Below are 144,179 nucleotides of genomic sequence, written 5' to 3' on the forward strand. Positions count from 1 at the left end.
AGTGTTGGAAACATCATACAGGTGCTCTACAGTAGAGCTCCTAGCTATTCACCCCCCTCCATTCTCTTCCGAGAGGGAGCAGAGGCTGAACACTTTGTGCCCTGTCTGGGCCTTGGGGACTTATGTTTACAGAACAGCTGGATTCAGGAAGTCGGATCAGCTGTTTGTTTCCTGGGCCTCCCCTCACAAGGGCAGGCCCGTATCACGCCAGAGGCTAGCTCATTGGATTGTAGAGGCCTTAGCTCTGGCTTATAGCTGTAAGGGCTTGCAGGCCCCCCCGGGACTCCGAGCACACTCCACTAGGGGTGTGGCCACATCCTGGGCGTTGTTCAGAGGTGTATCAGTCCAGGATATTTGTGCGGCAGCAAGCTGGGCTACACCGCACCCGTTTGTCCGGTTTTATCGGCTGGATGTTGCACAGTCATCCCTGGCTCAGACGGTGCTGGATTCTGGTGCCTCAGGTTCGACCTGAGATCCTGGAGTAGCACTGGAGAGTAGCTTCGGGAGCTGGCGCAATCCGGGAGTGGGCCATATCTCCCATAGTGAAACACCGAGCGAAGTTAGAAAAAAAACGTTGGGTTACTTAACGTAATCCCTGGTTCCTTGATAACAGAGTGAGGTGTTTCACCAACAGTTCCCTCCTTGCTTAGGCACGGAAAGAAATCTGCTTGGAATGAGTTAGGAGGAGCTGGTCGGCCGTGTTAGCACGAGGGGGCGGAGCCCTGAGCACGGCTCGACAGGTCTGTCATAGACAGACGTGGTGTCATTGGAGCTTCCGTAGTTGGTCACGCCGAGGCGATTCCCATAGTGAAACACCTCACTCTGTTATCAAAGAACCAGGTATTACGTTAAGTAACCCAAAGATTTGTAAATGTAGAATAGGAGGCAGAGTGTTCAGCTTTCAGGCCCCTCTTCTGTTCAACCAGCTTCCAATTTGAATTCAGCAGACAGACATTGACGGATGGACTTTTGAGATTAGGTTTAAAACTTTCCTTTTTGCTGAAGCATATCATTAGGGCTGAATCAGGTGACCCTGAGATGTTAGACCCACTCACTAACATCTCGCTAAGCTATGGTGCAATAGGGGGGAGGATGCTGGGAGATTCCCATGATGCATTAAGTATTTCTTCTTCAGTCACCTTTCTCATTCACTATGTGTTAATAGACCTCTCCGCACTGAATCATACTTGTTATTAATCTCTGTCTCTCTTCCACAGCATGTCTTTTGTCCCGTCTTCCTTCTCTCAGTCGCAGCAGATGGCCCCGCCCCTCCCTGAGCCTGGTTCTGCCGGAGGTTTCTTCCTGTTAAAAGGGAGTTTTTCCTTCCCACTGTCACCAAAGTGCTTGCTCACAGGGGTCATATGATTGCTGAGGTTCTCTCTGTATATGTATTATTGTAGGGTCTACCTTACAATATAAAGCGCCTTGAGGCAACTGTTGTGATTTGGCGCTGTATAAATAAAATTGAATTGAACTGAACTGAATTTATAAAATATTTAAGTAATCCAGGTAGAGGTTGAAGTCATTACCTTATTTATTTTGTAATCACTTGTCTTTCTGTATTCTGCTCAGTTTACTTTGCTGCCTTTACAAGTTTTTCCTTTTTTGTAATTGGTGGTAATTCAATAAATATACTCAGCTGTGACCCTTTGTTAATTTTTTGTTTTAATGTTTTTCAGTTTCAGTGTTCTTTTGTAATGAAGATCTGCACAAGTTCAACCCCCCCCCCCCCCCCCCTGTGTTTTTTTTTTTTTTATTATTATTATTTTACCCAGTATCATTTAGGGCGCCTGGATTTATTTGATCAATTTGGTTGTAAAAGTGTCAGAAACTAAGAGTGAACCCTTTTGCCCCTTCTTTCAGAATAACCTCAGCTTTCAGTATCTCACAATTATTTTACACTACTGTATTGTTGTGACAATGTAACAGCAGCTTAAAGTGGAAAGAAAATTGACTGCGTTTTTTTAGATTTATAGTTAAGTGGAAACTGATATTCACCATGAACAAAATGTAACACAACATCAACTTTAAATATGAACCATACTAAATATGTACAAAAAATGTTTTTGAGCCTAGCTCACCCAGTTTTTTTTAATATATTGTTCCTTTTATATAACAAATCTCCAGGCGTCTTTGGTCTTTGCCACTTCTCTACACCCGCCTCTCTGTACTACATGTGTCATCAATTCATACCCGTGTTTAGACTGTCACTGCTTGTGCAATGGTGCACCATAGAGTTTTGTAAAGCTTGTCTTCTCATTGTTCAGTAACCATTTGAAATCTCTCTCTAGCCCAAATGGTTGAGGAGTTACGGTAGTGCAAAGCATCCATGGTAAAATCTAAGCGAGTTGATTTTTCTGTGTTCAGACAGCAGTAGCTTGTGAATGCTTAATGCTACTGCAATACACCAAATATCTATGTAAAGCTCAGCTTCTCTTCTTTTTGAAACACTTTGCATTTTCTCTCTAGCAAAAACAATGATGGAGTTACAGTCATTTTAACGAACAATTATAAAATGGTAATTTAAAGGATAAGGAAGAACTATAGTCTCACATGTGTCTGCTCCCAGGTGTTGCCGGCTAAATCTAAGCTTTACATTACTTCCACTTTCCCATGCTGTCAGGTTGTTTATGACATCATCGGTCTAGTCCAATGATCTTTCTCCCAGCCTTCTTCAGGCCTATCAGCATTCACACTATGTACTTTAACTCTCACTGCGCATCTGTCATTCTCCTTTGTGCAACCCACCTCCTCTCCATCACCGCCTCTCATCCCCCCATTTTCATCTCCACCACTAGCATCTAGACTCCGGGGGTCAATCACTGTTGGGGTTCTGTTCTGCTGAGGACCATCGAAGACTAACCGCCAAATACCAGTGAATCATGTTAATTTCTTTCCAATAATCTCTACTCATTGAACTACTATTTGATGACCCCTGTACACTGTTTAGTGGATTGGTTGTCTTTCTTTTTTAACCACTTTCTTTTTTAACCAATTAGTCAAAATCCAAATCTTTTGACTAAAGATTTGGATTTTTGTCTTTTACCCAGAAGCTTTGTCTTCTGCATTTGTGTCTCATCCACTGTGAATGTGTTGCAGATACAGGTGTTTTATGTTAATAACACAGCTTTCCAACAGCTGCAAAGTTGTCATATTTTCAACTGTTGTCAGGAGAACATTTTGAGAAATTCATATAAATACAGTGGCTTTATAGCCAGAATTATCCTTACAGTATTTAAAGGATGCCGTGTTTATCATTGAATTGTTACCTTTCATGAGGTCAGGTTATGTATTTTAAAGCGGGAGCTATGAACAATCGTCTTATTGACTGTAGCAATACGAGATTTGCACTTATTTCCAAAGTTATAATTATATTGCAAAATTGAAGAACAACACATCTACATTTAACACATGCACCCAGCAGGCTATTTTCAACACGGACATGCAGGGAAGCAGGGAGGTCTTCTTAACTCCTTTTCCTGCATCATGTCTGTTAGATTTGTATTGTTGATTGTCATTTATGCTTAGAAATATTTACTCATATATGCTTAGAAGTATATAATCATTGGTGGATTGAAAGAATGCTTCATCCTAAAGAGGTCTGTATTAACTTTGTGTAGCTGTAGAAGGGAGTGCATACATTCCCCAGAGTGTCCTGGCATAGATCACACTCCCTAGGAGAGTTTATCTTTTCTTGTTGATTTATGGTATAGCAAGCACACGCATATCTGTTTAAGTATAAGAGCCTTTTGTTAGATGGAGTTAGACGTCCTGGCACTAGCCTTGGGGAGTCTTCACAGGGTCACATCTTGACCTCACACAGATCTCACACACACACACACACACACAACAGGCAAGGTACTCTTTGTGTGTATGTAGACGTCACATGTTAGTGAACTTATGCATATTCATGTAACCTCAATAAAAGGGCAGTGTACGGGAGAACGGACGAGAGCAACTGGGGCCAAGCGAAGGAACGGCGTTTGTCCGGTTCTCTCCCGTGCACGAGTACCATGAAGAAGTTTGCCTACTTGCGTCTTGCTTGCAGTGTAATTATATTGTCTTAACGTTCCAGCGGATGGGTTCAGGATACAAACCCATCAATGTCTGTCATTGGGGCTCGCTGGTGATCTGGTGATGGGTTCAACGCGTCCTGGGATCACTCCGTCCTATAGGGGGGCACCTGTCTATCCACACTTCAGTGGGTGCGGTGGATGTGGATGGATTTGTGTCTCTGAAGTTTCTCTGTGTGTGTGTGTGTGTGTGTGTATAGACAATAATATTAATAATAAAATTGATAAACAAAAAAATAAAAACATTAACAAGATGAGCTTACAGAGACTACAGCAGGGGTCGGCAACCTTTCTGATCATGAGTGCCATCTAAAATTTAATCTAAAAGTCAATGTGCCATATGATTGCATTAGCAATAAATGTAATAACGCTCTATATGAACAGTTACACACTATATAGAACCACTTTATAGAATTATATTTGTTCGCAGATGTTGGCAGCTATCAGCGAATAGTTTTCAGCTATTTTGAAACAAAAAGACTTTTTATCCATAACAGCAAATGAACTGTACAACATTCAGTGTCGAACATTCAGACGGCTACCCGTCTGAATGCTCTCATGTCATTGAGAGCATTCTCTCACTCTTCATGTGAGAGAAAATCTGCTCACACAGATATGTAGAACCAAATACTGTCAATAAGGCCTCTGCAATGTTCTGAAGACAGTTAAACTCGTCAGGTAGTGACGTTCAGCAGGTGAAAATGCAGCTCCATGAACACGCACAGCTGTGGATTCCAGCTGTGTTCGTAGTTCTGCAAACTTTGACCCCCACAGACTGGAGCTTTTCAGTTCAATCAGCTGCATTTTGATTTCCTCTGTGTCCAGCCAGTTAATGCAAGACAAATCCAGCTTTTCATTAAAGCTTTCTGGTTTGATTAAAAAAGAAAACATTGGTCCATACACCTGAAAGTCCCTAAAACACATTATGAATTTTGTCTCGAGTCTATGGATGTATCCGTGTATTTCCGCGGTGCTGATGCTGCACTGAGCGAACAGCTCCTGAAGCATTTGAAGTGTCGGAATGTGGAAATTTTAACATCGCTTGAAAAAACTGCCAGCTAGCAACGTCCCTCTCACCAGTAAGCAAAGTTATCTGTAGCCAAATACAAGTTGAATCTGGTAGTTGGGGTTGTTAGCTATAATATCATCATTAATCGGAAGGTTGCCGGTTCGAGCCCCGGCTTGGACAGTCTCGGTTGTTGTGTCATTGGGCAAGACACCCGTTGCCTACTGGTGGTGGTCAGAGGGCCCGGTGGCGCCAGTGTCCGGCAGCCTCGCCTCTGTCAGTGCCCCAGGGTGGCTGTGGCTACATTGTAGCTTGCCATCACCAGTGTGTGAATGTGTGTGTGAATGGGTGGATGACAGGTTGTGTAAAGCGCTTTGGGGTCCTTAGGGACTAGAAAAGCGCTATACAAATACAGGCCATTTACCATTTACCATTAAGAAGCAGCACAACAAATGTGTCTATGCAAGCCAATTTGCGATGTGCACCGCTGGCCCAGCCATTTATTTTTTAATGAACCTTCGCAGAATTCCCTGCGTGTCGTGCCCAGGGCTGGACTGGGACAAAAAATCGGCCCGGGCATTTTGACTAGAGACCAGCCCACCGGGTATTATAGGAAAAGCCATAAAGCCTTTGAATGAAAACAAACGCTGTTGTGACAGTGATGTACTGTATTGTTTCTATACTTTCTATACATTTTATATCAGATAAAAACTTTGGTTGTAAGATTCAGATAACTATTTATTAAAAGCTAGAAATTTGAAATGAGAATAAGAAAAAAAAGTATTTCTTTGTTCCCCCCTTTCCCAGGCTACCTGGCCCCCTGGCAACACTTTGCTAGACCCGCCTCTGCTGCACAGTTACCAGCCGTCAGCTACAAAGGATCCTGGTATTATTATTGGCTACGTTCACACTGCAGGCGAAAGCACATCAAATCCGACTTTTTTGACCCTATGCGACCCATATCCGATCATGACAGTGTGAACAGCACAAATCCGATATTTTCAAATCCAATCTGGGTCACTTTGTATGTGGTACTGAATCCGATACATATCTGATGTTTTAGAAAGCGACTACTGTTTCAATGGTCATGTCGCATTAAATCCGTCTTTTACGTCACTGACACAAGACAGACGCTAATTATCAGCGCCCAAGTAGACATCGTGAACGCTTCCTGGCCATCCAGTGAAACTGTTGGGAAGACAACGTTGGAGGAACATGAACATTTTATTTGTACTGTATAATCTACAGATTCTGACAGAAATCTGCAACTATCCTTTGAAGCACCGCTCCTCTCTAAAACTGCAGTAAGGATCATTATTAGGCCAAATGTAAATAACAAAATAACTTTATAACTTAAAGCAAAATTGGGAAACGTAAAGTCCGAAACAAGTCTTTATATTAAGGCCATCAGTCAAACAATACTGTTCGGTCTGGGTCTAAACAGAGCGCATTGTGTGTGACGTCTTCTTTTGCGCATGCGGGCGCTTTGAGGGTTCACGCCAGAGCGCGTTTGCTGTCACATTTTATTTGTAGTGTGAACAAGCAAAAAAATTGGATTTGAGCAAAAAATCGGAATTGAGCATTAAGACCTGCAGTGTGAACGTAGCCATTGTCTCTCAGAAACAGTTCATAAGTATGGCGTTATTTGTGTGCCACTATACTGATATCAGCTGATGTTCTTTCTGGCGCAAAGTGGGCGATAAACAAATCGCCACTCTGCGTTTCTCCGCCACTGCATCGTTTGAGTTTTGAACAAAATGCATTCTGGGATATAGCATTTCGTCATTGCGAGCTGATTGGAGACCAAAACAGCCAATGAGATCAAGTCTCTGATTGGTTGGTTTTGTGGCACAAATATAACGGTGTACAGAAAGAAAAGGTCATACCGTCTTACCTGAAGTTCAGTTCACCTGATACTCGAAGCAGCGGCTGCCTGGGGTCTCTCCTCCTCCTGCCTCCCCTTTCCCTCATCCACCTGCTGGCCTCTGTGGAAGCTCCGCCATAGCCACCACCAAACAACTGAGTTACTTTTACACATCGGCCAGCATCTGGCCAATCCACCACCTTTCATTGTTTATACCGTTACAAAAACAATAAAAAAACCCCCAAAACAAACAAACAAAAAAAACCCATCGCCCCATAAAAACGAAAAATCACCATCGCTGTTGTGCCAAAAAGTGATTTCCAATGTTTCTGTGTATTTTTTATGTGTAATATCTTTACGTATGTTGGTAAATAGACTTCGGTGAACAGGGTTTACAAAGGGGTTATATATAGAATTAAAAATTATCTGTTTTTCAAGTATCTTTATAACTCTGTGTTATTGTACTCACATTATAACCAATCCGGTCCTTTATCCCCACTTAAAATATTTTTACTGAACTATTGTAATATTTGCTGCCATTTCTGCTGTCCTCTTGGCCAACTTACTCTTAAAAAAGACTATTTTAATATTAATGAGATTTTTTAATTTTTTTTTTTTTTGCATAAATAAAGGTTATATAAAAGTCACGGCCAAAAACTGATTTTTTTGGCCGGCTTCTACCTTGTTACACGAATGTTGTTTGTGGCTCAAGATGACTTTATGTCATCCATGAGGGATGCATTTGACATATGTTTCACATATTATAGCCCAACAAGTTACTTATAGCAGTTTAAATATGAGCAATCAGTTTTTGGCAAATACCGGAAATCAGTTTTTGGCAGACAATCACTTTTTGGCACAACACCTGGCCAGTCCAGCTATGGTCGTGCCATCAGTTAACCCATCCCATCAGTCAGCAAGCCGACCCCTGGGCTACAGTGTTCCTCTTGTGAAAGCAAATATATTTGGCACAACAAAGTATTCAGACCATTATTATGCTTGTGGCAACTGCTGGACAGGACAAAACAAAAAAAAGATTCCCTGACTAATACTGTCAGGGCCTACAGCTTCGCCTTGGTGTAGTCACTTGGTCAGTTGTCTCCTCACTTGGTCAGCCATCACAGTGAAGGGGAAACTTGAGAGGAAGGTGGGGGGTTCTGGGTACCCAAGCTCTGTGTGGAGGAGGGTTGAGGAGGTGTTAATATTGGCACTGTGTGAGGAGAGGCAACATGGGGGTCCACTACTGAACCTGTTGAAAAACAGCCGCTTGTCTGCGACTGTAAACTGATGGGAGATCAACATGCACGGCCAGCAACCACTGGTCTGCTTTCACTGCTCTGAGATTAGTCATTAGCCGCGACTGGTTGTGGAGAGCTAAGGAAGACAGGAAAAAAGACATGCTGTGGAAGAGATAACAAAGGAGTTTCCCCTTGCTAACCACCTTGGGCAACATATGTGATGTAGAGGAAATGTGTGGAAAAGTATAGTTTTAGTATATCAGCAAGGAAAACTTTAACGATGATGGAGACTCTAACTATTTCCAGTCTAATAAAAGATGCATGTTGAGCAGGTGCAGGTTGAGCAGCACTTTTAGATTTGCATCTTATAGAATATCTGAATGTAATACACTTAACTGTTTTGCCAAAATAATATCAGTTGAATTAAATGGCTTGACCATGATAAGTTTTCATTCATATTTGAATTCTCCCTTCAGGTATTAACAGTTAACTATGTCACATGATGATCAAGCCATTTAATGCAGCTGATATTTTTCTTACTAATCTTTTAATACACTTTTTTTTCAGAGGTCCTCACAGGAAGCATCAATATGCTTTAGTATGATGCTACTCAATTAAACAGTATTTCAAATGAGCTCAACCTTAAACTCTGCAAAAATAACATTAATCCGCTTAACACAGATGGGGAACATTTTTCTGCAGATGAACTACTTTTACTTTTGATAATTTATGCAAAAATCATCTCTGTTTGTCATTGCACGCCACTGTGATGGATATATGTCAGTTCTGAATGTTAGTTACAGATACCAGGGAGAAAAGAATGACAAGACCCTCTGCCACATGATCAAAACTTTACTTCACGCCTCAGTCCCAGAGATTCCATATACACAGTCCAGACTTGTATTGCCAACAGAATTAAAGCAGGTATAACATCTTCTCATGCTTAACCCTGTTTTTCTCATGCATAAAAACCAGGCATAATGCCAACAAATTGGAACCAAAGATTAAAGACTTCATTTACATTTTGCTTGCCAAGATAAAAATAAAGATGTCTTTATGGGAAATGATTCGATTATGTACAATTCAAAGCATAAACAAACTAAAACACCAATATATAATAGAATGATTAAAGCATGGCCATTATCACACCATAAGGAGTAGGCAAGCATTTGAGCGATATATGTTCACGTTCAGCTCTTCACTTTATCCGCAGTCATAATGAATATAGATTAGGAGTCTCACATTATCACAGTAAGGGTATTCAAACAAGTCCAATTTAATCTTTTTTTTTCTTTAGCCAATAGGCAAGGGGTACAGATTTTTGTACATGTTGTGTTTCCTCTACAGATTCAATGTTTCTCTGATATACTTTACCATGCAATGTGAACCAAATAGGATATTGTCAGTTCAAGAGTAATATACCCATGGAAAGCCAGGAGTAGTGTATTAGGTGTATCAGGTGAAAGTGTCTGAAACTGGACTTGTTGGAATAAGGATTCTCAGCTTCAGACAGCAGTTTCATTAGGGACTAACCAGGGAGCAGCAGACGTATCCATAGCACCATGGCAGTAATGCTCCTGTATGACAATAAGATAAATGGAAGCCCAGGTAGTCAGTTCAATAAGCTGTCCTTGGAAAAAAAAATGTATGTATGTATATAGTAAATGAACTGAAAGAAGTCAATGTGGCATCACAGTCTAATATGGAATAAGGTGAAAACCTTTGAGGCATAGCTGGTCCAAAGACTGATTATTCACAAATACTTGGAGATAAGCGTCTTTGTATTATCTAGCAAGGGCCACCTTCTCTCTAGAATTTGCTTTCCCCTTAGCTGTACTAGCTGTTTTTGGCCTGGTCCTAGCGGGCATGGTGGTAGAAGAGGACTGAGTGGTGGCTTCTTGCGAGGCGCTGCGTCGCATGATGGTTGTAGTCCTGGGTGGCAGCATGGGGACAGTTGGGGCTCGTACCGAGAGGGGCTGCCTAGATGAACATACTCTCTGAGGGGAGGGACTGTCAGTCCTACAGTGGGATGAGCTAAGGCTGCGTCTGGTTCCAAACAAGACTCGTAGGGGCATTCGAGGGCTGCCAGATGGAGCAGGGACAGTTGAGGGACGGGGACATGTTAAGGAGGACCCAGGAGAAATAGGCCTAAATTTTGGGGGGGTAACTAGAGTGCTTAGTCCAATTTTCTGATTCCTGTGAAGAGAACATAAAAATGTGAAAAATTATTTTACTTTAAAAATATGTATCAAACTGCTTAAATTGTTGTGGGTACACTATAAGAAAGAAACTAAATCATACCCATTATTTAAGCGAGGAGTAGGAGCAGCACTACCAAGCCCGCCTGAAGACCGCTTTATGGGGGTAACTGGCCTGGGGATCTTGCTCCTGCACTCTTTGAAGCCTTGCTCTTCAGTTGTTTTAAGACGAGAGCTCCACCTGGACTCATCTGATGTATGCGTGTCTTCCTCTGAGCCTGCAGTGGACAGGGTTTCTGACGGTCTTCGACGCTCATCGTCCCCCGAAGACAGCGATGATGATGTACCAGAAAGCATTCTCCTCCTCATCCAGCGAGTGTGTTGCTTCTGGACTAGCAGGTGGGCCAAATCCAGCTGCCTGGCGCGATGCTGAAGCCGGACCCGAGCCGAGAGAGATAAGGACTGCTCTGAGCCTGAATCCTCCTCCATAGAAATGAGCACTGGAATTCGGCTTCGGATTCTGGGCTTGATGGCAGAGAGTACTTTTGATTCTGCTGTCTGAAGTTTGGCAGGGTCTTCACTTGGTGGTGGTTGTTTTGTAAGTTCCTGTGACCGATCTTTATGTATGTCAGTTGGTGACATTGCTTCTGGAACAGGCTCCAAAGACTGGGCCAGCTCAGTAGATGGACCATTCTCAGTTTTGGGGTATTTGTCTATTTGAGTTTGGTCTTCCACTGAGTCCTTTGGATACTCTTCTATCATTGGTGCTCCCTCCACCTTCTTATGGGTGTCAGCATCTATATCGGATTTATTCATGATGGGAAAGACTTCCCGGTCACCCTCCTTGGAAGACATAACATTGAGGTGTGATGTCTCGGCAATATGAATGAAAGTACGCTCAACTTTGGTGAAGGGGGGTGAACCAGGAGCAATGGGTGTGGAAGGCCTCAGGTCTGATCTGAGAGCTGGGGACAAACGGCCAGTCTCTGAAGGTTCAGGCTGTATTGCATCCCCAACTAGAAGGCGGTCATTACGGGATGTTAGAGCACATGGTGTAGCCAACTCACCATCCAGAACGTGATCGCCGCCAGAAGGAGACTTGCGAGTGTCTCCTGGGGAGAATAGAACAAGGGTTTTGGATGCATCCTCTAGGTCTGGGTCTGCATCAGCAGCGGAGGCATGCTCCTTCTGGCCCCTCTGGTCCTCAGCCATCAGTGTTGAAGGCGCAGCATCCTGGCTACGTTCAGTACTCTTCTGACTCACCTCACTGTTGGACTCACTCTTTGTAACGTCGTCATCCTTTGGCCCTGGGGTTTCTGGAACTTCTTCGTCTGGTGTGGCAAAACTCCGCCGCTGAGGCAAAGTACCAGTCAGCATGACAGTTAGAAAGTCAGCCCTCTTGGCCTGCAGCTGAGGAAGGATGTGAAAATGCTCTTTCTCGTCACTCTGGCCTTTTGTCCGATAGTCTGGAGAGGGAGGCGACAAACCACTCTGCTCTGAAGGCGATAACACCTAGAAGCAATGCAATAACATTTTGTATTACCGATGAGTCAACTCAAAGACTTCACCCAGCTCTGTACAGAAATATCATAAAAGGCCTTTACTAGTGAAACATTTTTAGCAGTTTTAACAATGCATGAGCACAATGTCGAGCACTCATTAGAAGCTTATTTAATATTAACATACGTAGCCTTTAAAACAATATCAGGGTGGAATGGGAGAACAGTCACAATAAGTGTCTCAGCCTATAAATGAGAAAAAAGAAAATCTGATGGCAAAAACTTCCGGTGTGATGACACTAAAAACTCGTTCATTGACGATTTTTCTAGAGTTAAATACACAAATGAGTGGGGAAGGAATTACAGGAGGACAGAGTCCGTCTCTAAAGTAGCGCGCATGAAGCCAGCCTCAAGCTGCGCAGACGAGGCTTTAACACGGGGACACCAGCAGCGGCGTTGGAGGAAGACGCTGCAGTATTTCGCCTGTTCAAGATACTACGATGGCAATGGGTGGCCCGCCCCCAGCAACAGAACCGACCCTCGACAGCGCAGAGAGTAAAAGAAAGGCAGAGGGAGTTTCAAAGACGTGAAGATAATTGATATAGATGATATAAGGCCATTCTTATATCACGTGTGACGTCACAGTCTCTTCAACTCATTAGAACAGAGGAGCGGCACCAGCAGCAGGAGTAAAGATGTTGGACAGTTAGGATGGAGGCAGTTTTACAGCTTGCCAAACAGGCAAAAATTAACCAGAAGCAATTCTAAAAAGATGAGTTTTCAGTTGTTTTTTTAAAAGCCACTACAGTCCACAGTTTTTAGGCTCAGAGGGAGACAGTTCCACAGTCTAGGGGCCACAGTGGCAAAAGCTCTGTCACCCTTAGTTCTCATCTTAGTGTGATGCATAGCAAGTAAGCCCTGATCAGATGATCTCGGTGACCTGCTAGGGACATAGGGCTATAGAAGATCAGGAATGTAAGCTGGTGCCAGTCCATGCAAAGCTCTAAAAGTCAAAACCAGGATCTTAAAATGGAAGCCAGTGTAAATGACATAGCAACAATGTCGCATGTGAATATTTAGAGGACTTGGTCAGAAGCCTAGCTGCAGCGTTTTGCACAACCTGCAGATGTTCCACATGTGCAGACACATAAACAGTGAGTTACAATAGTGTATATTGTAGATCAATACAATAGATGCATACAACTGGGTGGCTGTAGCTCAGGAGGTAGAGCAGGTCACCTACTGATCAGAAGGTCGGTGGTTCGATCCCTGGCTCCTCCAGTCTGCATGTCAAGTATCCTTGGGCAAGATACTAACCCCAACTTGCTCTCTGATGCATCGGAGTATGAATGTGTGAATGTTGTTAGAAAGCACTAAGTGTAGATAAAGTGCTTGTGAGAATTTGGGTGAATGAGGCATGTTGTATAGAGTGCTTTGAGTACTCTGTGAGAGTAGGAAAGCGCTATAATCAGTCCATTTACAAGCAATGTGTCATAAGCCAGTGGCTAGAATTAAAATAAATGGAAACTTGACAGACAGCTTTGAGCTCACCTGAGCAGGGGTTTCAACCTTAAATGGCACAGCTGGCTCTGACATTTCATTGGAGGGCCACTTTACTGTTCAAGTAGTACAAAAAACCGAATAAACAAACAAACTAGAAAACACCCAAAAATGTAGTGGGTTTTTTTTGGTTTGTTTTTTTCAATTTCAAATATTGTATAACAAAATAAAACTGCAAATGTGAACACAATTTTTTTCTCACTCTTAACTAACTGAAGCATTTCATTGAACTACCAAATAAACAAATTACTATTCTCTTTCTGGCCAGACACAAGTGCACGCATTAGTTTTTGACTGCTAGTGAAAACTGTTTTCTTTACAAATAACTCTCTCAAATAACACAGCCAATCCCTCAACATGTTTCTACTCTCTGCTCATGTTACCTTCATATTAAATAAGTTTTTGCTTTTAAAATAACTTATTTTAACATTGCACTCAACAACGGACAAATCCTCCCTAACAAAAAACATAACTTCAAGGGCCAAATTGTGTAGTCCAAGTATGGGTTGGTGTTTGAGGACCCTGCTCCAGAGCAACACGTCAGGGGTGCTGTTTAAGCCCCTCCCTATTGACATTATTTATTGAGCCTCTGGCTCAATATATAACAAAGCGATGAGTTGAAAGGGGTTAGCAGTGGAAGAACAAAGTGTAGGTCTCTTCGTAGATGATGTAATAATATACCTCTAAAACCCAGATCATACATTCTTAAAGCTCTGGACTATTCTAGAAGAGTTTGGAGGAAAATGTAATATTTCTAAGACTCAAATATTGTGCATAAACTACAAACCCATTGAATTTATCAGACATAAATACAAACTTAAATGGGATTCAGAAAATTAAAAATATTAGGAATCTAACTAAACACAATATATGAGACCATTTACAGTAAGATTACGAAAGGATTTAACAAAATGGACACCCTTAGTTATGGATCTCAATTCAAGAATAGAGGTAATACCCAGATTGTTGTATTTATTCCTTTCACTACCAATTCATATCCCTGATGCTCAATTTGCCAAATGGAACAAACAAATGAGTAGATTTATTTAGAAGGGGTAAAAACCGAGGGTAAAACTGAAAACTCTCCAACTAGAAAAGGGAAGAGGAGGACTGACTATTCCAAGAGAGTATTATCAGATAGCCCAGCTGACATGCACTGGAAACATATTGAGCTCAATGATGGAGTGAGTTGCCCTCAGACAAAATGTACACACATTTCAGGGACCAAAATCCCATTGTTGCAACAACATTAAAGGTCTGGTGGGATCTGGTAATCAAATACAAAATCGAAGGAGATTGTAAAATGCTGATTTGGCCCTCACATTCTCCAGAATTCAGAACTGGTCAACTGGATAACACATTCACGAAATGGAGAGACGGTGAAATCACAGCAGTATGTACGTTAACAGACGGGAAAGTGTTTAAGTCCTTCAAAAAGAAGAGTTTGAGCTGGATAATTCTGACTTATTTAGGTATCTTCATTTGAGACACTGAGAGCAGAAACTCTGTCTCTCAAGAGGGCATTGAGCTAATAGAAATGGTTACTGTGGAAGAAGAAGTTACCGTCAAAGGTTGTGTCAAAAATGTAAAAATGCTTCCAAAAATGTAACAGAAATTATTCATTGTGGATAACACAAAAATGGGAATCAGAACTGAAGATTAACCTTTCAGGGGATAAGCTGCCTGTTACAACACACTTCTACTTGCTGTGGACAATGGAGAGAATCTGGCTGGAAAAATTTGACAAGATTTTTTTTAATCACACCTCACGTCACAAGTAAACAGTTGTGAATCCCACAGCAATGGTGGAGACTGCAGTCATATCAGTGCGAATCACTAACATTTTTTGGAAATGTGAAAAGGTTCAACTTTTCTGGGAATTGTCAAAATACCTGAGGATATCTTAAGTTATAAAATACCTAATGATCTACAGATTTTGTACTTAGGCCTACTACCCGCAGAAGTAATTCACGGTGAGGACCTTTACCTGTTCAAACTGATGCCTGTACAAACATTATTACAAGAAACTGGCTTTAAAGTGATCCTTTGCGATTGAAACAATGGCGAGACGTCATGGAGCAAATTTCCACAATGAAAAAAACAACTTATTGCTTAAGTAGTGCTGTCAGCGTTAATCTCGTTAAAATCTCATTAAAGTGACATTAACACCATAACACAGCAAATCTCTGTTAGCGAGTTGACACGGATCGCCCCGTGTGTCAATGCGTTATCGTGGTTAGCTCGTTAACACTGTGCAGCCCCACGTTAACTCGCTAACGGAGATTTGCCGCGTTAATGTGGTAATGGCGTTAACGTCATTTTAACGAGATTAACACTGACAGGTGATGTCTTTTTCAGGGAAGGCTTTACATATTACAGCAACACAATGTTAAGGTAAACAGTGCATCTATTACAACAGCTTTGTAGTAGAAGAGGCCAGCTGTTTAACTGACCTGCATGCAGTCCACGCCTATCACCACCTAAAAACATTGGGATCATCACAAAACAAAAAAAAATACAAGGGGAAGCTAAAAGCTTGTAATGGGCTCTCCCTAAGAAGCAAAGACAGCATAAACTGGTACATTTTTCCCAAAACCCATTTTAATGTCATTTTGGTTGAACACAAGCTTTTCAAGATTGTCTAGATTACATAAATTGATATAAAAGGCACAAAAATGCATTGCAGAGTTCATCCTTAGATAGCACACAGTTTGATATTCAGGTGATTTTTCAAGTGTTTCCCTCGTTCAATCTTTAACATACAGCTTGGACATACATACTGAACCCCGGTTATTATCATGCTTATTAGAGGTTAAATGAAAATTGATTTCTCTTAATTGCTTTCTACATTTCTATATATATCTGTACAGGGTTATTTTTTGGATTTACAAAAGTTTAAAATACATGCTTTACCTGTAAATTATACAAGCAATGCTGTACAATCATATAGTGATAGAAAAAAATGCTTACATATATTGTACATGTGAAAGACACTCACGGATCATCACACTGAACAAATATTGTGAGAATTCAGTCATCTTTTCCTTATCTACAATCTGCTGAGACTACAAAACTGATGAAGGAGCATTCAGGTACAATTTAATATTCTTTTTTTTGCTCTGTTGCTGCTATAGTCAAATTAAAGATGGGTGCCTTGAAGCATAGTTCAGAGCAAAAACTAGAAGCAAAGGGTTACGTTTAAGCCTAGGAAAAGTTTCTGTCTCCTACAACAACAAAAATGTCCTAATTCAAATGCTGACTTAAATTAATTAGTTAATTAATTTTAGTAGCAATAGTTTATAGTATTCTATTGCATACTTTTTTCCCTCTGATCACTAGGTGGGAAAAAGCATATTCCACCAACCAGTTGGTGAATGTTTGCTAGCTATTACCAGCTGAAATTGGTCACAAAGAGCACCAATTTCTGCACCAAAAAACTCAGATTGCTGCAGTTACCCATAGTTTGCATGGAATATGCAGATTTGTCTTCAAACTCTTGCTAGCTAGCTACCAAGCAGTAGAACAGTTGCAGTGACATTGGAAAAAGTGCAAAGCAAACGAAAAACTTAAACTGTTCAACTTCAAAGGAAAAGTTGTGGTTAAAAGTCCCAACTTTTAATTCAAAGCCAAACAGTTACTGTTTCGTGTTTGGTTGGAATTTCACAGTTTCACTAGCACTGAGCAAGCAGTTAACAAAATCCTCCCTTCCTTGCCAACTACGGCCAACTGCAACAGTCTGCTAGTGTTCAAGGCAATTGCACGATTGATTATCTTCAACTGGCAACAGCAAGCAATCTCCTCCAGCTACACACCAGCGTCACTTAGAATATAGATTTTTTCTAAACTACTAAGGTAGTTAGGAGACACATGCACGAACTTGTCTTGCAGTATCCCCGTGCTTCTAGCTTTTGTACCAAGCTAGGCTAATTGTATCAACAAATCTATGAAAGTGGCATAGTGCTGAAATATACCAACTGGACACCAGTATATACCTCTCTCTATGTATATTCACATTTTTTTTGTTAGTCCTTAAAGAATATCAGGAAGACATTAAATATGCAAACGTATGTATGTATATCTGGAAGGACATATCTCTTTATTTATTTTATAATTTTTTGTGAATCATGCCATATTTTCTATGGTAGACCTTAACAGTTTTAATATGTTTTACTCAATCAACTAATTGCTTTACAACTGCTGTAATTTTATGTAATGAAACAGTTATTCTTCCAGTTAATTATAACTTTAAAAATGTGGAGTTTTCAAAATAAAAAACTATAAACCTCATAATATACATATATGGTTAATCGCAGGTTGTTCCTCCACTAACTGGAGAACACCTAAAATATATTTTCACATAATCACTCAAAAACACTCAAATCAAAAAGACTTGATCCGTGAGTATCTCGTGTAGATGTGAATTATTTACAGAACAATCCCAGACTTCTTTTAGTCAGAGCTGTATACATAATTACTGTACAGTGCTGTTTTTTACAGTTGGCAATGCATGTTGTTCAGATAGCAGATCTCATGCAATGAATGGACACAGTTGGCAAACAGTTTTGGTACAAGATGACACCTGTTGCAGATCACTCTTTTAGACTTGAGGTGTTTTTAGTAGAATAAGCACACTGACATATTTCTACTCCCTGTTTGTAACCAAATGTAGCATTACCTTAATGGTGATACAGGATTGTACTAGTGACAATCCTGTGTGGTAGTTGAATCATTTTGCTTGCATGCAAAATAAAGTTCAAAGTTAGCAGCTAGTCCCGTTCATACATTCTCAAAGTGTTTATGTTGTAATGCTATGGTAATATAAAATATACAGGGTGTCCTGAACTCAGTGTGAAGCAGCATGAAAACAAACTCAGTCTTACCATCAGGCTGGATCTGAATAACTGTCGGCACAGAGATAATGCCTCAAATAGAAGCTAAATAAAAGCGCAAGTGGTGCGTATTTAGTTAATGTAGCCCTTTGTAGCCCTGACATTGCCCGAGCATGTCTTTCATTGCACAACATGGCCATCTTATCTAATGTTCTGTATATTTAAGACTAAAGAGAAAATTGTTCTTTAACAGCAGCATACAACAGACTATATTATATGAGCCATGACATGAATAAAGTGGAGGGTTTCAGAAGGAAAGCCATATATACTGTATGTCTTTCCTCCTGAAACCCTCCATGTTTTTTCACATTGGCTCATGTGGTTGGTCAGTTAGCTTCTTAGGGTACCCCAAATAGGGTTTAAAATTCTTAGGACCCTAAACCGTTTTAATTTAGAACTCAAAAACCTTCTTGGATGAGAGGTGAAATATCTTCATGAAACTTTAAGACTTCCACTTGCTTTCTTTCCAAGCTCTTTAGACTACCATGACCCAGATGACTGAAAACCTACACAGACACATTGAGAAGACCAATATTTCTTCCGGTAAAAGCCAGCAGATATCTGGATAACTGATATTTGTGATGGTTAAAAAGCAAATAAAAAGTTACATTATTGTCAGATAAAAGCTGATGATAGTAACCATCACAGACTTATTGCTTGCAGACCTGGCTGAAACTGAATGCTACTCAAACTATAAACAGAAAACAAATAAAAATATTTTGAAATATTCTATTTCAAAGATCTTTTCCACTGCTCACGAATTCTTTTGTTTATAGAGATAAGAGTTTTTCCAACAAGTTCTCCAAAATGAAAAACCATTTACTTTGTTCGTATTCTCTCTTTTTATCTCTGGTTATCTTTCCAGCGTTGAACCATTTCAATTTCCCAACAAAAAGCACCTCTTCGTCAATCATACCTGGCACTGACACCCTGGCACTGACCTTATAATGTAACTGAAATGTTACGTTTCATCATGTTTGTTTAGAAGATAAAGTGGACCTTTGCATTTTTAAAAAGAAAAATCCCTTATTCTGCTCTACTGGATCTATTATGTGATATTAGGTGCAAAGACAGAGATCTCTGATTCCGTTCCTGGGATCTGAACCACTCACCCAGTTTAGGGGTAAATGCCCTAAGCACTCCACATTTCCTCTTGCTCCTCTCTTAGCCACTGATATTTCTCACTTTGACTTGGTAAAGTTACATTTATCACTATGACCTTCTTCCTCTGTGTGTCCACTACTATGTCCGGATGGTTAGCCATAAGCATTTTGGCCGTCTGTATCTGGAAGTCCCACAGGATCTTAGACTGGTCATTATACCCCTAGTTACGATATTCCACGTATGCCCTGCCTGCTAGCATTTTCCACCCTGCTGCAATGTGCCTGATTGCCTCAGGGGCATCCCTACACAGCCTGCACCTGAGATCTTGCCTAGTGTTGTAGACCTCAGCCTCTATCGATCTTAGAGCTTGTTCCTGCACTGCCATGATTAGTGCCTATGCTCAGTCCAGCTTTGTCCAGCCATTGGATTTCTCAGTTGTGACCATCTTCCTGATGTACTCCTTGGTCTCCTTTCTTCTGCTTATTGTACAGTCTTGGCGTGCTGGACTTCTGGTGAAACCCTCAATGTATGGTTATGGCTTATTATCCCAGCAGGGTATTTTACAACTGGCAGAGTGGTGGTATTGATTGCTTGGATCTTGTTCTTCTCATTCAGCTTCTCTTAATCTCTGCAGGTATTTGGTGCCTGCAGCTTTCCTGGGGCCTCTTCGTGGTTCCTATTTGCAGGTGGGATTGCAAGGTACTTGCACCTATCCTCAATGTCTGCAATGCTGCCTGCCGTGTGAATGTTAGACAGAAAGCACTTAGAAATAGCAAGGAAAAAATTGCTTGTGTGAATGGGTGAATGAGGCAAGTTGTGTAAAGCGCATTGAGTGCACAGATAGAGTAGAAAAGCGCTATATAAGAACCAGTCCATTCACCATATACTCTTTCTCTCTTTGCTACCATTCGACTATGACATTCTGATGTTGGCGTGGATCAGCGAATCAAGGTCTAATTCACTCCTGGCATGTGGCTTGATGCCATCCATGTACAGGATTTGGCTGACATTGCTTGATTCTTTAGTAGGTATGCGAAGCCAGTCTTGTTAATGGTCTGGCTGATTTCATACCTATGCAGAATAACAGTGGGACAGAGCACCTCCTTGGTAAATACCACACTTAATAGTGGCTTGTGTAATTGGATTGAAGTTGTCCTCTAGTGTTGTTTGCCACATCCCCATTGAATTCCTGATAAAGGCTCTTAGGGTCCTGTTGACCTTATACATTTCTCGGCTTCCAGGATCCATGTGTCAGGTATTGTCATAGGCGGTGCACAGGTTGGTCAGTCTGGTCTTAAGTGACTTGAGTGGCTGCTCTATCAAGCAGAAGCTGGTGTTCTGCACCAGTGGTGTTTCTTCCAATTTCTTTCTGGGCCTCGCTCATATACTGAGCCATGTGTCTGTCCATCTTAGCTGCTATGATACCTGACAAGAGTTTCCGTAAGGCAGGTTATTGGTCGGTAGTTGGACGTACTTGGGCATCAGGACTGTCTGGCTAGCCATTCTGGGTATGTCTCATCCATAAACAGCAACTTAATTTGTGTTGCCAGGCGCTCGTGGCATGCAATTAGCTTCTTCAGCCAGTAAGTGTCAGGGCCGAGTACTGTCCAGCTCTTTGTGCCTGAGACTCTTTCTTGGATATCTGCCACTGTGATAGTTACTGGAAATTGTTCAAGGTTGCTGTGGCCTGCTCTTAGAACCACTAACGACTAAGGATTGTTATTATTTGTTGCATTCGTCTCCCATCTGATCTTCCTGTTTTGCTGTGTCTCCAGACTTGGTGGGGCTGCTCCCATATTGTTCCCCTGTCGCTAAGAGTATACCTTGGATGGTTCAGTAGAGAACATCCAGTTTATTCTCAGGGTTCTATCTCTCTGGTATACCCCTTCAGGCAGTTTGCCAAGTAACCTGTTGGTGTGCAAGTGTTGGTGTGATATCTATCTATGTGTCTATTTACATTAGTACTTCCAACAGAAACCCAACATACAATACATAAAATGTCGTTTTGAATATATTTTAAACTAACAATAAATATAACAGGATTGACTGCATCCTCTGGAAGACCTGGATTTAACTCAAACTCAAACAAGTTTACAAATTTAAATGTAGAATTTAAAACATTTAAGAATTTGAATGAATCTGTTTGAATGAATTCAAAAGGATCATGATGTTAGGAAAAATAGATGTTAAAATATTTCAGTAATGGGCTCACTGACTGGCACTGTTGTGAATGCCCAAAACTCATTCAAAGCACACAAATGCAAATAGCAAAGGACACACGGCAAACGGGCTCCTGACCACAAAACCTTTGAGAACCTTTTCTCATTCCATGGAAATCTGCTACCTCAGTGAGTGTGCTTAAATTATAATAAACAGAAAAAGAAAAATGCTAAAAGAAAATCACAGATATGTTGTGTAAAACAAGATTCTGTACAACTAACGTGCACGATTCTATTGATGGAATAATACATCCAAGCACATTCTGTTTAGCTCAATTTGTCAGCATTTGTGTGCTTGAATGGATCCCGATCACCTAAAAATATGTATCAAAGGAGAGTCAAACAAGAGCTCCAGCAAACACTTCACAAACTGACATGTACTTTTAAATGTTCCAAATGTAAGTTCACTTCTTTTACAGTCTTCTGATACTAATGAGAATTCATTAGAAAAAAGTGCAAAAGTTAAATTTAAAAATGTCATAAAACAGGCTTTAACTTTGTTAGGTCCTATCTGGCAGCCTTCTTCAGCCCTATACATTTTCCAGTTAAGAGGTGGCCCTTAATCTCAAAGAAAACAGTTCAGAAAATGATTTCTTTCAAATAAACTTTTTAGCGTATTAAAACTATAAATAAGACTATAAACTATAAATAATAAATCCATTCAAGAAAAAACAACCTTTTTTTGGTCTTTTTCATGATTTTTGCTTGTTTTGAAAAGGAATCTTTTTATTTTCTTAGGTAGAATATTGTCTTTATTGTAAATTTGTTTACTATGTAGTGGTAGTTGTTAATTTGTAATATAAATTAATGTAAATAAAAAGTGATTTTATACATTTGTAAATTTGTTATTGGTGTTAATTCATTTATGACATGCCAGTGTGTGTTGGTTTCTTTTACTAATTAGTTTCAATTTATTTAGTAACTATTATTTTTTGTGAAATATTTGTCTTTTAGGGACACCGTACTTCTTGGTGTCAGGTGTAGGTGTAATTAGAGGTTAATGCTGAATTCCCTTTCACACCTCGAGAAAGACTTTTATCACATACCCCTCTCTCTTCACACACAGAGTTTAATGAAGCAGAAGCAGAGTGAGATGTTTATATCACTGGTTGAGTAATGGCGAAGATTTGTGAAGTCTTGGTGCAAAACCTTGGTGGGATAACCTGCACTTGTTGATAATCACACTTTCGTTTTAGCAGAAAAGAATTGAAATAAATAAATGCACAGATATTGTAAAGCTTAACAGTCTGTTTGCAGCCCCACTCTGTTTCACGCTCCTCTTCTTCATAGAAGCAAGAAGGATGTATTCAGTTTCACATTATTCACATGAGTCTGCCAGATCTGTGGCATGTGCAACATCAGGTTTGTAGAAGCTTGTTAGAGTTTATTGCATGGAAAATATTCCCCATCTTGAGCATTTTTCTTCTTTTCTTCTGTTCCTCTTCTTACAATTGATAGAGCTACGTGACTGTGAATGTGTGTGTGATACTAAGTGTTTACCAGCTTAGCAGTGCTGCTGTCTGCCAGTAATATGGCTTGTTTTGTTTCATGACCATGCCTGGCTCTTAGTGTGCTGTTTTTATCACGTCTGATTTATCTATGTGTACATTCATTAGAATATTTGTATATGCAGAGCTGGCCAGAAATATCTAATGAACCAAATACAAAGGCAAAGCTGTGTTTTATTTTGGTATTAATAATTATACTCCTTGTTTTGACACAAGTCAAATGTCTTCCCAGCTCACCAGTGATGCTTCGTAATTTAAGGGCCTTTTGAAGCATTCTACACATTTTATTTAGGGCCAATGAAATTTAAAGATTTATGGATAAATACTAATAAAATAATTAGTATTTTAATAGTTGGTGCTCTTAATCAGAGCAAATGCACCAGAGATGATCTTGACTGTGGAACACAAATGGTGGAAGAAAAGGAAGTGAGAGGCCAAACTGCACCGGGCCCCAAGTTGGTGTGACCAACCCTGCATACAGTATGTGTGTATTGTGTATGTGCCTACTTAACACATGTGTTAATTTAATATGTGTTTGAGTCCATCTCTCAGCTGTTGTTCTTGTTCATGAGCTTAGCTAACACGTGCTGCAGCTGTGCCCTCGACATATTCAGAACAGAGTGTCTGCTCCGTGGGCTGCCAGGGGTCGGCAGAGTGCCAGCATGCCGCCGGCGGGTTGAAGTTGCAGTGGCGTTGACGTGTGCTGGGCTGCTCTCAGCTGAGCGGCTCCTCTGGATAAAGTTCCCTCCTCCATGAGGATACTGCTCTGTCTCAAGGGTGGAGGAAGAAAAGACATAGGAGGCCAGCCTCCTCAGTTGGTTGGGCCGTGGTTGGTGCCTGTCCTCCTCCAACTGCAAACAGATCAACCAGAAAGAGGGAAGTGAGGTTAAAAAAGTTTAAATTAATTATTTATTTTAAAAAAACAACAAGCAAACAATAAATTTCAGATTTTCTTACAGCTACAACCCAACATTGGTTTGACTTCCTGCCCTTTTCTCCTACCCCTCCATGACGTTAGACAGGTTAGACAGGAGAAAGCTGATTGATGCTCACTTCTGTCAAAAGCCCTCAGCTTAAATGTTGTGAGAAAAGGTGCTTGGGGAGAGAAGCTGGTGGAGTGCTGGTGTAAACCTGGCACTCTAAAGTTACAGTTATCAGAAACTATTTAGAAGCTATTAGAAACTTAACTGGACATTTACACCAATTGACTAGCTTTTTGGATCAGACTAGCATCCTGGATTAGACTGGGAAAATGACGATGAAGACACTTTCCCCGACAAAGCACTTAAAAGGACACAAAGGCACCAGCACAAGCGCTGCACATACTGTATCTCACTAGTCTGGTCAGTTTGAGCTTTTGTTTTCTGAATGAAAAATTACCATTGGAGGTACAAAAAGAAACAGGGAACACAAAAAAGAGATGAGTCATCAAGCACACAAAACACAAACACACAATGGAGGGAAAAAGGGAGGAAATATGTTTGAACAGAAGAAAAAGGAAGAGGAAGAACAGAAATTCAGTGAGAGAACAGAGGTAAAGGACTATTCCTAAACTGTGCTTACCCCGAAACATCACTTTATTTCTTCTTGTGTTGTCCCAATGGCACCCTCGCTCTTTTCTTTGTCTCCTCAGATGAGTCAAACTTGACATACTGTGTACTTTTAAAGCGATAGGTTGGGGGCAAAGGCGTCAGTAGTTATGTGGGAGCGGGAAAAAGAATTGACGCAGAAAAGACAATGGCAGTCCTCGATGGTTGGCAGCAGACAAGCTTGCTCTGAGTCTAGAGATGACAATCGTCGCGAAAACAAAGGAAAGTCAAAGAAGAGCTCACTAAAAAGCGCTAAAATTAATTTGTGCATACGAATTTTCCACTGACACGGGCTTAAAAGGTATCCTGTTTCACTGCAGATAAAGTGAAATTTCAGTGATGATGTTGCACGTCCAGCCTGTAAACAGCAGCCACCAAGTATGGAGGACCAAACCTGACCTATTTGTAAATAAATAATGGACAACTCAAATGGTCACAAAATTGTAATTCAACTAAAAAAATCAAACGTAGATTTAAATTAATAGAAAATCACATCCATGAAGAAAATCCTGCTAAGGAAAATGAAAATGATGTGAAAATACAAAGTGAGCTTAATGTGAAATTCAGTGATTCCACATTAGTTTTCCACATAACCGGCTCTTCATACGCAGAATTCAGTTCAGTTTTATCTCTAAGGAGAACCAAGCAATTGTTGTGCTCACCTCCCCACCGCCCAACCCCATCCCCCCACCTCTTCCTCTAGTTCTATAGTGCCATTTCCATAGAAATTATTCTTGAGAAATTCCCAAGCACACAAAAACAAACACACACACACAACTAAGAATCCTGTGTCATGAAAAGTTCTTGGTTTTCAGAGAATGAACCCATTAGATGATACCATGACATTTCTTCTAGCCCCATTCTCAAGACAAATGTACTAAAACGTATTTAATCTATTTATTTATTAAAATGAAGTTTCATTTCTTTTTGGTCCCTAGTTTGGTCCTCCATAACAAAGTGCTGTTTGTTTTTATGTTTTTATTTGTTTACTTTGACTTGGTCAAAACTTAGCATATATAAACTTAGCATAAAAAATAAGGAAATTTTTGTTTGCTCAAGTATTGCTTTATTGTAACAGCGCTTCCTGGCAATGAATATTATTCTGTTAGATAGCATTGGTTAAGCAGCAGAGTTTAGTATTTGGGTTGCACCCATAGAAAACTAGCCAAATCCCCTCTGCCAATGCCAAACAGCTTATTCTGTTATTGAGTCCTGTTTGGTGCTGTTTTATTGTATTGGGTGATTAAGGCTACGTCCACACGTACACGGGTATTTTTGAAAACTGAGATTTTCCGTTTTCGTTTTAAAAAATAATCCCGTCCACACGTAAACGCAGAAATGAAGGAAAACGCTGCTAGGAACATGCCAAAGCAACAGGTGGCGATATATTCCTAACCGTGTAGAAATGTTGGCCAATCAGAAGTCTAGAAGCCTCGGTGGGAAATAGTAAACAAGGATGGGGCATAGAAGCAGAACCGAGTCATATGTGTGGAGGGACAGTAACTGTGTGTGTATATGTAAGCATATAAACACTGCAGAGAGTAGAATTAACAGTAACAGTATTGTAGAAATTCATTTCACCGAAACAATAACGTGGCGCACAGGTTGACGTCAAAAAAGGCGCACACCTTTGACGCTGCGTTTTCTCAGTTTTTCTCGTCCACACGTAAATGCAAAAACGGAGTTTTCAAAAATATCCACCCTGGCCGGAGTTTTTAAAAATCTCCGTTTTCAGTGACCACGCCGTTTACGTGTGGACGAATTCATTTAACAAACAGGGGCCTCAGCAGCATGTGGAAGAACCATACATAGCCACAACAGCATGGCACCACCTCTTCCTCATGCCGGTCACCAGCTTGGTTGTGGGATGGTATCCAATTCTTCAACCATCATTTGTTGCAAGTAAGCCAGTGTGGTTGTGTTGGTCATTCTGGCACAAACAGCACACCTAAGCATCAAGGTCAGCACTGCAGGTAGGCCATTCAATCCTCTCCACTCCCAAATTCAAGAAGAAGTCTCTGATAAACCCTGCACTGTAGGGACGAGGTGGACTGTGGAGACATGGGTTTGCTACTGGAATCTCATCTCAATAACACCCACCCACACCATCACATTGCCTCAAGCAAAAACTGTTACCCTATGGGTACAGTCATGGCAGGCCTCCTGGTTGACCTATGGGACTGAAGATTGGCTGTGTGCAGTTTGTTCCGGTATAGAACATATAGAAGACAGCCTACAGTTTGTAAGTGCTGACGGGGTAAGAAAACCGTATTCTTGTGGTATCATCTTCTTGGGACACATATTTTGCAGCCTGTCTCTGACGTCCCTTGATATATGAAACTTGCTCTTTCACTTGGAGATGCCAATAAGCCTCACTCCAAAAAGTGGTTGGTTTTGTGGAACACCAGCTTGAAGTTGCCTTATGACATGTGACCTGATCCAAGTAAATCAAACATGGCATGGTAGAGACAGCTGACAGCTTCACAGAGACAGCTGGTAGAAACCAATGACCGCTGCGGACCACTAGGTCCATGCTCACAGACACTGCTAATCAGGCACCAGATTCTTAGTTACTGGGGTACCAGAACCTCAAAACAAGAGTCAATAGCAGAATAAGCTCTTTGGAAGAGACAATTTAGCAAGTTTTTCATGGGTGTAGCCAACATACTTAGCTCTGCTAAGCCCGAATTTCATTTTCCTCACGCACTTGGCACCATTTAAAGGGGAAATAAACAGGTAGAGGATTGATTACCAAGAAGCAGTATGATAAAGAAATACTAGAACAAACTCACATTTCCTTACTTTTTGTGCCAAGTTTATAATCATAATGTCGTTGGGATCTTAGGTTTCTATACACTCGTCATGTGCACGAATGTCATGGCAATTTTCTGCTTTTAAAAACATGAAATTCTTAGTAAGAAAAATGAAGAAAATTTAGACTTTTCATTCAAATTTCAAATTTCATGCTGGGTTAAGCAAATAGGACAAGCTGTACCACTAAAATAAAAATATCAGTACCATTTGTATAAGAAGGTATTTTGATATTAAAAGGGTATTTGAGAAGGTATTGTATAGGCTAATCTAATTATAATTGAGAAAATAGTCTTATAATCAAATCAATCTGAGGCTAAACAGTAACACATGACAGCCAGTCCTGTTTGGGTATCACCAGGAAATGTCGCACAAAAAGATATCAAAGAGATTCAATCGTGTGTCATAGTCAGGGGTTAAAGTGGGTTGTGTTTTCTGTTTTATAAGTTGTTTTTTTTTTGGGGGGGGGGGGGGGCACTCAAACGACTACAGGTGTCCATAAGTTGTGGTTGCTGTACTTTAGCATCTAGCTAGCACTACAAAAGAACATAAAGGGGAACAACATTTTTTAAGTGGCAGGTAATTTCAAATATGGCGCGTCTATCAGCTCAACAAAGATTAGCAAACACACAAATTGTTTGTGTGCAGTTTGATGCACAACATGTTGCTAGCTAAAGGTCCAGCTGGAGGCCGCATTTGTAGGCCGATTATATCACAGCCAGGCGACGAAGGCTGATCCCAATTCGAAGGCTGCTCCAAATGCAGCCGACAAATGCGTCCTTCATTTCCCCAGATATGAAGGATGGGTCGGGTGTATCCTTCATGTCCCAAACTATCCCAGAATTTATAGCGCTACTAAGTTTTAATATTACTCTTTCTAGGTCCCAAAATCAACTTTTAAGATATTTTCAGGCAAGAATGTAGCTGTGTAAACTTCAAATATCTGCTCGATTTATCAAGACATCACATATTTGCAAAAGTGCTCTGACGTTTTCGGAGATGCCTGTTACCCACCAGCTCGATAACTGACTGGGAGGTCAAGACTCACTAGAGCCAGCAAGAACACTGGACTCCTGGCACATTGTTTTCAGACCCCTGCGGTCTTTCGCTACTCAGGTTAAACATGATATATAAGTCACTTAGACAACTTAAAAATGTTATTGTAAGGCTTTTTTATTTGTTTCTGAGTAAATTGGTTTGACTGAGATTTAAGTTTTCACACAGCTGAATAAACGTCAAACAGAAAACTGCTTAAACAGAAGTGTGAGATGGCTGAGAATTTACTCCAACGTCCTGTTATACTTTAGATAACAAGGAGAAGATGGCTGAGTTTATTAAACTTCACCGAGACAGCTGGTGATGCAAATCTGAAGGCTAAACCATCCCATTTCACAGCCTCGCACTTCCAGCCTTATTGGTCTTCGAAGGACCCGGGCCTGCGTAGACGGCAAGGGCCAGGTCCTTCAAAGGATGCGGCTTAGGAATTGGGAAACAGCTATTGGGTCTGTACATACCCAATAGCTGTTTATGTTTTTTCATGTTTTTTCATATTGGACAACAATCTGCAAATTTAATTAAAATTTAATAAATTATCATCTTGTCTTTATTTTTAGTTAGCACAAACCTTAAACACTTCAAGCTGTAAGATAATGATAGTTATATAAGAGCAGATGCTGCTGGTGCAATAACCTGTACGTTTTACGTCCAATGGATGCATGATCTGATTAGTCGACTAATCGCAAAAATAATCGGTGACTAGTCGACTATCAAAATAATCGTTTGTGGCAGCCCTAACTATTAGTGCAGAGAATGTAAGTTAGCCAGGACCACTCGTGAAACATCTTCTTACATCTGGTTGAATTCAAGTGTATAAATCTGCAAAGAGCAGTTCAGCAGATCACAGTCTCTTCATTAAGAAAATCTATTGGAGCTCTCAACAGAAATTATTGTGAGCTGTGCTTCTTTTCCCCACACTGAACCATCAAAACTGATTTTAGGGTTCCCCCACCCACTGAATCCCACTGTAACCCCTGACTGTACTCATTTCCTGAGTACAAAGAAAGAAAATAGAGCTTGTCTTTTTCTCTGCTCATGTTCTACATAAATAATTCAACCTGACTAAATTATTTGAATTCAAATTCAGACTGAAATAAAGTCTTTATTCCCTGATATAATTTTATTATTACATTAATACATTAATATAGCACAAGGTTCAGTTAGCTTTGCACAGTTGTCCTTCAAAGAGCTACTTTTTACTTCCTTACTTGGAGTACATTTCAGAGCCTGTACTTTTTCACTTTTACTTGAGTAAAGAATTTGAATCACTACTTCAAGAATCTGTACTTCTACTTAAGTACAGAATGTCTGTACTTTTGCCACCTCTGCAGGACACTCACACGACAAAGAAAGGCCTACATTGCCCATCAACAAAACAGTGAAGCAACGGGTTGCAATCAGCTATCAGCACACGCGGCTACAATTAGTGGCTTCTTAGCTAACTATTTTGGACTCAATCTATGAGACATTACAGTGAGCAGAGTGCAACATAAAAATGATCAGACTTTTGAAAAACTTCTCTAACATGACAAAATATATTTTGATTGTGCTTTACATTTGGAAAAGCCTGTTTTTGTTTCACAATTTTTTCTTTTTTTCCCTACACCAAACACGCAAAAATGAAATAATAATATTCAACATACTCAACCATTGCAACAACATTCATCTACATTACAGCTTTCATTCACAAATCTATTGCATTTCACCATGAAGAAAGCACAAGAAAGATGTGTTTTCTTTTTATCACCCTATAACCAGACAAGAACACCATTATTGGTTGCTTCTGCAAAACACACTTTTCAAACGTTATGTCACAAAGCCAGAATTCAGAGATTAGGAAAAGAACTTGATCATGAAAAATAAACAATCAATTGAAATAATGATAGGGTTACGCAACTAAACATAAAGATTAGGCTATCATAACAGTAAATGCCACCCACACAACACTACAACAACCTTCACACCTTTACTTCCTCCAGTGGGGAATTTTGTCACTGGATGTACAGCTTCAGCTGAAAATGTATTCAATGAGATCAATCTCTGGAAAATCGGCCATTTTTATTCTGGAGTAAATTTCCATCTGTCTACATTCCCCAATCACAATATCACCAGACGTGAGTGTGTGTTTGTGTGAAAAGACATCAATCTGTCTCAAGGACTAGAAAGAGACAAGTCTCACAGCTACACAGTTAAATCTGTGTTTCACGAGTCATAGGCAGTTGTAAAAAACAAACCATCAGTAATATTCTGGGTCAGAATGAAGCTGATTGTGGCAACAGTAATTAGATATCTGAAACAAACTGCAGTTTGTTTAACCATAGTTACTTTACCGTAGTTTACCAATGAACAACAATGCAAAAATGCAAAGAATGACAGACTCCCAATGGAAGTCAGTCTCATAGATTGCGCACAAAATATGGACAAATCTACTGTGACTTTACACAACTCTGCATTTTGAATTTTTGATGTTAGAATTTCAGCTGCTGTCACAAGAGGCCATGTTTGGATAAGATGGTAAATTTTTCAGTTAGCAGCTAATGCTAACAAGGTTGATTTGCCTAGTACAGGTGCACCTCACAGGCAGATACTAATTAGTAAAAGACTAAATAAATACTAGAACTTCACTCAACAAACCTGAGAAAACAACACTCAAAGAAAGGTGGTGGTTTTGAGACTATAATATGATTATTAAACAGAATTTAGCCTACAGAAAAAAAGAGAGAGTATTTCAAATCTTGGCATTCGGTGGGAAGAAATGAACTAAGGCACTTGGTATAGACATCCCCTGTCTGTAAAGCATTTTAAAACGTAGCTGTCTTAATTTGACTCACTCTGTAGCTAAATCCTATCAAAATTACTATTGTTTTGATTTCCCAGGTCTGGTGATTTTTTTGATTTTTTCTGTACCAAGCAATGTATTTTCAGCATTGCTTACAAGTATTTAATTTTAAAAATTGGCTAATTAAAATTTGCTAAAAAAAACAATTAGCTATCTAGCCTAAAGACAAGCTGTGAGCAAGCTATCGGAGTTCAGCTTTACTTTAAGGTCAGCATTTAACCTGCCAGAGGATCTTTTGGATGCTGGTAATTGAACAGAACAACTACTGTACATGTGACTGGTGCTCAAGACAGAGCTGCCTCGAATCTGAAAACAAACTCAGGTGTCTGGTGTCTGTTCCCCTCTTATCACCGTGGTCTTTTTAGGACAAGTCCAGCATGACCCGAAATATTTTGCTCATTATCCAAAAAGTACGTGGACTGTCTGATTCTCTGCAATCTATAGACAGATTCCTGCATTATTGTTCTATTGCACTTGAAGTCTGTAGCAGTCCCATGATTACGATATGAAGGATATAGAGAAGAAGAAGGAAAGCACATATTCCTCGTCTTGATTACTTGTTGTTTGATTAGGCATTTCTTAATTTAACTAGTCTGTTTGTGTGTTAACTTTAGATCATATTTTAGTAAGGCGAACACTGATTGAATTAACTAATTGTGATAAAAAATATATATATACTCATCAGTATAAGAATAAAGGTTTTGAGATAAGTTTGAAGAAGGTGGATGGATTGATGGATGGATGGACAGATGGACATAGAGATGGATGGGACAGCTGGATGTTCCAAAAATGGTCTGCCTCAACATGCTCTTTCATGTCTACAAACAGAAAATATTAGTGTCCAATTTCTAAATTCAAGTTTCTTGCTTAATTTATCCAGCAGTTTGTGTTTCTCAGCACCACCACAGTCTGACTTAGTGGCCATTGAATGCCTAAGGGCACCTTTACACTTGTAACAAGTGTTTCCATTCCAACACGTGTTTTTTTCCTGCACAACCAACTTATAAATTGGCACCACTTTAAAGACTCTTAAAGTAAATTGTAAATCATCATCACTGATAAAGAGGGAAGAATATAAATTTGCAAAACCTCTGATCATGCTGGATTTGTCTTTTAAGTTGTATGTTGGCAGGCAGATAAATGAGCCGGAGCGTGCACTATGCCTCGATATGTCAGTGTCTGAGCAGTCAGAATCACATACTGACATCAAAGAATAAACCTCTTTTGCAGTCGTCAAGCCCGCTCATTTGTCCGCAAACATGCCATCAAAGAACTAAACTTGTGTTATTGGCTGGCTGGGTCTCTTACCGGTCTCTGAGGTCCAGTGGGCTCAGACTCTCTCCGGCGAGGACGTCCTGATGGCAGAGAATGACAGGGCGACTGTGCTGGGCTACCACCACTTTTCCTTGATGCCTCCTCCTCTGTTAGCGTTAGCATCCCCCGGCTGCTCTCCCGCGTGTGAGTCTTTGGACGAACTACTGGCTCCGCTCCTGCAAAGGAAACCAAAGACAATTCTGCAGTCAAAACCTCCTTGTGTTTACTTTATGGTAAATGGTAAATGGTCTGTATTTGTGTAGCGCTTTAGTTGGTCCTAAGGACCCCAAAGCACTTTACACTACATTCAGTCATTCACCCATTCACACACACACAGGCAATGGCAAGCTACAGTGTAGCCACAGCCGCCCTGGGGCACACTGACAGAGGCGAGGCTGCCGGACAGTGGCGCCACCGGGCCCTCTGACCACCACCAGTAGGCAAACATGGGGTGAAGTGTCTTGCCCAAGGACACAACGACCGAGACTGTCGGAGCCGGGGCTCGAACCAGCAACCTTCCGATTACAAGACGAACGCCCAACTCCCTGTTAGTCACTAACAGGCTGCCACAGTCACTTGCAGTTTGCAAGATGCCAACTTGTCTGCAAACATTCACTGAACCATTGAGCGGTAGTGAAAAAGTGTGATGCAAACCAGAAACAGAGAACATTCAATTTCAAAGTAAAAGTTGTGCCTTAAGTTTAAAACGTTTGCTTTGAAGGCAAATGGTCTCAGTTTCTAGTTTGCTTTTATATAATTATGCTTTAATGTATTTTTAAAAAATGAGTTAAAACATCTAGGTATTTAATTTAACTTGAGATTATTGTGCAACCACTGCAAAACTGTCCAGTGTCTTTAAAAAAAGATAACATTAGCGAGCAGTTGAGCAATTTAAGGGTAGCCAGTTAGTCGTAACTTTGTTACAGCGAATGATTCTTCGAGTTATTAATAATAATAATGGATTGCATTTATATAGCGCTTTTTTGGGACCCCTCAAAGCGCTTGGCCCTGGAAGAAGAGGAGCAGGCCAACGAGGAAGAGGAGTTCAAATGAGAGGAGGAAGACGAGCAGGCCAACGAGGAAGAGGAGTTCAAATGAGAGGAGGAAGACGAGCAGGCTAACGAGGAAGAGGAGTTCAAATGAGAGGAGGAAGACGAGCAAGCCAACGAGGAAGAGGAGTTCAAATGAGAGGAGGAAGAGGAGCAGGCCAACGAGGAAGAGGAGTTCAAATGAGAGGAGGAAGAGGAGCAGGCTAACGAGGAAGAGGAGTTCAAATGAGAGGAGGAAGAGGAGCAGGCCAACGAGGAAGAGGAGTTCAAATGAGAGGAGGAAGAGGAGCAGGCCAATGAGGAAGAGGAGTTCAAATGAGAGGAGGAAGACGAGCAGGCCAACGAGGAAGAGGAGGAGGCCAACATGGGAGAGGAGAAGGTCCAGGAGGGAGAGCAAGACAACCTCGCACCATCATTACGGACTAGATGCGAGCAACAGTCATTGACCATGGCATGACAATGGCTGAAGCAGAACTAAGAGTCCGTCCAAACCTGAGTAGGTTCACCGTGGCCACCATTATCAGGGCATTCAGACAACACAACAGGTATTGTACTCGATTGCTTTCTTTGTCACAATACAGTTTTACAAACCTGTGAAAGTAGTCTAGTGGTTTCAAATCAGTTGTGACTGTATTGTAACACATGTCAATTGACAACACATGTTTCTTTCTTTAGAGTTGAAAGAATGCCACATAGAGGTGGGAGGGTTGCCATATTTGCAGCGGAACAAGAAACCCTCATTGTGGATATGGTTCGTGGGAACAACCTCATCAGACTCCGGGAGATCAGAGACAAAGTCATTGCCGATAATGTCAACTTTGAGAGCATTGACGAGACAATGTTCGGAGGGGCTTGCTGTCCTTGGGTCTTACAACACCCAACGTCTCCTCACCTTCCTAGAGGAGCTAAAAGACATCCTCCTGGACCGCCAACAACACCATCCTGGGCCCGCACATCACATTTATGTGATCATTTGGGACAATGTCCGCTTCCACAGAACAAACCAAATCAGAGAGTGATTCACCACCAACAGTGACCACTTTTTAAATGTCTACAATGTTTAAAATGTTAACATTTTTGAAAGCTTCAAGCTGCTCTTTTGGTGTGAATGTTTGAGTTTTGCAGTGGGAAGGTGTGGTTGTGTTTATGTAGCTTTAGAAAAGGGTGTTGTGTTTAGACATTGGGGAACATGGTGGAAACGTTTGTGAAATGTGTTTTAGCATTTGAGAGAAACTGTAATACAATATTTCCCCAAAAGGAATGGCTCTGACTTTCAGGGTGGTATTATGTCACAGACAACAACCCAATTAGATGTTTCATAATTTCCATCAAAACACTTGTTTTATTTGTTGAATTCCCTCATTCTGCCTCTATTTGATAGATTTAGCACTTTAATTAGTCTGGTTTTCATTTTTGTTTTCCTAATAATTCACTAGGTTATTTTTTTTTATTAATGACTGTTGATAAAATGGAGACTTGCTTCCAATCCACTTAGAATTCACCACTTTTAAAGAGACCTATTTTGTCAATAGAACAGGGCTCCTATCCTATCAGCTCCTAGGTAACAACCAAACTTATGGAAGATGGCACCAAAGCTAAGGTTTCAGATTAACACTAGCACTGAAACATTTCAAATAGTGCCCTGCTCTGATGAACCAACCATTTTTATTATATTTATCCTGTTCATTTCAGTTTTATGACTAAAAAGCTTCTTTTTATCTCCTACCTCCAGCCCTGAGTCGCCTCCTCTCCTCCTGTTCCTCCAGAGGGCGTAGCTCCTCAGGCTCCTCGTCAGTAGTTCCTGACGTGGTTGGAAGAAAGTCTCGCAGCTCTGCCTCTTTGTCAATGATCACCCACTCTTTGCTATCAAAGTCTTCCTCCTCTGCCAGCGGTACAGAACGAATAAAGGCGTTGCTGTGGGCCTCCTGGTCGACGGATGCCACGGACACTTCCTGACGGCCACTGACCTGACGATCTCCACGGCAGCCGGGGTCAACAGACAGCATCTGAGCCGGCTGGGAGGAGTAGACGTGACGAGATGGAGAACCGAGGATGTCCATCCTAGACCTGGTGGACACACAAACAAATGTGTACAAAATAGAAGGATATGGGACTATGACTCTTCTACAGCTTAACAACCTGGTAAAAATACTTTTTCAACTTTTTGTTTCATTATTCAGTTCAATTTAAAGCTCAGGTTTAAACTTCTTAAGGGTAAAACGAAGTCAATTTTAAATATAGCCCAGACTAGTTGATTTTTCAAAGGAAACATTAAGTCTCGGTTCACCACCGATCCATATCATATAAAACATATGATATACAGAATGTGAAGTCCATTACAAACCTCGGTCAGTTCAGACACGTCCAAGTCAAGTCATGGTAACAGAAACTTTGAAGCCAAGTTTCACATTAAAAAGATTCGGTCTTTGGAGTGTATCCAAATGAATTCTCAACAATCAAAATCAAGCAAAATCTCAGAGCCAAATCCAAGTCATTCAAATCTAGTTGAACCTCTTTTGTACATTTCTGATTTATGTGGATTCAAAAAGTTGAGATCAAATTCTTTTAGAGCAAAGGCCTCATAATTAATTAATTCTAATCTTTGGTGTGATTTTATTTTTCAATAGGCAGGTTGAGTTTGGCTTATGTTTATTTTTTAAACTGGAAAATGTTTTCATATTTGTTGTTTGTTACCAAAAGTAACATGAAATGCTGTCTCTTCACCTAAAACCACCTTTGTTGTTTTCTATACTTTACTGTCACCTCTGTCCATAGGCGTCAGCCCGGCCCTCAGCTGCAGAAAGACGATCAGATTCTGGGCTGTTGACCCGCCGATATCGTAAGGACCGACCCTGTCCTGTTGGGGACTCGGGTCCTACACCTCGTACAGGAGACACTGGACAGGCCCCTCGAATTGCTTCCTCTTCCTGAGCCCCCTGAGGAATGATAAAAAAGTGAGCAACCATTTAAACACTCTCGAAGGCAACTCTAAAACGACTTCCTTAAGTCAACATTGTCTTGATGCATGGTCAATCATCCAGGTAAGGAAATGGGTGAGCGAGTTTGGATAAGTGACAAAATGTTTCTCCCACTGAAAATGCTACGTCCAGATGAACAGAATCAACTTTCTGGAATTAAGTCAGAAGCATAAATAACAGCAACCCTAAGCCTAAAAGCTAACGTGATGTTTTGGAGACAAGCAAAAGAAACGTTTTTTGGAGATAAAACTAATACATTTTGATACCAGTGATTCTTTTTTTTTGTACAAGACTTCAAAACTTGCAAGAAGAAAAAATAAGAAAAAAGAAAAATGACATTTTCTGATAGTATATGGGTAGAGTTAAGGGCAGTCACTGATAGTGACTTGGCAGAAGGTTCATGTGAACCAAAATGTCTTAAGACTAAACAACTAACACATTTTAGAATCATCTAAAAGGCTGTAATGACAAAAATATTTTCAGGCAATCCACTTTTTGTTTTTATCAACTAATAATTGCATAAGAATGTTGCTTATGTTTCTAATGAAAAAAGTCCATGTGAAATCTCAGGGATTTCCACAGGACTTCATGCAGTCCTATTAAAAAGTACACTCCCTGATTCAGTAGCAGGTAGAACTACCTTTAGCAGCAATAACTCAAAGTAATTGTTTTCTCTATAGCTTAATCAGTCTCTCAAATTGTCCAGCCATACATCCATTTTCTTCTGCTACCCATGGGCAGAGAAACCTAGACCCCCTCCTCTAGGTTATCCAGGGATACACTGAGGTGTTTCCAGGCAAGACGAGAGAGCTAACCTTGATTATTCACAGTCATTCTGCTGTAGATAATGATCCCAAGCTAGTGTGCTTGGGATCATTATCTGTTGTATGATCCCATTTGGACCAAGTTAAAAAAAAAGCCCAAATCATCACCACTCTGCTTGACAGTCAGTGTTTGTACTGACATGCTGTGTTATGGCCCAACCTCCACTTTGGTCATGTCTATCCAATGGACAATGTTCTAGAAGGCTTGTGGTTTGACACAGTTTAGCAAATATAAACTGTACTACCATTTTTATTTTTCAAGGTTTTCCCCTCCTGTAAATTCTTCCAAACAAGCCACATTTTAAGTCTCCTAATTGTAGTACCTCCTTAGCATGCTAACTAAGGCCTCTAGAGTCTGATTCTGGGGTCGATTTAATGGGACTGTGGCATTACCAAAACCTATAACTGATGGTTCATACCTTGGTTAGGCTGATCCTGAGTCTATTGCGGTTAAAGTCTGTGTCATCCCAGCCTTCTCCAGTCTCTCCAGGATGCTGGACACCGGTTTCCCCAGGGGGTCGGCTCGGTGGAGGTGGAGGAGCATTTTCCTGATCACTGAGATGCTCGTCTTGAACATCGGTGTTCTCCCTCTGTAGGTCTCCAGGAACTGGAGTCACAATGGCTCTATGGACACAGAATATAGCAAATCTTTACATAGATGCTGTTATTTCAGAAATACTTTTGCAATTTACAAAACTTTTTTGTTATGGTATATTAACCAAATTATTTCTAATACAGTCTGCATAGCTTTACAAATCAAAGAAAAATGGCAAGTGGCTGTTAGAGAAACTTCCCTTTTTGGCACTTCTATTTCAGACTTATTTTACAGGAGGTTGCAGCTTGTTCTTACCCCACCATGGCTGCAGTAGGTCGGGTGTTGTGCTGTGGTTGGGTGGAGGCACTGGTTGACAGCGTGACATCACTTCCTCCCTTTTCCCAATCAAAGGGTTCATTCTCTGTAATGATTCGCTCCTTCATACTGTTCTCAAACACTGACATCAGCAGCTGGAAAAAATACACAAATTTATGAATGTGAATCAAAGTCTCAATATTAGACTGCTCCTCTGAACTTTTATTATATCTACCTGGTAATCTGGTTTAGTGTAGTAGTCCAGGGCCAGGACATGGTCCAGAAAGATTTTAAACTCTGAAGGCATGTGTTTGAGCAGCAGCTGATGGTCATAACGCTCTTTAATTTGACCAACTTGTTCCTAAACAGAAAAAAAGACAACAATATATATACATATATACATCCATCCATCTTCATCCGCTTTATCCGAGGCCGGGTTGCGGGGGCAGCAGCCTAAGCAGAGAGGCCCAGACCTCCCTCTCCCCAGGCACCTCCTCCAGCTTATCCGGGGGAACACCAAGGCGTTCCCAGGCCAGCCGAGAGATATAATCTCTCCAGCGTGTCCTGGGTCTGCCCCGGGGCCTCACCCAGGAGGCGCCCAGGAGGCATCCTTGTCAGATGCCCGAACCACCTCAGCTGGCTCCTTTCGATGTGGAGCAGCAGCGGCTCTACTCTGAGCCCCTCCCGGATGGCCGAACTTCTCACCCAATCTCTAAGGGAGAGGCCAGCCAAACTTTGGAGAAAGCTCATTTCTGCCGCTTGTACATATATATATATATATATATATATATATATATACATTGATCAAAACAGATCAAATTCTGACTGCTTTTTGGATAATGTAAGCTCACAGACAGACGTTTTTAAAACATAGATATATTTAAAGAAGCAGGACAAAATGTTAAATATGTTTAACACCTTGTATGATTCATGGAGGCACTACCAAAACAAGTAATAGTAACTAAGGTGGATACAAAGGCTATCTCATCTCATAAAAACTAGAAACAAGAAACCTTCTGACCTTATCCTTGATCTTTCTCCAAGGCAGCTGCCCAACAGCAAACTCCACCAGCATGTAAAACAATGACCAAAGGTCATCATGGCGACCCATTTCCTGGAGGAGCACAACAGGAAGACATTGTTAGCATAACATTCTAAACAGAATGTTCACATTCTGACTTGTGTCATTAAAATCGCTAATTAAGACGGTGTTGTGGGGTGACAGGTAATCTAATGGAATATTTATTGCATTAAGGTTAGGTGTTTCAGTATCAAATCAGACTAGCTTGAGTTGCATTTATCTTTCACAAGTATGAAGCAACTTTTGTAAACAAAATCTGCACATTGGCTGTGTGTTCAGGAGCATAATCATTAAAACTGCAAAAAGGCAAAATTCCTACAAAAATATAAATATAGAACAACGATGGCAATTTGATCTGTATATTTGTTATATTTGTTTATCAATAAAAAGGAGCAGAATGATCTGTCTCATGCACTTGAACTGAGAGCTCTGGGCTAGGGAGTACCAAGGTCCTCTACCACAGTGTGTTCTTCAGTAGATGGTAGAGTGGTAACTTCTACCTCACAAATCCATGTTGCTTCTCCCAGCCTCTTGCACCATTTCTAGGTACAAGAGGCTCACCACCAACTCTGCAGCCAACTCAGAGGTTATACTTTAAAGACATACAAACAGTACTGACCTTGTTTTTGTGAGCATTGACTGAAGCGTAGCGGACGGTCCCTCTAAAACCTGCCACAGTTCTCGGCTAAAAAGAGGATGCAAAAAAGTCAGCAGTTGCAACAACATGCATCCAGTTCACATCCAGTTACACTAATATGAAAAAGATTGGGAATCTCTCTTATTTTTTTTTTGAATTTGTGTTTATCATTGGGTGATTGGCTTCCTTTTAATATATGTCATTCCTTATGGAAAAAGTAGTGATTCAGCAATAACATAAAGTTTATTGGATTAACATACAATATGCATCATAACAAAATTAGACAGATGCATAAATTTGGGCACCCCAATAGACATATATCAACACATAGCATACCCTATGTGTTGGCATGAAAATAAACTGTAAGTATTGTGACAAAATAAATCATTAAAAACATGTAACTTGTAAACAAAACGATCAAGTGGATATATAGCATCAAACATTCAACCCAGTGTCAACATAACTCTGTAGTACAGGAGCTTTAGAAAGAAACAGATGCAATCCTGTTTAACATCAATGTGATCGTTATACACGTGTTTCTGACATCAAAAGAAAAATAAGCAAAATAAGACACAAAGACACCAGCAGACGAACACACTGCATCAGAGAGATCTGCACACGCAAGTATCAATTTACATAATTCCACTTTAATATTATTCAAATTTGTTTTTTGGGCTGTTTTTTATGACCTATTCTTAATAGTAGTGTTAAAATCTGGTTATGCATTTGGATATTATATGTAGATTGCGTAATGCCTTTATCTATGTATATATGTTTATATAAATAACTATATGAGATAAAAAATACATTTTTAAAAAGACACAATTAACTTTTATTCATTTTTATGACTCAACTTTGAGTCTTTAGATTTACATCAATTAATAAATTGCTTTATGTACTTTTCTATCTATACATTTATTGGACAGTTAGTCTAAAGGCACACTGAATTTGTTGTGTAAAACAACATGAAATTCCAAATTTTACGGATCTTCCCATGTAACCCATATACACACCAAACGTGCGTATATGCGTATATGCGTGCGTAAAATTCATCCTCAAAAACAGACAGAAAAAAATGAAGTTGTGATGAAGGGATAACGAACTGGTCCTGATGTTCCTAAACGAGAAAAGGAACAAACTGATATTCTGGGTTCATCCAGTTCCCACAAGAGGGCGGCTGCTAGAGAATATTATGGTTTGATCCCAGAATTGGAGCTGCATTCGTACATATTTCAGGATGTCAGAGAGGCAGTTTGAAGTCTTTTTAGCAGATTTGGGAACACAATTGTATCATTTTACTATTACCATATCCTTGTATACTCAGTAAAGGTGCAAGATTTGTGCTATTAGTGCACTTGTTGCCAAATACAGTGATCTTAGTCAGATCTATTCATTGGTATCCCAAAAAATTGGAAAAATCGATTTGGTTCGAAAAAATAAATGCCACAAATTTGTGTTGGTGGTGTTAATGAGTAAGAATACTTGACTTGGTGAGCCTGAAAAATATTCTTGACACATTCAATTTTTGAGATTTCAGACATCCGCTGTGAAAGGGCCTTTAGTCTCACCATAAAAAAGTACTTGCTTCTGCCACACATTAATTAATTAGATTAATTAGAAGGATAACAGAAATAAATGCAAAATGCAGTTTCTAAATTAAGGTGTTTATTGTTAAGAGTGAAAAAAATCCAAACCTACACTACAGGACGAAAGTTTAAGAACACACAAGTTTTTCAAATTTTTTATTGAAAACTATGCAGTGTATTGGCCCGTTGCACTCTGAAATGAAAGCATAGTACAAATAAGCAATTGGAGTTAAAAAAGAAATCATGGAATCAATTTATAGACCAAAATATATTCTAAACTTTGACTCATCAAAGCAGCCACCTTTGGCAGCTATAACAGCTGAACACACCCGTGGCATTCTTTCTACAATAGAAATCAAATATTCTTCAGAAAGTTGTTCCCATATCTGTTGCAGAAGTTCCCATAAATGTGGACCTTGTCTGTTGCTTTGCTTTCACTCTTCCATCCAGTTCATCCCAAACCAGCTCGATGGGGTTCAAATCTGGAGACTGTGCTGCCACTTCATGTTTTCAAGCTCACCATCATGTTATTTCTTCCTGAGGTAGTTCTGGTATGGCTTGGACTTATGTTTTGGGTCATTATCTTGCTGTAGGATGAACCCCTGACCAACTAGGTGCATACCAGAGGGTACTGCATGGCGCTGCAGAATGCTGCGGTAGCTGTTTTGGTTCAGGGTGCTGACCCTGGATCCAGCAAAACAGCCCCAGATCATCACACTTCCTCCTTCCTTCATTTGGCAGTTGATGCCACACACTGTGGAACCATCCTCACGCTTACTCGACGGTGTACAAAGATCCTGAATGATGAATCAAAGATTTCAAATTTTGATTTATCCCTCCATAATACTTTCTTCCAGTCTTCAGTAGTCCAATGGCGGTGTCCAGGCATGTCCCTTTGTTTTATTCTCACGTCTTAGCAATGGCTCTCTTGCTGCAACTCATCCTGTCAAACCTACAGCTTGAAGTCTTATTTTCACAGTTGAAACTGAGACTTGCTTATACGACCACTATTAAGCTGTGCTCAAAGCTGTTGTCCTGCGAGCCACCTATCAAACAAGCTGTCCTCTGAATTAGTTGTGTCTTTGGGTCTGTCAGACCTCTTGCTGTCAGTTTGTTTCTGAGTGCCTTTGGATGATGAAGGAAACTGTACTCACTGACACCTTGACTTTATTTGCAATTTCTCTGTAGAAAAGACATACTCTTTTAAGTGCTATGATGGTCTGTCTCTCTTCCATTGTTAATTTTCTTTTTCTTGACATCTTTGTGGCAACACACTACTTTTTGCCGTACAATATTGTTCAACTAAAGCTCACAAGGGTATGGTACCACAGTGTGTTCCACCACTGCTTTTATACAGACAGAGGGGGTTGTAAGTAATCTAGAAAAATTACAACACCTGTAGGAATTAGTAGCACCAGCTTTTAAGGCTTGATCAACCTCCATTGCTGCGGAACAGCTTTAAATTGTTAACCCATTTTGTGTTCCCTGAAAAGGGCCTTTTTGTATAATTCTGAAATGTCAGAATAAAAATCTATATCACATCTTTGGAAAGCTAAGTTGAGTTGTTCTAGACATACTGAGCCCTGATTACTGCCACACCTGTTCTCAATCAAGAAATCAATTTAAAAAGGACCTGCCTGATAAAGTGGAGTAGACCAAAAGCTCCCCAAAAGCCAGACATCATGCCACAATCCAAAAAAATTCAGGAACAAATGAGAAACAAAGTAACTGAGAGCTCTCAGCCCAGAAAAGGTTTTAAAGCCATTTCTAAAGCTGTGGGACTCCAACCAAACACAGTCAGGGCCATTATCCACAAATGGCAAAAACACGGACCAGTGGTGAACCTTCCCAGGAGTATACAGCCAACCTAAATTACCCCAGAAGCGCAGTGACAACTCATCCAAGAGGTCACAAAAGATCCCAGAACAATATCCAAAGAACTAAAGGCCTCGCTTGCCTCAGTTAAGGTCAGCGTCCATGACTCCACCATAAGAAAGACACTGGGCAGAAATGGCCTTTGTGGCCATTTGAGTTCCAAGACGAAAACCACTGCTAAGCAAAAGGAACACAAAGGCTTGTCTCAGTTTTGCCAGAAAACATGTTGATGATCCCTAAGACTTTTGGGAATATACTCTGTGGACTGATATGACAAATATCTGGCATAAAAGTAATGTAGCATTTCAGAAAAGGAACATCATACCGATAGTAAAATATGGTGGTGATGGTCTGAGGATGTTTTGCTTCCTCAGGATCTGGAAGACTTGCTGTGATAAATGGAAACATTAATTCTGCTGTCTACTAAAATATCCTGAAGGGCAATGTCTGGTCATCTGTTTGTAACCTCAAGGTGAAGCGCACTTGGGTTCTGCCTGCGGGACAATGATCCAAAGCAAACCAGCCAAAACACAAAAGCTTAAGAAAAACAAAATGAAGACTTTGGAATGGCCTAGTCATGACCTCCAGGTAAGATGCTGTGGCATGACCTTAAAAAGGTGGTTCATAGTCGAAAACCCTCCAGTGTGGCTGGAATACAACAGTTGTGCAAAGATGAGTGGGACAGAATTCCTCCACAGTGCTGTAAAAGACTTGATGCCAGTTATCACAATTGCTCGTTGCAGTTGTTGCTGCTAAGAGCAGCCCAACCAAGTTTTCAAGCAGGGCCATTTAGGTTTAGATTTTTTCCCCCTAATAATAAACACCTTCATTTAGATACTGCATTTTATGTTTACTGATGTTATCGTTGTCTTATATATTTTTTTGTTGACGATCTGAAACATTTAAGTGTGACAAAAAGAAGAAAACAGGAAAGGGGCAAACACCTTTTTCACACCACTGTACTTGACAGGTGGATAAAAGTCCATTTAACATTTAAAAATTCAATACAGTGACCATTTTCAAGTTACTTGTTAACAAAAACATAAAGTGAACTACACTCTTTTTTTATGAATGTCTAAGTTTTAAATTATACACATTTAAATAAGTAGAAGTCAACTGTAGAAGTCTGAAACTACCCTGACATTTTTGTTAGCAATTTGCAGAAAGGGACATAGGATTTAGTAGTTCACGTTGTACTATGTGTTGTATTATCAGTTGTTTCAGTCACAACTCCTGGATGGGCCCATTATACTCCTCACTGACTCAATTGTCATCTATGGCAGTCACAAATTTTCTTGGTTTTTTATTTCTCATGATCTAGAACAGGTTGTTTTCTACTCAGAAGATGGAACTCCTGCTGTCTATATGTCAAAGTGTCCTTGGGGAAGATATTGAACCCTCAAATATCACTGACGAGCCCATCAAAGTTTGCATGTATGTGCAAAAATTTGTTATCTACATAAAATCTACATGATATTTTCTCTTTTAATAATGTCCTACCTTACATGGGAGGGAAACTCATGGATAAATACAAGTAGAAATACACAAATTAAAATACCCATAAAAACAGAAATTTCATGATGGCTTCATGACCTACATAAATTTGAAAAAACAATTTATATTGTGTCCTTTTTTAGTTTATAGAACTGACTTACCGTATACTTAGGTTTTTGTCCACCATCTAGGGTTTTTTTTCCCGGACAAAAATCAAATCTGAATTTCACTTTCAAGTACAAGTTGTATAATTTAGTGCCTAAATTCTCTGTGCTGCCAGACCATTTTCTGATAGGGCTTCTAGCACATTCACAGTTCATTACAGTTATTGTAACGATCATGATTATTTTTATATGTGGATTTTAGAAAACTCTTAGTAGACATTATGTCATGTTTGCTCCTTTTCTTTTTTAATTCAGCTTTCACTTTGGTGCGTAGCTTTCGATGTGGCTGTGACCCATCTGTCACTATAGAAACCACTCACATCCCTGGGTAACCATGGAGATGATGGAGAAACAGGAGGCATGCACGTCAAAATCATAAATCCAAAGGAACTGTAAGAAAGACAAACACAACACTGAAACATAAAAAAGGTGAACATAAATCACATTGAACTGATAAGAAGAAAACAAGAAAAAAATCAGAACATAAATCTTTGATAAAAAAAACTGATGGCAGGTGATCAGTAGAGAGTGAACATCATACAAAATTTCACAGTAAAGAGTGACCTGATCCACAAGCAGCTGGACAGGTTGCCTCACTGGACAACCGGTTCATTCTACAGAGGACTTCACTCAACATACTTTAGTTTCCAAATACCGCAAGTGAAAAATTTTGTCACTACGTAGCAACCTCAACAGTCAAGATGAAAAAATAACGCTTGTGCTGATACGTGCAAATTGTAAGAACAGATTCAGGCTGCTGTTTGTATCTGCTGAGCATGTGTTTCATCAGGATATGTTCACTTTCAGATCAAGTGTCAAATTTTTGAAAATTAATGTATGGTAGGTCTGGCTAAAAAAGATGTGATGACAACTTTCTGCTAACAGTCCCACAATGAGTGTTGGACACACAAGAGCTGTTGCAAACAATAATGACACTTTTGAGAAATTACTGAGTGTACTTCATACACTGCATTTGTAAGTAGGTGAAGTCTCAGCTAAGTGTTTTTTGTTGTTGTCTTCTGGGTGTTATGAAACCAGATAGGAGGGGTAGCTCTGACTTAGAAACCAAGAGATACTACAAGCATATGGTAGCAACTTAACAGGTACACCAACCCCCAAATCTGGAAATTATAGGGTACCATGATTTACAAAATTACCATCATGTTGTAGTCAATGAGACTGGTTAAAGAGAGGGGGGTAATGGGGAAAGAAGGAAGCAAGGCAGGAAGATACAGTGGGGGAGGGGTGAATCAAGTGAGAAAGAGCGAGCTCAGATCACTGCACTGAAGCTGACTCAGCTGTAGAATGAGAGAGAGAGACTGGGAGACAAAAGATGATGGGTGGAGAGACTGGAAGTGACAGAGAGAAAGTGCGTGGGGGGGGGGGCTAACGTTTCTCACCCAGTGACGCATTTTACAGCATCAAATATTCATTGACTGCTGCAACAGAAGGAACACAACACTGCAGGAGAAGAACAGGGGAGCTGGTTAAAAGATGAATAGGTGAGGAGAGGTAAGGAAGAAGGGCCCATAAAAGGATGAGGAGAGGAGGAAAAGAGAAAAAAATGAAAGTAAGGAGATAAAGTGACGAGGAGCAAGCTGACAGCAAATGGAAGCACTATACATACTCGCTGATCTAAAAATAGCTGTGTTGAGTGTGGTAGAGAGACAAAAAAGCAAGAGAGAACCTAAAAGCAGCAGCTGTGTCTGATCACACTGAAACTACAAATACCAAGAGACCTGATCGATACAAAAGCTGTTTAGAAGCCCAACAACCACTTCTGTCAGTTTACAGCAAACTATCACATGAATCCCTGAGATTTGTTATTGAGTACTGCAAATCGTTGATCCGATATTGTACAGACTCACAGGAAATGAGAGAGAATGTACTGCAGTGCAGCAAACACACCCATTTGTCTGCCTGAGTCTGTGCACCTGTGTAGTTTTTTATTATTTACTTTGGTATTTTTTGCAGCTTTAAAGGAAACTATCTCATATTGGTTACTGCTATAGTTTAGGACACTGATATAGCATAGTCTCTGTTATAGTGCGTACACTGTTCACTATTATAGTCTGTTCATAGCACCATACTCCCACTACTGTACATATATTTACCACACATTGATACATCTGTATATCTGTCCGTCTGTATGCTATACAGATCATCTGTACATATCTGTACATATGTATACATAACTACATCTGTACATTTGCTCTCTGTATAGCAACATAAGCACCTGTGTACTTGACTTATTTGTACATAATCTGTTCATAACTATTCCCACCTTTTATACTACCCTTATCGGCATATAATCTGCTCCTATTGCACTCACTGCTCTTGCACTTGTGATTAGATGCATACTGTATTTTGTTACCCTGTATTTATACCTGTGTAATGACAATAAAGTTGAATCCTAACACAGAAAGAAATGACATATGTGTTGTGTGTAGGACCACAATAAGAAATTAAATAACAAAGTTGTAAGAAAACGCTAAAAAAAAAAAAAGATACTTGAGAAATTATTTTACTATGTTGTTTAGGTTTAGGTTTGGAGTATACGCAGAGTCAAAATAAGGATATATGTCCTACCTCTGATTATTTTTTTTCCCTAACATCCAATATGCATGAATAATTCTCCATACATTCTCCAAACCTCTAGTGACTTTATTATAATAATTGCTGTTCTTTGAAAAAACACTAGCAAAAACTAGCAAATGAACCTTGAGTTACAAATATTCTCTCCAACAATATCTCCACTGTAATAGATGAGCTTCAGTGCTGTGCTTCAGCTTTTGGTACGGTTCGCTTTCACAGACTAAGTGTCTTACCGGGCGGACCTCTCCTGTGGTATTGGTGTACTGCCTTGCCAGACCAAAGTCCAGCATGTAGCATTTCCTGTAGGTGGAGGGGAGCCGTCCCATTGCAAAGTTTGACTGCAGAAATAAAACACAGTGCATCACTCAACTAGTTTAATCTAAAAGCATCTGCACACAAGAAACGTGAAGGGTATATGGGTCCTCTAACTTTGGTTCTACCTCTGCTCATTTACATAAAAATCTATTCATCCGACATCCTATTAACACCCCTTCTGTTCTGGTTTTATTGGCTTGCTTTGATATTTAGATTACCTAAAGATCTAAAGTATCAAAGTTCACCTGAAACCAGATAGACGTTTTAAATTGAGAAACTTTCAGCTACTTATATTAAATTGTTACCAAATTGCAGACATTTGGACTGTTCTACTGGTATTACAGAAACTGGACCTATATTTGGCCTGCAGAAAACTATAGCTTAGGGGAAAAGCATTCATTACCATTTTGACACATCCGGGCAAGAAAAATCAAAAGTTAATATCAGTAAATAATCTCTACCTAAAATCACTTTTAACTCAGGAACTCAGTCTACAGGAGAAACACAAGGTTGCAGAATTTTTCATGAAACCTGTACCGGTTTGATGTCACGGTGCAGAAAGCCCACTGAGTGGATGGCTTCAATGGATTCCAGGATCTGCTTCCCAAGTCTCAGGGTGGTACTCATGGTAAAGGTTCCTCTGGGTTGACTCCTTCGCAGGTCAGCCAGGTTACGACCCTGGGTGAGGGACAGTGACAAGACAGCGGGACTTAATTTCTGCTTGCTTTTAGTCAGGCTGAAATGTGTAAAGATCAGGTTTCAAAAAAGTAATCTAATAAAAACGTGGAAAATGCAAAACTGGATATGACTCATAGGAGACACAGTGGCAACAGTAATGAGAAATACACCAGGTTCAAATAAATTGGGACTGTTCTGTGCTGTTATCAGCAAAGGCAACATTAAAAGGTGGTCACCAGTAAATTCATCTGTTTGCATTCTGGCTATGACTTTATTAAAGGTCAATTACACTTATCCTCATTATTTTATGTATTTTTTCTGGTTACATTGCAGGAAGTCATAATACCAAATGCTGAATCCTTGAAGCAGGGGTTATATTAATGTAATTGCACTCCAGCAGGTTCTCTCACCCCAACCGGTCGCAACAGATGGCCCCGCCCCTCCCTGAGCCTGGTTCTGCTGGAGGTTTCTTCCTGTTAAAAGGGAGTTTTTCCTTCCCACTGTCGCCAAAGTGCTTGCTCATAGGCGGTCATATGATTGTTGGGTTTTTCTCTGTATCTATGAAGCGCCTTGAGGCAACTTTTGTTGTGATTTGGCGCTATATAAATAAAATTGAATTGAATTGAATTGAAGCTTTTTTTTAAGACTGTAAAACCTATACATTTGGTAGATCTTAACATGACAGCAACATGAAGACTTCCTCCTGGTGTGCTTCCTCAAAGCAGAATTTTTTAAATGCTAAAGCAATAATCTACCTTATTACTGTGTGTTATGTGTCCCTCTACACTGTTATGCTTCCCAGTAAAAGACTGTGGTTGACATGCATCCAGACAGTGACTCACCTGAAGCTGCATGACGACATAGTTGAATTTGTCGTTTCTCCCACAGCCAATAAACTTACAAACATGGTTTTTCCCTGGAAGGGAAAAAGAAGAGAGAGGAGGCTAATAAACACTTTCCTAATGTACCACAACTTCAACGAAACAAATATTGTTCTACTAAACTAATCAGATTTACAAAGACTTATATATTTAGCACCCTGAAAATTACATATTGGATTAAATTCTTTCAGAGATGTATCTATTTTATGTTTCAATAGCCATTTCCTCCACGTTATTTGGGCCAGTTGAGAGATTTACTCTCCCGTGCCTAAAGCTCCTGACCCAGGAGGTGCCCATCTATATCAGATATGCGAGCCACCTTAACTGGCTTCCTTCAATGTGGAGGAATAGTGCCTCTATTTTGAGCCCCTCTCATCCTCTTTGCCAGCCACACTTCGGAGAAAGCTCTAGCCAAAGCTTGCAACCACAGTGGAGGGTAGGAATGCACACTGATCAGTAAATCAACAGCTACGCTTTTATGCTTAATTCCCTCATCACCACAGCAGACCAACGTAAGGCCATTTTTATGCTCGCCACATTGCTTGTGTAGTGGTGTAATTTTCACATCAAATCCTGTGTCGCTAGACACAATAGACACAATGGGTGTATAATCGTGTGTTTACTGAGAATCTTGCACAGAAGCTCAGAGACATACTAACACTAAGGGGAGGACATTCCAACTGTTTAAAAACTTGAGTTTGTGGGTGCTGGTTTAACTCACTGCGACGAGCAGGTGCCTACATGCCGTGCGGCTGGGAGTAGCCTCCCCAGGTTCGAATCTGACCCGCAGCCCTTTGCTGCATGTCTTACCCCCTCTCTCCCCCTCCACTTTCCCGTCACTCTTTACTCTTTCTATCAAATAAACACTGAAAAAATAAATTAAAAACAGAACAACCTGAGTTTGTGGAGAGAACTTTACAAAATAACACTTGACAAAGTCTTGGCTTCTAGTTTTGACTTCTCCTCATCAGTGCGTACGATATTGTCTGAGTGGCAACACCTATTGTTTAGGAGAATACAACAGAGGCTTCCTGCACCTTAATAGCGGGTATAAATGGTTGCATCTGTGCAATGCAGGTGTGGCGGTGAGCAGTGAGAAATATATTTGTGTATGTTTCTCATGGTTTTTTTTAAACCTGCTGTTTACTATTCATATTTAATATCTGCACAGTTAGTGTGGAACACCCAAATTTTGTTGAACATATGCAATCACAATAAAGGGCTGTCCTATTTTTCAGAGATTATAAAAGTGCCAATACACCCTCCACAGTGATCGCTTTGTTAAAAACGCACCATTATCACACGGATGTTTAAGTATTCAGTAGACAATAGTTGTCGCCACTCAGACAATATCACGTCATACATGCTGATAAGGAGGAGCAGAAGTCAAGTGTTTCCACAAACAGGTTTTCAAACTGTTGCGTTATCTCTCTGTGTGTCAGTATTTCTTTGAGCTTTGGTGCAGGATTCTGATTAAATAGCCAGGATGATCATACACTTGTGTCTTCAAGCCAGCTGCGACGACTGCAACACAATGCACAAGTTACAAAAATCAAAAAGCCGTCCGACACGCCACAGAGATTGTGTCTCATGACACAGGATGTGATGTGAAAATCGTCTCGCGACACCCACGACACAACTTAAACTGGGGAGGCAATTTGTCCTTGAGCTGAAGTGGGGACCCCACCCTTTCTTGGCTTAGTCTATGGCCTCAGACTTGGAGGGACTAATTCCCATTCCCACCACTTCACCTGCCACTTCAGTGCCAGCTTGTAGATGTACTGGTAACAGTTCACAGAAAATCAGAGGAACAAAGTGAAACACAAGTCCAAGACAACCAAGTGTGAAGCAGAAGAGGGAATGTAGCAGCATACGAGGGTTACAAGACAAAGACTCTTGAAAGGTCACCGCCCTGCTGCTAAAAACACCTTATGTGATGAATCACACTCTGAAAGTTGGACCTAAAAAACATTCTTGAATTCTACTCACTAACAATTCCACAACTGGAAGCTTGTATAAACAACGTCTTTGCAGTCAGTTATGGTTTTCCTAATAATTAAACCTAATCACTTCCGCTGTGGACCACTGGCCCAAAGCAATCAGTGTAGGAGATGGTTTGGCAGCGCTTACCTTGCAGCTTCTTCAGCACTGCCACCTCCATCTTTAGCACCTGTTTGGGCTGCTGGGCTGACTCCACTTTTAGGGCCACATTTTCCCGCGTAAGCAAGTCCAAGGCTTCATAGATCTCCCCAAACCCACCCCCGCCAATCTTCTTTAGCTGGAACACAGGTTGCAGGGCAAAGAGCTCTTAATTATCTTAAAGTAACATACTGTAACCTCCAAAAAGACTTCATTCTTCATTCTTCATTCTTTTTTATCTTTAGTTCATGATGTGTTGGGTCTTTGCAGCTCAGTGGAGACAGTAGATTGATTAGTAAAGTGCAAACAGCCTTCATTTTGCAACCTGACTGGCTGAGACACGAGCAACCTTGTACTTCAGAATCCAAAGGAAGCTCAAACAGAAAATTTAAAAAAAGTTTGTCTTTCCACTAAACCCTCGAGTTTAAATGTTTGAATTCTTTGCCAGTTTAAATGTCAATTTATTTAGCTGAACATGAGGCATCAGTGATTCGACAGTCATCTCATCTTTTTAATATCGTCTATAAAGGATTTGTGTTTTTCTTTGGGATTTCTTTTTTTTTTTTATCACAACCAGAACAACAGAACATATTCTGATCCTGATACAGACATTTTTGTATGAAAATAAAATCAGAACAAAGGATACAATTTGTTTAAAAATGGTTTACTGTGTATCATGTATCGTTCATACATGGAAAAAGCTTACATTTAAATGATACGTGATGTTTTGCTTCTAATTCTTGCTGGTCTCCTCAGCTCCCAAGTACTAATCAAATAAAATGTAATGCAAAATGCTACATGCATAGTTTAACATTTGCCTTGTACTGCTGAATATAGGATTGTATTCTGTTTTATTTCTATTTAAAATTTTGGGGGAAAGAAGGTTTGGATGAAATCAGAATAGATAGCAAACAGTTAACAAATATGCATACCAGCTAAGAAAATATAAATACAAAATTGTATGGGGGAAATCAGACACCCAAATCTTTCAAACGCACTACTGCAGAACGTGAAACTGAACTGGGGGAATGGGAGCTTTCCAGACTCACCACTTTCCATCGATCCTTGACCATGCAGTTTGGAGGCAGGATGTCGGCCTGCTCGGATGTTCCGTTCATGTTGGCGTTGTCCTGGAGGCCAGGGACTAGGCACTGCATCTGCCAGCTAGACAGAACACGAGCAGCTCCCAACTTAAAAGAGCCATTTATCTGTGAGCAGGGAGGATGAGAGGAGAAAAAGGAAGTAAGAAAAGACAGTCAATACTTTATACACACAATGTTGTTACCGGGATTTTCCCAGTCTAACCAGAGCTCTCTGCTGCTGACAGTCATGGCAACATTATTATATTATTCGTATAACAACAGGCATTAGAGGTGGCTGGTTGCCATTAGAAGCCATTCTTCAGCTGGATCAGGGTACAGGTCAGTGGGGTGCGGGGTGCAAGAGGGGTTGGGTATGGCGTGATCTTGAGACCCTGAGAAAAGAAGGCAACTGGACTTTTTAGGTTTGAGAAGATGTTTTACCTCTCCAAGAAGCTTCTTTAGTTCTCTCAGAAGAGAGGGGAAACATCTTTGCAAACCTAAAGCGGTCCAGTTGCCTTGTTTTCTCAAGCTCTGAAGACTACCATGACCTGGATGACTAAGAACCTACACGGACATATGGCGTGATGGTATTTGCAGTAACTGGAGCAAATATCATGTCTGCAGAGGAAGCAGTCTAATGCTGTATTCTTATCCTGACTGCAGCTGCAGGTCAGATGCTGCAACAGCCCAACAGCCAACACCTTGCAATGTTTACTGTAGATCAGAACAAGATGGATTTAATCAACAAAAAATACTAACAACCACGAGTATGGCATGGGAACACTTTTCACTTCAATTTTAAGAAATATGTGCAAACTGCATTACTTTAAGTGGTCTTTTAACATTTGGAGTAATAGACATTTTTAGGTAATAAAAATGAATCTATAAAACTTATCTATTTCACCTTCTGTGTTTAATTCTCTCTCACATACACACATATAGGACTGCCAGAATAATTTATAATGCAGTTACTAATAACATGATTTACTGTTTGGGTCAAAAAACTCTTTTTTTTTCAAAGAAAGTATCCAAGTTGACCTTAGGAAATTAAATAAGGGTTGGCAGTACTGCTCTCAAAAACTCCATAAATCACGCAATTGGAATGAGGTATCTGACAATGCGCCGGATGTGTTTGCGTTTAAGCTTAGCAACAGTTTCATGAGACTAGCAAGATCATAAGGAGCTTGTTGGGCACAAAACAACCTTGGAGTGAGCGCTGCCTGAGAAAACTACTCCAGGAAAAACAAATCCTTACAGATCTTTTTGTCTGTTTGATACAATATCACCTGTTATTGTTGCAAGATTCAACCATGCTTTGATCGTTGCAAATGGGACAGATCTACAAACAGTGCAGGGACTCATCGATGCTGAGTGAATTGTTGCACTGTCAAAGCAGTGAACTGCTTCAGGAGGTGATAAGTCTGAATTAGGCAACACAGTTCATTAACAGTAGTGACTGGAGGATGTGGTTCCCCTGTTAAATATTGTCAGCTCACTGACCATCAGTCTAATAGGCACTGCCAAAAACTTAATTCATGTAGTCAGCCATTACCTTAGTGTTCTCCAGCCATTCAACTTGAACAGAACTCTGGCTTTTCTCTGCTTTTATACAGGATATCTGCCATGAATGGTTATCAGCTTTCAGTGGATCCATAGAAGAAATCTTAAGTTCAGAGTGATACATGTGAGTCCCCAAACCATGCTGTTCTGCATGCAATGCCATGGGCTTTCATCAGTGCATGCAGAGCTCAGGCGGACTGCAGATAATAAGGGAGCGTGTCCACTGCATTTTCAGTCAGGCCAACTCTGATAGAAAACTGGACAGACTGGGAAGGTGGGGAGGAGGCTTCTCTGCACCTACAGTGATACAGATCTGTTTAACAGCAGCAGCTGCACAGAGACCAGGCAGCTGGGAGTCACTGTAACACTGGAGAGGTAGGGAAACCTGCTGCAGGCCTCAACAAACTGCTGAGCCGCCAATCACTGCAGAGGGTGGGACCACACAGTCTCCCCGGATACACTGGAATAGTCTTGGACGACAGTAAGCACAGTGCAGAGTAAATGGCCAATCAGAATTGCGATACTATGCATTACGTGTTATTATAGTGCCATAGTCAAATATATTGCTACAGACTATGAGAACAGACAATGTGTAACAAAATCCATTTTGGAAATATACTATCAAAAGCACTATGTGATGCACAGTGGATACAAAGCATAAATTAGTATAGTATTTATGGTATACTTTAGATTTGGTACAATTATCTTAAATATGTAAATTACATTATGCTATATTTATTATATGAAGCTATACCATTATTTTGTCAGATATTGTTGAATGATCTGAATAGGTTACTATCACCAGCCAGTTATCAAATAGTACCATGTAGTACCATCATATGTCATAGATACAACATTGTCTTATGTCTTACTTTTTCGCCGTAGCATTTAACTATTTACATTAACACTAATAATCTGCACTGCGGCATGAAATAAGTGTAAAAGAGAGAACTGTGCTGTTTTCAAGCGTCTCAGCAGCAGATTGGAGAGACAGACCTTTTATTAAACCTCAATCTTTTTTTCTTCCTTCGTCACCTACAGCTCTATTAATCTGCTAGTGGGTGGGACAGGGAGGGGTGCTCTGCCAGAAGCTGGGCTTGCATCATTCCAGTCTGAGTTGGATAAAATTGGTCAGAGCTCACCATAGTTCTGAGCTCCTGGAAAACCTTAAGATTTACAACAAATCCTGAGTGTGGCAAAACCCTTCCTGTTCCTTTGTTAGCCTACAAGCCAAAACAGAGGGTACAGTTAACCAGGAGAGAAGAAGCAGTGAGTGCTGCAGTCTTCTGACCAGACATAATACGAGGGTCGGGCACAAAGGGCCTATATACACCATGTTAACCTTGAAAACTTGAAGCAGCGAAATAATCTAACATGCGAAAAACTGTACTCATTTACCGTGTCAATCTTGTCCCAAGTTCACTTGCTGGTTGCAACAATGTATAGCCATGTATAACAACAGTCATGTTGCTCAGTGGTGGGTTGTTTAATTTTCTCCAACTCCAGCACTTTAAACCCTTCATAGACTAAAAACTTGGAAGCACTTTGTTTTCAGACTCCTACAGTGAAAACAGTGTATAGCCCAGAGTAATTTATCAATGTGCCCCTATAGACAACAGAAAAGGTAGAAACTCCTGTTACAATGTACTTCTTGCTGTGCCAGTTGCAATCACGAGCCTTTGCCTTTGTTTTTTTTAAACAATTTGTTTGGAAAAAGGTTCACACAACTTTTAGCAACTCTATTAGTTAAGAATGGAAATGATGGTGGAACATAGCTAATAAGCTGCTACAGTTTCCTGCATTTTGAACTTCTGCACCTCCAAAGGTCCACCTCACAGAGTCAGTATAACAATTAACATACACTTTCTTTGCACCTGCAAGGAATTCTATTGATGATGATGTGTCTTTTGTGAGTTTTCTGACAATACAGAATTTTTAAAACTAAGCTTAAAGTATTCAGGTTGACATTAAATCACAGTACAGTTTCATGAGATTAAACAGGACCTTTAGTGTTTCTATGAGCAGATGGTGCTGCAGAAGCATGTCCCAAGTCTAAACAGAGTTACATGACAACATGAAATGAATAATATGAAAAGACTGACTACAGATGCACGATTTGATATCCTCGTGTCGGTGTTGTTCCCACACCATCATAATAAATGTTGTTCCAGGTTCAACATTGCAAGTGACCAATCACCTTGTTGTGACGTCATACTTTTGCGACTATATATATATATATTTTCTTCTTTTTCTTTTAAAGACACTTGTGCATATCACTAGGAGAAGCTTGTTTTGTCAAAGCAGTTTCTCTCCTTTCATCTGTCATGGAGCTCCTTGTATGGTTTGCATCCATCCTTTACATTGCATCTTGTGGCCACAGTCAGCTACTGTCATTGAAAGCTCTGACTGTTTCAAACTCATAGTAAACTTTAGCCGTCTTCATTTTACAGGCATGTCTGTCTCCAGCTGAGCAAGCTGAGAGACCAGCAGCTTCTTTTGGTGATTTGCACATGCTCACTGTGGATAAACCGCTGATCAGTCGATGGGAGAGCAGCTATCAAGGCAAGCTGACACTGGCTCTTTGAGTTTGAGTGCTTGTTGTGTTATGTATGAGTCCTGAGAGGTAAAGACCTGCAAATTGTGGAATAAAGACTAATAAAGATGGTCATTTTAATGAATTATGTTTCAAATAAAGATTTTGCTTTGAAAGTATTTGTTTGTTTCTTGACCTCTGAAGACCAAACAGATTTACCAAAGGCGGTGGCAGCATTACCTGTTTAAGACAAACAAGAAATTTATGTTTTATTACACTACATTAGCAAGGAAAGCTCTGACAGTGATAGAGAGGGATGGCAGCTCTCGCCAAGCCTGGTCTAATAAAACATGCAAAGAGTGCAGGTCTGTTTCTTTTCTCAAGAACTGCCTTTTTTGCTTTTCATATATATTTGGTCTTCACAGAACATCCACTACGAGCATGTGCTTTTCCCCTCTGTGTATCTCTTCTCTGCAGTGCACAGTGACTTTGCCTCCACACCTAGACAAATATAATAATATAACCAACAACTCACAATAATTTCTAATGCAAGCTCCAGTAGATTTTCTTAGTGTACATGCTGTGATCAGCAGACGAGTTGCTCTTTGTGGATTTATACAAGATGTAAGCAGATGCTGCACAGCTATCTCGGCTGACTTCCGTTCCTGTCGCTAACAGCATACTGTAAATTGTCTTTATATTAGTCTTTATATTTATTTTTGTTTTTCATATATATTTGGTCTTCACAGAACAACCACTAGATATATATTCTTTATGCTATGGAAAATAATCCTGGACTAAATGACTTAAACACTGAATGGAGCTTCCGCTTAGGTCTAACCCCCCACTACCACCCCGTTTTCCCCCCTCTGTATATATCTCTTCTCTGCAGTGCACAGTCATGGATGCTCCGTGCGCATGCGCACCATCACATCCTGCTGATCAATCAATGTGGCCTGGACAAGTTCTGAATTAAATATAAATATAATTACAGTTGTAGAGCCCCCGTCGGTCCTGGTCTAATTACCATCATGCCACTTTCGTTATAGCGTATCTCTGCGAAACACTCACACCCACTGAATGATTTCTGTATGGGCCGAGAGAGCTAGTTCGGATCAGGCCTACCTGGCGCACCGTCCGCTCCTTTTCCGCCTTTTGGGAATCTTCATCTGGGATTTTATTTCGGCACAAAACGTCCTGATCCAGAAAACCCACCGTTCCTCTTACGTGGGGCCAGAATTTGGGCCTCAGGGTTCCGCAGGATTAAATTACCATTTATTTCTTCTACAAAGGTGCCTCATATCAAACCAGACACGGTCCATCCTCAGACCGTTAGTCCCATCCAAGGCAGAGTCCAAAGAATAAATAAATAAATTAATTAATACATTAATTAATTAAAATGAAAAAACAAAAAACAAAAAAAAAAACACACATACACACAATAGCAGCCTTTATTTTCGCTCAGAGCCCCGGAACGCTCAATAAAATCCACGCTGACGTCCGGATCCTCCTCCGATTCTCCGCTGCATCAGCTGAGGAGGAGGAGGAGGATGATGCGGACTGGTCCTCTCTGCCTACTCCTGGATGTGATCCTAAACTCCAACTCAGGACAAAACCAGATCCCGAAACCCGCCTCAGGACAACCCGGCTCGGCTGACAGGGACGGTCTGCAGGTGTCAGGTTCTCCGGCTCCAGGCTGTTTGTCCGCACTGCAGCGCTGCCTTCCCCAGCGTCAAATCATCCCCACCAAACACAACATCCGGCCACTACTTTCAAAATAAAGCTCCTCCTCGTCAACGCTTTCCTCGCGTTAATGAACAAAACGGCAGTTCATTTGATAGCAATTTACATCAGTGCATCGGTGTGTGATGCACTTTTATTCACCATAATGGTTACCAATATACCAAAAACAGATGCTAAACCTTTACAGATGGGTTCTGTTAAAATATTCAAGATATTTGTGTTTTCCAGTTCCAGTGATGGATTTTATGAGCAGGTGTGATAGGTGACAAAAGTACACAAACTCTGCACCTAAGTCAAAGTACAGAGATCTGTGTTAAAAAAATACTCCAATAAGTTTAAGTGCTGAATCACTGTCTTTACTCAAGTAAAAGTGAAAAAGTACAGGCTCTGAAGTGTACTCAAAGTAAGAAAGCAAAAAGTATCTCCTTGAAGGACAATTCTACCACCTATTTTTTTGCATATGTAATTGGACCTTCTGCTACATTAATATAATACAACTATGATATTAGTACAGTAGGCCTCCAGGGCTAGACAGAAATAAGCTTTAGTAGATTTTCTTAGTGTACATGCTGTGATCAGCAGACCAGTTGCTCTTTGTGGATTTACACAGCTGGATTCAACAAGATGTAAGCAGATGCTTCACAGCTAACTCGGCTTACTTCTGTTTCTCTCACTAACAGTATATTGTACATTGTCTTTATACTAGACACAGTATAACGATTGAAATTAGTAAATTAATCTAAGGATCATCAGCTTTAAATGAATCTCTATTTCACTTGATGCAACCCAACTCTGATCATGAGCACCACAGCCACTGTGCATCAGTCCAACACCGAGCTTTACTGTGAATTCATCCCATTAACACAAACTGACCTGTTCATCCGCAACAAAACTACCCAGAACTTTCATGCAACATTTGAATAACACAGAGTTAGTATACCGTAGTTTGTTCTGCAGGATGCTTCACAAAGTGAAAAATACATAATTTATCAAAACACATCATATATAGATCCAATATCTTTCTCCAGCTCTGAGTAAACTTAGCTCTCTCTCTTTTCTCCATAATTTAAAAAAACTTAATGTTCTGTTTAGCAAGGCTTCCAATAATAGATAGGGACCATAAACTCACCAGGGAAATATTTACTGAGCTCATTGTAAACTGTGAGCCAAGAGCCATTTTCTCATCATGTCTTTATGCAACCACAGAAGTCACCCCTACACAGGCACACACACACACACACACACACACACACACACACACACACACACACACACACACACACACAGGCACATATATATATGTAGACAGAACAGAGTGGAAACTGCAAGCCGGACCTTCTTGTCCAACATCAGTGTCTGACCATCATACCCTTATCGATTAAGAATGGGATGATGGCACTCTTGGTAATATATGTTTGAAAGCGGATGGGCAAATATCTTTGGCAATATTCTGCATATACAGTGTATATACAACAATAATAAAGCACTATTTGACACTCTCTGGCTTTATTATTGCCAGGTGTCTCTTGGAAATGAGATGTTAATCTCAATGAGATTTTTAACTGGATAAATAAAGGAGTAATTATAGAGTGATCAGAGTTCTCCTCACATTGGAGTTGGAGTTGATTAAAAGTGCTGATCTTGCATTTTGGTGGCTGTTCACTGGAACCCTCAACAGGAGGTTAAGAGAAATGTCAGTGCAAGTGAAGGCAGCAATCAGTAGGCTGAAAAGCCAAAATACACCTTTCAGAGAAATAGCAAAATGTCTGCAGGGCTAAAGTGACAAAGCTCAGAAACAGAAAAAATTAAGGAAGATGGATTATAAAGTGTACAGGGCTATTTTCCATTCTTAGATTCAGCCAAATGCCGCAAAACTATGGAGAGAAATGTCTGTAACCCCTTTGACACATAATTCTCAAATTTTACAGTGCAAATGGATGATAACCATTTCAAACAAAGCGACTACTGTGGGCTTTGGGAAGTGAACTGTTTTCATTTTTGTCATTACAGGAAAAAAACAGAAAAAAGAATAAAGAAAAAAATGAATATAATCATTAGTTGCAGCTCTACACTCATACCGGGTTTATAGTTTGTTTGTGTATGAGTATAATTAGTACCCGGAGAATATACATTTCAGTCAATGTCTTGTTGTATAATGTTACATTTATTTTGAAAATCAACCTAACGCTGTGACCATACAGGCTGTTATTTTTACAGTCAGTCTTTTATGTATTATCAAACAGTGGCAGTTGAATGAGCGCTGTTTAATCCCACCCTTCTGCTTTTACATATCTGTATATATATATATAAACACACACACACACACACACATAAAGCTGTGTGTGTGTAGGAACACACACAGTAACGAACGATTACGATTCACTGACCCGACATCCTGCCTGTGGCCTCACACTCTCCCACTAACACTGTCATAGACGCACATACACACACACACACATACAGCCTGATCACACAGTTCATCTGAAAATTTGGTATGCCTTATGTCATTTGATGCTTATGTCAATCCGTTTCTTCTTACCTGAGTATTGTTTTCCGTCCGGACACCAGAGGGCTGAGATAAATCCGTTCCCTCTCCTCCATCTCTCAGCATCAGCACCACATACACGCACACCCCCTTGGCGTCGCCATGTCTAAGCTGCAGTGCCACTCACACCGCCCCCTGCTGTCGCGGAGTTTTTTAGGGATTCAAATTTTTTCTTAATAATCTTTATTTGAATAGAAGTGGCCAATAAGCTCCCATTCCTAAAGACAAAATATTAGAAGCACTTTAAATGTAACAACCAATTCTTCATCCAAAACTGCAACGTTTGTCAATCAATTTTAGTGTATGTAAATTGTAACCTTGTGGACATTTGTTTATGTGTAGTTCAAGCCATAGAATTTGGGTTAAGCTCTCTGACTGGGACATTGTAACACCTCGATTCTTTTTTTCTTTCCATTTAATTGTCGATTTGTTGGTGTGCTTGGGATCATTGTCCTGTTGCATCACCCAATTTCAGTCCAGCTTAAGTGGTTAGATGCACCTAGAATCATCAAGAGTTTATGGCTGACTCATTGACTGCATACTCTTTTTAGAGAGAAGGGGCTTTCTGTTGGCAACCTTGAACTCCGATGACCTTTAACATTTAACATGCTAACTAAGGCCTATAGAATCTGAGATGTACGGTCTGTTTTTTGAGCATCGTACAGTCTGACTTTGGGGTGAATTTACTGGGACAGCCACGCGCCTGCTCCAGACCAGCAAACTAAAGACCACCAAACTTTTATAGGAGGTGCTCACATTTACTAATGATCATTAAATTAAGTGCATTTACAGGACGTGGCTGGCACCTAACCCTCTTAATTCTTATGGAAGCAGTAAGGTTGTACTTATTTTTTCACAGAACTGCATAAAGCACAGCAAAAACTCTTTTTCACAGGACTGAGCTACAAAGTGAACATATTTCTAGCTAATAAATAAACTATGACTCCCTGATTTGTTTTGATGTGAATGTTGGGCTTGAGGACAGATGAAACAATCACCAACCTGTCATCCATTGCAAGACATCACAACAACTTAACACGTTAGGTTTGGCAGGCTAACCATATCGCTAATGGTCATCTCCTACTTTGGAAATAGAATCTTTCCTTTTTCTTTGCAGCAATAAGGAATTATACATTAGGCAGCAAAAGAAAATAGTTCTGGTTGACACTAACTATGGTTCTTATTAATTAGCCTTGCAGGCAGAGCACTTTTTCAAATACCTCATTACGCACTTAGTTGTGAATGTGTGTATTCTGTGGTGGTTACAAATTTGTTAACGCAAATAGAGAACAACACATACAGTAACTTTACATTTGCAGGGGGATGATGAACAGGATATATATCTGTCTATATCTATCTATCTATCCATACTCACTCTCTCTCTCTCTCTCTCACACACACACACACTCCAAAACAATCCAATCTTCTTTTTTTTTTTAATGCAGATGTTAATTATCGTATGTGTGACTGTTCATGAAATGTTTATCTGGGTAGGTCAGAGTACATATACACATAAGAACATATTACAGTAAGAAAGAATGATGAAGTCATTCTTTCTACTTTTCAAGGGGCATCAACATATTTTCCAGCATATTCCAGAGATTAACAGAGGCCTTATTTGCCAATTTTACATATTGCCATCTGTTGTCGGTTTTCACACACATATAATCATTGAGTGACATCGTACTCTTTATCCACAGGGTTTAATATGATGTCTTCCAATCCTTTGCAGCTTAGGGGAAGGCTTCCCATAAGGTTTGGGAGTGTGTTTATGGAAATTTTTGGCCAGTCTTCCAAAAGCACCTTTGTGAGGTCAGACACTGATGCTGGACGAGAAGGCCTGGCTCACAGTCTCCAGTGTAAACATGGCAAAGGTGTTCTTTTGGTTGAGGTCAGAAAGCTGTGCGGTTCAGTCAAGTTCTTCCACACCAGCTTCACTCAGCCATGTCTCCATGGACCTAGTCCTGTGCACTGGTGCACAATCATGTTGAAACAGGAAGGAACCATCCCCCTATTCCCAACCAAAAAGTTGCGAGCAGGAAATTTTTGGAAAATGTTTTGGTATGCTGAAATATTAAGAGCTCCTTTCACTGAAACTATGGGATCCCCCCCACCCCCTCCAAAAAACAAAAACAAAAAAAAAAAACAGACAACAAAAACAAAAACAAATAAATTATCTCCCCTCCTTCTTTACACTTGGTACAAATGTAGTCAGACAAGTAGCAGTCTCCTGGCAATTGAAAACCCAGACCTGTATATCAATTTGGCAAACAGAAAAGTGTGATTCGTCACACATACTTCGCATTATGCTTGTATTGTAAGCCTAGTGACATTTTTTTAAACTGAAAATATGTAAAAAAAAAATATATATATATATAGAATATATAACAAAACAAAAAACAAAGGTCTAAAAGCATTTTTGAACAAATCAGGCTTCTGTGCAAGAATTCTTTATGTGAAAATTCTGGTTTTCTTGCATTTTTACACAAAGATACAGGACAGAAATATGAACATTTAACACTAGATAAGACTGATTAGCACCCAATCATATTGTTGACACACTGCACTGGATAAACATCAGATTTCAACATTTCTGAAAGTGTAAAATGACTACAGTTTGTATCCATTCATACATGTTTACAAATGCCTATGCATGGCTGAATAAGGGATTTGCAAAATTCTCGTTGCCCGTAGCTTCAGGATCGTCATTCTCAGCAAAATCTTCAGGGTCCAGATCAGCCTCAAATATCCGCTGTAACAAGGCGTCCACTGTTCGATATCCTGACACAAAACACACACACTTACATAAATATTGTCTCTAACAAACAAGAGCAAGTTTTTATTATTGTCTGTCCTCAAATACTTTGCCCATTTTTACATTTCTTCCTGAAGAGAACAAGAATGCCTGATGTAAAATTAGTGACAATCTATTGAGCAAATGTTCAAATTAAAAGTTAGCCAAAAGTGTTCCTTTTTTTTATCTTTTAAAAATCACCTTCTGTCTCCACTTGTCAACTTACTTTTTGAAGCAATTTTAAACATCAGGGACGGTAAGTTTGGTTTTGCTGACTGGCTGCCTCCCAGGTCATTGTCAATAGTTTCCATGGCGTTCACCAAGTTGTCCTCCATCATCTCCCTGGTTAACAAAAAAATACAGATGATCAGGCAGAAATATGAGAGTGATAATCAGAGATATAAAACAGCATGAAAGATGTGCAAGATAATCATAAGAAGCCATGAAGCCAAGAGTCCATTAGACATTGTGCATAACAGAGGTTGAAAATTAGAGCTTAATTTGGATTTGATTCAGAAAGAGAAGATAAAGAGAGAAATATTTTTTAAACATATTTTTAATCATCTTAGAAAAGATCTTTTTAAAGCTTGGTGCTATGAAGAAAGCACCAAATAGTCAAAAGAAACCCCACTAGATTAAGGTAAAGTATTAAACTTTTTAAACACTGAAGCACAGCAGCATCAGCTTCCATTCATCTTCATAATGCAGCGAGTGACAAGTGTCATTGCAAGCCTTTTTGATTTGCCATTTCAGTAAAATTTGCTCAACCCAGAACGTTGAGAGTGCAGAGGACAACGTGACTATAGCGGCAATGATCAACCAAGCTGATCATTTACTTAGTCATTCATTTTCATTTCATGTGCATTTTCTTTGATTTCTTTGGAGAAAAAAAATGAAGTTAAGAGACAGGGACCACATTGTCCAAATGATTTTTAAATAATGTAAATGGACTGATTATTATTTACAACATGCCGCATTCACCCATTCACACAAGCACTGTCTTCTACTGCTCACTAACTACCATTCACACACATTCATACTCGCATCGGAGAGCAACTTCGGGTTAATATCTTGCCCAAGAATATTTGGAATGCAGACTGGGGGGAGCCAGGAATCAAACCATCGCCTCCTGAGCTACAGCCAGGAACCAACAGCAAAATTCTAATTGTATTTTGTGCTACAACAAAAGAACTGGCTAAGAGCAAGTCTAAGCACACCAAAAATAAACTGGATCTAAAAAGATATCAAACAAAATTATGAAACATGCAAGTAGCAAAGTCATACTGGAAATGGTGTAGTGCTATTAATGTTAGGTCCAGTTGACATCGTACCACTATAATGGCACAATGAGCTGATTCACTATCACTAGGTTGACCAGTTCTCTTTTTTGGATGGCCAGTGAGCTGATTATCTTTCAGACACGCAGGTGACAAGTACACCTCTAAAACTAGTCAAAATCCACTGCTTGAAGAAAAACATTGCAGACACCATTTGTGTGTGAGCTGATGACACAACATATACAGGATGTTTAAGCTGTTGTGCAATTGTGCTCAGGTACACTACCAGTCAAAAGTTTGGACACACCTTAGTTAATGGTTTTTCTTTGTTTTCATTGATGTCTTCAATGAGAATCTACAAAACTATGAATGAACACATTTGGAATTATGTAGTAAACAAAAAAGTGAAATAACTCAACATGTTTTATATTTTAGATTCTTTAAAATAGCCACCCTTTCCTTTGATTACTACTTTGCACACTGTTGGCACCTGAAATGGTTTTCCAACACTGTTGAAGGAGTTCCCAGAGATGCTGAGCACCTGTTGGCCCTTTTGCCTTTACTCTGCGGTCCATCTCATCCCAAACTTGATTGGGTTTAGGTCAGGTGACTGTGGAGGCCAGGCCATCTGGTGCAGCACTCCATCACTCTCCTTCCTGGTCAAATAGCCCTCACATAGCCTGGAGGTGTGTTTGGGATTATTGTGCTGTTGAAAAATAAATGAACGCAAACCGGATGGGACTGCATGTCGCTGAAGGATGCTGTGGTAGCCATACTGGTTCAGTGTGCCTTCAATTTTGAATAAATCCCCAACAGTGTCACCAAAAGCGTGCCCCCACACCATCACACCTCCTGCTCAATGCTTCACAGTGAGAACCATCAGTTTACCTTTTCTGCATCAAACAAAGACACAGCAGGTGGAACCAAAGATCTCAAATTTGGACTGATCAGACCAAAGCACAGATTTCCACTGGTCTAATGGTCCATGTGTTTTATTGGCCCAAATAAATGACTCCTGCTTGTTGCTTTTCCATAGTTGTGGTTTCTTAGCAGCTATTTGAACATAAAAGCCTGATTCAAACATATGTGTCTGCTACTGGAACTCTGTGTGGCTTTTATCTGGGATCCAATTTGAGGTGCGCTGTTAACTTGTGATTTCTGAGGTTAGTGACTTGGACGAATTTATCCGCAACAGCAGAGGGGACTCGGGTGGTCTTCCTTCTATGTTGAATGAGAAGGTGTGTCCAAATTTTTGACTGGTAGTATACATCACTTAAAAAAAAGATTGCTGTGTTTCTCGCCTTTAGTCAGCAGAACTGCTAGGAAACTTGAAAGACTCCATAATTAGAAGCCCTAGTCCTCATGCATACTTTGACATGTGTGAGAGGACAGCAGTCCTGCTGCATTATCAGATTGAACTGATTGGTGTGGCAGTGTACAGAGTATTTTTTGCCAGCAACTCAGCATTTTTGCAGTATTTCTCTCAACCCCCCTAAGAGAACCATAGTCCTAGATGAAGTGTGTGGCAGGAGGAGCCCAGTGTCAGGGAAAACAAGGTGGAACCTTCAAACTCACACCGTCCACACGGTGTTTCAACATACAGAGACACTGAATCGGTGTTTTGAAAACATTTGGAATGACAAGCCTTGAAACAATGGGTCAGTTCAAATTGCCTGACAGAATCAAGATTGGGTAGGATGCTGTGGACTCAGTAGCTGCACAGTAATGTGACATATTGATGGAGCAGTCAAAGGCTCGCTTTGAGAAAGTCCCGCACTTAATGCCATTTGTTGATTCCCAGCTGTTTAAGGAAAGTTTCTGCCACACAATATCTGTCTCTCTCTTTCTCTCACTCTTTGCTAATAGTAGAACATTATTATTCTTAATCAAATATATCACCAAAGTACAAGTCTGATTGATATGTTAAATGTAGTTGAGGAGTGAAAACGACTGTTATAGTATATAGTAATAGTTAGCAATAACACACAAAAGAAGAAAATGTTGTGAGGTGATTTTGAAGTTTAAAGTTAAATCCTGTGCTACATGATGTATGTGGAAAAGTCAGACAGCTAGAGAGGATGATGAGGTGTGGCTGCACACTGGGTGGTTAGATGTTAGTCATGTGATTGAACGTCCAATCCAGCCGGTGTGTGTTTGAAGGTTGCACCTTGTTTGGTCACAGCTGACTATCATCTCTTAGTTTGCGACCTTCCTCCAATTTGTTTGGCTCTTCACATATTGCACGTGTTATATTGAAATGGACTGTGTGACAAAACAAATCACACCCATCAATGCTATTTTGCCCCAATTTGTAAATCTGTTTCAAGTGTTGCTATAACAAGGTGGTGCTGTCACGTCCTATCAGGGATGTGACAGTGCAGGTATTGGGGTTGTGAATTATATGTGTTAGCCCAGCCACTCAATATGACCACCACACACCACTCTCTGCAAGGTAACATACTGTGCCACAGCAAGCTCCAGTTCTTCAATCTTCCTCTCCAAAGATGTCTGCAAGTCACTTTTATCCACAGAGTACTCCACAAAGAACGCCTCAAGGACAAACGCCACGAAGATACTGAAAGACAAGAACAATCGCATGCAACATTTAGCAGTTCTTAACCAAATTGTATTACTGCATGTACTCAGAACAACCACTTTATCAGTTTAATATTGAAGACATTTTTCTGAGGCAGAACCGGGACCATTTATATTTCCATGATATCAAAGAACATTTTAGGATTCTAATTTATGATTTTTTAAAATATCACAAGCTTTTTCTTATATCATGCTTGTAAATGCTGGGAAAACCAAGGAGTTGGTGGTGGACTTCCGGGGACGCAGACCCCCCCACACTGACACCGGTGAACATCCAGGGAGTGGACATTGAGATAGTGGACTCTTATAGGTACCTGGGTGTTCACCTGAATAATAAACTGGACTGGAGTCACAACACTGATGCTCTTTACAGGAAGGGTCAGAGCAGACTCTACCTGCTGAGGCGGCTGAGGTCATTTGGAGTCCAGGGAGCGCTTTTAAAGACCTATGACTCTGGTGGCATCTGTCATTTTTTACAGTGTTGTATGTTGGAGCAGCAGTTTATCGGCAGCTGAGAGGAAGAGGTTGGGTAAACTCATCAGGAAGGCCAGCTCTGTTCTGGGATGCACCCTGGACCCAGTGCAGGTGGTGGGAGACAGGAGGACTCTGGCCAAAATAACATCTCTGATGGACAGAGTCTCCCACCCCATGCATGTAAATGTTGCTGAACTGCAGAGCTGCGTCAGTGACAGACTGCTGCGTCCTCGATGCATGAAGGAGCGTTTCCGCAGGTCCTTCCTCCCTGCAGCTGTCAGACTGTACAATCAACACTGCTCCCAACAATCATAGATGTTTATATCTGCGCTGTAACTGCAATAATTTAATCAAATGATTTGCACTACAACCTGGTTTGCCTCTTATCTGTAGTTATCCATCCATCCATCCATCCATCCATCCATCCATCCATCCATCCATCTTCATCCGCTTTATCCGAGGCCGGGTCGCGGGGGCAGAAGCCTAAGCAGAGAGGCCCAGACCTCCCTCTCCCCAGCCACCTCCTCCAGCTTATCCGGGGGAATACCAAGGCGTTCCCAGGCCAGCCGAGAGATAATCTCTCCAGCGTGTCCTGGGTCTGCCCCAGGGCCTCCTCCCGGTGGGACATGCCCGGAACACCTCACCCAGGAGGCGCCCAGGGGGCATCCTTGTCAGATGCCCGAACCACCTCAGCTGGCTCCTTTCGATGTGGAGCAGCAGCTGCTCTACTCTGAGCCCCTCCCGGATGGCCGAACTTCTCACCCTATCTCTAAGGGAGAGGCCAGCCACCCTTCGGAGGAAGCTCATTTCTGCCGCTTGTATCCGCGGTCTCGTTCTTTCGGTCACTACCCACAGCTCGTGGCCATAGGTGAGGGTAGGGACGTAGATCGACCGGTAAATTGAGAGCTTCGCTTTTACACTCAGCTCCCTCTTCACCACGACGGACCGGTGCAGCGTCCGCATTACTGCAGCTGCAGCCCCAATCCGTCTGTCGATCTCCGGCTCCCTTCTCCCATCACTCGCGAACAAGACCCCGAGATACTTGAACTCCTCCACTTGGGGCAGGAACTCATCCCCGTCCCGGAGTGGGCACTCCACCCTTTTCCGGCTGAGAACCATGGCCTCAGATTTGGAGGTGCTGATCCTCATTCCCGCTGCTTCACACTCGGCTGCGAACCGTTCCAGTGCGAGCTGGAGGCCCTCACCCGATGAAGCCAACAGAACCACATCATCTGCAAAAATCAGAGATGAGATTCTGAGGCCACCAAAGCGAAAGCCCTCCGCCACTTGTCTGCGCCTAGAAATCCTGTCCATAAAAATTATGAACAGAACCGGAGACAAAGGGCAGCCCTGGCGGAGCCCATCACCCACCGGGAACGAGTCCGACTTATTGCCGGCAATGCGAACCAAGCTCTTGCAACGGTTGTATAGGGATCGAATGGCCCGTAGCAATGGGCCAGACACCCCATATTCCCGCAACACCTCCCACAGGACACCCCGAGGGACACGGTCGAATGCCTTCTCCAAGTCCACAAAACACATGTAGACTGGTTGGGCAAACTCCCATGCACCCTCAAGTATCCTGGAGAGGATAAAGAGCTGGTCCAGTTTTCTGCGACCAGGACGAAAACCGCATTGTTCCTCCTGTATCCAAGGTTCGACTAGCGGACGAACTCTCCTTTCCAGCACCCTGGCATAGACTTTCCCAGGGAGGCTGAGGAGTGTGATCCCCCTGTAGTTGGAACACACCCTCCGGTCCCCCTTCTTAAAGATGGGGACCACCACCCCGGTCTGCCAGTCCAGGGGTACTGCCCCTGATCTCCACGCAACATTGCAGAGGCGTGTCAACCAGGACAGCCCTACAACGTCCAGAGCCTGTATGTATGATCTGTATGATTTCATCAGTCATCACAAACTAAAGTTTGTCCTCTTAATCTTTGCCCCTTGTTGCTTTGACGGCATAAAAATCCTCATAAACTACAGATAAAATTAACTAAATTATCTGTAGTTAATTTTATTTAATTTAATAACTGTACAGTACTCTGTTTATAGTAACTATTGTCTTTAATGTAATGTTTCTGTTCTGTGTCCTGTTTGTTTGTATATGTGTCTTTCTGGCTGCTGTTACAACCAAATTTCCCCTTGTGGGACAATTAAAGGATTATTCTGTTCTACCAAAAAAGTCACACAAAATCTAAAACGTTGTGTATTATATATGATACACACATCCCACTTTGAAAACCCTCACATTGATACATTAATCCTGTAAGCCTTTACACTGATCATATTCTACTTTGGGGAATTTCAACACAAATGAAACAGTGTTTTGCTAAACCTTTTCCTTACTTTATGGCACTGACACTGCTACAATAGTGGCCATTATTAATAAACATGGCTACTGTTTAAATAAAGGTGTCAGAGTAGGCCGAGTTATCAGCGCAAGATAAAAGGTGAGGTTTAAAGGTGGATAGGAGGATAAAAAGGTGGTTTAAATGGAGTTTTTCACTTAAAGAGAAAGGAGCTAAAATGGATATCTGAAGGACTGCAACAGGTAATTAATATTTTTGAACTGTGAATCAGTGAGTTGCCTACTTCTAGGACTCTGTTTGAGGGGGAAACTCTACTTTTATAGAGTTCTATGATAAAACACCCAGTGCAACTCACCTTCAAGCATCTAGTGGTTAAAATGTGTCAGACGTAAATATAAATAATTATACATATTCTTCTAGATTATGGGAACAGCAGGACTTGTTTTTGTGGCTGACACCACACCAGTGATGAAAGTACGACACCATTAGCCTTACTTGAGAATGACGATGACGACTATGACGTGGAAGAGGACAAAAAAGATCCTGGCCGAAATGTGGGTGACTGTGGCAAAGCCGCTGCTGAGAAGTGGAGTCTTGTTAAGAAATGATAACACAAACAGGAATCAAACCTGGCAACGCAATTATTCTCAAACATTTCATAAATGCAGATGATTTTATTTGCAGTAGAATGAAAGTCACTGAGAAAAAAAAAGGGGGGGGGGGGGGGGAGTTTTTGTAGTTTTGAAGATGTCTTAAAAATTCAAATCGCTGCTGGTAACTGAAAACGAGATTAAACACAGAAAATGCTGAGACATTCAGCTAAAGGATATCATGCCATTGGTTGACCACGGTAAGCTCAACCAGCAGGATGAAGGAGGAGACCACATCATTGAAGTTATTCTTGCAGTAGTTGAGCTTTGCAAAGTCTGTTCCATTCAGCAGAGGATTACCACAATATGCCTTTGCTGGATCGGTGGAGCTCTGTTCATAAAACGTCACCTTCCCTTTAAAGAGCTCCATCCCCACCATGGCAAAAATGTAGTACACCACCTGTGGAGGAACACCACAACGGACAGAACCATCTTCACAAACATAATGTCAGCTTCAGTTTTCAGACCCCTCAGCAGGTTGAGGCTCTGCATAATGCAGCGTTTGTAGGTTGGCTGGTCCTCACTATGTTTTAGAGCAGGTGTGGGCAACTCCAGGCCTCGAGGGCAGGTCTCCTGAAGGTTTTAGATGTGTCCTTGATATAAAACAGCTGATTCAAAGGGCTAAATTAACAACATGTCTTGAAGTTCTCCAGAGGCCTGGTAATGAACTAATCATTTGATTCAGGTGTGATGACCCAGGGTGAGATCTAAAGCCTGCCCGACACTGGCCCTCGAGGCCTGGAGTTGCCCATCCCTGTTTTAGAGTGAAGTCTCTACTGAAGGTTGCCCTCATATTGGTGATGGATCTTTTAAGACAGAACCATCATTAGGGCGGCTAACATCAGCTGTGCTTTGTTTTAGTGTTTGTTAACAAATGCTACTATGACAAACTAGCCTGCTGTCACAAACTCACAATGATAAGCTGTCCAAATGTGAGGATTGCTGGTCCAATCCTGATCAGGGTGTTGATGATTGTACGAAACCTAGCAAGAAAATAGACCTCACTGTTAGTAAAGCAACATGCTTATGCCTTCCTACTGTGACATCCATTTTTCATTTGATGCATCTAAGGATTACTGCAGGATCACCACAAATACAGATGATTTTTATACAAGGATAAATAAATGAATAAGAAATGTAGTTAAACCTTTTGATGCTGTCCACCACCCGTATCAGTCTGAGGACTCGTAGAATGAAAACAATGTCCAAGATTTGTCGGCTGGAGAAATGACTCGCTATAATGCAAACGGAATTAACAAATTAATGAATTAACAAAGACCAATAGCTTGTATCATCCTGTGTTTTAAAATAGTTATTGTGATTGACAGTGACATGAACACTCAAAGTAAACATTCAAAGATGTATCTAAAATGTGAGTAATTAAGTTTTGTTGAATTGTACTATCAACAGTTCAGAGACCAGAACAGCAGGAGCTTTAAAGGCTAACTCATGAAATCCTTTTTGGGGGGAAATTGAGCATTTATACTTTAGTATTTTAGAACTCAATTTTCAAAACTGTTTAAAAAAACAACAACAAAAAAAAACAACAACAAACTTGTGAATTTGCATATTCAAAGTTTTAATTTGTATTATATTAGTTAGTCTGCATTTTTTGTTTGTTTGTTTTGTTTGGTTAAAATTGTACTGCACAATTAATGTAGTTGTGGGGGGGGGGGGGGTGACTACATTACACTTGATGGCGCTACCATGGCGAAATTTGCCTTTATAGCTACACCGTGTAATTTGTTATTGTTGTAGTTGCATGTTTGTTTTCAGTTCAGTGATTTTCTGCCTCTGTTCCCCGACTCCATGCTGGTGTGTACATTCAAAGTGGTGAAACAGATTGCATTAAACAAACAAACAAACAAACAAAAAGTGATGTGCCAGCCAGATGTAAATTTGGCAAGGGTTAAGTTTGACCTTGATTTTGACCCTGTTGGAACAAAGCTTAACATTAATTAGAAACGCTTACATGACTTCATCACAGAGTTTACGATGGTGGCAATAAGAGCAGAGATGACAATGACTGTGTCAAACCTGAAGACAGAAAACAGAAATCAAAAAAAATTCAAACTTTAATTTAGGCAGAAATGCTATGAACGAGGATGCTGAAAACAAAACCCTTTTTTCTTATGGCGTCAGTCTGACACCACCAACGTGTCAAAAAACACAAATATACCATGAATGTAAATAAAACGACCATTTTTCTCAGCATCAGTTAAGTGTGAGAAAATCTTCACGTTGTAAAAGAATCAAAAGATTTTATCTTTTGTATTCTTATCCAAGTATTTCAAATTTAAGGAACATTAAAACTAACAAGCACATGCAGGAGGCTGCAGAGTGTGGAAGCAAACAGAACAAGAAACCATTTGAGCCTAACAAGCAGCTTTCATTCATGGACTGGATCCAGGTCTAGCAATTTATCCAGAAAATATACAAACACAATACTGAATATTTTTTTGACGGAAGTTATCGCAGCTACACTGCTCAGTAGCAAATGTAACACTACTGTAAAAAAGAAATGATAGCATAAGAAACAATGAAGACAAAAACTATTCCAAAAGCTGCAGCAAGAAACCTTCAGAAGGATCAGAGCTTAAAACCCCAGTGGCAACTTTATTAGGTGCACCAAGACGGATCTAAAGACAAACCTATTGTCATTCTACACACACACACAATAATATCATACCCAATAAAGTGGCCACTAAGTGCAAAAAGTCATGAAAATGAGGCAATTAACTGGCAAATACAGTGAGGAACATAAGTATTTGAACACCCTGCGATTTTGCAAGTTCTCCCACTTAGAAATCATGGAGGGGTTTGACATTCACATTGTAGGTACATTCCCACTGTGAGAGACAGCACTTAGAAACAATTCAGGAAATCACATTGTATGATTTTTAAAGAACTTATTTGTATTGCACTGCTGTACATAAGTATTTGAACACCAGGCAATCAGCAAGAATTCCGGCTCTCAAAGACCTGTTGCTATGCCTTTAAAAAGTCCACCTCTACTCCACTTATTAATCTAAATTAGTAACACCTGTCTGAGCTCTTTAAAGACACCTGTCCACCCCACAGTCAGTCAGACTCCAACTACTACCATGGGCAAGACCAAAGAGCTGAAATGCTTATGTGCAACAGTGCAATACAAATAAATTATTTAAAAAAAAAAAAAAAAACCACAATGTGTTTTCCTGAATTGGTTTTTAAATGCTGTCTCTCACAGTGGCACTACAATGTGAATTTCAAACCCCGCCATGATTTCTAATTGGGAGAACTTGAGTGGAGTGTTCAAATACTGATGTTCCTCACTGTAATATAAACTAAATTTAACTGAAAAAAGTTGGTTTTTTGTTTTGTTTTTTAAATAGAACATTTTTGTACATTGTACCATTTTACCATGTTTTGTTTTGCGCTTTTCTTTTCAGTTTAGTTGTGAGTGGATCTGCCTGCTTTAGGTTTATCAATTACATCAAAAACTAATATTTTCACTTTTTCTGATTAAACCAAACTGAAGTTCATTTGAAGTTCAGAAAAGGTCTACAAATGTGCGCGCATTTGTGGATTGAATTCAATGATGGTGATTTTCAATATAGAAATTTCCCTTGTGTACAAAGACTTTTCAGTCTGTCCAATTCTTGTTGTTCTTAAATAACAAATTGTCACACTGTCCTTTACACACTATTCAAACACAATCAGATTTCCCAGTGTCATCACTTGAAGTTGTCTTTGTAGAATTTCTATTAAACTTTAAGCTTTATATAACTTGCATAACCCAAGTAAGCCAGTTGCTGGTTTTTGTTATATATTATTATTTTTTGTTTTATTATTATATTTCTCATTATTGAGCACTTGTTTAGTTTTACCCTTTATCCTATGTTCGACAACATATTTTGTTTTTATGTCTTGATGCATTCTCAATCATCCAGGAAAGTAAATCTCCAAAAGTTAATTCTGTTCATCTGGACGTAGAGTTTCGTGGGAGAAACGTTTCGTCACTCATCCAAGTGACGACTGAAGAAGTCACTTGGATGAGTGACGAAACGTTTCTCCCACCCCATATGGAAAAGAAATAGTAAAAACATATATGATTTACTCATGAAAGTGGCCACTTTCTCATTACTTTCATATATTTTTTTAGTAAGTATACAAAACATACAAGTTTCATTATATAATTTTTCAAGGGATCTTATGTGTTTTCACTCTTGTATGCTTTTCATACAAGTTTCATACAAGACAGATAAAAACTTTATAAGATTTATATACATCTTTTCCATATGGGACAAAACGCTACGTCCAGATGAACAGAATCAACTTTTGGAGATATTTTGTTTTTACTTTTGACATTAAACTAAGCTCCATCATTAGGAAAAGTTCACTTCCCAAAGCTTAAAAGAGTAGATAAACAACCCGCTGAGCATCAATGACTTGGTCGAAGCACTTGAAGGCGTATGAAGGTAAAAGAAGCGGCTGATAATGTAAAAGAAACATTAAATCATGTCACATACCTTGTACTTATAATCTGGGATGTAGATAAGCTGTGTGAAATTCATGCAACACAACTTGTTGATCTTAGATTTGATTCACTTAAATACTTCCATTACTTGTTATATTAAAAAATACTCAAAAATACTATACACATATTTTAAGAAATTAAACATTTGACATAACACACAAATACAGTACATGTTAATTTATAAATGTCTACGTAAGGTTTTTGTGTATTAAGCAAGCAGACTTGGATTACACTGTTGGTTTTGATCTGCACAGTGGATTTTTTTTGTTTTTTTAAACCATCTGCCTCACTGAAAAAGCTTGATCACACCCATGAATAGATGGTGCTGTGTAATGTCTGGATCTCTGATTCCACATGAACACCTGTTAAAATGTACCTTAAGCTGTCTGTAGATAAATCAGTACTGGGGATTCAGAATCTTTGGTGAGTAAAGACAAAGTGTCAAAAGCACATTAATGACATTATAATGTTATACACTTGTTCTCACGGCATGTTCTCACCAGTTCCAAAAACTGTGTTTGGAGAAGAACACTCTGGGCTCAAACACATACAGCTTCAGCAGAATCTCCAGAATATACAGAGCCAGAAAAACCCACTCTGAATTCGCAATCATTGGATTCTCCTCATCAAGACCGATGAAAACAGCATTCACCAGTATGATCAGGTCATATACCATAACAAAGGCCCTGGAAAAGAACACATATAGTTCTGTGTTTGTAACTACTTACATCAAAATCAGAGGAAAAAAAAGGAAGGTTTCAAAGTTGAATTTGTATCTTACCGGTGTTGGACCAGTTGGCATAGGAGTTTGCTGGGGGCTGACTGGTAGAGGGAAGGGCACAAACTTTGAAGTGGATGAGGTCTTGACTTAATTGTTATTATTTCAATATTCAAGAGGTCAGCAAGCTGGACAAATGCCACCTTACCTGTAAAATAATCATCCTAGAATTGTAATCAAAAACGTTACAAAGATATAAAAACTTAAACTTAGGTCTATTTTAAATGAATCATCTAATGCAGGGGTCGGCAACCCTGGGCACGCGTGCCAGCTCACGCGAAGGGTTAACTCAGACCTTCCCAAAGTGTGGGGCCCGCCCCCTAGGGGGGGCGCAGAGCCATTGCAGGGGGGAGGGGGGGGCATGAAGCGGGGGAAAAAAAAAAACAACAACACTTGGACACTGCTAGCATGAGGCGCCCACAAACGCAAAGCAGGAGATGAAGCATCGCTGAATATGTTTCCAAACCAACTTCATTCTAAGCCAAAGACTAGAAAATATGGTGAAGCATGTCTTCCCTTTGGTTTCACCTGCACAAGTGCCGAGGTAGGTCTCCCTGCAGGATTGGTTTTCCCTTCGTCAGGAGCACAGCTGGGCTCTTCAAATCACAGACAAACAGTATCCCACATTCTTGATTTTTAGTTCACAAACACTTGTTGTAATGACTAACTACTCCTGACATGTTGGAGATGTTTGCTCTTTATACAGTAAAGTTACAGCGGGATATAAATAATATCAGGCTGATCCTGCCAGGATTTGTTCCCCCAGTTCAAATCAGGGACAAACAGGATCTCACAGCTGTTTATGTTTTTAAACCTATTTTGCACAGAGAGGCGCACAGCTGACGTGAAAAAAGGCACATACCATAAACGTTGCGTGAAGAACTGTATTCCTCGTCCACAGGTAAACGGAAAAAAAGAGTTTTAAAAAAAAAATTTTTTCGGTGATTCGAAACGCCGTTTACGTGTGAACGGAGCAGATGCGTTTTCAAAAATACCCGTGTAGGTGCGGACGTAGCGTAAAAGAGTTAGTAGTTTATTTTCTTACTACCTACAGATCACTAAATGTTTGAGGTGTGAAATAAACCGCAATTGAGCAAAATATGGGTGTGTGTGTGTGTGTGTGTGTGTGTGTGTGTGTGTGTGTGTGTGCGCACACTGTGAGGGGGGGCGCGAACATTTTTCTGTAAAACAAAGGGGGGCCCAGCGGAAAAAGTTAGGGAACCACTGGGTTAACTGATGGCACGACCATAGCTGGGCCCGGTGGGCCGATGGTGATTTTTCGTTTTTATGGGCCGATGCTTTTTTGTTTTTTTGTTCTTTTTGTAACGGCATGAACAATGAAAGGTGGTGGATTGGCCACATGCTGGCCGATGCGTAAAAATAACTCAGTTGTTTGGTGGTGGCTATGGCGGAGCTTCCACAGAGGCCAGCAGGTGGATGAGGGAAAGGGGAGGCAGGAGAAGGAGAGACCCGAGGCGGCCGCCGGTCCGAGTGTCAGGTGAACTGAACTTCAGGTAAGACGGTATGACCTGCAGTCTATCTGGGTCAGATATAAACCAAGTTTAGGTGGAGTTTATTTTCGTTATGCTGAATTTTTACAGTCAGTTACAATAACTCGTACAGCGTACTAGCTAGCATGACAGAGTTTCTATAAGGCTGGGCGGGTGCTATGATGTTACTGATAGTGAATTTTATTTTATTCATAAAGGTTAGTTAGTAGAGTTGCCAACAGTCCCTTAAAAATGGAATGGTCCCTCGTTCATTGAAAATATTACGCATTTCATATTGAGCTGAGAAGGAACACAGTTTGTCCCGTACTTCAGCTACAATGGAAAAAGACTCAAAGCTGGAGTTATTCTGTGTGTTTACGCTGTCAGCGGTTTCTTCTTCTCTCATTCTCTCACCCTCCCTCTCCTGTTTCTACTTCAATCATGAAACTGATCCATGATCAGCTGATCGGCTTTTCTCTCTTGTTTGTTTATCACTTTGTGCCAGAAAGAGGAAACCAGCGGATGTCGCGCTAAACAACAGCAGCACTTTTAAACTTGATCAGCTGTTGTTAGAATTAATTTCATATTAATTTCTAGTATCAGCTGATGTTTGCTGGAGCCACAGCTGTAAAGCTGCTGGTCATGATATGGTTTGGTTATCTGGTGAGATGGAAACATGAAGATGAAACCAGGAGATGTCCTTACTGAACCATCAGAGCTGAACAGGTGATGGAGAAACAGGTTTAACTTTTAGGTGACATGAATGAGTTGAAGGGAAGTTATGAACTGTTTCTGAGAGACAAATAACACCAGGATCCTTTTCTATGTAGCTGACAGCTGGTAACTGTGCAGGTGCGGGTCTAGCAAAGTGTTGCCAGGGGGGGGGGAGGCATTAACAGGGAGAGGTGGGAACAAAGAAATACTTTTCTTTCTTATTCTCATTTCAGATGTCTCGCTTTTAATAAATAATTATCTGAATCTTACAACCAAAGTTTTTATCTGATATAAAATGTATAGAAATCATACCAATGAGACAGTACATCACTGTCACAACAGCGTTTGTTTTCATTCAAAGGCTTTATGGCTTTTCCTATAATACCTGGTGGGCTGGTCTCTAGTCAAAATGCCCGGGCTGATTTTTTTGTCCCAGTCCAGCCCTGGGCACGACACGCAGGGAATTAATTTGAGCAGGTGCATTTAAAAAAAAAAAAAATGGCCGGGCCAGCGGTGTACATCACAAATTAGCTCGCATAGACACATTAGTTGTGCTGCTTCTTAATGATGGTATCTTAGCTAACAACCCCAACTACCAGATTCAACTTGTAATTGGCTAAAAATCACTTTGCCTACTGGTGAGAGGGACGTTGCTAGCTGGCAGTTTTTTCGAGCAATGTTGAAATTTCCACTTTCCAACACTTCAAATGCTTCAGGAGCTGTCTGCTCAGTGCAGCATCAGCACCACGGAAATCCGTAGACTCGAGACAGAATTCACAATGCGTTTTCGGGACTTGCAGGTGTATGGACCAATGTTTTCTTTTCTGATCAAACCAGAAAGCTTTAATGAGCAGCTGGATTTGTCTTGCATTAACTGGCTGGACACAGAGGACATCGAAATGCAGCTGATTGAACTGAAAAGCTCGAGTCTGTGGGGGTCAAAGTTTGCAGAACTACAGACGCAGCTGGAATCCACAGCTGTGCGTGTTCATGGAGCTGCATGTTCACCTGCTGGACAAGTTTAAATGTCTTCAGAACATTGCAGAGGCCTTATTGACAGTATTTGGCTCTGCATATCAGTGTGAGCATATTTTCTCTGACATGAGTGTCCTCAGGTAGCCGTCTGAATGCTGGACACTCGGAGACCTGTGTCTCTGAGTGGGAGACCAGAGATCATATTAACATGTGTGTCTCTGTATTAACAAACATGCCATATTGGCCCAGTTTATTTTTCTTATTACTGTTGTGAGGAGACCATAAATAGCATTTGCATTTTCTGTTGTACAGTTCATTTGCTGTTATGGATAAAAAGTCTTTTTTTGTTTCAAAATAGCTGATAACTATTCGCTGACAGCTGCCAACATCTGTGAACAAATATAATTCTATAAAGTGGTTCTATATAGTCAGTGTTGGGGAGTAACGGAATACATGTACCGCCGTTACGTATTTAAAATACAAAATATGAGTAACTGTATTCCGTTACAGTTACCGTTTAAAAAGGTGGTATTCAGAATACAGTTACTTTGTTGAAATAAATGGATTACACTGCGGTACTTTCCTGTTTCATTTTGTCGCGGGTCAGGACTGTTTGGGTTTTGTTTGACAGCTACGTTCTGTTGTTCCAGGCGGCAGCGCTACAGTTGCCATGGTTACAGGGCGACGCTCTCTCTCTCTCTCTCTCTGCGACTGTGTGTTTCCTGGGTGAGAGAGCGCCTTTTCGTTGTTGTTGTTGTTGTTGTTGTGCTAAGCTAACAGGCAGAATGCTACAAGCATAGCTCTAAAGAATGTAGCATCATGGGCAGTGTAGTCCGTGTTGCAGGGAGAATGGACTGCCATACACGTTATGGGTCTGTGAGCGCGAGGAGGGAGAAAAAGGGGAGTGGAAAGGTACGAGCTGTCATCGAGGAAAAACGGGAGCTGGAAGCATGTAAATATAATAATAACCACTTCAGCCAAGAAGAGTGCCTGAGGAGCCCAGTTGTAAGTAAGCTATTAAGACTCGACTGTACACCGTGTTCGTGTTTTCCTCCGAAAACAATAAGTTCCGTTGGAGCAGTCTTTCAACGCCTCTCTCTGTCTCTTGCAAGAAAAGTTGACCCACACAACAAAGTAAAGCTATTTTTCGGCTACGAGCCGACAGGGACCCCGCCGTATTAGTCAGAGGTCCCTTTACTACAGTTCGGAGTCGCGGACCTTCAGTAATAGTAATAAATCACACAGCAATAGTACATTCACGTTGTTGTAAAAAGCATGATAATATATTAAGTAATCCAAAGTATTCAGAATACGTTACTGTCATTGAGTAACGTAACGGAATACGTTACAGAATACATTTTGGGGCATGTATTCTGTATTCTGTAATGGAATACATTTTAAAAGTAACCTTCCCAACACTGTATATAGTGTGTAACTGTTAATATAGAGCGTTATTACATTTATTGCTAATGCAATCATATGGCACATTGACTTCTGAGGAAATATTATATGGCACTCATGATCAGAAAGGTTGCCGACCCCTGACCTAATGTAACAACCTTCTGTTTGTTAAATGCAGGAATTGCAGTACGCACCGCAAAACTGTTTTCATTTTTCCTTCGAGTATATAGCAGCATTTTTGGAAATTTTTATCCCCTGTGCAAGACTGAAAAATGAAGACAAAATGCCAAAAACTGAAGTAACTAACTGCCACTTGAGGCTTGCTCTGTAAGCAAGACTCCCATGTGAAAATGCAAAGTTTTATAGTTTTAGAAAGGATGTCTAAAGCATAGCACAAAAATGGTTTTCACAGTGAGGAAGAAGAAAACAGAAACAGCAAATTCATGCTATTGCTCAAGTGCAAAGTCACACACACTGCGTGTTCATAAAGCAGAGGTTAAAAACCAAGAGTTGTGGTTTAAAAAAATAATAATAATAAAATAAAATAAAAACCTGCATAAGAGGCAGTAGTAAATAACTTGATAGAGACAAAATCATTAAACGAATTCAGGGATAACAACCACACACAGGGAAATATGTATAACTGTAAAGATCAATTAGATTTTTTTTTTTACTTGTTGGGTTGTATAACATCAGATGTTGTGGTTGGTGGAAAAATAGAAATGCTCAATGATAATGCATTTTGACTTCCTTCATGTGGAAGATGAGTGTGAAGACACTGACTCAGCAGAGTATGCAGAGCTGAATGATACTGGACATCTGAACAATGCCTCAGCTTCAAGGATTAGACTGGACTGGTGACAATTTAATGGCCTTTAGGTAGATTTAGGGCATGCAGGCTGTACTCAGTTTACACATGAACACGCAAAACTGTGAGACAACCTGGTCACCTACGGCTCTAAGCAATTAAAATGCATGTACATTTAATCTTATTCATAACCTTACCCTTATTCCAAAGCAAATACAAAATGTTGAGATATTTGTGTAGAATAATAGAAGATGTAATGCAGTTCCATAGTTTATCTGTGACATGCAATCATATTCAGTTGTACAGAGCCAGTTTGGCCTTGAAATGTTGCTAAAATGTAAAGAAGGCAGCATTGCACAGCAGCTTTGTTCATTTGTGCTGAATATTACACTCTTCTCATAGCTTCTTAGCTGTGGATCTGGGAACAAACGAACTATTTTGCCAAGTTGCATAGTGACGCACCAGGAGTTTATTAAAAGCTAGACAGAAATTTTACACTTTGCAATGCCTACAACATTATTGACTTTGCCTACTTGCTTAAATTACAATTTCAGGGGCATTAACCACGAGTTTAATGTTTGTCTTTGTGTTTCTTACTCTTTAAAGGTCACAAATAGTTATTTCAAACTATAGATGACCTTTTAACATTTTTACATGCATACTTTCATCATGTCATTCTCATTATGCCTTTCTCTTCCAACACTGCTCTCTCCTCTTCCTCCTCATCTCCAACCTCATCTCCTTAAATTAAGTCAAAGCTCTAACACATGAAAATGTACATAAATATGCTCAGTTACTCTCCATATTGTCACAATTACTTGTCAGCTGACTAGACATGTGACATGCAGATTAAACAGCTGACAACAAACCGGCTAAAGAAAAATAAATCTCATCCCTTCCATCTTGGGTACTTATAAAGAACTTTACTAAACTCAACTTCCCTAAACGTGTTTTGGATTTAAGGTGTGTATGTTGGTTTGGATATCACTCACCAATGGCCCCTTGGTTCTTGTCATCAGAGACGCTCCATAGCAGCTCTCTGTGAGCATTACTAAGGTTGGGTTGGACCAGTCGGACCAGTTGGTTCCAGCTGGCCTGGGTCACCACTGGCTCGCCGCCCTCCTCCCTTTGCTCCTGTAGGACACCAAATGCTCGCACCATCTTGTGCCTCTTAGCTCTCACTAGCTGCCGTACCTCTTCCTGTTGGAAATGATCATTTTCTTCTTAAATGACATGGAATGTGCAAAGGAAATCTACTGTATTCACAAAAGATGTGACATAAATTTATAGAAAAATAAGTACGTTTAATAAATAATTCCAAGATCCAGGCGCTGCTGTGACAAAGGAACTTTCGGGATACATCTTATTTGATTGAATTGACAAATATTAATCAGATCTGCTTGCCACTTTATATAAGTTGATATAATCTTACATGGCATATAGAGTATTTTGCAAAACCCTTTGCACAGCTTCTCAGGAGGTATGGAAAGTCATTGACTAATCAGACGTTTGGCGGTCAATCCCTGGCTGCTTCAGTCTGCATGTCAAAATACCTTTAGTCAAGATACTGAACCCCAAGTTGTTCTCTGATGTATACATCAGAGTGGCAATGCTTGTGTGAATGTTGCGTGATTTTGTACAATTCTAACGATCCTAAAAGTCAATATTGGCTCCAACGTCCTTTATTCTTTACCACGGCCTGATATTTCCTAGGCAAGCTTCCTTGTAGCTTTCCTGAAGTAGTCTTCATAAACAGTTCTCCAGGCTTCTTGGAGGAAATTCCATTTTATTAATGTTGAGGTCCTGGTTCTAGGGAGGCCAATCCATGACTGCTTGTGTTCCACCATGTGTTTTTCTAAAAATGCATGCTTTTATTGCATTGTCAGTGTTTTCGGGATCATTGCCATACTGAAAAATTAAGCCATCACCAAATAAATGGCCTGCCAGATGGTATTGCAATCAAATCTGACAGTGCATTTTTATGTACATAGTTTCATCAATTTTGACAAGATTCCCAACACCACCGGCTGAAATGCTCAAACTAGGACAGAACCTTTACTGTGATTTACAGATGGCTATAGACACTTACTGTACCCCTCTGCCAACTTCCTCTGAACATACTGATTTAAATTAAAAATTTCATTTTGGATTTATGATACCATAAGACCTGTCCCACTGATTTTCCGTTCAGTTTTTGTGGACTGTGGTATAGCTTAGCCTTTTCTCCTGGTTTCCCTCTCTTAAGAATGACTTCTTTATAGCTACGCTTCCACTGAGACTATTTGTAATAAGGCTTCAGTGAACAGTAGATAAATCAAATGCAGGTCCAGATACATCTCTCAAGTCCTGTGTCAAGTGTGTGTGGTTTTTTTTAATGCGGAGTGGCTCAAAACTTTTGCACAGTATGGTATTTTTTAAAGAAATTATAAAAATATAGAGAACCTGCACGGGAAACGGTCACATGGCTGTACCTTCAAGTATTTTTTATAGTTGTTGTATACGACAGCCAGGAAGACGGACATGAAGATGTAAGTGTTGATAAGGATGTACACAATGAAGAAGACTGCGAAGAAGAAGTTGGCGTTGTATGCTGGCATCCTGACAATAACAAGCAGAAAAAAAGAAGTCAGGCTAAGATACAAAGACAAATAGATACTAATAGAAAGATACTAGATACTAGAAGAAGAAAAACGGTTAGTGTTCACTTCCTTCTTCTTTTCTGTAAAGCTCAGAGAGTTCCCTCTCAAACCAAGAGGTCAGCGCCAGAAAGAAACACAAGAGTTTGTGTGGTTTGAAGTGCTATCTAAATAACAACACTACTTTTACTTCACAAACAGTTTCAAAATACATTATGTCAAATACACTAATAAAAATCTGAGAATTAGGATTATAACTGAGTTTGGCTGAATTGTGTTATTCATGTCATCTCCTTGCTGTTCAGACATCACGCCTTATTGATCATATAAACAATTCCAGTATTCAAGGAATACATGCACAACATTGAATGCAACACAAATTACATTCAGTGGGTTTCATCTGAACAAAAATTTTAACAGAAATGAGAAAATCTGCTAATTTTTTTTTAAATCAACTGTCCTTTTTCAAATATTAATAGTTGGTTCATCTCGCCCTATGACAGCTGGGATGGAATAGTTGGTTCAACGAGATAAGCACTATTAACAACAGTGCTGTTTCTTTCTTTCAGTCAGAGCCACTGAATGATGTATAAGATGATGTGAAGATGTCCAATTTAGATTAAAAAGACAGATCTGGATAAAAATGTGACATTTATGCCAGTTTTATATGTACAGTATGTGAGATAAAGTGCATCTTAATTGCTCTCCAAATATTTAATCATCTATCATTAATCTGTGAATCTATTTTCATCCATGTTTCATAGTCATCTTTGTCTACTTGATTTTGTTGATTGTTTGACAAAATGCACATAAAACTAAAGTGGAATGAACCAACACTACATTCCATTTTGCAATCACACGCAAAATCTGACTTCCACGTATTTTCACAAACTGAATCATCTCAAAGTAAATACTATATAAAGTAACGTCATGCAAACACAATCAGGGATTTAACGTACTTTAGAAAAAGGCATGCTTCATGAAGACTGAAATAATTGTAAATTGCTTGATCTCAAAGAACACAAATTGAGATTTACAATACAAACTTACATGACGTCAGGGCTATTGGCCGTGGTGACGAGGACGTACAAGTCAAACATGATTTCCAGGTAGCTGGTGAAATATGGTGTTCCATTTATGTTCGTCAAACCTCTAGAGAGAGAGAGAGAAAAAATACATACACTTAAAAACTATTGCTAAAACTCAAAAAAAGTCCTCTACTTTTTCACTAAAAACAAAACAAAGCAAAAAAACAGAACACATGGCCTCAGTAGAGCCTTTGGGAAAATGTTGACCATTGTCTAACTGCGCCAGGTGGTGTGGCTCTTTGACTGACCAGGAGAACATGTTTGTAAATGTTGCATAAGCTTAAAATCTTTGCTTATTTATATGGATGACATAGCTGGGTGTTTGCACAATTGCCTGTGCAAGCTCATGTTATAAATTACAATTTCACTGGTTGCATCATGCAAGATTTTATTACATAGAGAAAGAAAGAAATCCAGGTAATATATTTGGATTGGATCTCAGATCTTTACATGTATTCAGCTTGTTACAAAATGTCAGAGAATGACCCAGCAAGTCTGTCAAATCTGTTGTCTGTATGCTGCTTACTATTGTCCCTTTTACTCTCATTATTCCAGGCTTCTCACTACACTGCCTGAAAGCTATCATCTGTTACCTACCTGCCCATTATTCGTGTAGAGCGCTTTAGCTTTTGCAGGAAGTGTTTTCAAGTTGCATGGGTCTCAAAGACTCCCAAGTTATATGCAATGTAAATACAGCCTTTTAAAAGATAATAAACAGGCCAAAAAGATGTCACATATATGGAATGAAATAACTTGAATGATTCTAACTGAAAACAAGTTTAAAGAGAATTTGAAAACTGATGTCAAGAGCCAACCTCAGAATACAAAGGTACAGCTTTCTCACCGTTTGCCCAGCAACTTCAGCGCCATGAGGGCGAAGATGAGGATACTGAACATGAAGAGCAGGAAGACGTAGAAAATCTGAGGCAGAGCATTACGGATGCTCCTGAATGCTCTGCGGAGCTGAACACAAAGGAGCACACAGTGACACAGTTTTACATGCAAAAGCTCTTTCCTTATACACTTATCAACAATGTTTTCAAGTACCATTGGCTCGTGAAGTCAAACATTTACATGTTTAACAACATTATGTCTGCCTCAAACACTCCACAAATTCCTAACAGAGAAAAACTAAACATGATCCATTGATCAAACGGCAGAAAATTCATGACAGACAAAACACCACTTTGAGAGCCTTGATCACGTGAACACAAACAAATGCTCAAACTCTGACCAGATGTGAAAACATTTTCAAGTATGACTTAAACTGAATTTAGGACCAAAGCTTTCTACATGTCTGCAAACCACGAGTCACTTGGATTTCTGGGCAATTTGTCATTTACAACATACATGCATAAAACTTCTGTATGAGCCTAATCACCTCCAGGGCTGAGACTGGGAAAAAAACATGCCAAAAAATGTAGTGGTTAGTACTGTTGACACAGCAAGATGGTTCTTGGTTCTACCACTACTATGTTAGGTTAACTGGTGATTCTAAACTGGCCATGGATGTGAGATAGATAGTGTTTGAAGTACATCGAATAAAATATGCCTATCGAGCGGACAAGCATAGCAGCTGTAATGGTCCACTTGTGAAAATAGATTTGTTGGAGATTTTGTTTGACAACAAATCTGACTGCTGCACTGCCGGACAGGACAGGCAAAAAATAAAATAAATAAGTTAATTGTATAAATAATAGAAGTTAGTTTAATAAGACCTAAAAATTCGTTAAATAGAGCCATCTTGTGATGTCTCTGGAATATTTCTTACAGCCAAATCATTAATAATCCCCACAAACACATTATATTTGGTGTCAAAAAACACTGAGCTAATGAAGACGTCATATTTTGAGAATGAACTCCTAACGGGGATGATTTCTTCTTTAACATGTATTCTGATATATGTTATTTCTCTTAGTTTTCTTAGTAATTTCTCCTAATCTTCACTGTAGTACACAAAGTTTCTGAGTTTAACCCTAGGAATGTAATCATAGAAAGAAGACACCGAGACAGTCTATAGTAGAGCCATGAAAAATGTAACCAATGACCTACATTTGACTACAGTGCTTATCCTCACTTTACTTTTAGTGCTTCAAGCCTTCCCATATCAGTTCAGCAGAGCTAGTTCTCTCTAAAGGTGGTGCTCATTACAACTGAAATGGATCATCCTCTGGAGAGGATTTAATGAGGAAAAAAACGGAAAAAAATTGAAATGTTCATGGTAATGAAGCTTTCATTACTGACTGTGGATTGTTTAAACATTCAGCCATTACCTGCCGTCCCTCTGTGACGTTGACCAGTAGAAGCGGCCGCAGGACTCTGGACCAGCGAACACCATAATAATTTGCAGCTTTCAATGCTCCATAAATGATCATATCAACCAAAGTGAGCTAGTCAATGCACAAAAGAACAAAGTCATTTAATGGTAAATGGTAAACAGACTGGTTCTTATATAGTGCTTTTCTACTCTGAGCAATCAAAGCGCTTTATACAACTTGCCTCGTTCACCCAGTCGCACAAGCACTTTTTTCTATGCAAGTGCTTCTAACATTCACACACATTGAAAGAATACCAGCTTCAATGCTAGTATTTACTATCTATTTGCATTTCAAAGAGTCAGATGCAGTTCAAGATGCATATGTCAATACTTAAAGTGTTTCCATGACCAAACTAGCTAGATAAGAATAAACAGGATTATTCTAAAATGAAATTATTTGAGCAGTAGTAGAAGGACAGTCTTCTTTGAAATGAAAATGATTTCATATATAATACAAACAAAATAACAACTTATTCCAAATATTCCAGAAAATAAAAAGTTGTGCAAGAAAATTTGTGACTGAGAGCCTCAGAATCACTGAGTCACAAGGAAGCTTTACTACTTTGGTAGTGCTGAGAAAGCAACATCTTAGGCTAAAGGTTGTTTCACAACAAGAGGAAAGCCTTCTCAGCACATCCTGTCTCTGCAGCTCAGCACACGTTAACAGTTTCAGCTTTCAGACCCTAAACCAGGAAGTCCTCTGGGTGCACACTGCACACTCACCAACTGACAGGAATGTATAACCTCTTCCTAAGTACTTAGTCAAAAACATCTTTACAATGACTTGTTCTGGTTCTGTCTGAGTTAGAGGAGCCTTCTTCCAAAATCTTCCAATTAAAAATACATATATACTAATAATGTGTATAAACCCCTCCCACAATAATAATGCAGATTGGCACTCCTACCGTGAGGATGACAATGATGCAGATATTTTTGGGATCTTTCCAGAACTTGTCACGGAGAATCACCTTGGCATAGTGAATGACTCGAATGGTGAAGATGAGCAGACAGAGTATCTCCACCAGCATGGTGGCCTGAAAAACAACATAACACAACACATGACCATACTTCTGATAATAATTTAACTTCTTGGACTTCACAGTAGCTAGTCTATTTCACTGATCTCAGCTGCACTACTGTAATTGCTGTATAGACCATCATACTGTACAATACAATAATTATAGTTTTCCAACTGTTTATTAATACTTGCAATTGTATATCTACAACCTGTATAGTTTTCATATTTTTAAACATATGCATAACCTGTTCATAGCCTGCGCATACTTATAGTATATTCATAACATTCCTTCATACCTTGTACATGTAACATACTATAATAGATCCAAATTCTGTATTATATATTATTACTAAAGCACTTTCTGGATGGATGCAAACTGCATTTCGTTGCCATGTACTTGTGACATGTGCAATGACAATAAAGTTGAATTTTATTCTATTGTATTCTATTCTTCAGGACTGGTAAAATGTTGAATGGCCTGAAAATCTATTCAGTCTTTTTATAATAAAATGCTGAGGTGTAGACAGTAATTAGTATTTCTATTCATACAAGCCACAGAAGATTACATTAGAGTCAGTCAAAGTTAATGGTGTTATTAATTACTTTTACATTACCAGCTATTACTGAACTCCAATTTGGAATTTCAATGATTGCACATTTTACATATAGGTCAAGGGTCAAGTTCAAGGTCAAGTTCATTTATATAGCACATTTCCAAACCGTCCATACTGCACAAAGTGCATAACCATGTAAAATGCCACTGAAACAAATAAGATGTAAAACAATGATGCAGTAAAATATGGAAAAAATAAATAAAGTAAATCAATAAAAACAACTAAAACAACAACTAAGGCTGTTACAACCAAAATGTTTAGGTCAAAGTTTGTTAAAAGCCAGACGATAAAAATGTGTCTTCGGTAACGATTTAAACTGATCACGTGTTTGTGCAGATCTAATGCGGGATCTGCCACAGAGAAGGCTCAGTCGCCATGAGACTGATATAGAAAGACATAGAAAGACTGTAGCTACATCAAAATATAATATATACCCTAATACCACTATCTCCCAGTTTCATAAAAACTATAGCGGTGTGTAGTTGGTAACAAATTACTGCTGATAGAAAAGCAGCTTATTTTAAGTGATTAGAACATTATACTAGAACTAAACATCTTGAGCTGCTGCGTCTCAATCATTATCAAAGATCAGACATATGATAGTGTCTCCATAATAGACCTCATCCATCCAAGCGTATTGACTGTACTTGACTGTAACTCTTGTTGTGCTTTAGACACCTGTTGTGAGCTCGCCGTTCACTCTAGCCAGAACCAGCAGCAGTAAGGCTCACCAAGACTGGGGAGCAGACCAAGAAATACAATTGCCAGGTGCAGTCCAAAATGTTGGAGTTGAAGTCTGTCAAGCTCTGGGAGAAGTCTATTTATATAAAAATGGAAGAGGAATTATTGCTAATTCGCATTGTCAAGGAGTGAAGCCAAAAAAGGTGGCAGTAGATAAACCGTTACTCAAAAAGCCATCTCTAGACCCAGCAGTTTTAGCTAATTATAGGCCAATCTCAACCTTCCTTTCATATCAAACATCCTTGAAAGAGTAGTTGTCAAACAGCTAACAGATCATCTGCAGAGGAATGGCTTATTTGAAGAGTTTCAGTCAGGTTTCAGAGCTCATCACAGCACAGAAACAGCTTTAGTGAAGGTTACAAATGATCTTCTTATGGCCTCTGACAGTGGACTCATCTCTGTGCTTGTCCTGCTAGACCTCAGTGCAGCGTTCGATACTGTCGACCATAATATCCTATTAGAGCGATTAGAGCACGCTGTAGGTATTACAGGTACTGCTCTGCATTGTTTTGTATCATATCTAACTAATAGACTTCACACATTTTAATGCTTTGCAGATAACACACAGCTTTATCCATCCATGATACCAGATCTCACACACCAATTAGTTAAACTGCAGGAATGTCTTACTCCCGGAAAAGCCTTCAGCTAATCCAAAATGCTGCAGCAAGAGTCCTGACAGGGACTAGAAAGAGAGAGCAGATTTCCCCTCTATTGGCTTCTATTGCATTTAATATTTCTTCTTCAGTCACCTTTCTCAGTCACTATGTGTTAACAGACCTCTCTGCATTGAATCATACTCGTTATTAGTCTCTGTCTCTCTTCCACAGCATGTCTTCATCCTGTCTTCCTTCTCTCACCCCAACCGGTCGCAGCAGATGGCCCCGCCCCTCCCTGAGCCTGGTTCTGCTGGAGGTTTCTTCCTGTTAAAAGGGAGTTTTTCCTTCCCACTGTTACCAAAGTGTTTGCTCATAGGGGGTCATATGATTGTTGGGTTTTTCTCTGTATGTATTATTGTAGGGTCTACCTTACAATAAAAAGTGCCTTGAAAAAACTAACAAACAACAACAACAAAAACAAACAAACTAGTAAGAAAGTATGCTAGTTGTTTATTTAAACTGCTATATTTCACTTTTTTGCATTCATTAATTTTGCTACATACTTGCTAAATTTAACATCTGTATAAGTTTAATTACTAGTCAGCCTTTAAACCAAAATGAAACTTAGATTTACAAGAGCCCTCAGAACATCACTTAGTTAGTACTTAGTTTATATCAGAATAACTCTTATAGTGTTTTTTCATAGACTCTGCTTCAATCAGCATGACAGAGGCTCAGATATTTCAGATATATCAGTTCCAATACTGTCTGCATCTCTGAATTTTTCAAAAAGCACTTAGGATTGTTTGGACATTTGGCGCTGCTGACAAACCTTTTATTCCTCTCAGCACCCTTAGCCTGCACATTAAAAAGAGAAACTATAAAAACAGGACAGTGTCTCTGTGTGGCAGTTGCAGTCTTACCCATATAGGCAGAGGGTATACAGCTGGATCCTCGAAGATGGCAAGAGACAGATTGACCAGCATGAAGAAGTAGAGGAGTACCTTTAGGGCCCAATGATTATAGAGCATATACAGTCTGAAAATCCACACACAAAGTTGGATATTAGAGCAACTCACACTCATTATTCAATCCAAACTGCATGCTATAACTTAAAGTCCTCACATCCAAATGCATTTCACATTAGGGGGAAGTCATTTCACATCCCTCATAGTTTGCCATAGCAGATTGACTAATAAACAGGAGAAAATGTTGCATTTGCTGGGACAATATATTCTACATGAAAAATTATCCATTCAACAATGTTGATTTAAAGCTGTTATAAAGACTAATATGTATTTATTAAAAGTGAAATATAAAGTTATGACACCTTACAGTAAATATACAGAATAAAAAAAATACCAACCAGTCAGCACAGGCAAAGAAAGTCATCGTAAACAGAGCTAAAAGAAACTGTTCTAGTCTGACATGTTCAAACTGCTGGTCAAAAATTAAGAGGAGACGGAGAGGAGTGAAACATCTTCCAGGCTGAACAGATTAAATATACGTGTGTACAGAAATCAGCACAACAGAAATACAGCAGAGACAAACAAAATAATTATAGAATTTCCACATATTTAATATGGATGGATGGATGTGAAAGCCGCACCTGACAGCCTGAGGTGATGTGTCAAAGTAGACATTTCTGTTGTACTGGGCATCTGACACATAGATGGCAGCCAAGTTAAAATCCTGAAACACACAGAAGGGCATTTAAAGCATTTAAATATTACTCTCAATATAAGAAGATCTGCAAAATAAAAGGTATTTAACGCTGAAAAATTAACAAAAATTAAAACAAATCTACTATCTGATTGTCTTTTTTAGTTGCATATAGTTGTTTGTTTCCTTAATTCTCACATTTCCTTTGTCTGTTAGTGGATTGTTTTTTGTTTTTTCGGCCGGCTTGTGCGATACATATATGAATGGTATGAGATCAAGTGTAAACCATCATTATGGTATTATCCATAGGCACACTGGCTAAGGTACAGCATGAATTACAACAGCCTTACCTAAGCCATTTCTCTGTGTGAGATACAGCAGGCAAAATCAGTTTTGACCATGTGACAAACTGTTGCTATTGATAAGAAATTCTCACCAGAGAAACCATCCAATCCACACATGCAAAGAAATCAAAGCACAGATCCCGATAAATTATGTGTAATATAAGAAATGATACAGAAAACATACTGAACACACTAAGAAAGGGGTGTACAAAAAGGCATGGAAAGTCATGACACCAGCTGAATAATATCAGTAAGCAGTCCTGCCACTTGGTTCAAATTGATGTTGGTTCATTCAAACTGATGGCCTATAAAAACATGTCTTATAAGAAACATGGGTAAAACCAATGAGGACTCTCAAGACCTTTGAAGCCTTATTGTTGCAAAACATACTGAAAGCATTGGTTACAGAAGAATTTACAGAAGAAACTACTGAAGGTTCCAGTGAGCACTTTTGAAGCCAATATCCGGAAGTTGAAAGAACATTATTTCACCATAAACCGGCCACGACCAGGTGCTCACTGCAAGATTTCAGACAGAGAAACAAAGGCAAATGATAGTATGCATGTTCAATACATTTTCCACTCTGTCATTTCTCATTATTACACATAATTTATGGTAATCTGTGGTTAGATTTCTTTACATGTGTAGACCGAACTGGTTGTTATTGGCATCTGGTGAGAATTTTACATCAAAAGCACCTTTAGAAATATATTTACTTAGAAAATTGGTGGCACGTTCAATACTTATTTTACCCACTGTAATTATCAGCAGCTTCACCGAAAGGTTGAGGAAATGAAAACAACTTGCAGAAGCACAGACTCAGGGTCAGCAGTGACCTGCTAGACAGAACCTCAGTGATGGATCCTTGGTTCAGGGCCAATATACATCCCAAGCACCAAAAGACTAGTGCACTTAAACACAAAACTGTGTTTGAGGTCAAGTCTATGCTGTCTGATTAATTGGTGACCACAGTGCATGAGCCTGAAGGCTAGCAAAGAATAGTGCAACTGGTAAGAATCACTGGCAAGCAGGTCCTGAGCTGTGACGAGAGAGTTTTAAGGTGATTTACAGTGATTTAATATAGAAGGCAGTTCACTCAAATAGTGGAAGGAACATATAGATTGTTTGTTTCAAGCATTGAACCATCTGTCAAAAATGGTCCGTGAAAAAAAAGGGTCCCCTTTTTTTTTGTTTTTTAAACAGTCGTCCAAAGCTATCGAATAAAATCTATTTTATTTGTCAATGATTCACTTAATGCACAATAAATTCATCTTTAACAGAGAACTAACTAGGGAAGTTGGAAGCTGTATACTAGTGATGGGTGCTTTATGGGGCTTAAAGGACAAGAGTCCAACAGTTTACTGCAATCGTGGAATCATTTGCACGTTCTCCAGGCCATCCGCTGACAGAAAACCTGCACAATCACATTATAATCACTTGTAGTTGTGCAGGAGCGTCCAGCTGTGTCATACCTCTTCGCTTTTTGCTGTATTCCCTGTGTTTGAATTTCCTTTTCTTGCAGACGCTTCGGGAATGTTTTCATTCTTCTCTGATTCAGACATCTCTCAACACGACCGACACAAAACGTCCCAAAATGTTTCTTCTAACTTTTTAATGACTCTCGAAATGTCTCCAAACTTTCACTACCAGCTCCTCGGCGTTTCTAAGTGGTGAAAAAAAGAAAAACATATATCCAAACTTAGTTTAAGTCGCACTTTTTGACGTAAACGTCACATCAAGCGTCATCCACGAGATTCGCATCAGAGGATTTCTTTCCAGTGGCATAAAAATGACAACCGCTTGCCATCTATCTCAGCCTACTGATATCTGGTCAGAGCCGCTTCAAGTCTTGCTCCAATAAACCACGACTCTTGCTGACTTCACGGACCAGCGGAATGAATAAGGAGGAAAAAATACAGTGATGTGTAAAACAGGCTGATTACCATTAAACAAAGCAACAACAAACTATCTCATATTCCCTAATAACGAAGTTGCAGATAGCGAGTAAGTAATAGACTTACAAAACGCAAAATGTTACGTTTTAACCAGATTTAGAGTAGTTGACCAAATGTCTCAATGAAAATCAACAATAAATGCATAAAAGGTTGAAGATTTTTTTTAAACTTTGAATAAATAAGTAAAAGGAAAAATCCTATTTTCGAAGCATTGTTGCTACATGTCATTGTTACATGTCCCTTTTTATTCTTGTCCAATTAACCTCTACAATTTAATTTGTTCTATACTTATTCCTTTGTAGTGGTTTCTATAAAAGAATTATTTTTGGTGCTTTTTTCTTTTATGCCCACCGTTTTCACTGTTGAACTCGTATTACTATGCTGTTGTATTTTTCAGACATTACTCGGAGACAGTAAAAGCACCATGTGGTATCATGTGACTCAGCACGATAACGGAAACTGGGAGAAAGAGTCAGAGGCATTTCAAATAGTGGGAAAATTAGGAGAATATACAGAAATACAAGTTTTTGCGTTATTGTAGGGTCTTCATCCTACAATATAACGTAAGAAAACGTTTTTTTGAACATGCAATTTATTGAAAACAATGCTTAAACTGAAACAGGCTGTTTTACAGATGATCAAAATCTTAGAACCACATGCCTTTAAAATGCCAATTCTGTGCAAAAATGTGGTTTCGTTGTCATTTTCTGTCAGGTAGTCTCACTGTCATAACTTTCTGATGGCAAAGGCAAAAAAAAAGTTCCCTTTTTGAACGTGGTTGGGTTGTTGAACTGCATAAGCACGGTCTCTTGCAGCGTCGCTGCTGAGGTGGGATACAGTAAGACAGTCATTTGGAATTTCTTAAATGATCCTGAGTGATTTTGTTTTATCCAAATAAAATTGAATTCAATTCAATAAATTAATGATTAATTAATTAAAGAGCACTGACCTTTTTTATGTTTTTAGGAGTGAAGCTTTGTGGATGATCCTTAAGCCTGTTAGCTCATTTCTGCCATTTGTAGTTGAGATGTCATTCTTTCAGTTCATTTTTCAGAGCTTGTGACCACAGGTGATGGTAGATCGATCTGTAAATCGTCAGCTTCCACGCTGAGCTCTCCCTTCATCATAGCAGATGTGTACAGAATCCACATCACAACTAGTATGGTGAAATACTAGTTGTCTCTCAATCTTTAGCTCTTCCTCCTGAGACAGTAACTTGCTCCTGTTGTTCCTCCTTCAGCCCAAAGATCAAAGAGTTGGGGTATTTAACACCCCTAAGTGGGTACTCCATCTTTCCCCAACTGAAGAGCATGGCCTCAGATTTTGAGTTGTTAATTTTCATCCCAGTCACTTCACACGTGTTGCAAACTGCCCCAGTGTGAGCTGGATGTTGTTGATGAAGCTAAAAAAAAAAAGATACATCATCCATAAAAAGCTGAGATGAGATCCTGCAACCACCAAACCAGACACTCTTCACCACTTGGCTGCAACTGACCAAAGACGAGAGATGGTTATTTTATACATTTATTTTTTCCAAATAACTGCACTAACAGTTATCACCTAGGTTCTTGCTGATGATCTTGGAGCCCATTCCAGCATGGAGCAAGTCTTCAATTATGTCCCTTCAATCAACAGCTCTTTGGTCCTGCCCATGGTGGTGAGGTGGTTGGAGCAGCAGATATCAATTCAGTGGACATGTGTGCATTATACACATACGCTGAAATCAAAAGTATCTGTAATTGACTGATTGTAGTCAACCTGTACGAATTCTGGCTGGGTTGTAGGGGAACAGATTCCTATTTCACTCAATGACATACAAAACAACCTTTTAATGTATTTTTTAAGATTGTTTTTGTTGATATGTCTCTCTCAATTAAAATGAAGCTACCATAAAATTTATTGCTGTTCATTTTTTGTGAGCAAATTTTAAATTTCTTCAGGGGATCAAATAATTATTCCCCTGACTGGACCACCGGCTTGACATACTCAGTAAGCAAGAAACTTAAGGTAAGGGGAGATTCCAACAGATTTATTTGATATGGATATGAAAACAATCACATTTAATGAAACAATGTTTTTTTCTTAATGACAAGAAACAAATCATTTTGGATACATTTTTAACACAGTATTAATACTGTGGTTTTAAGTGTCTGCCCCAGTTGAAATAAAATTTGACTATTTGTGCTTTAGGTTAAGATAATTCTTGTTAGCAGCACTGACATCTATAATTTTAGGTGTTTAAACTGAATTGGTTAACATGAAGAAAAAAATACAATCTCCCAACAATACACTGTGAAGCTGAGTAAGTCCACCCTTTAAATCAACATAAAAAAAGTCTTAATCACGACATTTATTTTATTGAAATATACATTTCCATGTTTTTATTTACTTTAAATCACAACTTGAAACATCAATTTATTTTTAACTAACTCAAGAAAAGTGTCAAACTGTCCAACAAAACTGATTTTTTACAGCAATCGTTTCAAACTTGACATTCTCAAGTGGATGTGGATGGATGTGGATAGAGTACAGTCTTTATCAGTTAATGTGGGGCACAGTCGCCTGGAGGCTGATTTCTATCCTTCCATCATTCCAGGGACTTAAATAAAAATCAGTCTGGTCTCCCTTCAACAGTTTTCTTTTTGACTGCAACCTCAGAGCGCACCACACTCTTCATAGTTCTCTGCATTATCCATGTAGCCAGGTGGATAGTCACAAAGGCACCAGAGACGGCCCACAGCCAGTTCCTTCTGAGCCAGCTCTGAGGTTTCATGGTGACACCACTGCAGGGGAAGAAGAAAAACAGTATTTACTCACAAACACTTGGTATACAGAAAAACATGGCAGGGAAGCCAAATAAAATTGACCATTTTCACAGTTATTGGGAGGAAGAGTTTGTTTTTAATCACAGGTAAACAAAGGGTGTATGTCTCACTTGCTGCGGCACTGGGAAACTGAACCATCTGAACTGTGAGCTGCAAGGAAAAGGTAAGACTGCTGCTGACATGATAAATGCATTTAAAGCCACGATGAGAAAAAAGCCCTGCACTTTCCCTCCAAACAGCCACTTTGTTCTCACTGTTTCGATGATATCACATGTTTTAACGACAGTCCAGCCATACTACAAGTGTGATGACTGCAAAGTGGGGTGTACAAATACAGCTGCTCTGTGACGGCCTCAGAGGTTGTTTAAGAGAATATTGGGAGCAACAACACCATGAAGTCCAAAGAACACACCAGACAGGTCAGGGATAAAGGTATTCAGAAATTTAAAGGAGGCTTAGGCTACAAAAAGATTTCCCAAGCACTGTTCAAGCGATCATTCAGAAATGGAAGGAGTATGGCACAACTGTAAACCTACCAAGACAAGGCCGTCCACCTAAACTCACAGGCCGAACAAGGAGAGCGCTGATCAGAAATGCAGCCAAGAGGCCCATGGTGACTCTGGACGAGCTGCAGAGATCTACAGCTCAGGTGGGGAAATCTGTCCATAGGACAACTATTAGTCGTGCACTGCACAACGTTGGCCTTTATGGAAGACTGGCAAGAAGAAAGCCATTGTTAACAGAAAACCATAAGAAGTGCCGTTTGCAGTTTGCCACAAGCCATGTGGGGGACACAGCAAACATGTGGAAGAAGGTGCTCTGGTCAGATGAGACCAACATGGAACTTTTTGGCCAAAATGCAAAACGCTATGTGTGGCGGAAAACTAACACTGCACATCACTCTGAACACACCATCCCCACTGTCAAATATGGTGGTGGCAGCATCATGCTCTGGGGGTGCTCCTCTTCAGCAGGGACAGGAAGCTGGTCAGAGTTGATGGGAAGATGGATGGAGCCAAATACAGGGCAATCTTGGAAGAAAACCTCTTGGAGTCGGCAAAAGACTTGAGACTGGGGCGGAGGTTCACCTTCCAGCAGGACAACGACCCTGAACATAAAGCCAGGGCAACAATGCAATGGTTTAAAACAAAACACACCCATGTGTTAGAATGGCCCAGTCAAAGTCCAGATCTAAATCCAATCGAGAATCTGTGGCAAGATCTGAAAACTGCTGTTCACAAACGCTGTCCATCTAATCTGACTGAGCTGGAGCTGTTTTGCAAAGAAGAATGGGCAAAGATTTCAGTCTCTAGATGTGCAAAGCTGGTAGAGACAGACCCTAAAACACTGGCAGCTGTAATTGCAGCAAAAGGTGGTTCTACAAAGTATTGACTCAGGGGGCTGAATAATTACGCACACCCCACTTTTCAGTTATTTATTTGTAAAAAATGTTTGGAATCATGTATGATTTTCGTTCCACTTCTCACGTGTACACCACGTTGTGTTGGTCTTTCACGTGGAATTCCAATAAAATTGATTCATGTTTGTGGCTGTAATGTGACAAAATGTGGAAAAGTTCAAGGGGGCCGAATACTTTTGCAAGCCACTGTAACTCTGACACTCATTCTATTTCAATTGATTACATATCAGATGTTTCTAAAAATTGACTGCAGTCCACCTGTGATAAATTCAGTTGATTGGACATGACTGGGAGAGGCACACAATTGTCTATATAAGGTCCCATATGTAACAGTGCACATTGGCGCACAAACCAAGCCGTAAAGTCCAAGGAATTGTCTGTAGACCTCTGAGACAGGATTGTATCGAGGCGCAGATCTGAGGAAAGGTATAGAAAAATTTCTGCATCTGCAAAGGTACTTATATAGATAGCTTGGCTAAGTACTTGCTCAAAGGAGGTCATTTGCTTTATCAGTATTACTGTAGGATATTGCCGAGTTGTTGTAGGTTAGATTTGGTGCCATATAAATACAATTAAATAGAATGTTACATTATCTTGATAGTTTTCATTCTTGAATATCTTCACCTGTTAAATTATAAAAAAAAATCTCTAAGTTTTGAAAATATAAAATAGATGGATAAAACTTTACACTTTGACCACTCAGACCAAAAAATCTATTCCCTGTAAACATTTATTCATTCATTTGGGTGTGACTCTTATCAGCTTTTTGGGCTGAGTTCTAGTGGGGGATGGGATGATGTCTGTGGAAATTTGTGACAGAACTGAGCACGGCAGCTGCACAGCAAACTGAAACTTCCAGGAAACAGGACATTAGAGGACTACCAATAAAAATTATGTCTGACTCCAGTCTATTTACACCTACAGGCGAGCTGCCACTCTTTTACTGATAAGGATATACACATCCTGGACGGTGGTTTGGAGTCAAGGAGGCCATTTACGAAAAAGGGAAAGACGATCTCTGAATCAAGGAGGGGGCCTGAGGGTAAATCTTTCATCATCTTATGATGCTGCCTTGCCAGTAATCAAATAACCTGCTGGAATAATCAGATGGCCAAAGGGGAAACTGAAGCCACTAACATCAAGACAAGAAATCTCCTTCCGTGCATGGAGGGTTAGCCCCAAATCCAGCACCCTGAGACTGTATGCAAAGTGGAAGGAAGATGAGAACTAGTCAGTGTCAGAACTACTATCCAGGATGAGACAACAAAGATTTAGTTTTTTGTTAGTTTGTTTTAGTTTAGTTTAGATGTATTCACTATAGTTTAGTGAATACCTCTTGCAGCAGAATCCCGAGAGAAGAGAAGCAGGAAAAGGAACCATCACGGAAGGATGGGAGCCTGCACGGTATGTGCCACCGTCAGACAGAAGAAGAGACTGACATCCACAAATCCTGTCAGTGGCTGGACAAAGCTGAACTGAAAGACAGCACAGAGACAGCACTAATATGGCAGAATAGGAACAAGACCCCGTAGGCTGTACAGAGATGCTAATGAGAAAATTTCAGCACATAGCAACAAGGTGCAAGATGCTAGCAGGTATGGCATACATAGAACACCATAACCAAATGTCCCCTTAGGGTAGTTGAGAATGACCGAGTTAAGATCCTGTGGGACTTGCAGATACAGACAGAAAAACTGGTGATGGCAAACCAAGAGGAAGACAGCTGTAGTGACAGATGTAGCTATACTGAATGATAGCAGCTCGAGAAGTGCCAAGAGCTGAGAGGAGAGCTCAAGAAGATGTGGAGATTGAAAGCAGCAGTAGTCCTCGTTGCAACTGGAACACTCAGGGCAGTGCCCCCAACACACACCCACCCACACAAATACACTTCTCAAGCCCCCAGAGGTCCTGCGCAGCATCTTTGTTGTCATTCAGTATAGCTATATTTTATCACTACAGCCGTCTTCCTCTGCTTGTCCATCACTACGATGTTAGGCTGTTAGCCATCACCGGTAGGGATGGGTACCGGTATCCGGTGCCATTCTGACATAAACGGTAGTAACCAGACTATCCAAGGATAGTAGGCGGGCCCAGGTAAGTACGTTCTTTTAGAGCAGAGTTACAGATTAAAAATGCCCAAGGCGAAGCGGTCAAAAGTCTTGCTGTACTTCACAGCAAAAGATGCAAACTCAGCAGCCTGCAACAAGTGCTTTAAGGTGATACTGTGCAAAGGAGGTAACTCCTCAAATCTGATGAAAAACCTGGCCCCTAGCCCTGCCAGTGTAGCAGAAATGATGATGGATGATGATGGCGGCAGCAGCCGTTCTTCTCTGGGTGAGTAGCTTAATGTTGTTCGTGTGTAATTTATGTTGAGTAGGCTAACCACGTTATTAAATTAATGCACGTAAGGTGAACTAGCAAACACCGTCGTAGTTACATGCGGCTGTCTTGTTATTTGATAGAGTGATACCATATATGCCCTATAGCTGCAGAAAAGGCTAACACTGTTATCTTTTTACAAAAAAAAAAACAGCTAAACATGAGAGGTTTTAGGACAAATTTTGTGTTTTCCATTGTTTAAGCACCGGTTCCAACCAAAGGAGGTATGTTGTATCAACAGAAAAGGCTAACTTGGTTATCATTTTGCAGAAAAAAAGAGACTGCTAAAAATAAAAACATAAAAGCTTTTTGGACAAAGTTTGTGTTCTCCATTCTTTAAGCACCGGTTCGAGCACTGTTTAAGCACCGGCACCATTTCAAATGTACCGGTTTGGCACTGGTATTGGATAAAACCTAAATGATACCCATCCCTAATCACCTGTTTATCTATCTGTATCTGGAAGACCCACAGGATCTTGGCTTGTGTCCCATTTTGACCTCGGGACTTCCAGGCCATAATCGGCTCAGAAGTTAAAGTATACTATGCCAGCTATTTGGTTATGGCGCCTCATGTATGCCCTGCACCCTGCTGTTATGTGCTGGATTGTCTCTGGGGCATCTTTACACAGCCTGCACTGGGGATCTTGCCTGGTGTGGCAGCCCCCAGCCTCTATGAATCTTGTGCATACAGCTTGTCCTGTGCTGCCATGACTAGTGCCTCTGTGCTGTCCTTCAGTCCAGCTTTGTCCAGCCACTGACAGAGGAAGTGGCTGACATCCAGAAATCCTGTCTGCCGGTGATACATACCACGCAGGGGCCTCTGGCTCCATGACAGATTTTCTACTTGCTCCTTTTTTTCTTTCTTGGGTTTCTGCTGTCTGAGGTATTCACTAAGCACATTGTTCGTTGTGGCCATGATCCTGATGTGAATGTTTATCATCTCATCCTGGACAGTGGTTCTGTACTGTTTGGCATACAGTCTCAGGGTTCTAGTCTTGGGGTGAAACCCTTTGTCCTTGGTGAGCTGCTTCCTTGTCTTGATGTCAGTGGCGTCTGTCTCCTCCTTTAGCCAGCTTATTATCCCAGTAGGCTACCCAATCCCAGTGTTGATTACCTGGATCTTGTTCTTTCCATTCAGCTGACTTCTCTGGACTTGCCTGACCCTCTGCAGGTACTTGGTAATTGCGCCTCTCTTTACCTTTTGTTACCTTCTGACTACACTTCTCCAGTCCGAAAGACATTCTGATGTTGTTGCTGTAGATCCTCGTGGTGTGGATGAATGAATCAATGTCTGTTTAAGCATACAGCTTGATGTCATCCATGTAGAGGAGGTGGCTGACGATTGCCCCATTCTGTAATTGGTCTCCATAGCCAGTCTTGTCAATGACCTAACTGAGGGGGTTCAGGCCAATGCAGAACAGCAGTTGGAAAAGAGGAACTCCTTGGTAGACCCTGCACTTCATGGTAACTTGTGCTATTGGTTCAAAGTTGGCCTCTAGAAGCTACTAAATGTTTTGCTGTCTCTCTAAATGCTGGGTATCAAAGATTCCATAGGTCCCACATCGTCTTCATGTAACGCCTTCCGCTGGGGTTAATTATGTAGTAGCATGCCAACAGTTTTCATTTCTTCCCCACTTATGTCTTCCGGTTCCGTTAACCCACTTCTCATCTGTGTGTCATGGTTTCCCAACACCTGACGTGGACCTTGTCCACATCCTGTCTGAGCTGGTATGGCTTCAGTTATCTCTGTCTTTCTCATATCCAAGGTAGCTTGGTTAGCATAGGGAATCTCGCCTAGGGACCCTTACTGGATACAGACACCCAAGAAAACACCATGAAAGGTCAGGTGTGCAGTAGAGTATTAAACTTTGTGTGTAGGGACTTCAGGTTGAACACCCAAGCTGAGGATGTCAAAGAGCTACCGAATGAGGCAGAGCAGTGTGAACACTGGGTGGTAGAGAGGCTGCAGACAGATTGGCCAAGATGATAAACTTTAAATTTCTACTTCTCCAATAGCTTATAGAAATCTATTTATTTTTGTTGTAGCCATCTGGGTAATCAGTTTTATAATGCAGGCAGTAACCGGTCTTTATTTTCACATTACTAACACGACACATTATCCAAAGTTAATTTTTTTTATTTTTCCATTATGCTCTTCTTCTACAATAATTAAAATTATTCAGATATTGTTTTCTATAATTCCGTTCAAAAATATATCTTACCTTCACAACCTATACTGAAATAATCAAAATAACTCATAAAAAACCCTCCAAATTTAATCTTAAAAATGTAACTTATAATTGGGGAAAATAGCTGAAATTTAACAAGTTAACTTTTTCAAGATATGACTTCTTTGCCATTATTTCTGTTGTTGCAGGATGGGATCATAATCTTCCCTGTAGTATCAAATATCAGTTATTTTCTTTGGTACTGGAATTGAGTTAATTTGTAGAGTTGTTCGTTTGTTTTTTAAATTAAACTACAGCCTGTACATACTTATAGTTATAGAATATTCACAACATACTTCATACCGTGTACATTATAACATACCATAATAGACCCATTTCTGTAATATACTCACATATCTATATTATTGCTAATATATATTGTAATATATCTATATCACTAAAGCACTTCTGGATGGATGCAAACTGCATTTCGTTGCCCTGTACCTGTGCATGTGCAATGACAATAAAGTTGAATTCTATTCTATTCTATTCTATTCTAAATTGGAGCACCAACTTGTGAAAATCTGAAAATACAACTAAAGGTAGATGAAACTGCTCTGAGTTTTACAAACCCTTTGTGTGCTCAGTTATACAAACTCTCAAGGGCAGAAAAACTTAGCACGTTTTCTTCAGGTGTTTTTAACAGTTTCATACCTCAGTGCGGGTTACTTGCTCTTGTGAGCAACAGCTGGAGGAGGAGAAGGAAGAGCAGATGCAGGAGGGGAAACGTAGGTAACAATGCCAGGTTCAGGAATATACTCATCTCCGTCTTTGCGTAGCAGTGGGCTTCCCTTCAGATTGTACCAGCCCCAGTGGATCAGCCCCAGACTTGTGCCCATCACAATCAATACTTTGTAGTTACTCCACAAATCCCGCAGACCCATAACTAAGATGCTAAAAAAAAATCCAAAAGATGATCACTACATTCATATAGACAGTTAATATGATTCTTACTTCAAGTAGTAACTAGTCAAATAATATATACTGAAATGGAAGTGGACTTAAAGTACAAGGCAGCATTAAAGGGAAAGTACGCTTATAAGTAATAGTTGAGTGACAATCATTTTCCATCACTGGTCATTCAAAGGTCAAGTGTGCAAAAAAGAAACAAATATCAATTGATCAAAAGACTATACTCTGAGTCTAACTATTTTTGCTGGAAGATCCTGACAAGTCCAGTAAAAAGCAAAGTAAAGCAAGTAAACAAAACTACTGCCTATGTATAGAATTATAGGAACACTGACATTCAATCGATTTCTTATTTAGAACGATACACGTACACCCATGCAAAGGATATTGTAAAGTTTTACTCAATGAGACACCAGCAATGTTACAACGCAATAAGGAACTGATTCATATCTATTATCTTCATATCTATTTAACATGCTCACAGTTTAGTTTAGGAAGCCAGCTCAACCCCATCGATTATCTGTATTGAAATTGCACAAGAAAATTAAAGTTAATCAAAATTAAAATGAACAACACAAACTAACCTGTGGTGACATAAGAGAAGCCCTCACCTTCAGAATTCATCTGTGTTTTCTATGCTGAAGATCACTAAACATGTGCCTGAACGCAACTTACGTTAATTATAAGCATAATTGCTCAAAACCTTAGTGCTAAATACTAACACGCTTATTGTTATTAATTATTGTGTTTTTCATGGAATCCAAATTGAAATAAACACCTTTAAATGTGCCGCTGATGTTATAAATATTTTTTTTTACTCAGGCAACACATTGGAAGCCTGAAATAATCATGTGACTGTGTAACCATCGGCTATTGGTTGAGTTTTGCATTCCTAGTGAAAAGTTTTTTTTGTTTGTTTTTTTGAATACGCTTTATTGACAAAGCACAAAATACAAATACAAAATAGCAAACACAATGTCAGGGGGTTTGTATAAAAAAACAAAATAGTGAAAAGGTTTTGATATATGACTGCATCCATAAAACATCGTCATTTCGTAATTATCTCGGTGTATATACAAAAATGTATCGCCTGTACAACATTTGATGCGCTACAGTAGTGGTGGCTAGATGAAGTGTTGTAACCCTTTTGGTGTGTCGCTCAATAGTGACATCTCCTGGATTTAAAAAAATCAGTGCAGGTAACCTGGATAAAGAGTGTGGTGAGAGACTGAGCTATGTTCAATTTTTTTTCTGCCAAATGAGGGATGAATGTTCCTGTTTACATAACAAGCTGATGGTAAAGCGCTGAATGAAAAAAATATGTATATAATGCAAGGGCGTAGATTTGGCATGGATTTGGCATGGATGGAAGGGACGTGTCCCCACCAATATCCAGCGATTATTGAATTGTCCCCACCAATAATTTGATCTCTGCGAGTAAAGAAAAAAAAGATAGAAAGAAAAAACGATCTGTCAACGTCTCATTCACCCAGCGGTGTAGAAAGAGTTATGGCCAATGTGATTGGCTGTGCCTTTCAGGGAGCTCCGTTTCGTTTTTGCAGCGGTAAGCCTCCGCTGCCAGGAGGAGCGGAGGACGGCAGCAAAAAGGAAGATCCTGGATATAAGAAAATATTTTTCAAAGAAACCTGTAAGTCGCTTAAAGTCAAGTTCACTCATAAAATGTGTCCGTCACAATAACGTTACAGGCTATGCTAGGCTTTGGCCCACATCAGTCTAAAATTGTATGTAACCATGAATAACGTGTTTTGGAAACTAACTGCACAACATGCAGCACTATTAGTTCTCTCAGTCTCAGAGCAGCATTTCTAATTTTGATTGAAACTGTCAGAGAAAACAGCAGCCTCAAGCAGCCAGGATATTAGTTTACAGAGGCTGTTAAATTATATATCTAACGTTAAAATGTTGGTGACACAATAATTTCATCCTAATGGTACTGACATATTCATAGGGTTAATTTTTGAGACAAAATATCATGAGGTAGTTATGATTTTGCAAATATTCCACCTTGTAGTGTAGTTTGCACAAATTGTTTTAAAAATGCTCTCACCGTACAAACATTACTGATGAGTCAAGATCTGCACAAATTGACAGAAACACTGAAGCAGCTCCACATTTTATTCTTATTGTCATGTCTGTCCTGTTTGTCAGGTGACAGAAGAACCAACACAAAGCTCAGAGAGCAATGGTGATACAAGATCACAGGTGAAATTGGGGGATGACCTGTTGGTTCATGACTGTATTTGAAGCACATGTGTGACTGCATGTATTTGGAATGTCTCACTGTTATTCATCAGGTGACAGGCAGCTCTGCCATGTTGTAGCTCAGACAGAGGTGAAGAGGCGAGCTCACAGGTGACTGACTGATGATTTGGTGCTGTAGATTAACTAGTATTTATTATCATGACAATTGTCAGCTGCTGATGTAAATTGATTCATTAGTGTATATTTGACAAAGAATCTGAATTGACACATCTCACATTTTATATGGCATGAATCAGTGTGTTATTTTATCAGGTGGCAATATGTCCTAGTGCAGTCAGAGGGGAAGAGCCAGGGCCAAAGCTGAGGCACATCAAGCACATAGTAATAATTTTAATCTGAGGATAACACGCATGTACTGAGGCTGAAAGAAGCTTCAGTGCTCTCAGAAGACTAAAAAGATGGGTAAGGTCAACAATGACTCGAATGAGATTAAACAATGCTGCTGTATGCCATGTCCACCAGGAGAGACTGGACAGTATAGATGTATATATAGATATGCCAGCAGTTTATCTCAGTTAACGAGAGGAGAAGGCATGTGTGTGGCCCCTTCACATAGTGGACATTGAGTTGTTGTGTGGGACACTAGTAGTCCATGTCTGTTGCTGTAACAGTAGTTCATGTTTAGAATAAAAAATCCCAGCTCACTGATTTGATCGGAGCAACAGTGCCTAAAATGTTGCATAATTTTGCTGAGAGATCTTTTACTTTGTGGTAATCTTAGATGAGTAGCTTTATGGACAAAAACCAGCAGGTCATTCAGTGTTCCCTTAGTGCTAATGTATAAGAGATGTTGGTGTACTATAACTGAAGTAATGTTGTTAATTCCTTAAAGTCATATTCTTTTCGCCCGCTTTGAGACGACCAGGCCCTCAGCTGCCACACCACTTCCACCCGCCCCCAGCACTGGCACACTAACACTTAGGGAGCACCAAGTGAGGTGTGTTCTAAGGTCAGTGAATCCCAGGAAGGCGGCAGGTCCTGATGGAATACATGGAAAGGTTCTCAGAGCATGTGCTGACGAACTGACCGGAGTCTTCACTAAAATCTTCAACCTTTCCTTGTCATCAAACACCGTCCCACCCTGCCTCAAAACCTCCACCATCATCCCCATCGCCAAGAAGACAGCTGTGGCCAGCCCAAATGACTACAGGCCTGTTGCACTTACGCCTGTGGTGATGAAGTGCTTTGAGAGACTGGTCTGTCAGCACATCAGGGCCGGTCTGCCTCCCACTCTGGACCCCCACCAATTTGCCTACTAAATCGTTCCACCGAGGACGCTATCACCATAGCGCTCCACACTGCGCTGAGTCACCTGGAGCACCGAGGAAGCTATGTGAGAATGCTCTTTCTGGACTTCAGCTCAGCATTCAATCATATCATCCTGGAGATCCTGGTCCAGAAACTGTCTCACCTGGGACTCTCCACCCCCATCTGCCTCTGGATCAAGGACTTCCTGACAAATAGACCACAGTCTGTCAGACTCGGCCCCCACCGGTCCAGCACCATCACACTCAGCACCGGGTCTCCACAAGGATGTGTTTTGAGTCCCCTCCTGTTTACGCTCTACACATCCGACTGCTCCCCTACCCATCTCTCAAACACCATCATAAAGTTCGCGGATGACACCACAGTGGTTGGACTCATCTCAAGGGGGGAGGAGTCGGACTACAGAGATGAGGTCAACAGACTGACTGAGTGGTGTTCAGTTAACAACCTCCAACTGAACACCACGAAAACTAAAGAACTTATCTTGGACTTCAGGAAGGGCAGAGCAGACCCGGCCCCACTTTACATTCACGGGAGCTGTGTGGAGAGGGTACACTCCATGAGGTTTCTGGGCGTGCAGATCTCTGATGACCTCTCCTGGACTGCAAATACCACGGTGGTGGTTAAAAAGGCCCAGCAGCGTCTCCACTTTCTGAGAGTGCTCAGGAGGAACAACCTGGAGGAGAGGCTGCTGGTGACATTTTACAGAGCCACCATAGAGAGCATCCTAACGTACGGCATAACAACATGGTATGCAGGGTGCTCAGCTGCAGACAGGAAAGTACTGCAGAGGGTCATCAACACAGCCCAGAAGATCACTGGCTGCTCTCTGCCCAGCCTGGAGGTCACTGCAAACTCTCGGTACCTCAGCAGAGCTGGCAATATCATCAAGGACTACTCTCACCCCAGCAACCAACTGTTTGAACTATTACCGTCAGGCCGACGGTACAGGTCACATAAAACCAGGACAAACAGATTCAGGGATAGCTTCTTTCCCAGAGCTATCACCGTAGTGAATAAGCACAAAAACAATTGAACCTATTCCATACCGTCACTGTCATTATATTATGCTGCTATTCATACTGTCATTATATTAATGCTGCTATCCTGTATATATTGTACATACTATTGTTTGAGTACTTACGATTGTTTTTTTGTACTTTTTATATTTTACATTTATATTTATTATTGAAACTTGCACCAAGGGAGTGGCACTCCAATTTCGTTGTACTCTGTACAATGACAATAAAGGCTATTCTATTCTATTCTATTCTATTTTATTGTCTTGACTCTATTTTTATTTTTGTATGATACCTGATTTATATGGAATATGGCTGAAGTAAACTAAAGTCTAAAATACTTAAGCAATTTAACATTATACAATTCACATATAAAACTATGAATTGTAATTTTAAATGGTTTAAAAGCATGCAGAATAGCATATGTAGGCAAGTATATTTCTCCTTTTTTTTATATCAAGAAGCAAAGACAAAAAGGGGAAAAAAAGAGAAACAGGGCAGGGTTCGGTGGTTGAATCATCCGTCCCCACCGATGCCAAAACCAAATCTACGCCCTTAATATAATGCAATTAATTTGATTATAACAAAATAATATCTTTGAATAATACATGTTTAGTCACAGCTGGATTTCACCCCCATCATATTTGATGCAGGTATAATCATCATCAACACAGTTTTCTTTTTGTTTTTTTCATGGGAAGTCATCAGGTGCTACAACTACATTATTTGGACCATCGTCTGTCTGATAAGGAAAGCACATCAGCATCAGGGCTACCATGACATGTGCCTTTTTTTTTTTTTTTTACAAGAAAGCAGTTAATTAATGACTAATGTTTCATTTAGTATTATCCTACTTATTTTGTATTTGTTGGATTTTTTGTATTTTTCTTCTGCTATCTGTGCCTGAGCTGAGGTAATGCCATCTGCCTGTACAGCTCCTCCATCTAATGCACTGTAAACTCTGCAGTAGTTACACCTTTTTGTACACACTCTTTTCTACTCAGTAATGTTGCTGTCAATTTTCTTGATATTTATTTATAATCATCTCTGTCAATCCTTGATATTTATTAGTGAGTGATTTATATATATTAGCTATTTCTTAAATCTGTAGCATATTGTATTGTTAAATAGTCTAGTCTGTTTCTGTTTCTGTTACTATACTGGAGCAACTGTAACCCACATAATTTCCTTAGGGATTAATATAGTATGCTGATTCTGATTATGAAATTCCACAGGTGGTGAAGCCTTTTATTAACCACATCTTTGAAGATGGGGGGAAGAGACAAGGGGCAATCACTGTGAGAGGAGATTAAAGAGGGTCAAAGGTTTAAAAAACAGCTGTGGAATACTTTTGTTCTGAGTGTATTTAAACCAGGGCTGGGCCGGGCTGGTTACAGAGACTGCTGTCAGCGCCCCGCTGAATGTCTCTCTCCCTGAAGTATGCTCAAGATTTAAAGGTGTTAACTGCTGCTCATTGTGTCTGTAGACTTTGTTAATTACATTTCCATAACTCCTGAAGGTTTTTAATTAAATGGGCTACATAGACAAGCTAGACAAAAACACCACTGTGCATTGTAGGAATGTTAATGTTTGACTTATTTCAGTTTTTTTTCCTGAGCAAATCAAAGTTGATTCTGTTCATCTGGATGTAGCGTTTTTCAGTGAGAGAAACGTTTCGTCACTCATCCAAGTGACAATGTTAGCACTAGTGGCTAACATTGGGCTGTAAGGTGAGTTTCTTGATCATTAATATGCAAATTGTCATGGCCATTGATCAACAACCACTGATCAACGATCAATGGACAGGGGGGAACACTGAGTGGGGAGTCAAGGGGGTCATCAACGTGAAATGTGAAAGACCATCTCTGAATCGAGGAGAAGCATTTCTCCCGCTGAAAACGCTACATCCAGATGAACAGGATCAACTTTTTTGGGATCCGTTACTGGATCGTTTTATTTAATTTTAAAGTCTTACTTGGAGAGTAAGACATGTGCTGACATATATTATGTCAGCATATTTTGCTCGTCTTTATTCCTTGGTATGCTGATCTTATTTTTAAGAGCTGACTGTAAATTAAATCTAACATTAAAAATATTTTAATCTAGGAGGACGCATTTTTATCATTGGCATGTTGACATGTGGAGCTCCTGAAGACTGCTCCAGAAATGATCAAATTATGTTTTGAGTATTTGTTCAATTCTCATCTGAACAGAAGTTTTCTATTGTAAGAGTTTCTACTAAAATAGAAATAAAAGCATTTAGTTTTAGCATTTTTTCTTTAAAAAAATCTAATTACATGTAACAAGGCGGCCCTTAGCGGCTGGAAACACAGTGAGATGGACCAAGACAAGTGTAGTGGTACAAAAAGTATTTATTTGCTATACAGCTCTCCTTACAACAATTAACTCATCGAGCTTCTTCACAGCACAAATCCACCCCCACAGTATACAATATATCAATTAGAATAAATAAATACATAAATACATTTCACATTTTTATATTAATAAACATTTCACACTTTAATTTTACACCAAACCCAATATTATAAAAAAAAACCCAAGCACAAAAAGATTCACCACACTCTCTTTATCAATGGTCTCCCCCGGAACCTTTAAATGGTGTCTGGACCACCGGGGAAACATTTGCCCAAACACCTTGAAGAGGACACAGGCAAGAAAGACAAACACTTATTTGTAGTGATGGCAGATGAAGCTTCATGAAGCACTGAAGCTTTTCATCCAATTGGTTCACCCCAGCGCAAAGCGTCTTGAAGCTTCATTTGCTCTAGTAGGACACCTACTGGACGTAAAAATATTAGTTGGCATGAATTTGAAGAGTGTGGCCTTTTGCACACAGCCCGTAAATGTCAACAACAAAAGGAGTGTGTAAAACATCTATATTGTAGTGATGGCAGTATACTGTGTATATTTATACTGGCAGTATGGAAAATGATCATTTGGAAATGCTTAAAATGGAAATGATCATTTACTGTGAGGTGTGGTTGGGGTGTGGACAGTGGTGGTGCTTTTGTAACGTTGAGGTATGGACAGCTACACACTGAGGCGTCAGTCCTGCCTGTTCACATTTTATTCTGTAAAAACTAAATTTTCACTGCTTTTACGACCTTTTTAGTGGGGAGAACATAGCTAGGATTTAATGATTTAACAAATCTTTTGAATCCTTTGTCCTCCACAATGCTAAATGGCTGGGAGTCCTCAATCACCATGCTAACCAGGTCTTCATCTATTTGAGATTGCTCTGCTGAGGAAAGACAATAAAGACAAAGCACAAATATAAATATCACACACGTAACTTATAACAGCTGTATAATATTGTTATATCATTTAGTAACATGCTGTATTATCATGGCATTTGATGCTCACCTGGTCTTGCTCCACAATCAGTGTTCCCCCTATTCTCATGCAAAGCTCTGTAGTGCCTAAGCATGGATGAGGTGTTGTTGTTATATCCCAGCTCCCTGGCACATAGCAAACACTCCACCTTGTACAAAAGTAAAGCCGCTTAACATAAATTGTATTGCACCATCAGTATTATGAAAATACATCTTCTGTAGAAATTTACATACCTTGTTGGGAGATATAAGATCAAAATGTTCCCACACAGGGGAGGACATCCTCCTCTTCTTAGCTGGCTCCATTCTCTCCTGACTTTCTCTCCTCACTCTCATAAACCTCCAAACGGTCTCCAAACTCACTAACCGCAACTCTCCATCAAACACCCACATTTTGACTGAAGTCTGAGGGGTTTATCTCTGTCATAGCTCGCGGCAAATGCGAACCACTTCATGAACCAGTCACGTGGTACAGCCGGGCAGCGAGGCTTCGGACGTCATCATTTTCAGCTCCTCCCACAAATGAAGCAAGCCTTCCGCGCATCGCGGAAACGCCCCCTCCATTACTCGACACAAGCTTCGAAGCCTCGATACAGAACGTCACATCACTACTTATTTGCACCACTTTTCCTATATTTCACACACACATTTGAATTAGTTTTCCTTACTGGTAAACCTTAATCACAATCTCAATCACCCTTCTTCTCTTCTGACAGACAACCACCAGGATCTGAAATAAGGCTACCAACTGATTTTAAAGTTCCCAATAAATCGTCAATAAATAATTAAACTTCTTGTGTGCAAATCCATGCTTAAAGTGCAATGCTAAATAAAGTACTTGATGAAGTGCTTTTAATAAAGTGAAAGGTGTGCTCTAAAGTGCTATACAGATAATATAATATAAATAGATTAGATTAGATAGAACTTTATTAATCCCTTGGGTGGGTTCCTCTGGGAAATTCGATTTCCAAAAAAGCACAGCACCGACAGAAGTTACAGAGTTATACACACACACATATATATAAATACAGAGACAATATAAATAAAATATACGAAGGGGATAAATAGAATAAATAGGAATAAAAATACAAGTGAATTGCACATTTCAAGTATTGAGTCTATTGCACCGTTGACTATTAACAAAAGTATTGCACAAAAGGTATTGCACAGTGAGGTGAAGAGGCACTACAGCTTAGTTGTTCCCCCCTCCTTTGTCCTCCTGTTTCCCCTCCCTCTCCCCTCCAGAGAGGAGTTAAACAGTCTGATGGCGTGTGGGACAAAGGAGTTTTTAAGTCTGTTAGTTCTTGTCTTTGGGAGAAGCAACCTGTCACTGAACAGACTCTTCTGGTTGTTAATGGCCGTGTGCAGAGGATGCCTGGCATTGTCCATAATGTCCATCAGTTTCTTTAATGTCCTTTTCTCTGCCACTGTCACCAGAGTGTCCAGCTTCATGCCGACCACAGAGCTAGCCCTCCTGATCAGTTTCTCCAGCCTGGATGAGTCCTTCAAATATCAAATAAATGTAGTATGGGTGTCCTCTTCTTTACACATCACGTGTAATTTTGTATATCATGTGTAAATTATTATTTTTTTCATAGTTAGATGCCTGGCTGACAACTGTATAAAGCAAAAAACTACACACAATATTCGAAGCACATAGTGCACACTGTGGGAATTTACGACTGTAAATATTGGTATGATCCGAGCTCAGACACTAAGCGGGGCGGGGCAGCTGCTGCCTGCGAGTGCGCTGTTGGAGAAACGCAGCCAGGCAGAACTGAAGTTCGACCAGGTACCAAAGCAAATCATTCGTACTGTACAAATAATGTAAATATGATGGTTTATCACGAAAGCTTGATATCAAACTGATCACTTGACCCATATTACGTTACTTGGTCTTTGAGTGAATCAACAAATGGCGAAATGAAAAGCCGAACAACAACAATGCTGTTTCTTTAGAGAGTCTTAGCTTACATGTGTGTTTATTTCATATTTTCAGTTGTTTCCCTCCACGGCTAAATAAATCGGTTTCAGTAATTCAATTCAATTCAATTTTATTTATATAGCGCCAAATCACAACAAAAGTCGCCTCAAGGCGCTTCAGTAATGCACTGATATACAAGAATGGACATGAGGAGCTTCTTTCAAAGAAAAAACTCTGGTAGATGTTATTTTATATATTATGCTTTGTATGTTGTTCAGTATATTTCTATGCAAAACAAGAGGAATTTCAATACACAGCAGTTTATTCACAGTTGAGACCAGATATTTACACTTTATGGAAAACACAAGAACATTTTTTTACTGTACAACATCAATTTAGAGTAAACTTGTTTTGTTTTGGTTAAATAAATATTGAAATATCTTTTGAATTAGTTAAATGTCAGAATAAAGAGAGACAGAGCTGTCTATTTTTTATCACTTTCATCAAATTTAGGAGTACATATACACTAAGTTTATTGTTAATTAATAAGAAACTCCAGAGATTCCATTCTGAGCTGAAGACATGGTAAATGGCCTGCATTTGTATAGCGCTTTTCTAGTCCCTAAGGACCCCAAAGCGCTTCACACTACATTCAGTCATTCACCCATTCACACACTGGCGATGGCAAGCTACATTGTAGCCACAGCTGCCCTGGGGCGCACTGACAGAAGCGAGGCTGCCGGACACAGGCGCCACCGGGCCCTCTGACCACCACCAAGAAGCTTCTGATTGGTTAGTAGAGTCCATGTGAGTAAATTGGTGGCACACCTGTGGATGCATATAAGGCAAAACACAGAGTCTGTTTCTTTGAAATGGGAAAATCAAGAGATGTCAACCAAAACACCAGGAAAAGAACTGTGGAGCTCCATAAGTGTGGCTCAGTTTGAATACAATTTGGTGCCATTTGCAATTAAGAAATACAGATAGTTTCTCTCTTTACTCTTAAAGTTAACAAATATGTTTTTTTATATATTTATCAATCTAAAAAAATAAACATTTACTCTGATTTGATGTTACAATTAAAAAAGTGTTTTTATCTGAAGAGTTTGTAAATATCTGGTTTCAACTGTATATTTGATAATTGTCAGCACAAAGAGGGAGAGAGAGGAAGAGAGAGGGAGAGAGAGGAAGAGAGACGGAGAGAGGGAGAGAGAGGGAGAGAGAGGAAGAGAGAGGGAGAGAGGAACAGAGAGGGAGAGAGAGGAGCAGAGAGGGAGATGGAGAATGAGGACAGAACAGAGGTGGAACAAGAGCAGGTGAGACACACATGTTAGTCACATGGTTGTTTACCAAAAGTATCACTGTATCACAGGTCCTCATGTATCTCGTACCTAGTGTTTCTTTTTAGGTTTGTTATTTTTCAAATTCTATATTTATTAAGTTATGCAGGCTTGTTTGCACAACAAGGCTAAATAATTATATAAACTTTTCTCAATCTAAATATTGGACTTTGGTAGAATTAAAAAAAATAAGTGTAGTGCAGGTCTATGATGATTTTTAGTGCTACTATCATCTAGTTCTGATTCTGGTTCTGTCTTGGTTAAGTCCTCAGTAGTCCTGATTTTGAAATGTTGTAGTCCTGTTTTAATTCCGGATCAGTTCTGGGTCTGGTTGAATTGGGGTTTAGTCCTTGTGTCTTGATACAGCCCTGATTTTGTTTTGCCTCGCTGCTTAATTAAAAACCTAGCTTAAGGTGACCTGCATATGTGATATATTTTTTTCCTATATGAAGTCTTTTTTTTTTAACAAAACTCAAAACAGAGCCTATTAATCTTTCAGTCATTTCTACCCCCCCCCCAAAAAAAAAAAAAAAAATCCCACATGCATACTACCCTTTAGGGCTAAGCCCCGGGTGTTTCAAATGTCTGGCTCCACCTCTGGTGGAAAGTTTTAAATAATATAATGGGTAGAGAGCTCGCTCTGGTGGTGTCACACATCAACATGGATGGAATGTTTATAAGTAAAGCTAAGGATAAGGATATAGAAAATAATTTCGAGAATTACAACAGCAATAAAGTTACAAATTTAAAATCTAATAAGAGCAGAAGCAATCCCACCCCATCACACTGTCCTATACAGGATGTTATCATGAATAATAAGGAATGGCAAGTTTGAGGCAGTGAATGTTGTGACAGTGGAGCGTTTATTAATATCACTTCCTGATGATGCATCCTCAGGTTCTGATAATATAGAAGGTAAACTGCTCTAAGTTGCAGCCAAGTTTCTATCCCTTCCTATGTCACATAGATGTTTGGCATGCAACTTATTTCCACTGCAGTGGAAAGAATTTAAAATAATTCCTACTCCAAAAAATAAGAATGTTGTTTTTAATGGTGTCAATAGGCTACTCAGGATCAGAATCAGAAATACTTTATTAATCCCGAAGAAAATTATGGGTTACAGCAGGCAGCGTGCTGGTTGGCGCATGCGCACTCACAAAAGAACCCTCCAACCAACACACTTTGCACAAACATCACATTGGGGAGACAGGTCAGTGAGTAGGCTGATACAACAAAAGCACACAACATGAGGTAAGAGGAGGAGAAAAAAGCTCCACCCAGACTGATGGGAGAACAGTTTGAGGACAGAAAAAACCCTTTTTTGCGCCACGGACCGGTTTATGCCCGAAAATATTTTCACGGACCGGCCTTTAAGGTGTCGCGGAAAAATACAACAAAATAAAACTAGTACCGGTACCGAAAAATAGAAGAGTTATTCATAACACACATGAAAAGACCCAGGAAAACCGAGTTAACGATAAAAACGATAACAAAAAACCGATAAAAACCCTGAAAACCGTAAATTTCACACCTGAGCCTCAACTCTCGCGGCCCGGTACCGGTCCGAGGCCCGGGGGTTGGGGACCGCTGATCTAGATGATGGGAAAGTGGTTGGGGTTGTGTTCTTGGACTTAAGTGCTGCATTTGATTTAATAAATCATGATCTTTTGATTGATAAACTAAAATGTTATGGATTTTCACCAGCTGCTTTGTGTTGGATGAAAAATTATGTATGCGATGATTCCACCATGTTTTATTCAGCCAGTGACAACTTCGAATTGACCAGCGTATTACAACAAGATTTGCTTGTTTGACTGGATAAGTAAAAACAACATGATTCTAAATGTATCTAAATCTAAATCTATGTTAATTGGAGGTAGAATACGTTTAGTCAACATTCCACAACTGAATCTTTCCATAGTCGGATCAGTATTAGAACAGGTCACCCAGATTAAACTACTCGGTGTTACCATAAATCACCACCTTTCATGGTCTCAGCACATGGACTCTGTTATTAAGAAAATGGGACAGGGCATAGCTATGGCTTGGAAATGCTCTTTCTATATCACTTCTTCAATCATGAATGATGTCATTAATGCACTAGTAGATTTCTCGTTTGGCTCTTGACGAAGGCGGTCGCACTTTTCTCCTCTCCCTCCTCCTTATCTTTCCTGCTTGGCTTCTCAATGTCCTTGTTTAGTCCCGCCTACTTTTCTACTTTTGCCCTGGAAAACTCTCACGGTCTGTTCTCTAAAACCTAAAAGAGGAATTATGGATTTGATCAACTGGTCCCTGAACGCAATTGACACCCTCTTCTCAATGAGAAGCCTGGGGTGAGCCGAGTGTTCTGAAGGGACGTTCCCTGCTGGATACATGATGGACGGGTTGAAAAACTGGTGAGTCGTGTTCCTGGTGGGACTGTCGATCGAGGACATTGAAGACATCTACCTATTTGGAACCATGATAACAGGGTTCTTGCTGATCGGAGCTGGCTTGGCCCTTTCTTATCGCAGATTAAAGAAAGCGGAATCAGCTGTTCAAATTCCCACAAGGCTGCCCGCTGTGATGGAAACGATGGGACGGGTTGCAACTTCTCAAAATGGGATCATTGAACGCAGCACGGTAAGATCTTGGAGAAGCTCGAGGCTGTCGTGAGCACTCAGACTATGCTCTCTGAGCAAAAATTGGATAACATCTTGGAGAAGCTCACGGTGGTTGTGAGTACTCAGACTGTGCTTGTTGAGTGCAAAATTGATAACATGTCAGAGAAGCTCACGGCTCTGAAAGACCAGTGACGGACTGTTAGACCAAGTGTGAAACTGACATGCAGTTGTTCGCACTAAAGGAAAACCACCATCATTTCAGGCAGCTACCATATCATCATAGCATGTTTTCCCTCTGAATTATGGCTTTATATTTGTTGGTTAGATTGTCCCAGTTTAGGTTTGTTCTTAGTTTCTGTATTATCACATCATGTAAATAAAGCTCATTCATTGCATCATCAGGGCCTACGATTGGGTCCTTTTCCCTTCAACCCCACACGACTGCTGCCGCAGCCGTGACAAGAATAGGGCGGCCAGAGTAATGTTAAGATGTTCATACTACACTAGTATCGATCAAATGCATAATAAACTTTTCTGGCTTCGTGTACAAGCTAAATTACACTACGGCTTACTTTTATTTATAAAGAAAGCAATACTGTTAAGCACATCACATTTGTTTCTCTGCTCAACTGCAGTATCCAGATGAAATACATAATCATGCAACACGATTTCTAACAAACTGGAATTTAGTAATTCCTCAAGTTAAAAGTAACTTTTTGAACAACTGTTATATTTAGAGCATCTTTTAAGTGGAATTAACTGCCTTATGCAAATAGAGAACTAGCTACAATTCCTTATTTTAGAAAACATTTAAAAGCCTAACTACACAGTTTTTAGTTATTGTAAATATTGTAAGAGAGCATTGTAAGTTTTGATTTGTTGATTTTTGTCTATGTGTGTGTATAACTAATACATAGTGTGTGTGTGCCATCTTGTTGCCACAACTGGCTCTTGTCACCGAAACCTTTTTTCAGTTTCATAGCTTTGTTTCTGAGAGCATGTCCAACACTGCAGGTCTTAATGCTCAATTCCGATTTTTTGATCAAATCCAATTTTTTTGCTTGTTCACACTACAGATAAAATATGACAGCAAACGCGCTCTAGTGTGAACCCTCAAAGCGGCCCGCATGCGCAAAAGAAGACGTCACACACAACGCGCTCTGTTTAGACCCAGACCGAACAGTATTGTTTGACTAATGGCCTTAATATAAAGACTTGTTTCGGACTTTACATTTCCCAATTTTGCTTTAAGTTATAAAGTTATTTTGTTATTTACATATGGCCTAATAATGATCCTTATTGCTGTTTTAGAGAGGAGCGGTGCTTCAAAGGATAGTTGCAGATTTCTGTCAGAATCTGCAGATTATACAGTACAAATAAAATGTTCACGTTTCTCCAACGTTGTCTTCCCAACAGTTTCACTGGATGGCCAGGAAGCCTTCACGGTGTCTTCTTGGGCGCTTATACATTTTATGTTTTATATAAAAATCAAGATATGGACCTGTGTGTCGGTGCTCATGAACAACTGTTTTTTATTGCTCACAGGATATCCAGCACAAACATGATTTATAGAATATGATACGACTTTAAACAGACTATAAAGTGTTTAACTTGTTTTTAACCTGTTTTAGCAAGCTCATGGTCCGAATGCTTTCTTGTGCCAACAATATCTGCTTTGCCCAAAACATTAACAAGAGGAGTCTACAGACAGTCTCATTCAACATGATAATTACATTTACTTTGATTAGATTTTTGATCAGAAAACAGTCAACTGTTAGCAAAATCACATATAGATAAACTGTTTTAGCACTGATTATCACTTTAAAAGGTTGGATGTTAAACTCTTTTACCCTCTCTCTGATGTAATTAGAGGTAAGCTCATTACATCCTCAATTTCTTTCAATCCCACCTCTCCCAACAGTAGAAACTATTGGTGGAATGTCATATGTGGTAGATCACTATTGATGAAACACTACTAGAAAAGATTCAGATCCAGTTTTTTGTTTGTTTGTTTTTGAATTAATTATACCCATTCTGTGAAAATAAAAGAGTCTGTTTGAAAGAGAGTGCCTCAGAGTTTGTTGATATTTCTAGCCTGTGTGTATCCGTTCTAAAGAGCACCTCTTCCATATAATGGAGTGCAGACAATAAAAAAACATATACACTCAGGACAATAAGAGGAGACGCACCAGGTGGAACACACAGCTGTAACTAGAAACATGATGAGAAAGGGGAAGTAAACACAACAAGAGTCACAGAAAGCCACAGTTACTGGGGGGGAAAAAACAGGAAGATGCGACTGAACGAGAAACAAGGGTTAACTTAACATAGAGGACCAGACAGGGGAACATGGAAAGCAAAAGACAAGTGCAGATGAGACTGTGGTACCAGGGAACACAGAACAAACCAGGAAAGACAACCTCAAACAAGTGTTTGTTATTAACATTAGGCACATTGAAAGCTGAGTATGAGTAGCGGTTGGTTGACAGTTTTGAAATTAGACTTCAAGGCTTGAAACAATAAAATGACAAATGATGCTTCATGCTATATTGTACTGAACAGTCCTAACTGAAACAATATGAGGTCAAAATGAAGATCAGAACAGAATAGTCACTAGTCTGTAAACTCCCAATAGTGAGCAATAATTCATGTGTTAATGAACCAGAACCATCAAAAAGAAAGTCTTCTCTGGCCAGCAGCTGATCAGTCTTCTTTCGATGCTGCTGCCTCTGTACAGTTTACCAGCTCAATCTCTGCATCTTCCTTTGCATCGTCCTGCATGTGTCTACATAGAAAAGAAAAACAGATAAAAACAGTCATTTTTTTCTCTCATTTGTTAAGAGTAAAATAAAGCATCAGTAATTTAAGACAGCAACATTGACATGACTTTTCCATGTTTTACTTTTCTTAACAAAATCCAGTACTTGTCAAGAACAAAATATAATAAAAGGGCACCAAGTTCAGTTCCTTGGAATTGTCATTCTGAATGCCTATTGTTACGGGTTCAGATATTGAGGGTGAGCACAAAAACAATAATGGTCCAGAAGAGCTTCGATCAAACAATGATTTTAATGAACACACGCGTGGGGAGATGAACACTGCCCGGAGACAGCATCGATCTCCGCCCAATAATACACAAACGGTTGTTTTATACCATCAGGGTTTGGTTTATGACGCCCCCTCATGCGTCAAACAGATACAATTCACATACAATAATATTGACGACTTTCGACATATATGGAAAGAGCCTTCACTCCGTCTCGAGGCCAGGTGCCGACTCTCACTTATCTCCTGCAGCATGCATTTGCAAACTGTTATTCGAACTCCTAGCCTAAACATGAGCCCAACTGTTGTCTGTGTGTGTATGTCGACCTGCAACGCACTCAGCCTCACCCCGCCCATTGGTGCTTCTAACCTTTTCCCAGACAGAAGCTCTCAGTGGTATGTGTAATAATCTTAACTAAAAGTATGTGTGATCTATTGAATAAATGTTTTACCAAAATGCCCCTACTCAAGGCTTAATAAAAGAATGTAAAATATGAGTTGTGTAAGCGTGTTCTTTCCATAGCTCAACATCCCTTACACCATGTATTGTCTGATCATAGCGCCAAACAAAGTTCACGACCTTCAACTACCTGACTGAGCTTCAATTCTTTAAATAAACACAGAAATGCAAAGTGTATATAAAATGATTACAACTACACCTGTAATGAAAAGGTTAGTACGTGATTATGATAACACCAGTAATACAAATTATAACATAATGCCAACAGCTTCAATCAATGTTTTTGATGAGAATAAGAATTAATGCAATGGTTAATGATAATGGTTATGAATAGTAGCAGTAAAATATTTCCCTGATCTCCACACTATCAACCTTATTGCTGATCGATTCCACTTGCACTTGTATTACAATCAACTGATTTCAGTTTGTGTGCCAGAGGAGGAAAATAGTGGCACAGTCTGCAAGGTGGATATTCTGACCCCACTCTGATTTCTTTTGCATAAAGAACAAGAGCGCTGCTGCTCTAGGACAGCTTCCACTCTTTGCAAGCGCTTGCACAGACAGCATACTAACACTAAGCTAGACAAGAACCCAAAGTGATGATAAAGCTGAGTGACCCCATCCCAGAAGCCAGACCCTGAACTTCAACAGGGAACAATCTGATGAGCAGTCAGGCTGCAGCCTCTGTTTTTAATTGTTCATGTTTCTAAAGTAGGATAACTGTTGTGATTGCTTTGAATCACAGCCAATAAGAACCCAATGAGAATCGATAAGGAGTTGGATTCCTAAGTGATATCGATAACAGAAACAAAGTGCTAATTTCTTATCTTATTCCCATCCCTACTGAATATCTTGACAGTGAGGCAGGTTTGGTCTGTTTGTTGGTATGTGTTCACAGTTTATGTCTATGGTGAGCTATTCCTGCTCTGCACTGGGGCAGGGATAGCTCAGTAGGTAGAGTGGTAGCCCCATGATCGGAAGGTCGGGGGTTCAACTCCACTGAACGGCTACCCTGAGGTACCCCTGAGCAAGTTACCGTCCCTACACACTGCTCCCCGGGCGCTGCATTGGTGGCTGCCCACTGCCTCACTGGGTGAATGGGTTAAATGCAGAGGAACTATTTCCCTATGGGGACTAACACATACACATTACATTACATAGCAATAAAGTACTTCCAGGATACAGATACTTTGAGATTAAATTTAACTTATGACTCATGTTTGAATGTTACTCTCTGATTTGCTTTTTTGCTGTCTTGTCTATACCGTACCTTCCCTCTTCAACATCAACAATGTTTTCAGGCAGACGGACATTGAGTGTCTCGGGGAGCAGGAAGACCAAGCTGCCGCTGATAATTCCAGTGCCAGCAAAGATCAGAGGGGGCAGAAGATGCCAGACATCATTCAGCAGCATGATCAGTGGAGCCAGGGAACTCCCAATCCGACAGATACACGAGGTGTAACCTATACCACATTGCCTGCCCAACAACACAACCAGGAACTATGGTTTTAATGCTGCATCACAAAGTACATTTACTGCATAAAATTTGTAACTAAAAGAGCATTATTTCTGCGCACTTGATGTTAAATGGTGATGCTTCAGAACCCTCAAGGGGTTATACCTGAGGACAGTTGGGTAGAGTTCAGCCGAATAAAGGAATGCGGTGGTGAAAGCTGCCTCAGAGAAACCTTTTGCCACAACAGCAATGCATGTACGAAGCACAGAGAACTCTGAGCAAGAAACAGATCAAAGATGTGTAAGGTATCAGAAACCTTGGAGTGGATTTATGAAGCTAACTAAAACTAACTAAATAAAGAAAGGTCTGCAAGTCTCATTTACTTTAAGTGTAAATAGGGCGGGAAGTTATTTAACCTAGAGGAATGAATGTGTTTATTCCAATCAGAGATCCTGTTATGATTAGAAACCACGCCTGGCCATTTCGTCGACCAATCCAGTCCAAGATGAAGAAGGCGAAGACTTTGGCAGGAACTTCAATGGCACCATAGATGAAATGAGTGAGGTAGATATTGACTCCAAAACCTGAGATCTTGAAACTAATCCCATAGTACAGGAAAGCAACAGCAAACCTGGAGGTTCAGCAACACAAAATGAAACACACAAATACATGAAATGACAACAGTAGCAAGTAGTGCTTTCGAAGAATGACTTGATACCAGAAGAATCCAGAGACAAGTGTGATCTTCCTCAGCTTAGGTGTTTTGACCAAATCCAGATAGGAGTGGTTCTTCTCAGCCACCTCAGAAACCGTCACCTTCACCAGAACCTGCAGTACGGAAAAGTAAAAATATGTATTTTAAAAAGTGCAGTCAGCTGCTCACTTATTTCCCAAGGGGTCACCACAGTAGATGGATTGATATGTTTGAATTGGCACAGATTTGATGCCAGATACCCCTTGGATGAAACACTCAGCTTGTGACCTTCTGGTGCTGAGCGTGTCTATTCTTGTTCTTGAATTAGAGATCTTTTGCAAGAAAAGCAAATCCATTAACTATTGAATTCAATTCTATTTTCTTTTAATTCAGGTTTATTTGGCTTGCCTTGAGGCACCTGCTGATGTGATTTGACACCATTTTATTAAAATTAATTGAATAACAACAATAGTAATTGCAATATTAATTGAGCTACTCTTTAAAGTTTTTGGACCATTTCAAGTTGCTATGCATCAATACAACTGTTAATAATATGTATGATAAAATCCATAGTACATATGCAAAATTGCCAAAAAAATAAACCTGGTACAATAAACCAAAAAAGTTTTTTTGTTTTGTTTTGTTTTTTTGTTTTTTTCGTCTGGACTTGCTTCACCTGCGCCGTCGCCGCTTCCCTAACGGCTGGCAACCTGGATTGTCTCATTACTGCTACTGGCTCTGCTGTCAGCCTCCAGAACTGCTCTGCCGCCAGCGCTGGCTCCACAGTTGGCCTCCTGAACTATTTTTCCATGCAGTCAGCCTCCTAAAATGTTTTGGCCTGAAATCCTGTGCTGTCAACGTCCAGGACGGGCCCTTGAACTGCTCTGTTTTGCACTTGTGCCGTCAAACCTCCAGGCGAGCCCTCTGAACTGTTTCTGGAGTTCCAGTGCCTTTTGTGAACTTTTTGTTTTGGACAATTGCACTAAGGTGTAAAGCTTGATTGTAGGTTAAAAATGGTTTGGGGGGATTGAAAGCTTGATTAACAGACATCAACATCCTGATGCTTTTTCCAGTGTAAAAGCAATCGTATTTGAAATGCTACTCTAAACCTTATATAGCTGTAGATGTTAATTTTGCACACAAGTAACATTAGCTTCACCTCACTATCCAGTTTGGATATGTATTCATTCTTCCCATTGACTTTAGCACACTGAATCAGATACTTCTTGGCTTCCTCTACTCTCCCATTAGCCAGCAACCACCGGGCTGATTCAGGAAGCCACCTGAAGTGAGGCAGAAGAAACTGGATTTTAAAAACACACAGACAATAACATGTTTTCTGTTAGTATTGAAATGGAAACTCCTTACCACCAGGGAATGATGGCAGTAATGCAGGGCACTGTCACTGCTAAAGTCAAATGCCTCCAGTCTCGTATAAAGTAGGCCAGGAGGGCCAGAAACATGTTCCCAACACTCCAAGATAAACTCATAACAGTACCAGCAAAGGTACGGTGCTTTATATCTGTCCATTCAATACCTGAGGAGGAAGTAAAAGAAAGTGTCTGAGGTCATGTTTCAACATGAATATCTCAAAAACTATTAAAGATAAAAGCCTGAAATTTTACTTGTCTTTGTTACATCAAATAATGTCTCACTAATGAATAGTTAAAATATTTAAAAAAAGAAAATAATCTAGCAGTCCTGCAAAGTCCCACGTTTGATCACACACTAATAAAAAAAACGTAACATTGCAAAAGACAAATACTGACAATGTCTGAAAAATATATAGTTATACTTTGCAGAAATGCAAGAGAAAATGTAGAATATGTTTTTAAATTTGATGCCTTCAGTGAGAATCTACAATGTAAATAATGATGAAAATGAAGTAAAAACATTAAATGAGATGGTGTGGGTAAACACATTTAATTATTTTTCTACATTTTTGCAGGCGCTGTAGGAGTTTTACAATGCCCATGTCATGTCCGCTCGCTGCTTTCGCAGAATCGCGTTCGGAACAGGTTGTAGTCACTGGGTGCAAAGTCCAGACTATAGGGTGGGTAGGCGGGCGATGAACTTCCAACCGAAGTCTTGCAGGAGAGTGACAGTTTGACGGGCGACGTGTGGACGCGCGGTGTTATGGAGAATGCTTATGCACAGTGTGCGCAGTGCGGGCATTGCGCAACTGTGTTTTCGGACCGAAAGGGGATATTGTTGGTGACTTTCTGCCTGTTGGGACCACAAGAAATGCTGACAGGTACTGTGAAACACTGGAAAAAACTCAGAAGGGCATTTCAGAACTAGAAAAGAGGAATGGTGAGCAAGGGCATATATATCACATCTTTCTGGCTGACAAACCTGTGAATTACACAGTATGCCAGAGCTACTCCCAACCTAACGTGGACTTTGTAGGTCTCCGACTAAAAGCAGGCTAATATTGCTCTCAACACTCACCCACCAGTGCCAAAAGACACCTTCTGCATAATAGAACACAAAAAGCATTTGCAGACTGCCGTTACATTTCTCTCTCTTTAGACCACTAACGATCAAATCAATGCATAATGATGAAACATATTTTTGAAGGAAAGAAAGAGTTGATATGATTTAAAAAGTTATATTTTTATGAAGAATAATATCCAATAAACAAAAAACATTGCACAACACTTCACAGCAGGTTTTACACTGATTAAAGGGGTACTGTAGAAATGTATTTAAGTGAAATTTAAGTGAATGGACATTAGACTTTGTGTTTCATAAATTTCTTACCGAGGACCACACCAATGATTGACATCCCACTGAGGGCTGCACGTGAAATTTAAGTGAATGGACATTAGACTTTGTGTTTCATAAATTTCTTACCGAGGACCACACCAATGATTGACATCCCACTGAGGGCTGCACCACAGACTGCTCTGGAGATTGCAAACATAGTGTAGGAAGTGGAGAAGGCAGAAGTGGCTCCTAATGTCGTGGAGGCAATGAAAGCCACCAGAATCATTGACTTACGACCAAACCTGCAACATACAAATTTTAGCAATGAGTTTCAACTGTATTAGATGAGCTAGAACTGCAGGATAATTTCTGGGTTTTTTTACATTCCAAGGACATTTTCGTTTTTTTGCATTAAAGGTCATGTAATGAGATTAAACACATTAGCATGGCACTAAATGGACCTTACAGTTGCAGCAATGCGGCTTATAATGTCACTTGTTAGGCGTGTCTTCTGTAGATCAAGAAATTACTTAATTAGTTGAAAAAAATCAATAGACCATGAAATATGACAAATGTGACTCTGTAGAAAATGAATGGACAGATGGATGAATGGATGGAGTCCCTATGATATCAGCCAGATTTTACTGATTGTGTGGCACCAGAAATGATTCTAAAAATTAATCGCATCACACGAAATATGAGCTCTGTGTGTGTGTGTCTGTCTCATGTGACATGTTGAATAATCCCAAAATGTTAGTTACCTAATAAGTCCATGTCAGTGATTACAAAAACAGTCTCCACATGACTTTTTTTTACTTAAGTACAATCTGGACCTACCCCCAAGCCCCTCCACATCTCCCTTCCACTTCCTAACATAAGCAGACATGCTTGTTTTTCTTATCAGTGCAGTAGCAGCTGACTTTGTCTGAACAAAGGCTGGTTGTAATAATGAGTCACAGGACAACAATGACGTAGTGCAATGCCTTGCTTAGATGAAGAAATATCTGTGTTAATCTAATTGTTATAAAGCCATAATTTTAACTAAACTAATTACAGCTGAATTAAATGGTCTGGGAAGGCATATCCATAGAGGGACACATAGACCTCTACCGGTTAGGCAAAGGCAACCTGACTGCCATTAGATATCAGGATGAAATCATTGTTAGACCCTATACTGGTACAGTGGATCCTAGGTTCCTCCTAGTGTATGACAATGGCCGAATGTGGTAAGAGTATACAGTTCCTAGAGGAACTGATACCACTCTCCGCCACACTCGCCTGATGTAAATCCAACAGAACACCTCTGGAATATTATGTTTCAGTCCTTCCAATGCTGCCAGGTTGCACCTCAGACTGTCTTAGGAGTGCCCTGGTCCAGGTCTGGGCGATGATCCTGCATGACAGCATCTGTCATCTCATGAGGAACATGCACCGTGCATGCATACTTGTACTACTGAGTACTATTTTGCATTGCTGCAAAATAAATTTGGTAAAATGGAATAGTCCGCTGCATCATTTTTTCCACTTTGATTTTTGGGATATCTTTGAATTCAGCTGTATGTAGGTTGATCATTTTCATTCCCATTAAACATTGGGGCATGCTTTCATTTCCAACATATTACCCAATCCATATCTGTTTAGATATCGAACACATTTTTTTCCCAAATGAAATCTGCCCCATTCATTTTTTTGAGCAGTGTAGTACTTTTTCACTGTCTGTGGCACAGTTCACTATATCTGATTCAGCAGCTCCGTGTTTTATTACCTTGTTAAGTATCAACCTTTTTGAATATGGTTGCTCAATTTATTATAGTAGTAGTATGAATCTTCCTACTATTTGGACATTTTTAAAACTGTGGCAGGGAACCCATTCAGTTGTTTACACTCAAGAATAGCTCTTGGCTCTGCATCACTCAGAACGTCTCTACATGGAAAGACCACTATATTTCACAAAGGTAAAAGAAGGACTTCAGGCTGCAGAGCTTAAGTGAAGGGTCAGGAGCAGAAGAGACGGTAAACCATTTGTTATTATGTGAAATGTTTCAGTTTTAAGTTTTATTTGTCATATATGGATAACATCACTACCGTGCCTACTATTATACCGTGACAAGTACCATGACAAACAGTACTGTGTCTACTGTCTGTCCCAGGTGAACCAGGGTTAGGTGGATCAGGGCTTGCATGCAGCCCAGGTATAGAGTAGGTCTCTACTGGAGAAGGAAGGTGTTGGTGCTCAGCAGCTGGCTGGGCTGGGGAAGCCTCATGGAACCTCCTCCTTGGAGTTGGAAATAGTTGACTTCCTGCCGCGTGCCAGCTGCGCTGCCAAGTGATCGTCTGACTGGGTTACAGCAATCTCGAGGGCCTCGCGGCCAGGAGGGCGGGGTTGGTCTGCTATCACCAGCTGGCCATCCACTCAACAAACCTTTCTCGTACTACCACGTCCAGCAGTCACACTTCTCCTGGTGTGGGGCCTGGCTGCACCCACCTGCCTGCAACATCATGCAGCCCCTAGCGAGGGGCATGTCTCCCGGGAGGGCGGGTAGAAACACCCGCCCTCTCACATCATCTATAACTGACTGAGACAGGACTCTCTTCCAGACACTAAACCAAGGCACAATGTACATTTCAAATTCCTTTAATTTTAAATATGTTTATATTGTCTATCCTGTAAAATAGTCAGATGTCTATTCATATTAATGTACAGAATTCACCTGCTTGCTGCTACTACTGCTACTACTGCACATTCACCCAATGTATATACTTTATATATATATATATATATATATATATATATATATATATATATATATATATATATATATATATATATATATATATAATGTTCTTCCTCTACACCCCCCCCCCATTTTTGCACATGTCGAGGAGCGTGTCAGGTTACATTTCACTGTGTGTTATACTTGTATAACTATGCATGTGACAAATAAAGAACCTTGAACCCTGTCTGATCCTCCCGGAAGCAGCGGCGATGGCCCTCTGGGGAGAGATCCAGTCAGCCCAAGATTGCCCTAACCATGACAGGGAGGCTAACGGTGTGTTCACACCGAACGCGATGGACGCGAATAAAACGCCCCTAATTTGACGCGTGTACATTCGCGTCTCAACGCGTGTCCAAGAAAAATCCATCACGCGCGTCAAATTTTGACGCGCGTGAACCGGAAATGTGGGAGGAATGTGGGAGGGAGTTGTGCCAGACCGGTATCTTTGCAAGATGGCAGCTATCGAGCTAGCGCTTGAAGAGAGAGTCTCCCTTCTCTATGTACTGTGGAGAGCAGAGCAGCAGCGTAAAAGACGTCCTCGCCGTACCTGGGTCCATCAGGTCCTCCAGAGGCGTGAGCAGTTTGGTGAGTTTCACCACTTGCTCCAGGAGCTGCGCCTGGATGACGGCCGATTCCAGCGCTATCACCGTCGGCCAGTTTGAGGACCTGCTTTCCCTCGTCGGTCCCAGCATCGCCCGCCTAGACACCAACTACAGACGCTCAATCCCACCTGCAGAGCGCCTGTCCGTCTGCCTGAGGTTAGTAAAACTATTTAATACGGTAGTCCTTTATTGATATCCAGCCATAAACTGTTCAGACTGCTTCCATCAGGAAGGAGGTTCTGCAGCATCCGGTCCCGTACCAGCAGACTGAGAGACAGATTTTTCCATCAGGCCATCAGACTGCTGAACACGTCATAGACACCTCAGCTTCACTACTGGAACTTCAACATTATGCACTCCACACTGTATATAAATGCCACTTGTTTTGCACATATTCAACTCTGTATATTTTATATATTTTATTATTATTATTATTATTATTATTATTTTATTTTATTTTTTTACTATTTAATTTGTAAAAATGTGTATACACACACACACACACACACACACACACACACACACACACGTAGGAAAATATTTAGTATACACATCCAGAAATGCATATACTATTATATATTGTACATATATTTATTAGTTTCAGGTTGGCCATTCTTGTATTTTGCTCGTTTGTGTTGTTGTGTTTGCACATCTCTGTTGCTTGTGGGGCTCGCACACAAGAATTTCACTCGCATGTGCTGTGCCAGTGTGCCTGCACATGTGATGTGACAATAAAAAAAAAAAAATAAAAAAAAAGTGATTTGATTTGATATCTGTGCTAATATGCTAATCCATCCAGTTATACACTGCTAACATGGATGTGCTATGCTAACAGTGAATACTGTCGGTGTTTACTGAAAGCAAACTGTGGTACAGAGACGACTCTTTATAATATTTCTAGTGATACTCAGAAGGTCTCATCAAGTCCCGATTTAATTCGATTTACGCTGTTATCAGTGTTTGCATGATAGCATGGCTGTGGTGTCACATCAATGTATGCGCTCGGTGTTTGCTGATATCAAACTGTAGCATTAGGACCACTGAGTTAACCTTTGTAGTGATACTCACTCCTTTTTATTTAGACCTGGTTTAATTCTGGGATAGTTGAATATTTGTATATAATCCCTGCAGCTGTCAGACTCTATAGCAGGGGTCACAGCCTTTATTAAAACAGAGTTAGATAAAACTGTGAACAGTTTGGTTCATCTTTAGTTACATGGTTCTATCTTGATAAGCTGTCTTATCACAGATTAATTTTTCAAAAATATTAATGATTTAAGCAAGGAAAGGGCTACATGTCAACATACAACTCTTTATTTCTATTAATGTCTTACTTCATTCCTGCCTGATTGACATGTTTAGGAATTGTGAGTGATTGGCTCACTGTAGTTGTGAAAGTTGCTACCAATCAAATTATGATATATTAAAGTTAAAATAAAACACAACTGTTTTAGATATTATCTAATATACATTTTGTAATTATCCTTATAATTACAAAAGGTTTTATGTAAGATTCATGTTTTGTGATTTAAATCTGACATCACAAAAGTATTTTGGAATTTGAATAATGTATTTTGTAACTGCAGTACACATAATACTGATTTTGAACAATTTTGTCCAGGTTCCTTGTCACCGGGGACTCCTTCAGGACCATCGCGTTCAGTTTCAGAGTCGGTGTGTCCACGGTGAGCGAGACTGGCGGTCCATCACAGAGGGATTCCAGGAGCGCTGGAACTTTCCTCTGTGCTGTGCAGCTCTGGATGGGAAGCACATCCAGACAAAGGCACCCCATATATCATATAGGAGACGCACACATTGATATACACTAAATATTCATTTCATTTCTTTTTTGTGGTGCCCAAATTGATGCACCTGCTTGATTTTGTTTAAACAATTATTTCACACTTTCTGTAAATCCAGTAAACTTCTTTTCACTTCTCAAATATCACTGTGTGTGTCTCCTGTATGATATTTAACTGACATTTTTTATTGTAACAACCAACGATTTATACAGGAAAATAATGTCTATTAACAAGGTTGCCCAAACTTCTGCATCCCACTGTATTAGTATATTTTGTCATTAGTATAATATGAAATAAATTCTACATGTGTCAAGTCGTGTGCCAACATTTGCTGTGTAGTAGAACTGAGACATTAGTCATTATAAACATTTATTTGAAATAATATTAAAAGTCTCAAACAGAAAAACATTAAACATAAATATATAAAATATAAGAATTTACAGAGAGACAGGAATAAAAAGGACCCAGCTGCTCTCCAGAGCAGGAACAAGGCTGAGGAGGAAATGCTCCATTGGAGACTGGTGTGGCCTCTTCAGGGACTCCAGGATGGCCAGCTCCACCGCCGATGGACCGTCCTGGGACCCGTCCTCCTCTGTGGGCCTGTAAAACAGCACAAAACACAAAGAAATGAGAAGGCTGCTACTAGATTTTAATTTCAACATTGAAAAAAAAAAGAAAACAATAACAGGATATAATCAGATTGGTTGTAGATATTTAGTAAAGGTGATCACAAGGGAATCCCACCGACTAAAAAGGTATCAGTGCTTGCTGTACATATCTGTGGGTGCAGCAGCAGGAGCTCAGGGACTGGGGAGCCAGGAGAAGCAACAGGGGATGCTCTGCTGCAGAATCAGTTGGTTCTATCAATATAGTATTAAATGTTAACAGGTTGGATATAATAATCGTAGAGTAGACAGTGGTCCCTCATTTATTGCAGGGGTTCTCAGAATAACTAGCCCCTGGTCACAGTTCTCACAATTGATTCTCAAAGTGCAAACCTTTGTAGATTGCAAAACGTAAAAGTATTATTATGCCGCGGTTTGTCTTCATCTGCCCGCCACTTTCGTGCGCCTTTTTCCCTCACCGTGCAGGTGTCTATTTCCGAATGAGGGTCTTAGTTATGGGTGTTTTTGTGCTGTTTTTTCTATTGGACGCGATGGTTATCAAAACCAAACGTGATAAATTTGGCAAGCGCAGGAGACACGACATGGAGGAGATTTGTCAATCAGGCTGCAGAATGCAATGCTGTACTGTGCAATAAAAAATCAGCGAAAAAGCAAAGCAGTGACGGATGAACAGCGGGACCACTGTGTGCTGTTTATTAATAAACAATAAAATATATTCCTAAATGACAACATGCATAAAAGCAGAACGGTATTTGTACGTCAGTGGGAAAATAGCGGTGGCTTGCTAGCTTTTGTGCGGCTTCCCCGGGTCAGTGAAAACTTTCAAAAGAGAAATGAATGAACTTACCAGGTTGCCCGATCTCTTTACACATCTTCCTCCAAGCTCGGTCCTTTTTATTCCTGTCTCGGTACTGAAAGCAGCTGGTGTTGTACAGCTCCGAGTTGTTTGCTACCGCATTGATTAGCCTTCCCCTCCATTGAAGTATGAAAGGCTTTGGCTGGATCTGCCCCTTTGACCTAGGTAACAGCCACGTCACCAGGCTCCTGATTGGTTGTCGCGGCGCGATTTGACGCTGGAGTTCAGATTTTTCCAACTCGAGCGGTAGACGCGAAACGCGCGTATGCACAAAATGCAACACAAAAACTCACGCGCGTGGTTTTATTCGCGAGTCAAACGCGCCAGACGCGCTACACTGACGCGCGTTTCACGCGTTTTGGCGTTTTGGCGTTTTGGCGACGCAAATCTGCTTCCGAATTTTCGCGGGACCCGCAATCGCGCGTCAACGCGCCTTTCCATTGACTTTACATGTAAACCTGACGCTCTATTCGCGTCCATCGCGTTCGGTGTGAACACGGCTACCTGGACCTCCCCTAACAGCAGTGTCAAGGCCCATTCCTTGCCCAGTTATGGGCACACCTCTCACTTTGGTTTAGAAAATCTCAACTAAAGCCTCTGAATCGTCGCTTTCCTCTATTTGGTGGAGCACCACTGGCAGGAGCCAGAGTGACCAAAAAGGTTTGATGAAACCGTTTGCATCTGCCTGAACCTGCAGTTTCTTTAGCTGTTCACTATGCACAGCCACCTGCTCCTGGTGCATCACCGCCAAATCTTCCACCATCTGCATTTCAGCTGCCCTCTTCAGCTCGCACGCACCACACAGCTTTCTCCTCTGGGCATTGTCAGCTACTGAAATAGGGAACCCAACCCCTCCCCTGTAGCTGAGCCACAAAACACCCCGCCACACTGCCTCTGGGACCAAGCCCCAGGTAATGCTTGAGTCCTCCCCCTCGTCCCAAGTCTTTGCTTCCTCCCTCTGTCAGTGGGATTAAAGAGGTCCTCAAAGTGTTCCTTCCACCGCCTTCCACAGTATCCTCAGTTGAAGTCAGCGACACTCCACTCGCACTGTACACATTGTTGGTAGAGCAACTCTTTAACCTTCTGAGCTGTGTTCCGCTTGGCCTGCTGGTGCCTATCAGCTGCCTCTGAAGTCCTACAGGCTAACCAAGCCTGATACGACTGGTTCTTCTGCCTGATTGCTCCCTGCACCACAATAACATTACCTTAATTTTATTGCACAAAAGGATGAGAGGGCGATGATAAAGTGGAGACTACTCCAGGACAGAAATAACTGCCTTACACTGTTAACACAACTTCGGCTCTTCACAAGCACCTGCACAGACAGCATGCTAACGCCAAGAATCCAGAGTGATGTTAAAGCTGAGTAAATGCTGAGCCCAGCCCAGCACTGTGATAAAGTGAGCCGTCATTTGCCATGAAGCCGCTGCTGAACTTAAACAGGTAACAAACTGATGAGCAGTCAGGCTACAGCCTCTGTTTTTACATGTTCATGTGTCCAAAGTAGAAACACTGTGGTGATTGCTTTGAAGTGTCTTTGTGCTGGTTTTCATGTTTTGTTGGGCTGTCGGCTTTGTGTTCATACCTAAATACAAAGAGAAAGATGTGTGTTGGGATTTGTGTTGATGTGTGGGGCTGTAGCTTGTTGTTTTTTTATTGTTAAATAGTATTTATGAGACATTGTGTTGCAGATCATTTTACAGAGAAACATGAAAGCAACTTAACAAGTAGTATAACGTATGTCTGGGTGTAATGTACGGCATTACTTTTAAGAATTTTTTTTAACATGCATAATAACATTTTTACTTTACTTATCAATAAGGGAATCAATAAAGAATTGAATCGATAAGTGATATCGATAATGGAATCAGAATCGCTAAGTTCTCATCCCTACCAACCACCTTGTGGCCATAGCTCAGTGCAGAAGCCCCAGCAATAGAAGTGCTGATCATGGCCCACCGAGGCCTCAGCCGGGCATTCCCAGTGCACCCTCACTATACATTTGGGTGCGCCAGGTTTTGGTTAGCACCCTTCCCCACCACCTGATCGAACTCACCAATAGGCGGTGGTCAGTTGACAGCTCAGCCCCTCTCTTCACTGGACTGTCTACAACATACTGCTACAGATCTGATGATACGCTTTGAAACCACCGACTGGGATATATTCTACATTTTTGCTTGTTGTTTGTATGTTATTTACATTGCTTTTCTTAAAGCATGTTGATACTTCTTTCTCAGACATAGACTGTATAAATTCACCTGCAGTTTGGATTACAGGGCCAGATGATCCTGAGGGTTTAAAATAACAATGAATACTGAAGAACTCACTTGTCAGAAAGCTGTCCAAACATAATGGCTCCACATGTGACCCCAAGAAAGAAATAAGTAGCCAGAGCTTGATTCAGGTGTTTGTTGTCGCACACCAGATCCCACTGCAGAGATACAACATACAACAGGCAGTTAACAAGCAGATAAAAAACTGAGGTTGTGATCACAGAATGACAGGTTAAGTACCTTTGATTATGGCAGCAATGACACCAAGAGAATTACATTTATCTGTCAAGAGACTATATTCATTTCTGTTTCTTCAGTAGTACACTGTTGTAAATTCCTTTTTTTTTTTTTTTTTTTTGCTCAAACAATTATTTGCGTATATAACATTAGAGGTAATTCCTTAGCCTCTCCTGGAAATTTATTTAGCACTTCCTCACATCTGATCAAATTCCTGCCACAAGCACAAGGCTGACAACTTGGAAAAATGAAAAAAAAAAAAAGTTTTTCAAATAATTCATTATGGTGGGGCGTGGTCTGTGGTGCCCGCATCCTTAATCACGTCCGCCGAGTTAAAACACGGGGACTCAGGTGTTGGTGTGTGCTGTGGTGTGATGTGAGCTAAATAAATGGCTCATGAGTACGATCTGTGGTCCCACGGTGCCTTAATTCTACCACACTGGTGCCGAAACCCAGGAGGTGACACGGTGGGTCCTTACCGGAGCCAGGGAAGGGAGGAGCTGGCCCAGATGCTGGCTGAAATGGCGGCCACAGTCGTCGGAGGCACGCCACAGACAGGAAGAGCTACGGGACCAGGCTGGGCGCCACCTGGGGCGAATTGCGGAGCTGGCAACGCTGCTCCAGGCGTGGTCGACACCACTGCTGCCAACCTGGTGGTGGGGAAGCGGTGGAGGAGCTGTGTGGGGAACCTCGGCAGCCGGAGGCGGGGCATGAGGCGCGCGGGGGTCCGGCCGGATGGCTCCCCGGCCACGATTGGGCAATGGGGGTATGTGGTGGGGCGTGGTCTGCGGTGCTGTGCAGGGAGGTCGGACGCATCCTTAATCACGCCTTGCCGAGCTAAAACACGGGGACTCAGGGGTTGGTGTGTGTTATGGTGTGATGTGAGCTAAATAAATGGCTCATAAGTACAATCTGTGGTCCCGCCATGCCTTAATTCCATCACATTCATATAGATTGATAGATAGATATACTGGTAACACTACACGCCCTTAGAACTTCAGACTCGGGGTTCTCCTGGCCAGGGCATCTGTATACCATAAGGGTCCCTAGGCTAAACCACCCATGCTAACCAAACCTACCTCAGATATGCGTAAGAGACAGATAATTGAAGCCACTGGCTTGATCGTCACTCGGATTAACAAGTTCTGCGTCAGTTGTTGAGGAACCAGGAAACACTGATGAGAAGTCGACTACTGGAACAAGAAGCCTTAAAATGGGCAAGACATGACAACAGGGCATAAAACCCCAGTGGAAGCGTTTACATGAAGAAGATGTGGGACCTATGGAATCTTCAATATCCAGCATTTAGAGGGACTGCGAAACAACTAGTAGCTCAGTGTTCAAAAATTTCAATAGAACTGCTATCACAGCTGGAGATCAATGAGGTACAACACAAATGCTATGGCAAGGGGGAACCAAGATGTCAGGTCAGATACCCATCCGAGATTAGGTACCAAGCCCCAAGAATGACAGAAGGAGCGTTGAGTGCGACATCCAAGAAAGAGTCTCTAATATGAGAAGGTGAACAGCACCAGGCACCAACATTATTCATGCCTACTGGCTGAAGAAGCTGCCTGCTCTCTATGAGCGTCTGGCAGCACAAATCAACCTGCTGGTAGTCAATGAGAGACACCCAGAATGGTCAACTGAAGGCCGAACAGTGCTGATCCCCAAGAATCCCCAGAAGGGACCGGTCCTATCCAACTAGCAGCCAAAGAAATAATAAGGGATAATAAGCTGGCCAAAGGAGAAGAGCCACTGATATCAAGACAGTGAAGCACCTGACCATGCATGGAGGGTTTCACTGCAAGTCCAGCACCCTGAGACTGTACGCTAAGCAGAAGGAGGGCAAGGACTGGTGAGTGTCAGAACCATTGTCCAGGAGGAGACAACAAGCATCCATGAGTCCCTGAGAAAATCCAGCACATAACAGCAGGGGGCAAGATGCTTACAGACAGGGAACACCATTACCAAGTGGCCAGCATAGTACACAGAAACATCTGTGCTGAGAAGGCCTGGAGTCCCTAGATCAAAATCGGACACGCCCCTTGGGGTGGTTGACAATGACCGAGCCAAGATCCTGTGGGAATTCCAGTTACAGACAGACAAACTGGTGATGGCTAACCAACCAGACAGACTAGTGGTGGATAGACAGAGGTAGACTGCCGTTGTGATAGATGTAGCCATACCGAGCAATAGCAACATCAAGAGCAAGGAACACGAGAAGTTGGAGAAGTACCAAGGGCTGAGAGAAGAACTTGAGAGGATGTGGAAGGTGAAGATAACAGTGGTCCCAGTGGTAATCAGAGCACTCAGTACAGTGACCCCCAAGCAAGGCGAGTGTAACCAGCAGATCCCAGGAACAACAACTGGGATATCTGTCCAGAAGAGCGCAATCCTAAGAACAGCAAAGATGCTCTGCAGGACCCTCAAGCTCCCAGGCCTCTGGTACAAGACCTGAGCTTGGAGGATAGACCGTCCAAAGGGGCGAGAGGGGAACTTTATATATATTCTGTTCTAAATTAGTATTTTTCATCTCACAGTCTTAAGTACTAATCAAGGTTCAGGTCCAATCACAGTACAGAAACAACTCTTCCTAAAATCATCAATAACCTAAAGATCAACAGTGAGAGTTTCACTTTTAGGTCTGTTTGATCTTACAGCTGCTGTTAACAACTGTTGATCATAAAATTATATTTCAAAGGCTCCAAGACTCAGTTGGTTTGGGGGTCAGGTTCTTTATTGGCTTTCATCTTATCTAAATACAGAAGTGTTTGTTTCAGTTTTACATTACAAAATTTAGTCAGCTCCTCAAGGTCAGGCATTGGTCCATTAATCCCCCTTTTTTCCCCGTCTGTCTTTTTATGTCATAAAAATAGATGTGTGGCAGTGGTAGAGAGTGGCCCAAATTCAAAACTCAGCATAGATAATGAAAGTCAACTGGCAGCTGGCAGCAACAAAAATGATAATAATAAAAAAAACAACAAGAGGCAAAACAGACTGATAGAACACACCATGAGAGAGGATGCAACATTTTTACACCATGACACCAAGACAAGTTCCTCATTTGTGTACAAATGTTAGTTGCAATGATGATGTTAACTGCTGGATGTCTTAAAACATTTTAGAACTGAATATTGACAAGACAGAAATATTTGTTGCATTCAAAATGCAACACAGATAATCCTTAATGGTATGTTTAAATTTGATATCACCGCAGAGTTTAAGTCACTTCATTGCCTCTCAGTACAATATAGAATTACTTTTAAAATCCTGTTAGTGACTGACTTGCACACTTTTTATAGTTTAGTCAGACGTCTCAGGTCATGAGGTGCAGATCTCCAGAATTAGGTTTCCAAAATCAGATTTAAGTGTGCTGAAGGTGCCTTAAGCTATTGTGGTCCTGTTCTTTTGGAACAAGCTGCCTGCAGGCATGAGCTCAGTTACAACTGTGCACATATTCAGAAACAGACTCAAAATGTTTTTTATTGAACCAGGCTTACACTTCATACGTGCTGTTGATTTGCTTTGGGGTTTTTTGTTTTGTTTTTCTGCTTCCATTGCATTAAGGCACTGTAAACCTACAGAGGTTTTATGTTTTTGTCTTCTATGTTCAGTACATTGAACTTACATGTAATGAAATGTGTTAAGTAAATAAAATAGGCATTGCCATTGCTAAATGGGCCTACTTGACACTGGCTAAGGAAACCCAAGGGTGAACCTGGGTTCCTATTAGCTTGAAGTAAATAGGAAGTCAGCAGTGGCTCATAAAAACCACTCATTACATCTCTGAAAACCAGCAGAAGAAAAACTACAGATATTAGCTTAAGCAGAAGTATAGATATTCTTCACTTAAGTAGAAAACTGAGATACTCTCAGCTTCTTTACTCAAGTAAAAGCATGAAAGTACAGTATAATAGTATAAAAGTGTAAGCATAAATAGGAAGTGGTTATTTCTACCAGCTAAATTAATGTCATGCCATATTAATTTTCAGTTCAATTCAATTAAATGTCATTTATATGGCCCCGAACAACAGTTGCCACAAGGCAATTTATATTGTTAGGTAAAAACCCTACACTAGTACAAAGAAAAGCTATATATATGTGTGTGTGTGTGTGTGTGTGTGTGTGTGTGTGTGTGTGTGTGTGTGTGTGTATATATATATATAGCTTTTCTTTATTTATTTGTAGCAGAGATAAATATTTATTGTTCCCTATATTGTAGACAGGTGATTTTGCCTCCACACCTAAATACAAATAAATAGAAATGTTAACAGTTTAGTATAGTGCTATGAATGATGCATAAATTCACTATCTGGGACACTATACGTTCAGTTTGAATTGATGCCCAGGAGGGGCACAGTGGTGCAAAATGATTAATGTTTCCTTTCAAATGTGTTAATCTAACAATAATAAGACTGGATCATTACTGGTTCTATTCAGACATCATTAATTTGATTTTAGTGAGATTTGGTCAATCATAACCAACAGCTATTGTGTTATCAGTAATGTTTTGTCTCTCTTTGTTGATTAAGTTTGAATGGAAACAGACTCTGGATAAATCAGTAACTTTGTTCTATGAATGCTCAGTAATATAATGCAGTGAGTTGTTATGAAGTGCAGCGTGTAGAGAAAAAAATCAATGTTTTCCTTCTTATTAGTAGAAGTTTTTCTTAGTAGAGATTTTCTTGTGCTAATCATTTGCGATAAAATACTCTAACAGAGCTTAGATTTTCATCCTTACCTCTGTGGCAGTTGTAGAAAGAAACTGTGACTGGTCGTAGACCCATCCATGTGGACAAGGTGCAGACTGGTTTCCTTGGCTGATGTTAAAGGCTGGAAGGGGACTGTAAATCCTGCAAGAGCTAAAGGAGCCATCGTCCTGGCGGGGAATCCTAAGGGAAAGCACCTCAGAGTCCCAACTGTCCTTCTCATTTTCTTGTGTACTCTGAAGGGAACAGCGGTGAGATGGTATGACTGAGATGAAGTTGTGCAGGAGAAAGTGGAGTGGAAGGATGGCACGGGGAAGACACAAGATAAGCAGGACCAGGAACTGGAACTTGGAGAACCCACCAACATTATCCAAGATCTCCTCAAACCTCATGATGGTGAGACAGAAGGGCTGAGGGTTTGTGTCTCCAGAGTTCTCAAATCAATGTGTTATTCTTTGCTTTCCATCTAATGCCGTGTCTCTCTCTCGTGTGGTGATGAAGCACAGAGAGAGCTTTTTTAAGAGTGTGTGTGCGTGTGTGCGTGTGTGTGTGTGTGTGTGTGTGTGTGTGTGTGTGTGTGTGTGCGTGTGTGTGTGTGTGTGTGTGTGTGTGTGTGATGTCACATGTAAAATCATTCACTGTTGCAGGGAGAAGAAGCAAGTCTTGCTATTGGAAAAAAAGAAAAAAACTTTGTTAACATTAGAATACCTTTAAATTAGGTTCATGTGAAGTTATATTTAGGTTAAGGATAATGCACACTTAGGGGCCAAGTTTATGTTCATGTATGTTGTATGTTTAGCTTATTGTAAGTTTAGGTAAAGATTAGTTTCTGTTTTATGTGATGTCAGAGTCAAAGTTAGAATAAGATGGCTCTGATTTTCTCTGCATTGAATAAATGTTACTGCATATTACTGCAAGAATAAATGAATCACACTGATCTGAGCCCTATACCATGACGCAAGTTCAACATATCCAGTTCACTTACCCAAACATTGGCAATCAGGATAAGCAGTCACATGAAGCTGGTTATCAACAGTTTCCCCAGCGTGTTCACATCAAATGGCTGGCATTGGGTGCATCTGACCAATCACAAAGGAACCTTTCACAGATCATATGACTCTTCTTCCACAGCAAAGTTTTCCTTATTAGTGACAGCTAATGCATCAAATGGTACCAAAATTCTCTAAACATCATAGAAATATGCCAGTCAAATGCAACACTGTTGAAAAGAAAAACTAATTAAAATGCCATAGAAAATCTTTTAGTTGATCTGGTGATTTAGTGCATGCAATAAGCATTTTAATTCCATTTAATAGTTTTATCACTGAGTGTGACGGTTCCACATTTTACGTAAACAAGTCAACTAAGGCATTTGTTTGATCACTTAGATATAAAAAGCTTGATTTATATAAATATATTATGTTTATAGTTATAAAATGATTCATTTTTGTTGAATCAAGTAAAATTCAGATCAGATCGATGTGTGTTCACCCAATGAGAAGTGATTACTTTCAGCACTGTGATTCTTTCATTACTAACTAACTCCACACCCTGGAAAAAATTAAATTCAAAGCAAGCAGGAAAGTTGGATAGCTGGTAAACTAACACATCTTCTGAGCTACCAGTTGTGGAACTACTTTTTTACATCCTTAATAGCAAGGGTAAGTACTGTAGGTCTCAGAAGGCAGTGAGTCCTATAATTTCAGTCTTAACATTTCTGCCACACTGAGACAATCTTTACACATACCTACACAATGAAAAAACTACTAGAAAATATTGGAACATGTCTGGTTAGTTGCAGATATATGCATGTTTTGTTGAAAACTGTAGTAGGCAGAACGAGCATGGTTAATCTCTTCTTCCTAACTTTTCAATGTAAAAAGTATTAGAGAAAAAAACAGGACCTTCTAATTAAGTTGTTGTTTGTAATAGTTTGCATAGTAGTGTTTTTTTTTGGGGGGGGGGGGAGAGTGCATTTAATCTGGAGTCAGCACATTAGTCTTGCTGTAGGTATTGTATGTTGTATGTTTTCCCTTTTCTGACTGGTTAACATCATTAAACAACTGCATCAAGGTTGAAATTAGTGTTTCTTGTTTTTTTTTACAGTAGAATTTTTTTAATATTCTTGTCCTTACCAGGAGTACATAACAAAATAAAGGAGTCCCCTTCGTCTGCTTGTTGGAACCTGCTCTTTAATCCACAGTAAGTTTTCACATATTTCACATTTATGTATTCAGTGTCATGCGGCCCACAGACTGACCCAACAGATGGATAATTAGCGCTTCATCACATGGGACTCGGAACATAAATACACTGTGGGGAGACACTCTATAATACAAAAAACAGACCCGTTTACAGTGTGCAGTGATCACATTAGTCAAAACGAAGTGGACTTTAAGGCACTGTACAGACTGGCAGCTGTGAATACACCCATATTAATCTATGTTTTATGTTCTAATCTATGTTCATTTTGGTATCTTAATGTTTCTGTCAATGGGAACTGACTTCACACTTAAGACTCTGTCTGAAGTGGACTCTAGAGGAACTGCTATTTTTGTCACTTTGTGTTGGTTTAAACATGTCAGATATACTCATTTATTCGTTTTTTTGTACCTCTTAAAGTACGATCTTCAAAGTCTTTATGTAATCATCAGAAACACTGTTAAATTATCTATGATGAAACATGAAAAGATAAAATATTCACATTTTGTTTTCACTTTATAAAAAGTATGACATGGATAGATGCATTGTTGTCAGAGGCAATAAGATAACAAGGAAAACAATGATGTCTGTCAGGTGACGAAAAGACAGTCATGGGAGATTTCAAAGTACAATAAACTAATTTGTTGGTCAAAACCCAGGAGACACATAAGTAGAGTGAATGAAAGACATGCCTAAAAAATATCACCTGACTTTGAAAATTAACTTTCCTAAAGGCCAACTCCTACTCTTTATTGTATCCTTCATTTATTGATGAAGGAAGTTTTTTAGTCACGAGTCTGAATACCACATGACTGAAATTGTGAAAGTGGGAAGAACAGATGAGATAAAAAAAGAGAAGAAAAAAATAGGAAAAAGACCAGCTGACCTCATCATTTTGACAGTGAAGACTACTGTTTACCTTCCATTTCTCACAGAAAGTCAAGCACTAGTCCTGAGCATGACCTTTACTCATTTATTTGCCAAAATGGAACCTATCTTTGAAAGGAACCTAACAGTATCTTTGGGTATGTTTCTGTTTTGATGT

The 144,179-nt window shown here is 40.2% G+C and overlaps 3 protein-coding genes and 2 long non-coding RNA genes across 9 annotated transcripts; all 5 read right to left on the reverse strand.

The window, feature by feature from the left end:
• Window positions 1-9,015: 9,015 nt before the first annotated feature.
• Window positions 9,016-61,472, reverse strand: ttbk1a (tau tubulin kinase 1a). Of its 4 annotated transcripts, none has more exons than XM_082537530.1 (17): window positions 61,371-61,472; window positions 52,963-53,121; window positions 51,905-52,052; window positions 49,736-49,809; window positions 48,753-48,893; window positions 48,134-48,238; window positions 45,626-45,718; window positions 40,169-40,234; window positions 39,490-39,582; window positions 38,704-38,829; window positions 38,469-38,623; window positions 38,038-38,242; window positions 36,580-36,752; window positions 35,543-35,883; window positions 32,762-32,943; window positions 10,483-11,891; window positions 9,016-10,377 (listed from the first exon to the last, which is right to left on the reverse strand). In XM_082537530.1, exons 1-17 carry the CDS (start codon window positions 61,440-61,442, stop codon window positions 9,966-9,968), a joined length of 3,954 nt encoding a protein of 1,317 aa, XP_082393656.1. In that variant the 5' UTR covers window positions 61,443-61,472; the 3' UTR covers window positions 9,016-9,965. The 4 variants fall into 4 exon arrangements, with proteins under 4 accessions (XP_082393656.1, XP_082393658.1, XP_082393657.1 ...); XM_082537532.1 differs by lacking the exon at window positions 61,371-61,472 and adding an exon at window positions 58,214-58,846; XM_082537531.1 differs by lacking the exon at window positions 45,626-45,718.
• A 1,136-nt stretch (window positions 61,473-62,608) lies between these two features.
• On the reverse strand, window positions 62,609-95,047 carry tpcn3 (two pore segment channel 3). The gene is made up of 19 exons (XM_082536488.1): window positions 94,652-95,047; window positions 92,783-92,865; window positions 92,097-92,211; window positions 89,107-89,235; window positions 88,158-88,274; window positions 86,729-86,847; window positions 85,847-85,948; window positions 84,632-84,758; window positions 83,153-83,360; window positions 76,776-76,920; window positions 76,495-76,680; window positions 73,448-73,512; window positions 72,623-72,710; window positions 72,389-72,458; window positions 71,656-71,875; window positions 71,321-71,411; window positions 67,909-68,022; window positions 64,397-64,512; window positions 62,609-64,157 (listed from the first exon to the last, which is right to left on the reverse strand). Exons 1-19 carry the CDS (start codon window positions 94,739-94,741, stop codon window positions 64,024-64,026), a joined length of 2,319 nt encoding a protein of 772 aa, XP_082392614.1. The 5' UTR covers window positions 94,742-95,047; the 3' UTR covers window positions 62,609-64,023.
• A 2,095-nt stretch (window positions 95,048-97,142) lies between these two features.
• LOC309707915 lies at window positions 97,143-105,556 on the reverse strand. 2 transcript variants are annotated; one of them, XR_014277118.1, is made up of 3 exons: window positions 105,480-105,556; window positions 104,641-104,880; window positions 97,143-97,917 (listed from the first exon to the last, which is right to left on the reverse strand). It is a non-coding gene; the product is annotated as an uncharacterized lncRNA (long non-coding RNA). The 2 variants fall into 2 exon arrangements; XR_014277119.1 differs by lacking the exon at window positions 105,480-105,556 and adding an exon at window positions 105,378-105,469.
• Window positions 105,557-111,834: 6,278 nt separating this feature from the next.
• Window positions 111,835-113,319, reverse strand: LOC309707630. The gene is made up of 3 exons (XR_014277033.1): window positions 113,051-113,319; window positions 112,848-112,965; window positions 111,835-112,725 (listed from the first exon to the last, which is right to left on the reverse strand). It is a non-coding gene; the product is annotated as an uncharacterized lncRNA (long non-coding RNA).
• Window positions 113,320-120,189: 6,870 nt separating this feature from the next.
• Window positions 120,190-141,973, reverse strand: slc22a7a (solute carrier family 22 member 7a). The gene is made up of 11 exons (XM_082536497.1): window positions 141,918-141,973; window positions 140,965-141,598; window positions 136,038-136,141; window positions 127,195-127,349; window positions 125,707-125,875; window positions 125,498-125,621; window positions 124,363-124,472; window positions 124,061-124,275; window positions 123,810-123,918; window positions 123,459-123,665; window positions 120,190-121,468 (listed from the first exon to the last, which is right to left on the reverse strand). Exons 2-11 carry the CDS (start codon window positions 141,322-141,324, stop codon window positions 121,387-121,389), a joined length of 1,635 nt encoding a protein of 544 aa, XP_082392623.1. The 5' UTR covers window positions 141,325-141,598; window positions 141,918-141,973; the 3' UTR covers window positions 120,190-121,386.
• Window positions 141,974-144,179: the final 2,206 nt, after the last annotated feature.

This window comes from Aulonocara stuartgranti (genome assembly GCF_965226115.1).
Source record: "Aulonocara stuartgranti genome assembly, chromosome: 6".
Lineage (NCBI taxonomy): Eukaryota > Metazoa > Chordata > Actinopteri > Cichliformes > Cichlidae > Aulonocara > Aulonocara stuartgranti.

Excerpts from the sequence above, each read along its gene's own strand:
- ttbk1a (XM_082537530.1), bottom strand. The coding sequence starts at position 61,442 with ATGCTGAGAGATGGAGGAGAGGGAACGGATTTATCTCAGCCCTCTGGT. Across the intron at positions 36,753-38,037 it reads TCAGGATCAGCCTAACCAAG|GGGGCTCAGGAAGAGGAAGC; the intron begins GTATGAACCATC and ends ATCATTCCTCAG. Across the intron at positions 35,884-36,579 it reads GCTGACGCCTATGGACAGAG|GTCTAGGATGGACATCCTCG; the intron begins GTGACAGTAAAG and ends TGTGTCCACCAG.
- tpcn3 (XM_082536488.1), bottom strand. The coding sequence starts at position 94,741 with ATGTCTGAATCAGAGAAGAATGAAAACATTCCCGAAGCGTCTGCAAGA. Across the intron at positions 86,848-88,157 it reads ACGTCACAGAGGGACGGCAG|CTCCGCAGAGCATTCAGGAG; the intron begins GTAATGGCTGAA and ends CTTTGTGTTCAG. Across the intron at positions 71,876-72,388 it reads CATTTGGACAGCTTATCATT|GTGGTGTACTACATTTTTGC; the intron begins GTGAGTTTGTGA and ends GTTCCTCCACAG.
- slc22a7a (XM_082536497.1), bottom strand. The coding sequence starts at position 141,324 with ATGAGGTTTGAGGAGATCTTGGATAATGTTGGTGGGTTCTCCAAGTTC. Across the intron at positions 127,350-136,037 it reads TTTGGACAGCTTTCTGACAA|GTTTGGTCGTAAGTCAATGA; the intron begins GTGAGTTCTTCA and ends TGTATGTTGCAG. Across the intron at positions 124,276-124,362 it reads CTTGTCTCTGGATTCTTCTG|GTTTGCTGTTGCTTTCCTGT; the intron begins GTATCAAGTCAT and ends CTGAACCTCCAG.